The following is a 144,013-nucleotide window of genomic DNA, read 5'->3' as shown; positions in this document are numbered from 1 at the left end:
TAATGGCAGCGAGTTTTACCTTTTTCTCCTCAGAGTAGTTGTGGCACTCAAAAATCAACTCCACTTTCTTCTCCCATTCCAAGTATGCTTCAGGATCGTTTTTTCCTTGGAAGATGGTATCTTCATTTTGATGTTTCCTAGGTTTCTGTCAGTCCCATCTCGCCATCTCGGATCCTTTCAGAAACCTCTACCATGCCTTTCTCCCCTTGGCACAAACCTGCCCTCATCGTTCAATGAAGCTTGATCCACTTCATCTTCGAACTCATCCTCGTGGTTACCATCAGAATCATCGACGTGCATACACCTTTCTTGCCTTCTTGCATTAGGGACTCTTTGGGGATGCCCCTCGTGCCAAGTAGCAATAACAGCTTTCTTGCCTATCCATCCGATCTCGAATCTCATTAAACACTACGTTCATACGTTCAAATTGTTGTTGTATAGCCTGCAACATGAAAGATGACTCCTCCCTTTCTTCTTTGTTTGATGTGTCACCCTTGGAAGAAACATTTTAAAACTACAGAAAAAAAAATGTTAGAAATAACCTCACAACACTCCCTTACGTGTTTGCACTCAAATTGTGTCACTCACACTAGTGTTTCACTCTTAAATTGGCTTTTTCTCGATATTAGTCTCACACTCTCTAGCCTTTTTCCACTCGTAGTTTCCCCTTTTCAGTTCTTTATTGAACTAACAAACGTGATCAAGAAATTCAACTTGCAAAATTTAAACTAATACTGACGGCAAGAAAAATATTATAGAAACAACGAATCAGAGGGAGAGGACAAAAACTAGATTCTTTGAGAGAAACGAAAGAAATGAAACTACAAAAGTCACGATTCAAGAGAAAAAGAAAATATTGACAAAAACTAATATATTGCTTCAATATCACCTTTTTTTTTTTTTTTTTGACTGTCTCCTTCTTCTTCTTCTTCTTCTTTTTTCTTTCTTTCTTTTCTTTTTTGAATTTTTTTTTTCCCAACTTGATAAACGTTACAAAACAAGAACAACGAAACAATATGAAAGCTAAAAAAAAATAGAATGATAGTAGGAGACGAAAGATAAAAGGATGGTAAACCTGATTTTAGAGCCTAAGCTCTGATACCAAATGATGCGAACCTCAATCGACACGCGTTGAGACCCAGCAAACAAAGTTGGAATGCTTGCCCAAGAAAGTTAAAATTCAAATTTTGATAGGAAACTCCGACCCAACGTTTATAAATGAAACGTGAACCGAAAGTATAAAGTAACAAACCCCGACCCAATGATTATAGATTAATTATGAACCGAAGGTATAAAATTTGAACGCCACAAGGAAGAATCCTTGATAAGTTCGCAAGTTCTCTAAAGAACCAAAGAAGAAACAAATCCTCACTTTTCTTGATTTCTATTCCATGAATCATTTAGCTCTTACAATGGCTATATATATAGCTAGCATGGGAGACAAGGATATTAAACACTTGACAATTCCCACACAGACATGGGAGACAAAGACATTAAATACATAGCAATTCCGACACAAACATGGGAGACAAGGACATTAAATATACCAACTTACTAGAGACATTAATGACTCTCACAATTTACTAAAATCCCATGCAAGCTAAGTTGTCTTACAAATTACAAACTAAATGTAAAGACAAAAGGTCAAAAGTCAAATCCCCCAATTGACTAGCACACCATTAATAAGGAGATTACAGCCATTAAGCAAGATTAGCTTCATCCAAAACATGGATTAAATTTATTAAGCCTTCATCCTTGTTTGGGCCAAGCCTGGAGTGCCCCATTTTTGAATAAGCCCAAATATCTTGAATTAGCCCATGAAGTGCTTCTTTGACCTTTTTGGATCTCACTCTAGTGATGGGCCCAATCGGAACATGCAATGGATCTTTTGATGGTGCTTGTTGATTCTCATCAACTGGTCTACCTTATGGGGCAGAGACTCTCCAATTCAATTTACTAGGCTGAACCAAATCAGTCTCCCTTACAGGGCAGAGACTCCCCAATTCAATTTATTGGCTGAACCAAACCAGTATAATAAAAATATTTTTGTACATGTAAAAAAACTTCTAAATACAAGCAGAGATATACAACTTTAAAATTCAATGCGCTCTCATATATGATATGAAAAATAAGCTCAGTATAGTATGGGTGCTTTTCTCAAAATCAAATTTTCAATCTTTGAAAGATGATGTATATAATAAGCACCTCAAAAATTTTACCCTAATAGAATTTTCTCCCCAAAATATTTTACAATAAAAATCAGGAGAACCTAGGGTTTGCTTTCAAAGGTATTTTTGCACAAATGAATAGGTATGATCTTTGGTTTGAAAATAGTGTGCAAAAATATTCTCAAGCTAAAAAAGAGTTTTTTCAAAAATATTTATGAAGAAAGAATATGTGGAGAAACACTAAACTAACTCTCACAAAATGATTTTCAAGAATAAAAGAAAGAGTGAAAGTATATGCTTATCAATGAAAATAAATGCCCAAAGAAAATACTCTCTAAATTTTTTTTTTTCAAAGAATGAATGAAAGAGAGTTGGAGAGAGTGTTAAACATTTTGCCTCAAAAAAAATTTATAAAGAAAATGTAGTTGAGGGAACTTTGATTAAAAATTAGCCTAAAAAGATTAGAGAGAAAACTTGGCTAATCAAAGTTGCTAAACAAAGTTATAAAGGAGGTATATATATAGATTTCTAAAAAATTTGACCATTGGGGACACGCTTTGTATATTTAAAATTATTTAATTAAAAAATTAAACATGTTTAAGCACTGGAAATTAGACCAACCCGAGAGGTTCGGTCGACTAGTGTTAGTGTTGGTTGGCTGACCACACACAGAAATTTCAAATTTCAAAACAGGTTCGGTCAGCTATGAAAGGTGTTGCTCGGCCAAGCCAAAGACGATTTTCGAACCTTCACAGGTTCGGTTGGCCGAGACTAAAGTCGATCTGTAGGGCATCAAAGGCCGGTCGGCTAGGCATTTTAGTTCAATTTGGGGTCGGTGGGCCGAACATGACCAAAAATACAATTTTGCCCTCAGGGCAAGTTCGGTCGGCTAAGGTGTTTTAAAACGTGAAGAGTCGGTCGACCGATGATAGTTAAAATCCTAATTTATGTCTGATTTTGACCCAAGATGATTTAAATCTTTTTTGTATGATTTTTAGTTTTTATGAAAAGGATTTTTCATGAAAGTGTTGGGTGCCCTAAGGTCTATCTATGGTTATCTGAGCATTCTACCATATCATGCATGAGATGCATTATTACAACCTAAAATTATAAAAAGACTAAATGCAATTACAAAATAAAACATTCATTTTGTTCTTCTTTTTGCTCTTTACTTTTCATGGAATTCACCAGCCTATATGAGCTTTACGTTCCTCCTGGCTTCCATATCCCCTTAATCTTATGTGTGATCTGAATTATGAATCTGTTCACATGCTAAGTATACACATAAGAAACTTATGTTTTGTTAACATCTTGAACTTAAGTAGGGATTGAACTCAAAAAGTCAACACATAGGAAGTTCTTCAAAGTCTATTGACCAAAGACTCCTAGCTAGGGCATCTTGAACTTAAGTAGGGGCTTCAACTTGATCCCCTTCTGAACGATGTATATGATCTCCCTACCAAGTTCTTGATCTATCATGCCAGCTAACTTGTTCCTCTCTCATCATCTACTCAAACATCACCTATCTTAAACTTCTTATCAACAACTAGGGAGCAACTAACTCCTGTGTCATTTTGCCTTGGTCTTTTGTTAAGTAATATGTATTTCTAGTTTTGATTGTCTTGGTATTAGATCACTATTGTCCCTTTATTTTGAGGTGGTGGAAACTACTCCTACCATTTGGGGAGCATCCCTTTTGCTTGTAGTAAATCTTCCAATTTGCCTCAACCCTCTTTTTTTGTAAACTAGTTTATGCCAAACTAACTACATTCAAGGATTAAGGAGTGATTGAAGATGAATTTCTCCTTTAGTTCATGAGCTTTACGTAGGAAGATTTCCTCCTTTCTTTAGAGGTTAAGATTATTTATGGTGCGTGATAGAGACATGACTAAGTGCCAAGGTTATGACGCATGTTGATCTCCACGTGGGTATTAATCATTGTTGCTAAAATATAATAAGATTATTAGAAGGAAGCTTTTATCATAAATAAAAAAGAAAAATGTCTTCAAAGGACCTAGAGATGTCTCTTTGATGCTCAAGTCAGTGGAGGTATGGAGCTAATAAAAAGAGATATAGATAGTTAGGGAAACAAAAAGATACTTCATTCCTCTACAATAATAACTCAGTGCTGGAAAATTCTTCAAATCCTTAAGTTATCTTGCCAAGTATCGACCTCTTAATAACATGGTTCTTGCTACCTAAGAAATCTCGATAGGGCTATGTTGGATGCCATGATGATGATGATGTCATTACGAAACTCACCTTCTTGTTAATTGTTCTTAAGGTTACAGTATTTTCTTGGTTATGTGGGTGCGATCAAGATGAGTTGACCATAGGTGGAAGCAAATAGGTGAAGTGATTTGGGCCTAATTTAGTAGTTTGGATGTATAGGCCTAATTAGATGAGCTAAAAACCCTGTTCGGATTAAATATTGAGAAAAGAAAAGAAAAATATGAAAAAATTCACTTTTTTGTGTTTACCTATCAAGAAAAATGAGAAATAAAAAATAAAAAAATTATAATAAATTGACAAACTAATATTTAATTTTATGCATGATTAATATTTAATTTGTCTTAATTTTTTGCCGTATTATAATAAATTTTCATTTTTAATAGTATTTGATATAAATAGTAAAAATCATGAAAAATATTTTTTTCTTCTTATTTGCATTAAAAATTTTAATATAATTTTATGCTATATTTTATTTAAATTCGCGCAAATTCAATTTTAAGACCACTCCCAATTAAACAAAATATTTTATTCAAATTGGACCCAAAATGTTTAGGGATGATCAAGTGGACAAGGCCCAGATAAGTTTATGTAGAGCCAGTAGCCCAGGACCAAGCTAGAGCAATGATAAAACAAAAACACTATTAAGATTAAGTGCGAAAAGTTAAAAGTAAACCAATTGCATGAGTACAATGCATCATTAATCACAATAAAATAAAAGGAGGAACCCTTTGCAGCCAAAGTAACAGCTGGGATGAGTTTTGCTTAGAACACTGGTAGCTCATGAGTCATGATTGGAAAAATGTTGACAAAGAAAAGACAAACAGTCCCTAAAGGCAAAAAGAAGAAAGAGGAAGGGAAGAAAAGACAATTAGATTATTATTATTATTGAGAATAATAATAAGAAGAAGGGCATGCAATCAGCCTTTGGAATGAAAACCCATAATTGTATTTGATGCAATCCCTAAAAAAAGCCAGAGAGTTGACAATTTCACCCATGAGGAAGGGATGGAGATGATGCATTATGGTTGATGGTGATATTATGCAATATGTATATATATATATATATTGAAAGATATATATATATATGCATACACCATGTGTCTACCATGATGGTTCAACTCACCCATAGTGAGTTGTGACCCAACTCATCCAACCTTTACCATTAATTATTTCAATCCCACCCTTAATTTGGCAATCTCCTTGACTTCCTCTTGCTTCTTATTGTCCTTTTAATTATGATTATAACCTAAAACAGAACACCATTGATGCTCCACACCCCCCCACCTTACCTCCTGGGGGCCTTTTGTCTCTCTCCCCTCCCCTGTATCACTTTAATTAATTTGTTTGGCAAATGGTATTCACTACTTTGAAAACTTAAGTTAGTTTTTTTTTTTCTTTTTAATTCTTAGCTTCTGTTTGGGAAAGTTATAATTTTTTTTGAGAAGTATTATATTTAAAAAAAAAAAAATCACCTAATTACATCTCACTACATTCAAGGAGGTGAATAGAAATAGCGAAAATTATGCACCTTAAAAGCATATTCACTGTGGAAATACGGATTTTTGTGAAATACGAATTTTGTTATTTTTTTTCAGTTCCTTAGAGGCCCATCGGTTTTGGGCTACATGATAAGATGCAATCCATCTTTCATTCCAGACCATTTTCTATTCCTTATGTGAGTACTCTAAATTTTCGATATAAAAATCTCAAATTGTCAAATTTTAATTATTAGAATATGTTCTACAACTTGGTAAATTTTGCAAAATGAAAACTTAAATTTACTTCTTTCATCAAGGCAGATAAATGAAGAATCATCTAGCATATGTGCTTATGTAGTGCTAAATTTAATGCTATCCCCAAGTCTCAAGGTCGGAACCACGGTATTCTTCCGTCATAATTAAAAAGTTTTCTAATAAAGAAAGGAGGTGCCGCCCTCTTTTACCCAAAAAAAAAAAAAAAGTAGTGCTAAATTTAATGGCGATTGTTGCCAAAACATTTTTAAGATTCTATTTAATTAATAGAACTAACTTTTTAGTTATAATTTTTATATGAGATAACAAATAAGCATGTGGAAGGAATTATGATCAACAATGAGTTCAATATAATTATCAATGGGCTGGGCTATTGACAATGTAAATAAACGATAAATTGTACCAGCCTTGTAAAGTGAGATTGGTTTTGCAAATACTAATTAGGGCTTTTGAAGTTTTATACTTTTAAAAGGGTCATTGACTTTGTTAATGAGATGTTGAACACGAAACACTAAAAAAAAATTGCATGATAAACATAGTGAAAAAGGAAATTATTAAAATTAGGCATCTAAATTACGTGGTGAAGGTTAAGATGACTTACTCTAATTTGATGTTTGTCGAGCTGCTTACATACTTTCATTTTGATGTAAAATGGAAGATGAAAATGATAAAATTTAAAAACAAGGGGAAACAAAGTTGGATTGAAAACTCTACTACTTAATTGGTAAGAAAATGACCATTATATAAGCTAAAAACAAACGGTTACAAGCACAAAAATAGGCACCACTAACATCATGCTAAACAACTCCTAGACACCACTAACATTATGTTAAACAACTTCTAGGCACTACTAATGTTGACTCTATGAGTCTAATCCTGTTTTGATAATGACAAATCACTTGATATTTTATTTGTGCATTGAGATTGTGAACATGAAAAATATGTAGCATGCACGGAAGGTTAGAAAGTCATGCAAGCCATGAGGATTAAAGGATATACAACTTGACACAATCCATGGAACTAAAAGAGTATAAGAATGAAGATGCAAGCATCAAGTTCAAAATCATCATGTGAATGGGTATTTAGAACTGAATGTATTTATATAATTCATATGATTTAATTCGAAACTCAAAATATATCTTAGACTGATCTTAGGACTTATGCATCTCATGAAAATCTTTTAGGGGTTATTCATTGACTTAAAGACTCTATTTAAAACCCCAAAAAATGTTTTATGAAGAAGTAAAGCAAGAGAGAAAAAATGATTTTTGAAAATAAAATTTTCAAAAAAAAACTGAAGTTGGACTGTCCAGATAACTGAGGATTACCCTCATAAGTTTGAAGATGCAACTTCATACGACTGAAATTTTACTTTAAACGTTTGAAGAATTTCCTCAGAAGACTGAAGAATTAGTTCAGTCATCCAAAAATTTAATTGCTGAAACACAGAACAGACAGAATACCTTCAGACGTTTGAACCTTCAGTTCAGTCGTCTGAAGCAGGGACTTCAGAGAGTATGAACCATAAGTTCAGTCTTCTGACCCTGTGTCTAGTTCAATTTTTCAAAACTTTAAAGAATTTTAGTCGTTTGAACTTGAGACCTCAGTCGTCTGAACTTGCATAAAATTGAAAAATCTTATCTTTAGCGAGAGAACACGTGAGTAATTTACTTAATAAAGTTGATCCAACGATCAAAACTTAACCTAGGACTGAGAACACTTATAAAATAAACCTCTAAACACTAGTGTCTCACTTTTTGGATACTATTGAGAAACGTGAACATATTGCAATACGATTGTCTGCACTCCAACTTATACTCATCAAGTTTAGGCAAATCATCTCAACTTTTCAAAGGGATTTCATTTACACATCTTGAAAACAAGCTCTGGTGATTGAGGTTTGGTAAACAAGGGATTGGTTTACATTTTCAATATATAGATATCTTGAAGATTTTTCATATCTCATACTCATATATCTTTTACTTTTATTGAAAAACAAAAAACCTTGTGTTGTTACATAAAAATTTATTTGTGAAATGATTTTCTAAACATTGAATATTTGGTGATCTTCAAGTTCTTATTTTCATTCAAGGACTCAATACTTTGTTAATGTAAAATCTACTTGATTGAAAAGTCTAAAGGTTCTCAATATATATTTGTGAGAAATATTGTTATGACAAGTAGTGTTTAAATCTTTGCAATATTCAAAGTCTTTTATTTATTCAAAGATTCAACTTTACAAATTATTTGATAGTAAGAACTTAGATCTTCATAATATTCAAGACCAATTTTTTAATACGATCACATTCGGTAATCTTGCATTTAGTAAGTTGAACTAAAACCCTAGGTTCTCTTATGTAACGACCTGCTATTTAACTGGTTTTTTTTTATTTTATATTATAACATTTATAATGCTTTGATACCACACTAGAGTAAACCCAATCATCCACCTAAGTAGTGAGAAGCGAAAATCAAATGAACATAACCATATATAATTATATACAGTAACAGAGTGCTAAAATATTTCCCAAAATATACATATACGATTGTTCTCCAAAAATACCCTCAACTGGCTAAGGATATATAGAAATACTAAAAAAAAAATACTCACTCTTTAATGACAGGGCAGTACTGAAGCCCATCTACCTGCGAGCCTGGTCTGCTAGCCTACTTGGATCACTTGAAAAATGTTAAAGTAATGGGATGAGCCAATGCTCAGTAAGACGAAATATGCTATTACTAGTGTGTGGCAATTGAGTTACAATACTATGAAAATCTATTACTATATAATCATGTGTCACTACATCTGTAAATACAATACCAGTAATATAAACTATCACCTTTTTCCTGTTGCTTAACATATTTGTACTTTAGGTTTCTACTCAAAATACTTCTAATATATATATATATATATATATGTATATTTTCTGACTCTGTAAATCTGTATATATACATAATAATAACTGAAAACTTCCCTGTGGATAACTGTGTGTCATGATTTAACCCCTCATGATAGGGTTGTGCGGCCCGTAGGCGGGATCTATCCTAACTGACCGAACAGGATAAACCACTATACTCCATCAGTTTGTTCAGCCTTCCTCAACCCAAATCTGATGGGGAGCCTGTCCACTCGTGGGCTCTATACGATCGACCTTTATACCACGTATTATCTGAATAGGTGGTTGCACTCTATAATGTATGTAGCTACGGTATCGTGCTCTGTAAACTGTATGGTCCAATAGGGTTTGATACTATATAATACATTTCTATATACAACTATCTGTTTTACTATGATTCTGTAAGAACTGTATAAACCATGACGCTGTGATAAATTGTATTTGTATCAACTATATTTTCTGAAATAAACTGTAAAACTATATGTCATGGTATTGTAATCTGTATCTGTATCAACTGTATGATCATGATATTCTGTAATTACTATAAAATATATTCACTGTCTGTATAATCTATAAAACATAGTTCTGAAAAATACTGTAAAGCATATCTTTATACTATATCTATATTCTCAAGTCACACGGTAATTTAAAATATATTATACATAATGGATAAACTGTATTAATTCCTGCTGTGAATAATAATCTGGTATAAATAAAAATATATACTATACCGAAAATCATACTAAATTTGCCAAGTATAGCATATTTCCCTTACCTGACTATTAAAAAGCCCTTATTGTATACCGGTCCTACCCTCGTGGCGCTTCCTACTCGACACCCTAAAAACAACATTTGTCATAATAGAATATAAATATTTCTTTACCTATATCATTTCCTACAACTGCTAGAAGGCCAAAAATTGACTAAATGGTCTTACTCTGATTTTGTGAAGAAATTTGACTCGATCCCACCGACGATTTGTCCTAGCAGACTTGAAGAGAACTTCACCAGGAGCATCGTGGTGGCCTTAAATCGTCGATCCAGCGATTGACGGGGCCGAAATCGAAGAGAGAAGAAGGTGGAGCCGTTGGAGAGAGAGAGGGAAGGGTTTCGGTGAGATTTCTACGTAAGAAAATGAGTTTAGCACTATTTATACTGTGGGATTTGTCAACGAGCCACGTCACCTCATCGACAAGTCCCGTAGAAAGTTCGTCGATGAACCTGCACCCTCATTGACGAATTTCAGATATCCCAAAAATCCTCACTCGGTATCTTCTCATCGACGAGACGGGACCTCGTCGACGAGATCCTGAAGAACCCTCGTCGATGAAACCCCTGTGTTCGTCAACAAGGCCTGGGAAATTTCTTAGAATTATCACCTCCAAAATGCAATGTCGTTGATGAACGCAAAGCGTTCATCGACGAAGTCGACTACCTCCTTCTGTTACTGTTTCCATTTCCCTCCCTCTTTATTATTAAATACCATTATTCTTCGGGTCACTACATTCTCCCCTCCTTATAAAATTTCATCCTCAAAATTTACTATTCATATATCTCATCATTCTTTAAAGGCAAAATGGTCTACTTATTTTATTACCTTCCCTCACTTATGGCGGAGGAATATCGTAATTACATGGGTAGTTCTGGAAGATTACAAGTATAAAAGAAAATTATCCCAAAACCAAAATACTACATATCCTATACTATAAGAACCCGAACCGTAATAATTGGGTCTAAATATATAAGGGAGGGGCAAATTGGGAAATTGGCATATTTCGTCAACGAAGCCGGAATTCGCCGACGAAGCCTTTGTTCTTCTCATTGACGAAATTCAGAGACTCGTCGACTAGGAGAAGCCGAGGAGTCTCGAAAAAATCGGTGATCTCAGATTCGTCGACAAGGTCACCGATTCGTTGACAAGAACACCATTTCGTTGACGAGTTGGGCCGAGTCAAAGGGGCTATAAATAGACTTCTCTTTACTTCAAAGCTAAGAAAACTCAAATATCTCTCTCTCTCTAGATTTCTTCGCTGATCGTTGATGGAATCGAGAATCTGAAGCTACCACGAGGATCGTGGAAGGATTCTTTACAACTTCTACGGATCGGAATCTCATTTTGGAGGTTTTTGGGTTTTGGTGAAAAATCAATGTGAGGCTCGGTTTTCATTTCTAATCTGGTAGTTTTGTAGGAAACTGTCTTGTGAGTATATTCTGTACTGTAATTTGTAGGTTTTGGAACTCGGTTCGCTATTTAGGAGCCTTGGAGTTCAGGATTGACTATTCAGGGAAAAGGTAAGGGGAACTATGTTTATATTGGTTATTTTTAAAATCAGACTCGATGGAACTGTGGTTCACGGTCCTATATGTGTTTTGGCTACTCATTTGGGGGGATCTAATGGGGAAAACTATGAGTTTTTCATTATTACAGTTTTAGGAAAAAGGGGATGACGGGCTGCATCCCTGGTTTTGATGAAAACCTATGTATATGTTGATTTATACTTTGTTATTGGGATGGCCGTGCCTTGACTTTGTTTAAATTGTATTTGTTTGGAAAACAATGATTTAAATTACCAAATGGGTGTGGTTTGTTTGGCTATATGAGCATGCATGTATGTTTGATATGTTGAAATGCTTGTAGCAACGGGGTTTCAAATTGTTTCAGGTACTGAGAGTGTCTGGCTCTATATCCGAGGGCGTGAACCTATACCAGCAGATCAGGCCGAAGGGTGTGGATCCACCAGTTAGCGCTGGTACGATGCCATGGGAGTCGGGGACTAGCCATGTGCCGGTGGCGCCGTGCTTCGCGGGTTGGCTACGGGTCAACGCTGGATTGTCTTGAACCGGCTTCGGGCCAAAGGGTGTGATGACACCGGGATTACTGATCATGTATTGTGTGTGTGTGTATGCATTGTGTAAATTAGTACTGGATTGCATTCAACTGCATATATGTTGCATCACGATAACACTCAAATGCCACACACCGATATAACCTGTGTTCTTCCTTACTAAGAGGTGTCTCACCCTTGCTGTACGTACATTTTTACAGGTCCTTCGAGTAACCGAAACTAGCGTCCTGGTGTAGGGAGCGTAGTGGCCGGTGTACTGCGTTTAGCGCTTGGGTAAGTGCTGGGACTATATTTTTTTTGGATTGCCATTTTGGGATGTGTTGGGCACCCAGTTTGTACGTTTTGATAGAGCCATGTTTTGCTCTTGTATAGACTCTGGCATGGTACTGCATATGTGTATATAGATGACCTTTTTCCGCTACGTATATGTTTGTGATTGGATGTATTTAGGGTGCCTGGGAACCCCAAGGGATCGGACCCTCATCCATTGTACTGTATTTTTGGATGTTTGATCAGATACAAGGACAGGTTAGTTACATTTTCACCCTTGGGTCCCATTTCAGGGTTCGAGGTGTGACATATACTATAAATTACATTTACATTGTACAAAACAAAACCATCACTACTTTAATTACACATCACTGCTATGATGCACTAAACAAGTGGGGATATTTTCTTCTGATCTCATCTTCGAGCTCCCACGAGGCTTCTTATTCCGCGTGATTCCTCCATAGGGCTTTGACTAATGGTATCTTTTTATTACGTAATTCCTGTTCTTTTCTATCTAGGATATGTACTGGAGCTTCCCCATATGCTTGATCACCCCTGAGTTCCAATTCTGCATAGCTGATAATATGGGAAGGATCTGGGATGTATTTTCTTAATATAGAAACGTGAAACACGTTATGAATTCTGAATAAAGATTGCGGTAAAGCTAGTTGATAGGCAACTGACCCAATCTTTTCGAGTATCTCAAATGGGCCAATGAACCTAAGGCTCAACTTACCCTTCTTTCCAAACCTCATGATTCCCTTCAGTGGTGTTATCTTCAAAAATACATGATCACCCGCTTCAAATTCTAGTTCCTGGCGGCGAGTATCCACGTAACTTTTCTGCCGACTTTGTGCTACACTGATCCTATCTCGAATAAGTCGAACTTTATCGTACGCCTGCTGTACTATTTCTGACCCCACTACTCGCCTCTCACCCAGCTCACTCCAGTATAAAGGGGAACGATACTTCCAACCATAAAGTGTATCATAAGGAGCTATGTCAATGCTAGCCTGGTAGCTTTTGTTGTAGGCAAATTCCACCAATGGCATAAATTGAGTCCAACTACCCCCAAAATCCAAAACACACGCTCGCAACATATCCTCGAGTACCTGAATAGTTCTCTCTGCCTGACCATCTGTCTGAGGATGGAAAGCGGTGCTAAATGCTAGCTGAGTCCCCATTGCCTCTTACAAACTCCTCCAAAACCACGATGTGAAACGTGGGTCACGGTCCGAGACTATGGATACTGGCACTCCATGGGGTCGAACAATCTCCTGTATGTAAATCTATGCTAACCTGTTCATAGGGTAACTAACCTTAACGGGCAGAAAGTGCGCTGTCTTCGTCAACCTATCAACTATTACCCAGATGACATTCTGACCATGCGACATCGGCGGTAACCTAGTAACAAAATCCATGGATACGTAGTCCCACTTCCATTCAGGAATGAAAAGTGGTTGCAACTGACCTGTTGGCCTCTGGTGCTCAGCTTTAACCCGCTGGCACGTAAAACACTGTTACACAAACTCTGCTATTTCCGTTTTCATGCCATTCCACCAGAAATACTCCTGCAGATCCCTATACATTTTCGTACTGCCAGGATGAACAGTGTATAGAGATCTGTGTGCCTCCTTTAAAATCGTCCTTCTGATGTTGTTATTTATAGGCACACACAATCTAGTGCGAAATCTCAGAGCCCCATAGTCAGAAATGCTGAATTCTTCCCCCTGACCATCTTGTATTCTAGCTATCACTTCTGCCAATTCTGAATCATCTCTCCGAGCAGCTTTAATTCTCTCATAAAGTGTAGGTTGCACAACCAAACTGGCAATAAGCGCATGAGGATCATCTTCTACTAACTCCACGCCGAGTCTTTCCAAATCTATCTAAATTGGGTGCTGAACTACTGCGGCTAGCTGTTCTGTATTTTCTGATTTACGGCTCAAAGCATCAGCCACCACATTTGCTTTACCTGGGTGGTAACTGATGGAACAATCGTAATCCTTGATGAGTTCTAACCACCTTCTTTGGCGCATATTCAACTATTTCTGTGTGAAAATGTATTTTAGACTCTTGTGATCAGAAAATATTTCATATTTCTCACCATATAAGTAATGTCTCCAGATCTTTGGTTTTGAGTTGCATCTAAAATCCTTTTAAGAACCATTGGTGACTTCTAAACCTTAAGCTTCACATTGTCTATTTAGTTTTGATTTTTAAGTATGATTTGGGATTTAACTTGTACAACTTGCTCTGTATTTGAGAGTGTTTTTATACACAGATATTAAATTGTTTCTACTTGATCTTTGACGGTTCAAGGCATTGTTGAATCGTTGGACCAAACATGGGTTGTTGCTTGGAGAGGTTTCTCTTCTTGAAAAAGAAGGTGATTTTTGTAAGGTTTTCGTTCCACTCGGAAGGAACAAGGTATACTGAAATCTTTAGGTGGTTGACTGGGATAAGCTGAACCTCGTAAAAGTTGTGGTGTCACTTTCTTTCCCTTACTCTCTCTTAAATTTCAACAAAGATATAAACTGCGTGAATGTTAAAATTCTTTCAATTATAAAAATAACGCACATTGGAAATTAAATAAACCTACGCCTAATCTGTTATTGGGCTTGCGGAAACCGAAAGGGAGTACGTTGGTTAATTGATATTTTGTGGAAACCGTAAGGGAGTACGTTGATTGGTTAACAACTCAAAACCTATTAGCTGAAGGTATATTTAAATTTTGATTTTGAAAAAGAGTTTGGATGATATTTTTAATTTTCAGTTCAAGAGCAAACTATAGGACTTCCACATTCATATACAGGACTGCTGAATATTGTAAAGCTAATATTAATTACTTGTATGGTGTTTGTTTGATTTGAATTGGTTGTGTATGTTGTGTTTGCGGATTGAATAGAAAAAGTAAGTACTTGTGTGGATTGCCTAATCAATAAGAACAAAAGAAATATTTAAAGGATTGTAAAAAGTAAAGAACTTTTAAAAAAAAAACTCTAAGTATAATTTTTTAAATAACCCAATTCACCCCCCCCCCCTCTTGGGACTACACCTTAGGTTTCAATAAGCACCACTAACATCATGCTAAACAACTCCTAGGCACCACTAACATCATGCTAAACAACTTCCAGGCACCACTAACATCATGCTACCACTAACGTCATGCTAAACAACTCTTAGGCACCACTAACATCATACTTAACAACTTCTAAACACCACTAACATCATGCTAACAAACTCCTACAAACTATGCAGAAAATAAAACACATTTGCTGTTATTAATTTATTCAACAGATTTGTGATTTTAACTTCTTTTTTTTTTTTACAACATGGCAAAAGAAATGGTAAAATAATTCTAATTTGAACATTTTTGTTGATTTTTGGAAAACTTTATTGTTATCTAATATCTTGATTTTCTTTTGATATTGGTTCAAAAAAGATTTTAATAATTAATTAATCAGTTAATTAATTAATTAGAGCTTGAAACATTGAATCATGTCTCTAAGAGTAATTTTTTAGTCTAAACGTATTTGAGTGGACTTTCTTAATTTGATTATATTAATTAATATAATCTCTCTCTACTAATATTAAATATTCCTTTAAAAGTCTCTTTTTCTCGACCCTTTATAGTTCTTTTATTTTCAAGTTTCAATATATTCTCGGACTGAGTAAACTACTCACATGTACACATGTGTAAATAATTTTTTACATGTAAATATATATTTAATCGCCAAGAGGATTAAATTGTGCCTAAACAAAATTTCCTTTCTCTACTAAAAAATATCTAAAGTCTAACTAAATATAGGCTAATCAAAATTAAGAAAACTTACTTCTAACAAATGATAAACTAAAGATAGAACAAAGTCATACCCTAATTAAACCTTAATTGGTTGTTACTTACTTCAAGCGAACTCTAATCTATGACCTATTCTTATAATTTACCCATGATAATATAATACCTCCATGGCATAGCTCCATAGTTGTTCTTCAATTTTATGTTATACATCACTTCTGGTATTATTGTCATATTCTAATGTTCAACGCATTACCTTATGTAGAATAATTTTTATTAGTTTGCTTCATTTGAATTGAAGTTTAACGTCTACTAATTTTGTCATCGAATCTTCTAGTCTTTAAATTCAAAATTTTTGAAAGTATCTTTTACAAGAATATTAGACAATCATGTGTCATACCAAGCCTCAAATAATAATTTGACATAAATAAAAATTTCAAAATAATAACAATAATTTCTCCATATCATCTAAACATGAAATAGTTAATAAAGAGCATCACGATGTGTACTTTGCACTATGAACTCCACCAATGAGGTTTGAAGCAGTTTTGAGTATGTTCATAGATAGCTTACTACCTTATTTTCTTGTTGTAGTGTGACCATACTCCAATTAGGGTGAGATAAGATCTCTTCTTGTCACTTAAATACTAACATAAGGAACCCTACTCATCGTGAGATCCTTGTGCAACTCAAACCCACATATCATTAATTCTTATAACATAGTACATCGAGTCAAATATCAAATATGATGACCATATATCATAAAACTTTTTTCTTTAATACTTTTAATATGACACCCAGATTTTTCATACCATTTTTTTATATATAAATAAAACATGTTAATCAAACATTAGCCACATCAACAACTCTAGTACCATTTAAACATAACTCGACCCGAAGTTGGGTACAGGATAAACAGTCATACAAACAACCCCCTAACAGCAGAAGTCAATATTTACAAATCATCCAAAATACAATTACCCAGAGTTCTATATAACCATAAACATCCCCCAAAACCCACAATATACACTAGGAATCATTTATCTCTAAACAAAACACTCACCCTGTCTATCAGGGTACCCGCTCCCCTCTATCACGGAGCTTTATCACCTGATCTATGGCAGTTTCCTGAAATATTAGATATTTGGGTGAGACACATCTCAGTAAGACGGAATAAATTATTTACAGTATGTGGCAGTATGAGTTTCGTTATATCATAATATACTCATTTTAGCAATAATACCATTTGAGAAAATATACAAATTCGTATCCATAATCATATAGATATAAAACACAATCTTTTTATAGCTTTATTCCATTTCTCAAATTCATGCGCATGCAACCCATATTTATCAACGAAAGTTCCTGAGGATAGGGGATATTACACACCTATACATATAGCTCCCCTATACTCTGATATCGTTTGTAACCTTACCCGAATAGTTCGGGTGCGGTTACAACTGATACTTATCGGGGCCCTCACCTTACTTAGTAAGCTCTCGGGCAGAGAGTTTTACTCCGCTTTAATTATTTATGTTATTAAATTCACGCTCTTTCATTTCTCATTTCCATTTCACATCTAGGACATGAGTGTCCTCGATAACCAATCCATGTACGGTCTGTAACTTATGGCTGCCCTGAGGATATTCTCCATGCCATGCTTCCACCCATGGTCAGGTTGTGCGGTTCGAAGGCTAGATCTAAACCGTAGTTGGCCTACATGGTTAAATCAAAATAAGAAATCCATCCATTCTTCTGTAGTACAATTGGCCTTCCTAACCCTGGTCTGGACCCAGGGGACAAAACTACCGTTCTCCCTGGCTCAATCGATTGTCACGCCACACTCTCCACGAGACCGTGTGGTTGCACTTATCATCCTACTAGCAACAGTACCATGCTTTCAGAAATAATCTAGTCCATAAGGGTTCTCATTTCCACATTTCCATATTCACATTTCAACAATTGTAGTATTCACATTGCAATATTCACATTTCAGTATACGCATTAAAGAATTCACATTGCAATATATTGGTATATTTCATCTCATGATAGTATATATCTCATTTCACGTATTTCAATATTTCTCAATTAAACATATCATCATTCCATATTTCCTCATTTATTATAGAAAACATTTCTATATTCATATTTTATATTCCATCACTTCCTAGTAAAATACACGTTGATATAACATAATTCATCATTCTCAATAAAACAATTTTATTTACCACTTTTCATCATTTCCCATATTTCAAATCCCATAACATCACAATTCAGTATAAATCATATGCCACATAATTTTATCTGATATTCGTATCATAATAATTTTAGACAAAATATCATACTCTCATTTTCACATATTAATTCAACCAATAGTTCTAAAAATAACTGTTATAATTTATATCCCTTACCTGACTTACTGAGATCTCACTAAAATATCTAAATTCTACGCCCGCGACATTTAATGCTCAAAACCCTGAAATTCACATTTCCCCCAAACCAATCAATTCAACTCTCCAAAATAATAATAATTTTAATATTTCCTAGGTCCATACACTCCCAATACTAATTAAACTTTAAAAATATTTAACGAATATAATTCCACTATCCTTACCCTAGCCTAGGAGTGGTGCCTAGGAAATCCAAATTAAAAATCTGCTCCGGCCAACATGATGAGAATTGAACCTAGGACCCTGTGGTGGTGTCCGATCGTCAATTGGATGGAGATTTAAGGAAAAATTGAGAGAGAGAGAGAGAGAAAGAGAGAGAGAGAGAATTACGAGACACAATGGGGGGCGTACGCAGAGATGAAATAAAAGGGGCGGCTTCTGTTTCCTAATTGATTTAAGGAAGTCTCAAGACTTCCTGAAACTTCATAAATATATATATATATATATATAATTAATTTAATTTATTATTATTATTATTTGAATCACTACATCCTCCTGTAATAATTATTTTTAGGGCGTTACATTCTCCCCTCATTATAAAAATTTCGTCCTCGAAATTTACTGAATACAATCCCAAGTAAAATTTATCGTTAACCTAATAAGTTTTGAGTTAATCTTTTAAACCACTCTATTAGAACTGGTAACTAACATAAATCGATGGATTATACACCCTGTCCTAATACACCTTGCTTTAGCACCAATATACAACAACTTCAATTTTATCTTGAGTCTTCCAAAGATCTAACACTAACATAACCTTAGAAGAATCAATAGATAACTATCCTTTGATTAGGACATGACCCAAAAATTTTCGTATTAATTGTCTAAAACCCATATTTCCTATTTAGCATATAACTAATGCTCTCATAATGTTTGTAAAATTAATCACAAATGTTGTTCATGTTCTTCTTGAGTCTTTGAATACCCCAAAAATCATCTATAAAATTATAATAAATTGATTCCAAGTATGGTTGAATAACTTGATTCATTATATCCATGAAAATGTAAGGTACATAGGTAACCCCAATTGGTAACACCAGAAACTTATAACGATCTTATTGTGTACTCAACTCTATCTTTGGTATGTGTAATTCCCAAATCTTAATTAGTGATAATTTAATTGCAAATCAATCTTCAAAAATTTTGGAATTTTACTAATTAATCAAATAATCCACCAATCCCTAGAAGTCGATACCAATTTTTAATGTAACATGATTCAACTTCCAACGATTAATGTATAGCCTCAAGATCCCATTATGATTCTTAGTGAATAACACAGGTGCAACCTATGATGATATACTAGGTTGAATAAATTCTTTGTCAAGAAAATCTTCTAGTTGCACCCTAAGTTGCCTTAGTTTAGATAATGTCATTCTATATCAAGCAGTTGACATAGGCTTGGTTCCTAGCGCCAAATCAATATTAAATTCAATTTCCTCTTGGAGGTAGTCCCAATAAATCCTCTGGGAAGAATATCTAAAAATTCATCACCTATGGGTAAAGAAGTTTGAAATTCGTTAACTTGTATATTTCTTTCATGTGCCCAAATTTTATCCTTTCTTTTGAAAACAATCAACTAAGTGTATGATAAATAGATAACCACCAATGGTTAGCATCATATTTAAACAGAGAACTTGCAATGATGACTCATACTCATCAAGGAGGACCATATCTACTAGGAGATCTCAAACCAGGATGTGTAATCATTAGCCTCTCAAATCAAAAGTATAAAAGGCACTTCAAGCTCTCATCATAACTTGTAATTTGTCTGAGTAAAATTTATATAAGCTTTTAAACATTCCCTAGAAGTCTAATCGCCCAATTCCTTTTTAGTGTCAACCTATTGTACAGGCTTACACTTTTAAATCAGGGTAAAGTATCATTTTCCTACCAAATTGGTTTCTAGATTTTATTTTTTTCTTGCTTTAAACAGTTTTTAAGACCTAACCTCTAACCTATGTTAGCAAACGTTGAATATCAAAACATAGTTGGAAAATATCCTCAATGAAAAACACGGATTGCAATTATGGCAAATCTAAGTCCTGATATATTGACTTTAAGTCAACCATGATCTTGCTCCAGTGACTGGACAAATATGCAATAAACACATATCTGGATTTTTTGGTATAAAATACAATACAAATGAAGTTGTTTAGTCAGCTATGATCAGTGATTGGACATATTCTGACAGCATAAATCTTGTATGAAATGGACCAGGAAGGAAAGGGTGATATTTATTTGTGCTAAGAAGTTTCTAATGGTAAAAGGATTAGATTCTAAAGATGGCTTTAAAAGCCACAATCAACTGCAGATAACTATAGAAGATTTCACATTAAGCTGTATAGGAATCAAATCTCAACCGAGCTAATGCCTAAGCGGTTAAATTGGTGTCCCATTGTCAAGTATGATTCGCACAGGATAGAGTGAAAAGATAAAGTTTTGGGTCCTAGCATGTACAGTTTCCTTCTGGATAGCAGATTGCTAATGGTCCGAATATCATTATGATTTTTTTTCTTCTAAGTAAGTTGCTAAAGATGATTCTGTTAGGTGTTATTTGGTTTACAGGATCCTTCGGAATACTTGGCAATGTGATGCCCATGACATCTTATTCTCATGTTTGTTTTCAGGGTATGGTGATAACATCACTTCCCAGGAAATAAAGAATTTCCACAAAATGTAGGAATCCAATTTTTGCCCACTTAGTATCTTACATTTTTATGGGCATCTTAATTTTGGGATTAAGCTGTCCTCACTATTTTGGTTGACTTATGAAAATATGGAAATATGTAGTTGATGCACATTCTCATCGACCCATCTTTCTTTTTCACAGCCAATACCGGCGCTCCCCAAGGTGACATGCTGGGCTTGATAAACCTCTTATCTAATAATTCTTGTAACTGTTCCTTTAACACTTTTAGTTCTGCCGGTGCCATTCTATACAGCGCTTTAAAAGTTGGCATTGTTTTCAGAGTTAGGTCAATAGCAAACTCTACCTCACAATCAGGAGATAGTCCCGGAAAATCCTCAGGGAATACATCAAGAAAATCCCTCACTACCGGGATATCCTCTAACCATAACTCCCCTTTTGATACTTCCTTCACGTAGGCCAAATATCTCTGACAACCCTCCAGCAACAACCTCCTCGCTTGAATGGCGGATAACAATTGTGGTGGGGTGCACACACATGACCCCACAAATCTATACTCCTGTCCTCCTAAAGGTCTGAACACTACCTCTCTTTGATAATAGTCTATACTGACGTAGTTAGCAACTAACGAGTCCATCCCCAGAATTACCTCAAACCCATGCATATCTAAAATTACCAAATTAGTTGGTAAAGACCTTCCCTGAATACAGACTGGGCAGTTTCTGAGTACTTTTCTACACGACACTATAGCCCCAGTCAGTGTAGAAACTGACAAACTAATGTCTAATTATTGAGTTTCTATCCCACAAAATTTAACAAATCCTAAGGCGATAAAAGAAGGAGTCACCACTGAATCAAACAAGGCATTAGCTTTATATGACAGTATTGAAACAGTACCTATTACGACATCTCCTGCCGCCTCAGCGTCTCCTAGTGTCAAAGCGTAGACCCATGCTAGGTGGTATTCCTCTACTGACTGCCTTAAGGTGCCTGGTGACCTCCTCTATATAGTCTAAGAGCAAATGCAATGGCTGGCAGTGCTCGACAATCTCTTGCCATGTGGCCAGGTCGATAGCATCGGTAACATATCACCTCCCTAACCCGACACTCTCCTGGGTGTCTCCTATAGCATCTGGAACAGGGAGAGGGCATCAGTTTGCCCTATACTACTCGGTCTCCCATTTGTAGATGCATGCGTCTTCCTCTAACTCTGTGCCGCAGCACCTCTTTGTAGGTCACTCTCAATCACTGTAACTCTATCAACTATCTCTGAGAAAGTCTGGGCCCAAAAGCCTACAACCTGCTCATATAATCCCCAGCTCAAGCGCTTCTCAAACTTCCTCACCTTTTTTTCCTCATCTAGCACTAGGTATGGAGCAAAGCGGGACAGCTCGATATATTTGGCAACGTGCTATTGCACTGTCATGTGTCTTTGTGTCAAACTCAAAAACCCTGCTGCTTTTGCACTTCTATTAGCAGCAAGAAAGAACTGCTCAAAAAATATCTCCCTAAAACGGCTCCATGTCATCACTTTAGGTTTAGGCCTCTGTTCCTCTAACATTCTCGTCGATCTCCACCAGTATTTAGCCTCTCCTATCAATTTAGAAGTAGCAAACATGATCCTCTACTCATTAGTACATGGGAGGACTACCAACGTCTCCTTAATCTCCTAGATCCAATCCTCATCCTTGAATGGGCCAGCCCCTCTAGAAAAATATGGGGGTTCATACGTGTGAACTGCTCAATCATGCAGCTCCTCTCCCCTGAATTCCTGGCCATCTCTGTCATCACCTATCAGGTGACGTTGCATAACACTGCATTGGGATCTCCACCACCCACCTTAGAAGGCCCTGCCTCATCACCTCCTACTTTCGTATTATTGTTCCCACGGTTCATCCCTGAAAAAGGAACAAAATAGTCTTAGAACCCTATCATCATAACACAACCTATATACACATCTGACTATAACCCATAAAATAGTCTTCTATAATCATTCATCTTAATATCCTCAATCTCAATTTAAGATCCAATCCTACCACTCAGAAACAAGAATCGGAGATAGTTTACTATGGTTTTTCTAAAGTCGTCGCCCTAGGAAAATCACAGAAATAACTACGGAACTCCTGCCTCCAAGTTGTAAGATAGAACCCTAAACTTCAATCCCATCCTCTAACAATAACTGACTCATATCTCAATCTACCCACCTCCTACTCTCATCAAAATTCATTTCTATACTCTGGTATTGTATTTCACTATTTACTAAAGTCTATAGAACCTAACAACCTAGACTCCGATACCAAACTGTGACACCCCGTTTTTTCATACAATTTTTTATATATAAATAAAACATGTTAATAAAATATTGGCCACATCAACAACTCTTATACCATTTAAACATAACTCGACCCGAAGTGGGGTATAGGGTAAGCAATCATACAAACAACCCTAACAGTGAAAGTCAATATTTACAAATCATCCATAATACAACTACCTAGAGTTCTATACAACGATAAACATCCCCAAAAACCCACAATATACAAGGAATCATTTATCCCTAAACAAAATAATTACATTGTCTATCAGGGTACTAGCTCCCCTCTATTATGGAGCTATATCACTTGGTCTGTCATGGTTTCCTAAAATATTAGATATTTGGGTGAGACACATCTCAGTAAGACGGAATAAATTATTTACATTGTATGGCAGTATGAGTTTCGTTATATCATAATATACTCATTTCAGTGATAATACCATCTGAGAAAATATACACATTCGTATTCATAATCATATAGATATAAAACACAATATTTTTATAACTTTATTCCATTTCTCAAATTCATGCTGTAATGACCTGCCTATTTTTACTATATACATATATACTCATATTTTTTTCTACGTATCACAATTCATATTAACTTTGATATCCTGCTAAACTGATATAGTCATAATCAACCCGGACCCATGAGTACCGAGGATATACTTGTCATACATCTCTGATACCTAAGCAATGGAATCATAAATTACATACATATCATACAACAACGGGCACAATACTAGAAGCCTAATGAATCTGTCATATATATACAAACATCCACAAAAGGACCAAATAGTATCCTAGGATCATAACTCTAAAAAACCAATCTGACCCTAACTCAACTACTTACCCTTCTGACAGGGTAGTTCGGTCAACCTCTACTGTTGCGGAGCTCTATCCACCCTTCTATCTGGATTCCCTGAAATGTTTGTAATGCTGGGGTGAGACACCTCTCAATAAGGGAGATAAACTAATATCAGTGTGTGGCAACATAAGTATTATCGTGCTTAAACATGAACTGTACATAATATGTATATCTGATAAAACCGGATGTATAATTTCTGAGTAAAACATTATTCATCATATCATAGTAAATATCATAATAAACATTGTACAATTTCTGTAATCATGTAAAACATCTTTTATAACTGTACAATACTGAAATAATACCCAGGATGGATAGTTAGCTGATGTCATGTTTTACCCCCCACATGACAGGGTTATGCGACTCGTAGGTGGGACCTAGCAATGGCTGGCCGACCACGCTAAGTCAACATAAGTCTGTAATTTCAATGTGCTTGTCCCACCCGGTCCGGACTGCCAGGGAAAACCCTGCACTACACTGAAGCCACATCGACTGTCATCTCCCACACTCTATCTAAGATGTGTGGTAGCACTAACATAAACTTGAACTTATACGTATAGCTACGGTACCGTTCTCTGAAAGACTAAACTAAGTCATCCTAGTTTTGATAATATATAGTACATTTCATATTACTGATACATAGTTGTTTTTTATTTTTGAGTAATATCTGACATGATCATACTTTCATGGATTTTGACATAACATACATAATTACGACATCTACGCCGGCCATATCATAACATATAAATCACGACATCTATGCTGGCCATATCATAACATACTGAACATGAATTTTCTGCACTGTTTAACATAATATTTTAAACCATAGTTTCTACACTATTTTTATGGTTTTTCTGAAAACTGTCGTAACATGCTTATTTTGGAAAAATCATATTATTTTGGTATAACCTAATTTTCATGGAAATCTATACTCATGCCACACAAATGTGAGTAATACTCTAAACATAAATCTGATCTGAAATCATATTTTCCGATAAAATGTATTAAAACTATTTTCCTGTTCAATAGCAGTATTTTCAAACACTGTACTATACATATATAATTTCTAAAAATAAATGTTGTATATTAATAAATATTTTCATGAAAAGTGATGACTTAATTTATCCCCTTACCTGACTTACTAAGAAGACCACAAATGTAAACAAACTTACTTCTGTGTGTTCCCAGCTCAATACCTTGAAATTCACATTTTCTAACGAATCAACATATACCAGTATAACACATTCCAACACATTCCCCTCAGTCCAGAAATACCCAACAACTTATAAAACTTAACATAACCAACTTACCCAAATTTTGGGATAGTGCCCAAATACTCCAAATAAAAATTCTGATCCGGCAGTATTATAGAGAATCTTCCCAGGAGTAACATGGTGGCTTCTGATCATCAAATCGGCAAGAATTAAAGCCGGAATCCTAGAGAGAAGGTTAAAGAGATGAATTCTAGAGAGAGAGAGAGAGAGAGAGAGAGAGAGAGAGAGAGAGGGTTTTGCATGTGAATTCTCGCTAAAAACTCGAACTTGGCATATTTATAGAGTATGGCCTCGTCGACAAGCCACGTCACTTCGTCGACGAGTCCAAGAAGAAAATTTGTCGATGAAGACTATGAATTCATTGACGAGCCCACATGTCATAAACCTACTCTTGATTTCTCTTCGTCGACGAGACACGTGTTCTCGTCGACGTTCCCAAGAAGGTAACTCGTCGACGAATATTCTCTGCTCGTTGACGAGATCCCGCTGAGGCCCCCTTGGAAAAAATCATTTCACTCTCTTTTCCTTTATTATTTAATTGCTATAATTCTCAGGGTCTCTACACATGCACATGCAACCCATATTTATTAGTGAAGGTTCCCGAAGATAGGGGAGATTACACGCCCATACATATAGCTCCCCTCTGCTCTGATATTGTATATAACCTTACCTGAATAGTTCAAGTGTGGCTACAACTGATACTTATCGGGGCACCCACTGTTGAATTTTTGAGTCTGATCCCTGTTTTGATAATGACAAACCACAGTATCCCACTTGTGTAAATGAGTGTGAACATGTTTATATTTCTGTAAGCACAAGTGATGAATGTAAAAAGGAAGTTGTAAAGAGCACTAAGAAGAACACCAATCGGCATATTCCATGGAGCATTGAGGAGCAGAAGACACAAAGACTTTATTTATTTTCTGGGTTGTAATAGTAATTAGGGTTGAATGTGCATGCATCTTACATGATTTAAAATTGAAGCTTTACCAGACCTTAGATTGACCATAGGACCTCCAACTAACATGAAAAACTCTTTTCATAAAATGTCTAACTTATACAAAGGTTTTTAAATGGTTTTAAAGTTAAAAGAAGGCAAAAACTAAATTTTTCAAAGGGGTCGGTCAACCGGCCAATCGACCGAATGTTAGAAATGAACAATTTTCTCACTCAATTAGATCTCATATCAAACCATGTTCAACATGCAAATTTTGGAATTTTCCCATGGCTTGAGTTTGATACCAAGAACGTTCAAATTGGAGTAATACAAAAAAAGTTATGGCCAAAACACTGAAACGTGTCCGTAAGAGAAAAAATCCCTTCATTTTTCTTCCATTTCATTGATGGGCATTTTTCTTAAACCAAAACTCATTATCTTAACATTTGTTCAACATAAAAGTTGTGGAAGATTCTCTTATCTTTCTATTGATATCAAAAACATCTAATTTGAAGTTGTATAGAAAAAGTTATAGCCAAAACACTGAACAGTGTCCGTGTAGAAAAGTCAAGGCTGGTCGACCGAACCTTCACTACGGTCGACCGAAACTCGTGGATTTCAAGCCTCGGTCGACCGTACCTTGAGCCTGGTCGATCGACCTTCTCGGGAAAGTGTCCCAAAGGTCAAAAAATGGCTAATTTTTAAAATAAAAATATATTTTAAGTCCCAACGGCTATATAACGGTCACAAGGGGTTTTTGCCTATAAATACAACCCCAAAACACTTGAAAATTGTTGGAGAATACCTTTGTTAATTTAGTTTATCATTCATTGATTCTCCCACACTTCTATACCTCATTTGTTCTTTAAATTCTCATTTTTCTCCTACTCTTCTTTTATTTGAAAATCATTTTCGGAGAAAATATTCTTGGGGGTTTTATGTGAAGAGGCTTGAGCATATATCATATACATATATATTGCTTGATGGCCTTCTTCTTTCATTTGTGATATATTTTCACAGATTAAAATGTCTCCTATTCTCTTCTTTTGAAAACCATTTTTGGAGAAAATATTTTTGGGGTTATATTTGAAGAGGCTTGAGCATATAACATTCTCTATATGTATATTACTTAAAGGCTTTTCTATTTTTCATGTTTTTAAAGATTAAATTTCTCCCATATTCTTTTATTTGGAAAAATATTTTTTGGAGAAATTTATTATGAATGGCTCAAATATTTTGCTTCAATGCCTTCTTGGGATTAATTTTAGTAAGGTTAATCATTTTGAAGAAAACCCTAATATTCTTCTACTCTTATCTTGACATACATTTGTTGGAGAATTTCTTTGGGTTATACAAGACGGAGCCTTGAGCATATATCAATTTAATATATACTTGCTTGCGAGGATTCTCCTTTTATTTTATAACGGTCGATCATTTTAGAAAAGAAAATCATTTTCCAAACTCTCAAGTTTTACTTGAAAAATATTTTGAGAGAAAACTCATACTCTACATGAGCTTCATTTCAAAATCATATGAGAATGCATATTAGATTTTAATGTTGTACATCTCTGCTTGTATTTCAAAAGCATATTTTATGTGCAAAATGATTTTATTGTAACGGTTCAGTTTAACCCATTAATTAAACTGGGGAGTCTCAGCCCCGTAAATGAGACCGGTTCGGTTCAGCCCGGAATTGAACTAGGGAGTCTTAGCCCCACAAGTGAGACTAGTTTGGCTTAGCCTAATAATTGAGCTAGGGTTTTCCTCGTCTCGTAAGGAGAGGATGTAAAAGGCTTTTGCTCTGCCCAGTTAAGTGAGCAGGTATAGTGGAATCCTTGAGGGTAAGCCCAAGGCGTGGATGTAGGCTGGTTTGGCTGAATCTCGATAACAAATCTGGTGTCTTTCTTTGTATCTTATTTAAATTCTTGCACGTTAATTTTAGCATGTGTATGAATGTTTATTTAATGTCGAAATTATTTTCATGCACACATTTGATTTAAATAAGATACTACACACGTGTATGTTTGCTTTTATTGTTAAACTCACTTTACATACACGTATACATGTTGAATGAGATATGATACTGTGGTGAATCGGCAAATTGTTTAAATTAGCCAAAAAGTTTTTAAAACCCAATTCACCCCCCCCCCCTTAGGATCACACCAATTCCCACAATTGGTATCAGAGCCTCGTTGCAAAAGGCTTAACCGCTTATGCGTAAAGATCGCAACGGTTCAACTTTTTGGTGTATCCCAATTTTGAGGGTTAGCGCTTTGCAAATCCTCCACTGTTTTATTGCATAGATTTTACTGTGTTAAATCTGAAGATATGTTTGTAAAATCAAATGATTGGTGGATTTGGAAAGTATTCGTGCTTGTTATGCTTATCATATCCCATTGAAAATGTTTTCAAGTTTCAAATTTCCCAAATTTTGAAAATGAATTAAATTCGTATGACATATGTTTTAATGCATATCATATATGTGACATGCATATTTTTTGTGTGCCTTAGTCACTAATGCCTTTGTAAGTTCATTCTTTTGAGTGCTAAGGTCCTTTGGGAATCATAAGAGGTATAAGGAATCGAGAGATGACACCACTCCAAGCTTAAACGATTAAGGAGTAAAACTTAAAGGTATATCTATTCTCCTTCTAATATATTGAATAACTCATAGTATAATTCACATGATATATCTTGTGTTTGATTTATTTGTCGTCGTGAATCATATGACATTTGTATTAATTTCTTGTCATGATTTGTATGATATATCTTGTATTAAATCTTTGTATAAATCATGATAAATCTTTTATGATAATAGCATGATGTCTTATGAGGTGCACTTGAGAAGAAAATCTTATTAATACTCATAAGATTTTAGGATATATATATATAAGGAATCAAAATGCTTTAAATGATTAAATAGAGTTGCATGCTTAAAAGATTATATTTTAGTATGCTCTATTATTCTACTGAGAACCCTAAGGAAATCTAGCCAACATATGAGTTTTAATGACCTTATCCAATCTAACCTTAATATGTACATATAATTATGATTGGCTAATATATGATAATATTGTGGCTAGTGCATGCTTATGTTATTATCAGCTTTTGAATTAAACCTCATAAGCATGTTTAAATAAATCTCATTCAAATGGACAAAATGTTTTAATTGTTATAAGAATTCTGATGCTATATATGCTTTAGTATGAATGTCTCAAATATAGCATATCTTTATCCATCACACAGTATTGAGTTTTAGGAAATCGATCTTATGCTATGTAATGTATAATCCTAAACTCATAATTGAGCTTAAAATGATAAATCATTTTCAAATGATGAATTAAACTCAAGGAATTTATAAGCTCGTCCTCATATTTGAAAATTTTTGTTATTCCAAATACAATTAATTGAACATATAATTCTTTGGCTACATAATTGAGAGGAGCAGCATGTTTTGAAAATTCATCCAATATACATTTTTTTGTATTGTGTTTATCATATACATTGGATGCTTTATATAAGCTGAATGCAAATATCCATATGTGCTAAATGAATATACTCCATGATTGATGGATATTATTTTAAATTTGATCTGATGTGAGTTAAATGCCTATGTCCATTCTTATTTAAATGACTATATTTTCTTATGAATGGATAATTTGTTTTAAATAAATGCATATATCCATCTTATGATTTAAGTTCAATTATATTTGATGGATAACCTATTTGTATTGAATGCCACTGTCCATAGATTACCTAATGATTATATCTTCGTACGGATAGTCTATATTTATTTGATATATTGATTGAACTACCTGATTGCATGCTTAGTCTAGAATGCCTTCTGCATGACAGATGCAGTTGATGAGAATTGCATGCTGGTAGTGGAAATAGGTTCTCGCATGCTTAAATTGGATTATTACTTGTTGATTACGTGAATCTATCTGGTTTTAGGTACATGGTAAATTTGGGAAATGTCCGATTTACAAACGGCATGCTGCCAAAATTTCGATAGGATTTTTCCCAAATCAAAACCTTGTGATAAAAATGATTATGATAAAATTAATGTTAAAACATTTTTGAATGGATGAGTGAAACCAAATAGAAAATTAAAATTCATCCTTACATAATCATCGAATAACTAGGAGAGCCCAGCTCCATCCCTATAGGAAGCACAAAAATGATCCATATGCATCACCTTCATTTATTGAATATCGAGGCTCTTGAAAATACCCTAAACATCATATCCAGTGCTTAAAGTCTTATGATTTGATATGAAATGTTCGTGGGTCATGAACATTATTGCATGCCTCAATATATATTTTTTGATGCATCTATGGCTTATAAGGAAGACTGTGCTGAACATATGACAAATTTTTTTAACAGATAACCAGTATAGTTGCATTAAAAGGACCTCTTATACTATCTAGTATACCTAGTGAAATCAATTTTTGATTAGCATAAGCAACACATTTCCCTTCCTAGGATGCACAGTAATTACATGGGATAGTACATGTGAAATCCAAAACGCTATGTATTTTGAAGACATGTACACATTTAGGTTGTGTCTTAGGATGAATTTAGCTCATGGACTCCATTTGGTCAAATTCTTTGGATTATGTACTTTCACTCCGGATCCAAATGGTAGAGCATCATCACCTTTAAATTGAACACCTCATATTTTGATGATGGTCCATTGACTAAGGAATTTGCATAACTAAGGGGGAGTTTTTCATTTTGCGCACACTCATTGTGTTTTGAGTTGTGCCATCCTTTTTTTTGAACTCCTATTGCATTACCTTTATGTATAGCCTTGATTGACTATTGTGTATTAAAACGAAATGCAATATGTCATGCTAGTATGTACGAAATGCCTATATTTGCTGCATGTTGAAAATATTTTGATAGGATGAATCTTTGAGGAATGCGCTTAAATGACTATCATCCTGAACTTAATGCAAGTATGTATGCATGCAAATATACAGGGGGGGTTTAAGCCCCACTTTTAAGAAAAATGAACTTAATAATCTCCTGCATGCTAAGTAATATTTAGAAGGATGAACATGTGTTGAGTGTGCTTGAATGAAATTCATCCTTTGAACGTTAATGCACTTTTGTATGCTTGAGACTATACTGGGGAGGTTAAGCCTCATCCTTGAAAAAGGATAAGAATCAATTGACCCATGGACTCACATTATTTCTCATTGTTTCTACTTTTTGAGTCCAAAGTTTTTCTAGGCACCTTGAACATCATATCTTGTCTCTACTGAATATCTTTGATATGAATTGTTTCGGGTACACATGAACACCATGCATGACTTAGTACTTGATATTTAGCGCATGTATGTTTAGGGACATTTTATTGGTGAAATTTATTCGTCTAACACATATCCAGTAAAATATGAAATTAATACTTATACTGCTTGAACTTTCACAAATTATATCAGTATAAGTAGTTAAAAGAATCTAAGCACGCATTCAAATTGATAGAGGGAGCACCTAGAAATTATTTTTCTATCTTGTTGTGCTCACAACATTTCCTGCTTAGATTTAGCTTTTAAATTCATTGTGGCTTGTGATTAATTTTAATGTCTTCCTTGAATATAATAAATGAAAATATTTTGTTTGCCACAGTGGTTTAGGTTTTTCCATATAATCCTCATTCTTAAATTTATTTAACATCATTGGATTTATATGGTTTCATTTTTCTGGTACTTTGTGATTTGCACTTAAATGATATACCGGGAAAATAATGTTTGCTTGAGTTTTAAATTAAAGTTTCTTTTTCAGCAAGTATAAACCCCAAGTTTTTTAAGCAAACATTATAAGAGGGATATATATATATATATTTATATATATACATATATATTTATTATAATACTTTATGGCAATATCTTATTTTGAAACTAGAACTTTTTCTCTTGCCTCATTATTATTATTATATACATATGAGTTATAAAATTGCATAATTGGTTCGGTAATTTCATATGAAAATGCATGCGAACTTGTTAGACTATTTTTATGCTCAAACCTCCCTTTGGTATCATATGTTGTGTGCCTTTAACTCAAATCTTCCACGGGTCATATGATATGTTTAAATTGCAAACGATTTATGTATGCTTATGGTCTAACCTTGTTTACATGTCATTTTAATCTTTTAAATGACCAGTTAAATTGTTCTGTATGCTTAATGGTTATATCTTTTAAACAGTTATAAATTTTTTATGCCCAACTGTTATATCACATAAGGGGAGAGTTTTTCTTGTCTTAAAAAAGGGGGAGTTCTCTTTGTTAAGTATATTTTAAATGATAAAATTATTTTCTACTCAGTTTAGCCCTTTTGTTGATGACAAAAGGGGGAGATGTCTCTTAAGCAAAATTATAAACCCCATTTATCTCTCTGCCTTTTGTTATTCAAATTAGGAAATGACAAATGCACAAACTTGAATATTTTGTTAAAATAGCTTCAAACATAAACTGCACATTGAACCACTGAGCTTAACTATCAACTTGAAAATTTGTGAAGTCTTCATGTTTATGATTGAGCATTTTTTTTTAATATCATTTTGAATTTATGCATATTGTAAGGGGGAGCCTTATCAGACAATTCCAATTTTGCTCATATGTTTGTCATCATCAAAAAGGGGGAGATTGTTGACCTTTTAAGTTCGATCCCTGTTTTGATAATAACAAACCATAGTATCCCACTTGTGTAACTGAGTGTGAACATGTTTATATTTCTGTAAGCACAAGTGATGAATGCAAAATGGAAGTTGTAAAGAGCACTGAGAAGAACACCAATCGGCATATTCCATGGAGCATTGAAGAGCAGAAGACATGAAAACTTTATTTATTTTCTAAGTTGTAATAGTAATTAGGGTTGAATGTGCATGCATCTTACATGATTTAAAATTGAAGCTCTACCTGACCTTAGATTGACCATAGGACCTCCAAAAAACATGAAAAACTCTTTTCATAAAATGCCTAACTTATACAAAGGTTTTTAAATGGTTTTAAAGTTAAAAGAAGGCAAAAACTAAATTTTTCAAAGAGGTCGGTCAACCGGCCAGTCAACCAAATGTTATAAATGAGCAATTTTATCACTCAATTCGATCTAATATCAAACCATGTTCAACATAAAAATTGTGGTATTTTCCCATAGCTTAAGTTTGATACCAAGAACGTCCAAATTGGAGTTACACAAAAAAGGTTATGACCAAAACACTGAAACATGTCCGTAAGAGAAAAAATCCCTTCATGTTTCTTCCATCTCATTGATGGGCATTTTTCTCAAAACAAAACTTATTATCTTAAAATTTGTTCAACATGAAAGTTGTGGGAGTTTTTTTTATCTTTCTATTGATATCAAGAATATCCAATTTGGAGTTGTATAGAAAAAGTTATAGCCAAAACACTAAACAGTGTCCGTGTAGAAAAGTCAAGGTTGGTCGACCGAACCTTCACTACGGTTGACCGAAACTCGTGGATTTCAAGCCTCGGTCGACCGTACCTTGAGCCTGGTCGACCGACCTTCTCGGGAAAGTGTCCCAACGGCCAAAAAATAGCTAATTTTTGAAATAAAAATATATTTTAAGGTCCCAACGGCTATATAACGGTCACGAGGGGTTTTTGCCTATAAATATAACCCCAAAACACTTGAAAATTGTTGGAGAATACCTTTGTTAATTTAGTTTATCATTCTTTGATTCTCCCACACTTCTATACCTCATTTGTTCTTTAAATTCTCATTTTTCTCCTACTCTTCTTTTATTTGAAAATCATTTTGGGAGAAAATATTCTTGGGGGTTTTATGTGAAGAGGCTTGAGCATATATCATATACATATGTATTGCTTGATGGCCTTCTTCTTTCATTTGTGATATATTTTCAAAGATTAAAATGTCTCCTATTCTCTTCTTTTGAAAACCATTTTTGGGGAAAATATTTTTAGGGTTATATTTGAAGAGGCTTAAGCATATAACATTCTCTATATGTATATTACTTGAAGGCCTTTCTATTTTTCATGTTTTCAAAGATTAAATTTCTCCCATATTCTTTTATTTGGAAAAATATTTTTTGGAGAAATTTATTGTGAATGGCTCATATATTTTGCTTGAATGTCTTCTTGGGATTAATTTTAGTAAGGTTAATCATTTTGAAGAAAACCCTAATATTCTCCTACTCTTATCTTGACATACAATTGTTGGAGAATTTCTTTGGGTTATACAAGACGGAGCCTTGAGCATATATCAATTTAATATATACTTGCTTGCGAGGATTCTCCTTTTATTTTATAACGGTCGATCATTTTAGAAAAGAAAATCATTTTCCAAACTCTCAAGTTTTACTTGAAAAATATTTTGAGAGAAAACCCATACTCTACATGAGCTTCATTTCAAAATCATATGAGAATGCATATTAGATTTTAATGTTGTACATCTCTGCTTGTATTTCAAAAGCATATTTTATGTGCAAAATGATTTTATTGTAACGGTTCAGTTTAACCCATTAATTAAACTGGGGAGTCTCAGCCCCGTAAATGAGACCGGTTCGGTTCAGCCCGGAATTGAACTAGGGAGTCTTAGCCCCACAAGTGAGACTAGTTCGGTTCAGCCCGAAATTGAACTGGGGAGTCTCAGCCTCGCAAGTGAGACTAGTTTGGCTCAGCCTAATAATTGAGTTGAGGTTTTCCTCGCCCCATAAGGAGAGGATGTAAAAGGCTTTTGGTCTTCCCGATTAAGTGAGCAGGTATAGTGGAATCCTTGGGGTTAAGCCTAAGGCATGGATGTAGGCTGGTTTGGCCGAACCTCGATAACAAATCAGGTGTCTTTCTTTTTATCTTATTTAAATTCTTGCACTTTAATTTCAGCATGTGTATGAATGCTTATTTAATGTCAAAATTATTTTCATGCACACATTTGATTTAAATAAGATACTGCACACGTGTATGTTTGCCTTTATTGTTAAACTCACTTTACATACACGTATACATGTTAAATGGGATATGATATTGTGGTGAATCGGCGAATTGTTTAAATTAGTCAAAAAGTTTTTAAAACCTAATTCACCCCCCCCCCCTCTTGGGATCACACCAATTCCAACACTCACCTTACTCAGTAAGCCCTCTGGCGGAGAGTTTTACTTTACCCTAATTATTTATGTTATTAAACTCACGCTCTTTCATTTCTAATTTCCATTTCACATCTAGCTTATGAGTGTCCTTGGTAACCAATTCATGTACGGTCTGTAACTCATGGCTTCCCTAAGGATATTCTCCACGCCATGCTTCCCCCCATGGTCAGGGTTGTGCGGCCCAAAGGTTGGATCTAAACCGCAGTTGGCCTACTCGGTTAGATCAAAATAAGAAATCCGTCAATTCGTCTATAGTACAATTGACCTTCCTATTCCCAGTCCGGACCCAGGGGGCAAAACTACCCTTCTCACTAGCTTAATCGACTGTCACGCCACACTTTCCACGAGAACATGTGGTTGCACTTATCATCCCACTAGCAACGATACCGTGCTTTTAGAAATAATCCAGTCCATCAGGGTTCATTTCCATATTTCCTATTCACATTTCAACACTCACAATTCAATATTCACATTACAGTATTCACATTACAATATTCACATTTCAGTACACGCATTGAAGAATTCACATTGCAATATATTGGTATATTTCATCTCATGATGGTATATATCTCATTTCATGTATTTCAACATTTCTCAATAAAACATATCATCATTCCATATTTCCTCATTTATCATAGAAAATATTTCTATATTCATATTTCATATTTCATCACTTCCCAGTAAAATGCACGTTGGTATAACATAATTCATCATTCTCAATAAAACAATTTTATTTACCACTTTTCATCATTTCACATATTTCAAATCCCAAAACATCACAATTCTGTATAAATCATATGCTACACAATTTTATCTAATATTCGTATCATAATAATTTCAGACAAAATATCATATTCTCATTTTCACGTATTAATTCAACCAGTAGTTCTCAAAATAACTATTATAATTTATTTCCCTTACCTGACTTACTGAGATCTCACTAAAATATCCAAATTCTACACCCACGGCGTTCGACACTCAAAACCCTGAAATTCACATTTCCCTCAAACCAATCAATTCAACTCTCAAGAATAATAATAATTTTAATATTTCCTAGATCCACACACTCCCAATACTAATTAGACTTTAAAAATATTTAACGTCGCCCTAACCTAGGAGTGGTGCCTAGGAAATCCAAATTAAAAATCTGCTTCGGCCAACATGATGAGGATTGAACCTAGGACCTTGTGATGGTATCCGATCGTCAATTTGGTTGGAAATTTAAAGAAAAATTTAGGAGAGAGAGAGAGAGAGAATTGCGAGACACAGTGGGGGGCGTGCGCAAAGATGAAATAAAAGGGGGCTTGTGTTTCCTTATTGATTTCAGGAAGTCTTAGGACTTCCTGAAACTTCCACTGAAACTGAAACATCATCCTCCTCCTCAGATCAAGAGATTACTGATCTCACCAATATGATGATGGCATCTCCCACAGAACCAGTATATTCATTTAATTCGAATTTTATAAAGTTGACTATGCAAAATTCTAAGAGAGATGAAATTTTCGTGTCAAGCCCCAAATTCAAAAATTGTAGTTGGAGGAGGAGAAAGAATTAGAAAAAAGAGGGTGGACATGCCATTATTGTCAAAGATTATTTAATTGTTCTGACATACATGTATAACTAAGGTTTGCGGCCTGTCTAGCATTTTATAAAGAAAAAATGAAATGAAGAGGAAATGGGAAAAGTGAGAACAAAAAGAGGATTGGGAGAGGGGGAAATTAGGGCTTTCCAAACCGTAGGATGAGGGTGTGATCAAAGAATTGGGAAAAGAGGATAGGTCATCAAAATCTATTTAATAATTTTGGCATATATGTTGTATAAGAAATAATAATTAGGGCAAAGTATATGTCATCAAAGCATAGAGTTTGAAAAGAGAGGAGGAGAGATGAAGAGGAAATGGGAAAAGTGAGAAGGGGAAAGAGGAATAGGAAGGGGGCCAAAATTAGGAGAAGAGGGAGATTGTGGAACAGAGCATAAATAAAACAAAAAAGAGAGAGCAGGGGAGGGAGGGAAGGAAGGAAGGCAGGAGAGGGAGTGATGATGGAAGGGGTGGCGTTGATTCAAAACCAATCCAAACCATCATTGCGAATCTTCCGACGGCCGAGCCTCCTTCCCCCCCACCATCATTTGGAATGGCAGAGGCAGACCCCTCAATTCCCCCAACTGCCCCCGCTGCCACCCTCCCCATCATTCACTTCAACCCATTTCCTCCTCTGCTTCAAACCCCCCCAAACTCCCTCTCTCTCTCTCTCTCTCTCTCTGTTTTCTTCTTCTTCTTCTTCTTCTTCTTGATCTTTCTTCTTCTTCTGCTCCTATTCATCATTGTCATCATACCCAACATTTAATCCTCGCCCCTACCGGCCGCCTTACTTGCTTACACACGCATGATTGTAGTTACATGTCCCCCCCCCCCCCCCTCTCTGTATTTTTCTACCTTCTCTGCCTCTCTCTCTCTCTCTCTCTCTCCTACTTTTTCACTATATATTAGCAGCCCCTCGTTGCCTTTGTCACCCACTTCTGATCTCCAACTCCTCTCTTTTTACTTCTGCTGCTAACTTCTTACAACCAGCTTCCTCGACCAAAGCTCTCTAACCAACCTTCAAAAGGTGATCTTTTTTGAAAAGCTAGCTAAACATATATATAGCTTGAGGCCCCCACCCCTACCCCATCTCCTCTCTCTCTCTCTCTCTCTCCTTTCTTCTTCATCTTCTTCTTCCTTCTTCTATCATCCCCTCTGCCTCTCTTTCTGTTCCTTCTCTCAATATTGTATGGCATATAACTGACAGCTTGAATTATTTTAAAGTTCTGGGATCTCTTATGCATACTTGCTGATTTTCCTTTCTGGCAAATGGATATATGTTTTAAGGACGGAATGTCCCTTGCTGGCTTATTCCAATAGGGATGATAAAACATGCAGAGAATTAATTAGTAAATTTTTATTTTACACTATATTAACTTTTGATTTCCTTAATTTTTTATTATATTTGAGTACATTTTCAATTATATTTGAGACACAGAGATTAGATAATGAACATTTGATCTCTGCCTTAGGTCCTTAATCCGAAAGGAGGGTTAATGTTCTTCCCCTTTGATTCTCCATCATCGAATTTTACTTTGTGTTTTGTTTTTTCATTTCCAGGCTGTTACATGCCACTTTCGGTTCATTAGTTACTTTAAGTAGAACAGAAAAATCTTTTATGCAGATATGAAAACCAGAATGTATTTATTTACTCTGCAATTTGTCTTCCTCATTAACTTTATTCTTCTCTCTCATGCAAGGACTGCACAAAGAAACCTCCTTGAATGAGTGCAGATGTGGAGAAACTGTTATTCCTCCCTTTTATCTCCTTCAAAATCCAATTTGTTCTTCTTTACCTAACCTCAAAATCTATGTATATATTTTGTGTCAGCACCCACCTGCTCTACTAAACACTAATCACCTCTCATGTTACTGCCTCCTTCCCCTCCTGTTGACACCGGCCACACCAATTTTCTCTGTCAAAACATAATCAGAGGATAAAACAAAGTACCCTCGTAAAAATGCAGTCCATCAGCAAATTTTTTGAAATTTTTAATGAGAAAACTAGGTGTCTAATTAGATTGGTTGTGGGTTTGTTTGTTTCAGGGGATCTTCGGCGGGCAGTTGAATAGTTCTTTTCCTCGGTGATGGAGAGGCTGAACAAGCTGTACATGCAGAACTGTTACATCATCCAAGAGAATGAGAAACTGAGGAAGAAGGCGCAGCTGCTGAACCAGGAGAATCAGCAGCTGCGGTCTGAGCTGAATCAGAAGCTGTCTTCTAAGGGAAAACAAAAGGGGAATGCCGCCTCAACCTCTCTTCCTGACCTCAACCTCAATCTCAGCACCTCTGCTCAGAACGCTTCCAGCTCCACCAACTCCTGAGCTCTGCTAATCAATTAAACATGAATGAAGTGTTTGATCCATGACCCCATGTACCAAGAGTCCCCATGCCCTTTTGTGTAAAACCATGGAGTCAAGTCAACAGTAGTTAGTAGTTTGCCAGTTGGCCAAGTTTCAGTTCATAAAGAGGACACTAGGTAGTATCTTTTCTCTTTTGGCAATAGGGTACTTTGTTATATTCCATCAGATCACAATTATATATCTATCTCTTAGCCTATCTTCTACATATCTTGAGGGGGTTAATCAATTAATTAGTTCCTGCAATTATGTCATGAGGTTATCAAAATATCATATTTTGTAGCGTTATGTTTTCTGTTATGAATCTCTCTCTCTCTCTCTCTCTCTCTCTCATGGCCCAAAACTGTGAAACTCCTTGCTGTCATTAACACGAAGATGCAATTCAACGAAGACAGATTAAAAGAATTTGCTGAACGGAAAACTGATCTCTCCATTGGAACTATATATTCAACTAGAGCTCAGCATAAGTGGCCCTCAATTCACATTTTCAGCTCCCAGCTATCCGTGGTAAATTTTGCAGGTTCATGAACTGAGCACTTGAATTAGTAAATACAATTTATCTAATCCACTAGACAATGCTAATACAGATTTTGTTTTCCAGCAAGGAAAATTTTACATTTACATGTGTTGGATTTTAAAGGGAGAGAAAATTAATGAGGCGTTTGGGGGGGGGGGGGGGGGTGCTAGCTGTTCATTAGGGTTTGGGTGATGGGAAGGTACAATCAGAGGGGTAACGTCATAAAAGATTCAAGAGGGAGGGAAGTCAATGAGGGTTCATTGAGTTTGAAAAGGTTAGGCACCCAAAATATCAACTCAGTGGACATGACATGCCCTCATGTCATCTGCTAGTTGACCATCTAAACAATCATCAAACTGACACAAACCCTACTAGTTTAAAATTAATGACTTATTGGTGGCTTTCTAACAAAACAAAGAAATTTTCAAGTCTGATTGTTTGGCTGGTTAAATTTTTTACAAAATTGGATTAAGACTCATTAATGTTATTGGATTTAAGTCTGTTTGTTGGACTAGCTAGTTTTTACTAAACCTGACTAAAACCTTAGCTGCTATGACCAATTTTTACAAAATTGGTGATGTTCCCCTAAAAATAAGCAGTATTCTTAGGTGATGATACAGTTGGAATAATATATGATGCACTAACAGTGACTATGCAAGATCTTTGGAATCACTATGAAAAAGTAATTTTTTCGGGGAAAAAAAATATATTGTTTGTCTTAATTTAAGTACTTTTCCATAATAAGCACTTAATTTTTTAAGACATTTGAAACGAAAGCCATATCATGAATAAACCTAATTAGGAATGTTATCACATGGGTTAATAACCCTACTAGCCACTATTAGTGTAGAGTTTAGATAGAGGGAAAAAAAAAAAGAGAATGCTTTGAAGGGGATATATGTCATTGTGAAGAGGTTGACAATAGCCTGTAATTACTTATTATGAGTTTTTTTTTTTTCAAATATATACTTTTTTAAAATACTTATTTTTCTTAAAAAAAATAATTTGAGAAAATATTTTTTTAATTAAGTACTTATTTAAGAGTAAATCAAACACTACTTATTGATATAAGTCCTTAATTTAAGTACTTTTCATAACAAGCACGTAATTTTTTAAGACAATTGAAACGAAAGCTACATCATGAATAACCTAATTAGAAAAGTTATGTTACCACATGGGGGTTAATAACCCTACTAGCCACTATTAGTGTAGAGTTTAGATAAAGGGGAAAAAAAATGCTTTGAAGGGGTGATATATATATATATATATATATCAGTGTGAAGAGGTTGACAAGATAATTAAATTAAGCAGGTGCACTATCCTAATTGGATTGAAAATGTTGTCACAATCAAGAGAGCCACTATGAAGGATGTGCATCTACTTCATCTACTCAAGCGAAACATTGGTTATAAGCCACTGACACCCATGGATTCATTCAAGGCACAATAAGATAAAAATGGACTTGCAATAACTTATAAGAAGGCATCCTTTGTAACAAATCATGTTTGGCCTCAAGGGCAACTAATCATTGCCCAATTAATAAGAACTTCAAGAATCAAATAATTAAGGCATAACAAGGAGATGTAATTCGATGAGATGCACACGGAGAGAAGGGACGTGAAGAAACCTAATGGAGATCATAAGTCTCACAAGGTATTAAATGAATCTTAGCCCAACTAAATGTGCTTTTAAGTATCCTTTCAAAAAGTTCTCATGTTATAATAATTTTTTTTGGGTGGGGGACGGGGAGGAATTGAAGCTAATCCAACTAGCGCTCAAATGGAGATGAAAGCCTCCATCCTCTTAAAATTCGTAAAGGAAATCCAAAGGATGACTAAGAGGAGTGTAGGTTTGAGAAGATTTGTTTTGAAGTAAATAATCAAAAGATGTATGCTCATTTTGCTATAGTATGCGATATGGCTTATTTAGAGTGGATGTTAAAGTGTTAGCGAGCATTTGACAACAAGAAGTACCTAGATCCTCCACTTCTTCATAGGGCAATAGATGAGCTTTTCTTATGTTTGGCTAATTGTAATTGTGTTATGACCTCAGACTGAGAAGAGGGTTTGGGCATATATACATCTATAAATGCTAAGAAAAATGCTATTGCCTCTAACATTACTATTGTTTTGAAGAAAAACTTTAAGAAGTGGTCAAGAAGCAAGGTGAATTATATGGTAATTAAGAACCGTACTTTAAAACCAAATTGAGCTTATGACAAAGAAAGAGCAAAACCTTTGGCAATAGGAGCAAATCTTTGAGATTATCCAATGCCCTCAATCTTATACCTCCCACTCCACTAACCATTCATTCTTAATCTTCTTTATCATGGCTTTAACTATTTGATTTGTTTCGTACTATCTTTATCTCTTCTCTTCAATTATGTGCATATAGGCTCTATAACTTTATTTTCATAACTCTCCCATTCTTCCTTTTCTATCCCTTTATCTTCGCAATATTTACTTTTTGGATGATATGATATGCTATGGAATTTTTATCCATTTTTTTGCGCTTTATAATTATTTCTTGAAACTCCTTGAATTTGTGTAATTATTTATCGTAATTATACTTTTAGCATAAGATAAAAACAATAAGAATGTGAAAATGAATAACATAATAATTGTCGTCTTAGTTTGGTTGGTTGCTGGTGTTAGTTTTTCTGTACTCTCCCTTTTGTTTTATCTTGCAATCACGGTATTCCTTCGCCAAAAGTGAGGGTATATTAATAAATAAATGGAGGTGCCACCCTTTTTAAAAAAAAAACACATAATAATGTTTTGTTTGAACCTGATTTAGTATGCATTAAGTGAGTTGGCTAAAATGAATTTTTGACTAAGTTTGAATGAGTTAATTATTTATGTGTAACTTACATAGAATTTAATTGAAATTAACAATATGAACATTTTTTGTCTTGCTTATATTCTTTGGTAAGAAAATGTTAGTTCTTAGTTTGACTATTTGATTTAGTCAATATTCCCAATTTGTTTTCTATTTTTCATCTTGAATTGTTTAGATTCATTGATCAAATGATTTTATTGGTATCTTACTGTTTTCTCTTGTTGGAAACTATCTAAGTAAAATATTATGTTTATAATGTTTGCCTAGTTATAAGGTTTTTTTTTATTTATTTATAAAAAGTGGGCATTTGTTGACCCTAGAAAGATATTTTGACTATAAAGAAACATAATCACAATTATTTTATACTTTGGATATATGTATATGTATGTATGTATATATATAAAATAGAAATTATATTTTGTGAAAATATTCTCTTGATAATTGATTTGAACTTTCTCATTGGTTATTACTTTCTATCGAACATTAACAATGTAAGCTTTAAGTTTTGGTCATTGCCCTAATTAAGTAATCGCAGTGTTTAGAATAACTCATGGAGTATCAATGTATGAATGTCAAGTTTGTAAGTTTAGACCTAGAGTAGGTTTGAGGTTCCGTTTCGCTATAGGTGCATGCATGTTCTATGCAAGTTTCATTTGTATGTAAGATGCTTGCCAACTTGCTTATTCTGTGCATATTGGTTTCGCTTATAATATTAATCTTAATGTATTTACTTTTACGTGAGCCTTAATTATTTCATTTAATTTAACCTCATTATTTTGACTATGCAATTTTTATTTATTATTTCTTAAATAATTCAAAATTTACTAAGAAAAACTAAAATAGTAATTGCGAGACTTTTAAGACCATTGGCTGCTTGAAGTTTTCAAATGCTAGATTTTATGCTTTCAGTATCTTTCAACTAATTTTTATTTTAATTTAGTGTCAGATTAATCAAATATTTAATGTGCTTGTTTTTCAAATTAGTTTTTTTGTTTAATGAATGCATTGGGAAGGTTTTTGTTATTTTAATTGGGATATTCTGAAGGCAAAGATTCTTTTGTTGATGCTGTCGAAAAATTGTATAACTAGATATAATTAAAGAGATGGAAAATTCTTGGATGTTCTCTTTGATTTGAAATTCTTTTTATACAAAATATTTTTTAACCCCAAAAATGAAGAGATCATATTTATTGTTTTGAGTAGACTTTCTCTTGAGATAAGTTCATAGGTTGGGAAAGACTCTCTCTTCATAAGACCACATTCAAAATCAAACTCTATGGAGCTAATTAAGGTGAGACTTGGAGATTCCATCTCTATATGTAAGCTCATAAAACTGTATGTCAAGATACAACGTACATTCTGCAGGAGCCTTGAATGTATGAGACAAGATGTGAGGAGAATATACTGACCAACACCTTGAAATTTCTATTTGTTGCTTAAGCTTATCTTCCATCTTTATTCCTCTTTCTGGATTGAATCTTTCTATAAACTTATGGTGTGAATGAAAATTCAGCAATAGCCTATTGTTCCATGGAGCTAGGCTCCATAGTCCTAGGGCTGCTTACAACTAGTCAGGATGAGTATTCAGAGATAGCTCCACCTTCTTTTTTAATCTTTTTAACCTATCTTCTTGCGCCAAAGATTTTACCATTTCCTAAAAAAACCCCACTAATTGTGCTTCCTAATAGTACAGAAATATCCAAATATATGTATAATTTTTATTTTTTTTTTCACCATCATCTTTAGGGTTAGGCAACCCATAAATTGAAAATAGGAATTTCGCCCGTGACAAATTTAACCGATCATTTGTAAAATCAATTTCTTCCTCTCCTTACCCTCTTCTAATCTTTTTATGACACGGGATAAGTGCTAGTCCTACTATTTGTTCAGTTCTGAAAATATCATCAGAAGAATGACATAACTATTTATTTTTATTTTTTTCAAAAAAAAAGGATTTTAAAATAAATTTGGGGTTAAGTTTACAAAATTAAACATGAGCTTCCCAAAATTAAGGCTTTTGAAATACTTCTTTAAGCTCAATCCACATCAAAATACACCCAATAAAGAAGTGAGGGTACACTCAAAACAGAATCATGATTAATATAACTTCACCACCCCTGCATTTGCTCTGCACACAAGAATACAAGATGCTGTCTATAATCAGTTCATGTGCAAATTACAGGTCAAGATATCCTGAGTCACTTGACTTTCACCAGAGAAAATACTTTGTAAAGGAGGTAAACAAAAATGGGACATGCGCCGAAAGGCCTGAGAAATGCTGAGAATTGCTCCGTGCACGAATGCTCAACACTAACCCTTGAAGTCATCAGGCTGCTCATTCTTAAACATGATTAGTCAGGTGCTGGAAAACTGACAACAATTTTGTTTCCTTCCCTTCTCTTTTGCTGCCTTTTCTGTTTCTTCAAGTTTTTCATTATGACAACCTCTAACCCCACTGAAATAATCAAAGGGTTTAGTGCAGACAATGCCCAGGCCAACACCTGCAATTGTCTGTTCTAGCATTATACAAATTTGGAGAAGTAACTGGAAATAGAAGCCACAGAAAACCAACCATCCCAGCCACAAATGCCACAACTATTATTCCTGAAACAGCAATCAGCACATAAATCAGATTTTCCACAGGGAACTCTTCTAAAGAAACAATCATGAGGTTAGCAGTTTAAATGCAATAATATGATAAAATTCCCTGAATAGGCAAATATAAGGATTATCTACCAAGGTAATGAAGTACACAGATCATCATAACACAAGTAAAAATACGTGCCATAAAATTAGACAGGTAAAATGATTTTATGTTACAGCTTCAGCACTAAAGTTCCATCATGCTCTAAAGAGAGAACAAAACCCCACTTAACATGAGAGGTCCAACTATAGTGTAGATGCTCCAAACACAAGTTAAATCCTCTAGAATCTATTTGCTTGTTCTGATCACATGCTACACTCTGTCCAAGAATATCATTCAACCAAAGCAACACATACAACACTGAAACCTCATCAATTTGGATTCTATTATCCTGGTTACACAAGTGAAAATATGTGCCCAAAATTAGACGGGTAAGAGGATTTTATGTTACAGCTTCAGCACTTAAATTCCATCATGCTCTAACGTGAGAATAAAACCCCACTAAACATGATAATTTTTTACCTAGAAAAGCTTATAGGAGGTCAAACTAGATTGTAGATGCTCCAAACATGAGTTAGTCCTCTAGAATCTATTTGTTTATTCTGCTCTAGAATCTATTTGTTTATTCTGATCACATGCTACTCTTTGTCCAAGAATATCCTTCAACCAAAGCAACATGTATAACACTGAAACCTCATCAATTTGGATTCTATGCTCCTGGTTACACAAGTATGTGCCCAAAATTAGACGGGTAAAAGGATTTTATGTCACAGATTCAGCACTTAAGTTCCATCATGCTCTAAGGTGAGAATAAAACCCCACTAAACTTGACAATTTTTTACCTAGAAAAGGTTATAGGAGGTCCAACTATATTGTAGATGCTCCAAACATGAGTTAAGTCCTCTAGAATCTATTTGCTTATTCTGATCACATGCTACACTCTTTTGTCCAAGAATATCCTTCAACCAAAGCAACATGTAAAACACTGAAACCTCATCAATTTGGATTCTATTCTCCCGGTTCCTCTCCTAAATTCCCAATGCTTCTGACTGTTGAGATGTAAAATAGAACAGTTTAAAACTCATTAGCAAGTCCAATGTCCAAACCAACACCATCATAAGATTAAAACATTCTGCTGAGGCATTTGGTGAATTGGAAGACCTAATCACAATGATAGGTATTTCCCTCAGTTTATAATATATGTTAAGTATGTATCAATAACCATAACACCCTTACTAACTCGCAATAACATAATACTAACACACTAACGATGCTAAAAGACCAAAATAACCACTAACACTCCCCCTTAAACTGGAGCATAGATATCATATGCTCCACGCTTGCTACAAATGAATTTAACACGAACACCCCCCAAAGCTTTAGTAAACAAGTTAGCAAGCTGCACATTAGACTTCACATAATTGGTTGCTATGAGATTTTGTACAAATTTCTCCTAAACAAAGTGGCAATCAACTTCAATGTGTTTCATTCACTCATTGAAAACCAGATGGGAAGCAATCTGAAGAACAGCTTGATTATCACATATCAATTCCATAGATTGAGAATGTGAAAATCCAGTTCTTCCAACATGTTTTTCAACCAAACAGTTCACAGGTAGTGTGAGCCATGGCCTTAATATATGTATGATCCTAATCTCGATATAAGAGATCTCTCCCACATGCACCTTTGAGATATCACAGGATGCGAATATAAGAGTGATTGAGAGTGATTCAAACTTTCTAACAAACCTTTCGGTACCATCCTGGATTAGGCAACAAATCACCCATATCTACCACTGACTTCCTGCTAGGATCCATGAGTGTAACAATCGGTTTGGATCCCAATAGCCCAGTCTCATACAAAAGATCAAGAACATACTTCCTCTATGAAAAAACGGTTTTCTTACAAGATTTGGATATTTTTATACCTAAGAAAAGTACCTCAATGCTCCCAAACCTTTGGTCTAGAACTTAGTCTGCAGAAAGTGTTTTAGGCCCTCAATACCTTGATCATCACCGCCAATAATCACAATCTCATCCACATACACAATAAGAAAAATCCTACTAGATGGAGTATGACAATAAAACATAGACGCACAGAGTTATCTACTGCACATTGTCAAAGGTCAAACTGAAGTACTATAGCACTAAATCAACCAAACCATGCTCTAGGAGACTGTTTTAAGCCATATAATGTCTTCTTCAGCCAACACACTAAGCTCAACTCTCCCTCAGAAACAAACCTAGTGGTTGCTCTATAAAGACCTCCTCCTCAAGATCACCATTCAAGAAGACATTCTTCACATCTAACTAATGTAGAGGCCAATGACAAGTAGTGTCTAAGGAGATGAATAGACATACTAAGGTTAGTTTGGTGACTCGAAAGCATGTATCGAAGTAGTCCAAACCATATGCCAAAGTATATCACTCAACAATAAGATGTGTCATCATATGAGCCACAGAACCATTAGGGTACACTTTCACAGTAGATACTTAGCAAAAATCAACCACAAATTTATCGGAAGGAAGACATGCAAATTCCCAAGCATCATTTTCTTGTAACACACTCATTTCTACCCAAAGTGGGCTAAGGCTTTAGAAACAAATTTAGGAAGAGCAACAGAGGATAGAGTAGTGACAAACAATAATAAGAGTGTGATAAAAGGTCATAGCAAACAATGTTAGAGATGGGATGTTGTATACACATGCATTTACCTTTTCTAATAGTAATGGGAGAATCAATGTCATGGGAATATAGTCATTAGATGAGGAAACCAAAGGCACAGTATTACAAGCTACAAGGGTCTCTCTTCCCTAGAACCGCTATGGTGAATACACCTTCAAATTAGAACAATCAAAGACAATAAGAAGGACTCAAACCACATGGAGACATAGGTGGACGATTGGGTAAAGAAAACAAACTAGAATCTAGAAGATTTATCAGAGGAAGAGACTCATTGAGGTTAGAAGCACTCAATAATTGAAAATAGTATGCCGTAGACTCAAAGAAGGTAACATTGGCAATTACAAAAAAATGATCCAAATTAAGATTGTGATAACGATAACCATTTTGAGTACACGAACAGCTGAGAAAGAGACATCTTATAGCACGAGGGTCCAACTTATCCACCCCGACAGTTAGTTGATGAACAAAGGACACACCCAAATATATGAGGAGGTAAAGAGAACATCAGAGCATTAAGGAAGAGAACGGAGTACGATATTTTACCACCAAGAATAGAGGATGGCATCCTATTGATAAGGTAACAAATAGCGAGTACAAAATGACTCAAAAATACTTTAGGAACATGCATTTGATAAAGTAAGGTATGAGTGACTTCAAGGATATGTCTATTTTTCTTCTCTACAGCCCCATTTTGTAGAGTGTGGGATTGATGAACAATATCAAACCGAGTAATATTAGTAGATAAAAGGAATATGATGATGCTTTCACAACTAACAAGACTCACACTCAACACTAGATACATGATTCAAAGAAGGAACTAGTAGTTTTAATTTTTTCCAACAACCAATGACTAAGGCAACAATGGATTTGGAGTGGTGTAGCAGTAGCAATGCATACGGTAGAAGGAGATACCGGCTTAAAGTGGTAAACTCCCCTAGCTTCACGCCCTCCAACAATCATCTTCCTTGTCCTCAAATCCTGAATAACCATAGAATCATGGAAGAATGTCACTAAACAATTCATGGATCTAGAGATATTACTAACTAATATAAGATTGAAAGGGAACTTGGGAATAAACAAAATTGGAAGAAGAGAAATAAAGTGGGATTTACAATCCCTGTTCCCTTAAAGATGGTGGACACATCAACAAGAATAACATGAGGGAAGTTTTCAAGATACTTGAGAGTAGAGAAGAAATAAGGTATACCAGTGATATGATCAATGGCAATTGAATCTATAACCCAAGGTCTAGGACAAGAAGTACTAGATGATAGGCCAGTTGTGGGGTTACCTGTCCGAACAAAAGATGCAATAGGAAGATAAGCTCGCTAGAATGCTTGGTGCTGCTAGAATTTGGATTCTCTGACATAGATACAGTATGTTGCCCCCCTGCTTGGGCCCAAAAGTGTGCAATTTGTAATGGCTACATTTGCAACACGAGGAAATTTTCCATGGATATCCCAACACTACTCAATAGTATGACATCTTTGTCCACAATTAGTGCACTTAAAAGGAGAGCCTCTACCTCGTCCATCTCTTCCACCATGGCCACTTGAACCACCTCAAGAACTTTTGCAAATGCTTGGTTGGAAACTGAAAACACCTTGTGTAGCGAAAGCAATCCTCTCAAAACCAAGGGTTGAAACACTAGATGCAAGGACTGCGGGAACGTGTGTTGGAAGAAGCACGAAGTACACAAGAATAAACATTGGCAAAGGATGGCAACTCTGCACTATGAAGAATTTGGGACTAGATTGCCTCAAACTCGGGTTTCAAACCGACCAAAACCTGAAGAATTGTCATATGCTCCCTTTTCTTTTGCATCTCACGAAAATCAAAGGTTATGGGTTCCACGATGTTAAGCTCCTCATGGATACACTTCACCTACACAAAGTACCCTATGGCTTTCCTATATCCCTATTGTAATTAAAGAACTCCAAAGATAGATTGTATATATACCAATGTAAGTGGAATACAAGAGCATAACATAAATCACATAATCCCAATACTCCTTACACACATCCACATGCATGGACATCCATGCAACTAGAGGTTCCATTAAATTCCATAGTGAGGACTAGGGCTGAGCATTCTTCAGTGAAAATCGAATTCAATGACCAAACCAAAGAGGTTTGGTTATATCAGTTCAGTTAAGATTTGAATTTCTCTCTCAATTTAGTTTTTTTTTTTTTTTTTTTTTTAAATTTCAGTGTTTAGCGATCAGCTTTGTTTAAGAGAATTTTTATTTATTTTTAGTTAACTAAATTAATCGATTGAAAATATCCGTTCATATATAATTTATAAATATATATAAAATAAATATTTATATATTTATGCTGCATATAAATATAATATATTCATTTATGTTATATAAATAAATATATATAATTTGAAATGCATCACAATTTTGGTTAAGTTCAGTTAACCAAAATAAAATTTGATCCGGTGAGGGTTCGGTTATACCCTTTTATTTGATTTGGTTCAATCAAGGAAAATGGTTGACCAAAATTTTTCACTGTACCTGCCAATTGCACAGCCCTAGTAAGGATACAATCAATGCATCTTCTTGAAACCACACTTCTTTTCTTTTGTCATTGCTAGGCTCAGATTGAAACAAGTACACTAATTGATGTAGGCTCATCAAATGGATCCTGACAGCCTTAGACCACTGTACATAATTCCTTCCATCCAGCTTCTTGGTTGTTATTTGTGGCAATGATGAAGGAAACACACTTTTGGGATTAAAGGACACCATGCCATCAAACACAAACTTAAACCAATGATAACAAAGTTAAGTCAAAACAACTGGAACAACAACAAGGTGACCACCATGAATAGGCCACGAATCAACTAGCACAAGACTACCACAGCACCAAGAAGCCAATACACATCCCCAAGAAACTAGCATGCAGCCCTAACAATATCAAACAACCACTACGATGAACAATCGAAAAAGCCTCAATTTTTTGCCAAAACACATGACCAATACCTCCAAATTATGATGTATGGGTGTATTTGGGGCATTCTAGAAGAAATCAGAGCAAAAAACTTGCTCAAAGCACTCTCACATGGCACATGGAAGGCCCTCCGGCGGTGACACATGGCAGGTAGTTCGGCAAGTTCTATGGATAGTTATGTGGTTATTTTTGCAAAATATGAAGTGTTTATTTAAGTTTCTAAAAGGGTAGCAGTATCTAATAGTAAAGTAACAACTTAAGCTTTTAGGTAAAGCAGTAACCAACATAGAATCAGAGCCTCAACACATTCCTCTCCTCCAACTCAGCAATCAAGCAAACACAAATCCATTTTTTTATTTTCCATATCTACCACAACACTCTTTTTCTCTCTCAAATGATTAACAGCCACCAGTTTTTCTTTTATGTAAATACATTATGAATAATTCCTAGATGCGTCTCTTATTGCTAATGAAGTTGCGGTTGGAATTAAGGAAAAAGTGGTGTGGTGTGCAAGCTCGAATGAAGAAAGCCTTTGACCACATCACCCGAAAACTTCCTTTTATAACTTCTAGGAAAATGGGCGTTGAGGGATGCTGGTGTAGTTGGATCACCTAATGCATCAATACTCCAACCTTCTTAATGCTCATAAGTGGCTGCTCATCTAATTTTTTTCACTCCACTAGAGGATTGAGACAAGGGGACCCCTTGTCCCCTTTCTTGTTCATAGTGGTAATGGAGTTGTTGAGCCTCATGCTGAAGAAAGCTACCGATGGAGGGATTTTTAAAGGTCTCAGAGTAGGCAGGAATGGGAGTTTGGGAGGTCCATGGAATTGTCACGTCTCTTGCTCGCGAATGATACCATCATTTTGTTTGAGGGTGACCCTCCCTACATTCTCAATTTGCGATGCATTTTAGTAAGGTTTGAGGTAGTCTTGAGCTTGAAAGTAAATCTTGGAAAAAATGAAGTTATCCCAATTAAGGGTAGATTAGGAGGGCCTTTCCTTGCTGGTCTTCTGGGTTATAAAATGGAAACTTTCCCTCCCATCCCTATCAATTACCTTGGGCTCCCTCTTGGAACCAAAAATCAAAGACGAAGGAGTGTGCGACCCTATTATTGAGAAGTTCGTAAAAGGATTAATTGGATGGAAAAGGAACCTTTTGTTAAAAGGCGGAAGACTCACTCTTATTAGAAGCACCTAGGCAAACCTCCCCATCTATTTCATGTCCCTCCTTCCACTACCGACTTCTATTGCCAAGAGACCTAAATAAGTTCTAAGGAGGTTCCTTTGGAGGAGCTTGGGGGCGGAATCCAAATTCCACCTTGTCAAATGGGGCATGGTGAAACAACCTATTTGTTCAGGAGGTTTGGAATTGAAGTCCCTCCACACTTTCAATAAAACCCTTCTTGGGAAATGGTTGTGGAGGTTCATGATAGAGAAAGATCTCCTTCAGCAGGGAATACGGTGTAGGGATGCAGAAATTCATCAGGATGGGCTGGAATGACTTTTTCCCTCTTATTAGACTTCAAGTGTGCAATGGGGGCAAGATTTACTTTTGGCATGATGTATGGTGCAACGAAGAGGCTCGTCTTATTTCCAGCCATTTACAACTTGGCTTGTGATAAAGAGGCCCTCATCAGTCATCACCTTCAAATTTCACATCAGGGGGTCTTCTGGAATATCCCTTCTTTAGAAACGTCACAGATTGGGAACTCCGTCTGCTCATCAATTTTGACAGAAATCTTTACAGCTTCCAACACCAAAGCATTTTCAATCATCTAGTATGGACCCTAGATAAGAAAGGGGTCTTCACCATTAGATCCTTCCACAGGAAACTCTTTCCTTTGGAATCAAATTGCAGTAGCTCCCCTTGGACTCGGATTTGGAAGACAGCTACCCCAACAGAGGTTGCTTTTCTTGCCTAGGAGGCAGCACATGGAAAGATCTTAACCCTAAACAACTTGCAGAGAAGGGGGCTGACTGTTGGCAACAGGTGTTTTCTATGCATGGCCAATGCAAAATCAGTTGGGCACATCCTCCTTCATTGTCCCTGGACCAGGAACCTATGGAATATGGCTTTGACCTTAATCGAACAACAGTAGGCTATTGCAGAGAAGGGGGCTCACCATTGCCAACAAGTGTTTTTCTATGCATGGCTGATGCAGAATCAGTTGAGCACATCCTCCTTCATTGTCCCTGGACCAGGAGCATACGGAATATGGCATTGACCTTGATCGGACAACAGTGGGCTATTGCCAGCTCTGTGGGAGGGGAGACCTGAGCCTGAAAAGGGATTTGAGCAACCAAGGAGAATAGGAAGGCATTGTCTTTCATCCCTCTCGCAATTTTTCGGTGCACTTAGAAAGAAAGGAATAGGATAGTGTTTAAAAAATCAATCGCACCGCTTCAGATCAGTCAAAAGAAGTGGATTACTGCAGTTACCAACTGGCATATTGGGCAGGTAGTGAATGAATACAACGTAATTTTTTATCTGTCACACCCTATAGGGTGGTTAGTCAGTACCCCGGGTTGGCATTCCCTTGATGCCCTTTCAATAAATTTCTTTTGCTGATAAAAAATAAAACGTACAAATTTAGAAATATAACCAACGCACAGACAAACAAAAACACAAAAATAAGGAACATATAATGGATTTTGTTTACTTCAAAAGTTAAAGCTTTTCCATTCAATCAAGATGTTCTCAAAGTCAATGGTTCAGTTTTTTGTGTAAGCTATGCACTTCTGTATAGGGATAACAAATAGCCAGGCGATATAGGAAAATATATTAACATACCATTTCTCCGTGAAAACAACACAGGCAGTCCCATCATATTGCAAAATATATGAGCAACCACTGGAGCAAGAAGATGTCCTGCAAGACGTAAATGTATCATGATCACAAAATAATGAAAAATCAAGTAAACAACGAAAGAACAAGCCCTTCATACAACAGAATAAACCATTCCATTATGCTTGAAAACACAAAACAAAACCATAAAAACAACACAATGGAAAACATGTTACTTCTAAAGGCAAGGAACTATATCATAGTGCATCGTCATCTATATAAAATAAGATACACTGATAACTGATTGAAGTCCAGGTGAAATGAAAACCAAGACATCCTCGTGAGTATCTGAACACAGTGTGATTGCACAGACATAGGGGCCCTCATCTTATTCATAATACACAATTAGAATAATTCAAGTGGCCATCAAAAGCAACTTTCCTCTTACCTTGCTTCCAAACACACTAATTCATTACCTTTTCTACTGCATCTGGGTTAAATGGCTAGTGCTATGACAGTAATTCCAACAATTCACAAAACAAATTTTGTAATTTCAGACCAGTGAACAGGAACTTGGAACTGTTCTGTCGTAAAAATTTTAAAAACAAAAAAAAAAGAGGCTTTTTCATTTTCTATTTTCAATTTTCCAAAAAAATTACAAATTTGCCACCTTATTTTCCAATTTCCAAGCATTTCTATAAAAAAACTTGGAAAACATCTTTTAAAGTGGCATTTTCGTAATTTATTTGAAAATTAGAAATGGAAAATAAAAGCTCTTGCCCACAACTAAACAGGCCATTAAGTGTTCCTTAAACGATAACTCATTTTGATTCCATGAGATGAAGAAATAGTTGAGTGCCTACGAAACCTAAGTTAAATCAATGCAACTACCCCTTTCTACCCCTTAGATACTAGCAACGTAACAGAGGGGGGGGGGGGGGGAAGGAAAAAATGCAAAAAGCTCTCTTCAGGTTTATGGTACAATATCTGACAGCCAGCGTAAAATTTGTTAAATCATAATGATATGAATCCTTACCGAATATTTGCCGTGGCGTCCCCTAAGAGCGACGCGTTGCACTTGAACCACTCGGGTGTAGTGAAAAGTGGGCGAGGGTGGGCTAGGTCGTCGCCCTAAAGCAACACGCCGTGTCGGCGCCTGGGTACGGTGTAAAATATGCGAAGGTTCCTGCATCATTCTGGACGTGGGCAAGTAAAAACGTTAGTTCAGGAAACTAGGATTAGATTAGCAACTTGGAATATAGAGACACTTGCGGGTAAAAGCATGGAAATTGTGGATACAATGATTAGAAGAAGAATTAATATAATTTGCCTTCAAGAAACTAAGTGGGCGGGGGAGAAAGCTAGAGAAATCGATAAATCAGGATTTAAACTTGGGTACACTGGAAAAGAAAAACATAAGAATGGAGTAGGCATTATTATAGACAAAAACTTAAAAGATAGCATTGTGGATATAACTAGAGTAAGGGATAGAATTATAAAAATCAAGATGGTATTAGGACAAGCGATAATAAATATCATTAGTGCTTATGCTCCTTATGTTGGCTTAGCAGAAAATCTTAAGAGATAATTTTGGGAAGATATGGATAGTATTATACAAGGCATACCAAGGACTGAGAAAATATTTATAGGAGGAGATCTGAATGGACACGTTGGAAGAGATAATAAAAATTATGAGAGGATCCATAGAGGAGATGGATATGGAGACAAAAATGAGTCTGGGGAGATGATCTTAGACTTTGCTATGTCATATGATTTTAGTATAATGAATACTTACTTTAAGAAGAGAGAAGAACACTTAATAACCTTTAAAAGTGGACAAAATAGAAGTCAAATAGATTTTTTTTTTTTAAACTAGGAGGGTAGATCGTTTATCATGCAAGGATTGTAAAGTTATTCCAGGTGAAAGCCTAACCACACAACATAGAGTCTTAGTGTTAGATATATGTATTAAAAAATGGAAGAAAAATGATAAAATAAACTAGTATAGGAGAACTAAATGGTGGAACCTAAAAGGAGAAAATATAATAAAATTTAAAGATAAAATGATCAAAGTTGGGGATTGAACCATAGAGGATGGGATAGATACAAATACTCTTTGGAATAGATTAGCTAGCTCTATTAAAAAGATAGCAAAAAAGATTTTAGGTGAATCAAGGGGAAGATTTTCGAAGAGCAAAGAGAGTTGGTGGTGGGATAAAGATGTAAAAAAAATCATAAAGACAAAAGGAATTTGGTATAAAACGTGGCAAAAATGTAGAAACAGAGATAACTTTGAAAAATATAAGGAGGCAAGAAAAGATGCAAAAATGGCCATTAGTAAAGCTAAATATAGATCTTTTAATAGTTTGTATGATAAATTAGGTACAAAAGAAGGGGAAAAAGATATATTTAAACTTGCTAAAGCTAGAGAAAGGAAGAGCAAGGACTTAGGAAATGTAAACTGTATAAAAAGTGAGAATGATATTGTCTTGGTAAGGACAAAGATATTAAAGAAAGATGGCGAAGTTACTTTAGTAAGTTGTTCAATGAAAACCAAATAGAAGGCTTAAACTTAAAAATGTCAAATGAAAAAAAGACTAAAAATATAAGATTTATTCGCAAAATTAGAATTAACAAAGTTAAGTTTGCACTAAAAAAATGAAAAATGGGAAAGCTATGGGACCATATAATATACCAATTGAAGTTTGGAAATGCTTGGGTGATAACGAAATTATATGGTTAACTAATTTATTTAATACAATTGTAGAAACTAAGAAAATGCCAGATGAATGGAGGAAAAACACTTTAATACCTCTATACAAAAATAAAGGAGATATTCAAAATTGTAATAACTATCGTGGAATTAAACTCATAAGTCATACGATGAAACTAAGGGAAAGAGTAGTTGAACAAAGATTAAGATTAGAAACGAAGATCTCAGAAAATCAATTTGGTTTTATGCCTGGGAGATCCACCACAAAAGCTACTTATCTTTTAAGAAATTTAATGGAAAAATTTAGGGAAAAGAAGAGGGACTTGCATATGATATTTATTGACCTTGAGAAAGCATATGATAGGATGCCTAGGGAAGTTCTATGGTGGGTTTTAGGACAAAAAGGGTGTATGTTGTAGGTATACCGATGTCATTAAGGATATGTACGATGGAGTAATGATTAGTGTAAGGACTATAGATGGAAAAACTAGAGAATTTTCAATTACCATAGGTGTACATCAAGGACCTGCTTTGAGTCCTTATCTTTTTGGCTTTAGTGATAGACCAATTGACTAGGAGTATTCAAAAGGAGGTTCCATGGTATATGTTGTTTGCAGATGATATTGTATTAATTGACAAAACTAGGAATAGAGTAAAGGCTGAGTTAGAATTATGGGGAGAAACTTTGGAATCTAGAGGCTTTAGGATAAATAGAAATAAAACAAAATATATGAAATGTAATTTTAGTAATGATAGGAGGAATATTGGAGACAAAGTTAAACTTGATGAAGAAGAAATTAATAACACTTGTAGATTTCGATACCTTGGATCTATTATGCAAGCTGAAGGAGAAATTGAAGACGATGTAATGCATAGAATTAAAGCAGGTTGGGTAAAATGGAGAAGTGCTTCAAGTGTGCTATGTGATCGTAGAATACCCTGTGATCGTAGAATACCCTTAAAATTGAAAGGAAAATTTTATAGGACAGCTATAAGACTAGCTATGCTATATGGATCGGAATGTTGGGCAATGAAGAAACATAATATCCATGAGAATGCTTAGATGGATGAGTGGTATAACATTGAAAGATAAATTAAGGAATGAAAATATTCGTGGTAAGTTAGGTGTAGCTCCTATAGAAGATAAGATAAGGGAGGGATGACTCGGATGGTATGGACACTTGCAACGTAGGCCAGATAGTGCACCTATGAGGAAGAGTGACTTAGTTACTGTGGGGGGCAGTAGAAGGAGTAGGGGTAGACTTAAAATAACTTGGGAGGAGATGATGAGTAAGGATTTAATATCCTTGAATCTATCAAAAGAAATGGTCCATGATCGCATAAATTAGGGGAAAAAGATTCATATAGCCGACCCCACTTAGTGGGACTAAGGCTTGTTTTTGTTATTGTTGTTGTTGTTATCTGTGCCATGCACAGGCACATGTTCTTGTATCAAACCAAAGTAACAAAGAGGGTTATTACTCATAGGGTCATTTCTCAGGGGAAAAAGGGGAATTCAAATGTGTGTTTTGAACCCTATGATCATTAATAAGCTACCAAATTCAAGCATTTCCTTGATTTTTTGGATATTCACATATACTTTAAACTTAATAAGAATTTAAATTTAGTTTTATACAGTTCATGACTCACATTACCCACAACTCACAACATTCAATTTCAGATTTCTCAAGCATCAAAACCATGCATTTGTGTGCATGCCTTTTATGCACAAGATATTGTAAGTGAAACATATTTACCATCTACTAAATCATAATCCAAAAAACTAACACTTCTCTAACTTTATTACTAGCAAATATTTACAAGTGAATAATGAATATCTTCAATTAGCCTAAAAAGCATTTATGTGTGTTCGTATGTTTCACTTGTTTCCAAAAATTAAAGATTGGAAAATTCAAAATGAAAAGAAATAACTGACAAAGACATGTTTACCTCATTCTTTTTAATTTATTATATATACAATTTCTAATTTTTTAAAAAACAAACTTGCCAAATTAAAATAATTATGAGCTATTGGTGGAGATTTGTGGACTCTTCACATTTAAAGATCTTCTTAAAACCCAAGTGGGATATTTGATTGGTGCACGTCAATTTATTTATTTTTAATTCAAAATTACCAGAAATTACGATTAAGACTATGGAGACCAGAGACATCTGCCATTAATTGACCACTAAAAAAGTGGTTCCACTTTTAACATCATGGTGTCATGGACAAAATACTTTTAAAATGATAAAAAACTTATAGGCCCTAGGCGCACCACCATGCATATGCTCTTGGATAATAACACAAGTACAGAACACCAAGTCACTTCAAAAGAAGCTACCACTACAGTCAAAGAGACAGACTTGGGGGGTGCCAGCCTTCCATGTAGGAAATGGGACCACCCTCCAAATTAGATATTGCCATGTCAGCTATGGAGCCCACATAGTAAAAGAGAGAGAATGGAGGAACTAACAGTGTTGAATAGAGGAACAATCCTTGTGAATCCTCTAATGGCAGTTCACAAGGCTCGCCAACCTATGATGCAGCCAAAGACATTGTTTCACAGGCCAAACACTTCACAGCTTGTGAAAGGCCATGCAACACTAGTTATAGCACGCTAACTTTACTAGTCAACCAAAAGTACACCACAATCACACCACATGAACAAATTCATAACCATCGAATACAAAGTTAAGCGGAAGCAGGAAAAGAGCATGTATGTAAATACGAGTTATGTGGTAAACTGTAAAGCAACACAATTCATTATTCACACCTTCGTAAGCAACATGTGTTTAGCAAGTGAGACAAGTAGGCTAAACACTAAGCAAGTTTATGAAAGGTAGTGAGTTTTACAATGACTAATGAACAATCACCCTCCCCTAAAGAGGTTTCTATATTATTCTAGCTCTAGCATTAGGAAACATTAAAATGTCTGAAGAGTCATACACCCATTTTTTGACTAAGGCATACCGACTCAAAGAAAAAAACCTAAACTACTATTAACATGATGGTTACCCATCCCATGTATACAAGACAAACAGTCACAAGCAAGCATAATGCTTGACACATCATTTTGCACCGTCACAAAGCGAGCTTAGATACTTCTAATGAAATCTACTTTGATTCTCTCTTTTACAGCCCATTACGTCTTGCACAACTCCCCGATTTAACCCATTTGAATCAGCAAGACACCAGCTCCACAAGGTATTAGCTCACTTTTTCTTCAAAGAGGAGGGAGAACCTGGTGCAGCTGCTAATGGTCGAATTATGATTGCCATCAATAGGTATGAGGAAAGGTAACAAAGTAGAAGAGAGAAGGGGAGATGAGGGGGAGCAAGGAAGACTATGAGAGATTAAGACAAGGTTTAAAATTTTTTTAATCAAATACCCTCAGTTCATCCATTCCTATTTAAGTTCACTCTCTTCCACTATATGGGCTGCACAGCTAACATGTGGCAATTTCTGATTGGGAGGTCTCGTTCCCTACATGGAAGGGCAATCCCCCCCCCCCCCTGGGGCAAAGTCTTTCTCCTTGAGACATCATTAAAGTTGCCTCAACTTCTTCTCCCATAAACAAAAACACAGTGTCAATTATCAGCTTCAATATCACCAATGACTGACGGAGTTTCCAGTCCCCTCTAGGCTTAGATGTGTTTGGAACTCAAAAAATGAGAAAAACCCAAAAATGGGGGAGGGGTGGAGGTTGTGAAGAGAAGATCAGGAGAATAGGAGAAAGGTGGGGAGTGCCAACATTATTGAAGGTTTTCCAGTCGGAGATGGTGGAAGTTGACCCCTCCCTCAGGTGCGGCCATGTCTACTGGCCTCTCAAACTGGTGGAACTTGACTGCTCAAGTGTAGGAATCAGTCATGGAAGGAGTACTTAAGTCAAGGAAGAAGAGACACTGTCGCTTGCTGGGGGGATCATAGTTGTAAGAGCTTGATGCCGCCGCAGTCAATGGCAAGCCTGCACAGATCGTCTGCCTTTCCTACCAAAGATCTTTGAAATTATGGAAGACCTGCCAATGAACTCAGTGGTCTCATGGAACAAAGCTTGCAACAGCTACTTTTTCCCACCAGTTCACCACCACTCTTCTCCCTAGGGCCTAGATATTCCAAGCACAACAATTTCTCCAGAGCAATGCTCGCCAACTCAATATGTAATCTTTTTTTTTTTTTCTATTTTTTCCCACTTTTTCTTGTTAATTGTTTAAAAATATAATTTGGATCCCTTTTATTTTTCTTTAAATCACATTCTTTGTTCTAGGTTCGTGAAAGTTTGTTCTTCTAATCTCTATCTTCAGATTCTCCACTAGGTCAAATGCAAAATGCTGAAATATCAGCCAAGAAGGTTCTAAAATTGCAAGCTTGCAATTGCTTTCTTCTTCCTCTGTCTCTCATACCAAGTTTCACAGTAGGACCAGCAAGCAAGCAGGTGTTTCTTATTCTTCTTCTCTCTTTCTTCTTCTTGTCAATTGTCATCTCTGTCTTTTTTTTTTTTCTTTTGGTTTATTTTCTTTGTACCATGAGTGATGAAGGGGCAGAGGGCGCTAGAGCTCATTCTTCAGAGCAGGTTGCTCTTGGCCAAAGTATATCCAAACTCCAGAGTCAGGTTTTATTAGCTGTATTTTTTGGAATACATTATACATTTGTCAAAATTTATTTATGTTTATTTTTGAAATACAGCGTACACTTTCCTTGCATTTAGGGTAACAAGGTTTAAAACTTTAAATGGATTCTGAAGCCTCTACAAAGAAAGATCCTGCATGGAAGAATGCACATTTGAAAATCAAAGAGGCCACATTTATATTGGACACTGTGTGCTATTCTATAATGTAAATATTGTCTATTACCTTATTTTAATATTTTAATGGCTCTACTCATTGATTTTAGATAAGGGAGATTGTTTGAAGCAAAGAGGCCGCATTTATATTGGACCCTATGTACTACCCATTGCCTCGATTTGATATTGGAGGATATTGGGAAAATTCCTACAATTCATACAACTTTGAAAAGGGCAATATTTTTGAATGGTTATATTTATAACCATGTTGGTGTGGTGAACTTGATGAGGCAATTCATAGGAGGAAAAGAGTTACTAAGGCCTGCGGTAGTTGGAACGGTCTTCATCACTCCTTGTTCAATACACCTTCTGAAGAACAACTTGAGGAAGATGCCTACTTCTGAGGATTGGAATATTAGTAAATGGACAAAGGAGGTAGTTGGCAAAAGAACAGCTAGTATTGTTTTGATGCCTACCTTTTGGAGTACCATTGTTTATGCTCTTAAATTGTCATGGCCACTTGTCCATGTACTCTGTTTGGTTGATGGGGAAAAGAAACCTGCATTGGGATATATTTACGAAGCTATGGATAGGACTAAGGAATCCATAGCTAAGGCTTTCAGTGAGAGGGAGTATAAATTCAAGGAGGCATTTAAATTATTAACACAAGGTGGGGAGGCCAACTTCATCATCATTTGCATGCAGCTGCGCACTTCTTGAATCCGAAATTTTATTATTCAAACCCCCACATTTCGCAAGATGGAGAAATCATGTTGGGTTTGTACAAATGCATTGCAAGGTTAGTGCCAACCACTGAATTGCAAGATAAAGTTTCAAATGAGTTGGAAAATCACACTATCGCTAGTGGCCTCTTCAGAATTGATATGGCAGTGAGACAAAGGAGGATAAAAGCATCGGGTCAAGTGGCTTTACCTACTTTGATTTTATATTATACTTAGTAACTTAGTCTTACATGCATTTTACTACCTCTCTTTAAAATTATTTTAGCTAGTTAGTTAGTTGGTATTCATTTGAAATTTATTTAATAAAAGCACAATGATTTCTTCATCTTGCAAAATGTGGGGGTTTGGATAATAAAATTCCAAGTTTAACAAATGTGCAGCTGCATGCAAAGGTTGATGAATTTGGCATCCCCACCTCAAGTCAATGATTTCAAATGCTTCCTTGTTTATACTCCCTCTCACCAAAAGCCTTAGCTACGGCTTCTTTAGCCCTATTCATAGTTTCTTAAATATATCCCATTGCATGTTTCTTTTCCCAACCAACCAAAAGCCTTAGCTACGGCTTCTTTAGCCCTATTCATAAGTGAACCTGTCAATTTAAGAGCATAAACAATGGTATTCCAAAAAAGTTGACATCAAAACAATACTACGTGCTCTTTTACCAGCTACCTCCTTAATGATAGTTAAGCGGATTTATTCCAGGACCATATTGCCGAACAAGTGCCGCTGCAAAGCTCACCAAACGTATAACATTAAATGGTATTCTAACATCATACATCCACCTAGCAAAACCTGCTACTGCCTTTTGTCTTAATTCTTTCTTGCACGCCTCATTATTGATGTTTGCTTCTTCTTCCCTTCTTTCTTAGCTTAAACCGCTTTCTTTGGAGATGAAGTTAAAACAAATCTATAGGCCCCTTTTGTTTTGATTTCTTCAAGGTGGGATGAGGTGACCTGCTATTGACATGCTAGGAACTTTGGCTTTCACCATTAAACACTCTTACCGCAAGAATCAATTTCCTGAACTTAATCCTCTTCAACTTCAACATAATGATCTATGTCATGAAAGCTAGGCAATAACTCATTTTCCACCTTCTCTGCTACTTTCTTCAACATATACTCCCTAATCTTCTCATGGACATGAGGTGGGCATTCTTTTACATCTCAGAATTCCTCAAAAATATGTTGTTTTACCCAGAATATTCCTCCTTTCATTACTCTACCACAAAAATTGCAAGTCATTATTTTATTTCTATTTTTCTGATCTTCCAACTTCCATGCAGGATCCTTCTTTGCAAAGCCTTTGGAATCCGCTTAAAGTTTTAAACTTTCTTACCCTAAATGCAAGGAAAGTGTATACTATTCCAAAAATAAGCATAAAAAAATTTAGAGAAATATATACTATTTCCCAAAAAAAAATAAAAATATAAAAACAGCAGATAAATCCAGACTCTAGAGTCCAGATATACTTTGGCCGAGAGCAATCTGCTCTAAGGAATGAGCTCCAGCTCCCTCTGTCCCCAATCACGCATGGCAATTGGCAGAAAGAAAACAAAAATAAAAAAGAAAAAAGTAGATGACAATTGGCAAGAAGAAGAAAGAGAGAAGAAGAAGAAGAAGAAGAAAACATTAGCTTACCTGCTGGTCTTGCTCTGAAACCTGTTCTGAAAGACAAAGGAAGAAGCAAGGTCTTAAATTTCGATTTCGACTCAAATTTTGAAGCTCCAAAAGTTCAGAAATTTCAATTTCAATGTCAATTTTGATTTCGATTTGAAAAATAATGGAAATAAGTAGTCAAGCATGGAATTCTTTTATAAAGCTTTAGAAATGATTAACGGACATGATAATGTAAGTTTTAGGACTAATATATTACAAGTAAATACATCTATGTTGTGTATGAGGTGGAGAAGTTGTAATATAATATGTGCACCAAAGATATTTGTAAGATAATATCCATTAAACATATTTAGTGAATCAGTTAATACAAATGAAATTCATAAATCATTTAAATATTATTTATTATACAAATAATGATAATTTAGACATGAATGGTTAAATAAAATGTTGTGGTAAATTTACCTTCTCATATAATTTCAAAAGCAATTGTTATAATCTTTTGTTTCAATAAAAATAAATAAAATAAATTAAGAGAGAAATTTCACTTCACTACTAAATCTCTCATTTGCATCCCGGGGAAATTTCATTGCATAGTTCAAATTTCGACAAGTTTCGCTAAAATTTTGAGATTTCGATAAATTTCGAATGATTCTTTGAAATTTCGACAAAAATTATGCAAGATGGAAATCAAGTGCCATTTCGATTTTGAGGGTGACAGAAACCGGAAATTTCGACGGAAATTTTGACAATTTCTTGGAAATTTAAGACCGTGGGAAGAAGAAAGCAGTTGTGAACTTGCAATTCCACAACCTTGTTGGCTGATAGCTCAGCACTTTGAGTTCGACCTAGTGGATAATACGGAGATAGAGGTTAGAAGAAGAAGAAGACGAAGATGAAGAAGAAGAAAAAGAAGTGAGCAGAGAACTCGAACATAGTATTTGTTGTAAACTTGTGGTCAAGAGACTCAAGACTGGAGACCAAGTTTCAAAGAAGAAGAAAACTTACCTCAACAAAGATGCAGAGAGCTATCAAAGGCTCAGTGGCTTTCTCACACTCAATGAAGAATCATCTTGACCTCAACGAAGGCTCTCTCATGCTCAACGAAGGCCTCTGCGGCGCTCTTCCTCTCATGCTGGTTCCAAAGGGGCTCTGGTTCGAAGGCTCTCTCATGCTAGGGCTCAAAAGTGATCTGTTTTCTTTAAAAAAAAAGTAAAAAAAGGGGTAAAATCAGAATTCTCTCGGTGTGCCTCACTGCACCCCTTGCCCATGTGTGCCTCACTGCACCTCTTGCCCATGTGTGCCTCACTACACCTTCATGCATGCAGCCCTTGTAGGTGCACCTGAGGCAGCTTTTGGCTACTACTCAAAAGGGCATACTATTAAAAAAAAAAAAAGGTCCTATGACAGAATAAAATGCTTTCAATATTTGAACTAAGACCTGAGCAACAAAGGATATTATCAGCTTTTCATTAACGCTCCTAATGGAAAAATTTGAGCACATAGAAGAAGTCAGCTAAGTGCACTTTTTGAAAATTCAAGGGATGAAAACGCCAATATCAAATACCTTGAGGGAGGTTTCTGCAATTTATCCCAAAAAAATTATAGCATGAAGTTTACCCCATGACTATACTATTTATTAAAGCGCAACCCACCTGTTCGAATGAAAAGAAAAGACGCATATGAGCCAAATATGACAGTGTAGCCAAGCTGGAGACCTGAGAAACACAAATATAATATATTGAACAAAAGGGAATTGGCATACAATTTCTTCATAAATGAGGATAAATGTTTGCATAAAGGATTTAAACAAAAAACTACATTTCTAGAAGCAGTACAAGGACATCCAAATATTATACTGGCACCCCATACTAGCTGCATAATTGATCTGAAAAAATAAATTGGGACCTTGAATTTTATATCGAATATTGAAGCACAAAAAAGTAATTGTTGAGCAGCCCCCAAGATCCTGATTAATTCTGTAATTGACATAATAGTATGTACCCAAATATCCAATTTATTCAAGTAATAAGAAAGAAAAAATAATAATAATTCTATTTTTTGACATGTATATATGAATAAATAATAATTAACATAGTGATTGATGGTAATCACATGACATTAGAAATGGATTCACATCACAATCAAAAGGATAGTTATTTTACCACATGTGTCAAAGAAAAATAAAAATTTATATGATATTAACTGCTCACATTAGTTGCCAATTTAACAATGAGGCTACTTTTAGACTGCAGTATCCTGCCAAAGGCGGAATGTTCACAAAACCATGGATTGTTCTCTATTAGTACTAAGGTAAAAAAAGGCATGCAAGAAACACAAACAAGAGTACACAGAGAAATATACAAGAGGCAATCAACAAAATTCATGATGCCATTACAATTAGATAAAACTTCTCCTTCCAAAAAAAAAAAGTAACTAAGTTTACCCACATAACTATTTTTTTTTTTTTTGGGAAAAAACTAAGAGACATATATTAGCACTAGAGGGAAATACAAAGAAAAGGCTAAAACAGCTTTACAATATCCAATCAACAAAGAAACCTATCAAACCTCCTAATACCAAAACCTCTATCCTTTGCATAATAAACAGAGGCTACCCAAGCCAACTTGCAAATGGTACCTGCTGGGCCTTCACCCAGGGTGGAGAACCAATTAAACTCCTCATTCTAACTAGAAAATAACCTTGGGGACTGAAGTGATATAGTGAATTTGTGATAGGGAACATCAAGAAGTTGGATAGAACAAGATTAAGGCATTTGGAGACTCTTTGTTTTCACCCTTTGCATAGGCATGATTTCGGCTATTTTGATTTAATTATGTAAATTTCAGCATTTAGGAATTTACTATTGTGTTTCATTAATTTATGGATTTGCTTTTGTTTCCCAAATTATGTTTCCTCATTTAGGGGTTCACTATTATTTTCCAAATTGTTTGTTCCTCATTTAGTGATTTGCTATTATTGCCCAAATTATTTTTGTTTAGTTTCAGGAAAAAAAGGCCATATAAAGGCCTTGTTCTGTAAAACATTTTGGGAAAGGGGTGTGTGGATTGAGAATTGATTCGCAATTGAGTCTTGTCTACATTTTTACTTTCTCCCTTCTTAATTTCCCATTTATTTTCCTATTGGTTTCTCTTACTTTCCTGCATCTTTCTCTTGTGCCAATCCTTCCTGCATCAATTTATGATAAACTTCTTTTGCAGCAATGCATCCAACGAAAAGATGGCTTCTACTTTCAGGGACTTCTAAGCAAATAGCATAGGCAGGAGATGCTATTGCCCCCAGTCCAAGCTTAGTAACCTATTTAGAACATCCAACCTTAGTATAAAAGAATGCTTACGAATGCAAAGCTTAAACCGTATTGAAGATGACCAACACACAACAGCCTTTTCAGATCTTCGGAGATTCTAATCTGAATAGAAAATGAAGACCTTGAAGAGGTCAATTCCCACAAAATTTTATCCAGTATAGTTTCATCATAATAGAAGCTCAATCTAGGTTTAATTTCAAGTGCATTTCCAGATATTCTTCTAGTTCACAACAAGTGATTCCCAGCCATCATATCAGCAACTCCTGCACCTAATTATATCTAATCCAACAAACTCTTCAAATTTGAATAGGAAGTTCCATCTGTCCATTTTTTCAAAAGTTCTATTGTTCCTTTTTTCCTGGAGGTTGTAAAAGTAGCAAAAGGAATCACCCATCATGGAGTTGGACAAAGCCAACATATCCAAGTCATTGCATTAGTTGTTTCCCACAAACTTCCAGCAAAGAAGGATACAATTAGCCAACTCCTTGATTTTTTATTTTATTTTTTTTGCACAAAAATCACTAATGCACTAAAATCATCCCCCTAATTGTAAGTTGTCCAAAGTCAAAATATGGTCCTACGCTTCCAAAGAAAAACACGCAGCATGTGAGAGAGTCTTTTGAAGGAACTTTCCCAATCACTTTCCAAGGAAAACAATCATGCCCTAACACCATGTGCTTTGTTAGAAGGATATCGTAGACAGACTTCATCAAATGATACCAATTTTAGCCACACACCAATTAGCTTTATCCCCCTCGCCGACTACCTCGCCCAAAAAGGCATATATAATGAAAATCAGGTTCCAATAGACCATAACATCGAACATTTGAATACAATACATCAGCAAAACCTCCTCATTCGTTTCCAAGTCAAACAAGTTCAGTAATTACCCTTAAGGATTGATTCTCCATATCAAAGATCATGCCAAAATAATAGGGAGGTATTGATCTCCATCTCAAATGAGACAAAGCTAAAAGAACTTCTCCATACCTTTATTGTTTGGAACCACTTATGCAGAAGTGCTTTTCAGAAAAAGTGCTGAATTTAATAAGTGTTGACAATAAGCATTGAACTGGAAAAGTGTTGTAAGTTACAACTAGTGTTTGGTTGTAGTTAAAATAAGTGGTATTTGGATACTTGCTTTTATTATAGGGTACTATATGATTATTTTTAAACATATTTTAAATTAAAAATATTAATATTTTTTAATTAACAATTTTATTAATAATTATTTTAATTATTTACAATTAAAATTTAAATATTCCCTATTAAGAAAAATGTAAGATTATTATTTTTAATTAATAATAATCCTTTAAATAATGTATATTTATAGCATATTACTATCATATTAAATTATGACAAAAATAATATTATTAAGTTTAAAATTTTAATTTATTTAATGTTAATTCAAATTAATAAATAATTTTTGTCAATCCACAATTGAATTATAATAACTAATATGTATTTTTAAATATATTTCAAATAAAAATATAAATATTTTTATAATTAAAAATTTAAATGATAATTATATTAATTTTCTAATTAAAATTTAAATATTCTTTATTAACTAAAATAATATAATATTATATATTAATTAACAATAATCATGTCATTAATGCATATTTATAAAATAGTTTATCACATTAATTTAAGTTAAAAAATAGTATTAATAACTAAATTAAAATTTTTAGTTTATTTAATGTTAATCTAAATTTATAGATGGTTCTTTTATTCATTCCAGAATTTAAATTATATTTTATAAATAATTAATAGGTTATAATGCATCGTAAAATAATATATGATTAATTTTTAATTAACAATTTAATTAATAATTAAGTTAATTGTTATTTTTAATTAACAATTAAAATTTTTTATTAAGTAAAAACAATATAATATTATTTTTTATTAACAATAATCTTGTTCTTAATGTAAATTGATAACATATGATTATCATATTAATTTATGTTAAAATAATATTATTAGTTAAATTAGTATTTTTAATTTTTAATATTAATTTAAATTAATAGATGGTTCTTTTTCATTTCGAAATTGAATTATGTTTCATTAATAATTAATATATTATAATACATAAAAAAATAATATATGATTGTCTTCTAATATATTTTTAAATTATAAAATAGCCACTAAATTTTCTTATATTTACAAAATTGACCCTGCCTATAAACAGTGCCAGTTATAAGTGGCCAAAAAAATATCTTAGATTGCTTCTCAAAATTTACTTACATGGTTCTCAAAAAAGTGACTTTGGAAAAGCACTTTTTGCAATAAGTATTTGTTATAGTACAAGTCAAATACCACTTTTTTTTTTTTTTTTTTTTTTTGTAAAAGTGTTTATTTTAAGTGATAAGTGCTATAAGCACTTTTTTTAAGTGCTCCCAAATGGGGGCTAAAGCAAATGCACAAAGACCCTCCCCATACCTGTCTCTAAACTGTGCAAAAATCCCTATATTATGTCACATAGATGACACAAATTGAAAAGGATGGGTGAAATCCCAGCAATTATAGTTGTCCATTGCAAAATAAAAAGAAGGCGGAAAAAAAATGGACAGTCATCTCGTCCATTTAAAAGGAGCAGACCAAGAGTTCCATGACTAGGAAATATTCTTAAAATGAAAGGAGATCTCAGCAGATTAACAACACTACCAGGCTACTACAAAAGAATCCTCGTCAATAAATTATTCTTAGAATGAAAGAAGAGATCTCAGTAGATCAACAACACTACCGAGCTACTACAAAAGAAACCTTGTCAATAAATTAATTTTTCAAAACAAAAGAATACTTACAAGAGTTGGGAAAACAAAACATGTTTTATGAGAGCAAACATCCCGTAGCATTTACGACAAATAACCTGTGTTGTACACAAGCATGCATCCCACACATGCACACCCAAAAATACAATTAAAAGAAAAAGGAGGTTGCACCAGGCTGGGGGACCAAAAACTTGATATGAATGCTCAAAAAAGGCAACACTGCGGCAGCAAAAAGAATATTCCCTGCAAAGTAGAATCTTTTCAAGCCAACTTCACTCCTAGGAAATGCATCAATCACTACAAATAACAACTTTGAGACTGGCTGATGTGACTGTAGGACCAAAGCTGTTCATATCTGTGGGCCTTCACAGAGCCCACAGCCATGGACAGCTGCCATCCTTCAGTAGTTCAGTCGCACCACAGTTGCATCAGACACAACTGCAGATAGCAGTGCTCAACATTATTTTTCAAGCCATTATTGTGGCAAAGGGAGAATAGAAGCTTATGAAATGACAGTACAATTCTCAAGACTTGCATCTAACAAATATCGCACATAAGCTAGTTTTGCATCTAAAGTAGAAATTTCTCATACCAAACACCAAAAATAGTTATTAACAAAACAAGCAACTGCTTCTGCCAACTGATTACAAGAATCAAGATATTGTATTAGTCCAGTGCAGTGAGACTAAAGCACATACCTACAACCATGGAAGCTCTGAGCAAACTGCGATTTTGCTGGCCATAAAGCTCAAAAAAATGATTTAAATGTGCTGCAATGTAAAGATATTCTGAGTAAGACTAATTTGCGTTTAGAGAACAAGAATTTTGAATATATTTATAATTGTAATCATTGTGTGAAAAAATGTTAATTTCTATTTTCTAAGGAGCAAATTAAAAATCACAAAGAAAAGTAGAAAAAATTGGATATTGTAAAAGTGTAATAACATGTCACTATTAGGATCAGTGCTGATAAGATGGGTTATGCCCAATACAACAATGGATGACCGTAAAATCTAATTCATGCTTGGAAGATAGCATGCCAACCACAGATTAGATGGAGCATTTAAAAAAAAAAAAAGTGAAATCATCATACATTAAGTGAAACATATTTTGGTCCCTATACTACCAATAAACAAATGAAGGATCTATAGTTTTTAAGCAGAACCTATCTTGGCCCCAACAAAGCCCTTGACAAAAACAAATTGGCAGCTTCCTGTACTGTCAAGCAAAACCAATTTTGGTCTTTGTAACACCAATGATGCAATCAAGGACCTGTACATGTTTAAGTAAAACATATTTTGGCCCCTATTAAAGCCCTTAACTAAACCAAAATTACCAAGTATAAGTTCCTAATTGTGTCATTGGAAGCACAGCGATCAAAATAGTGTGTACTTAAAAGCACAAGGATGAGTAAAGGTCGTTATTAGACTATCTAGGCCAAAACATGTCTCCTTACGCCCACCCAATTATGCCCTAAAAAAATGTTCAATATATATTTGAAAAATATAAATTCATAAATAAAAATGCAGATACATAATACAAAAACAGAAAATATCTATTTTATAAATCAAAATATCAAATTATTATACACAGGATAGATGAGGTGAGGCCAGGCTCGGGCTTGTAAAACTCTATGGCCAGCAGGGCCATGCTCAGTTCTAGAGATGAACTTATAATTTCGGTCAAAAAATACAAAGATTCAAAACTAGTATAGTTATGAACCACAATTCAAAAAGATCACAACTTTTTCAAAATTTTTGCAACACAAAAAAATAAATAAAATATTAATTTTCTAAGTTGAATATTTATTATATGTACAAGGAATTGAGCCATTCAAGAAACATCTCAAAAAAACATTGCCTGTTTTAAAAAATTTACAAGAATTCAGTAAGTTCCAAAAGAAATAGCTGCTTACGGTGCCAGTGAATGAAACAATAATAATAGCTAAATTCAACACATATTTTCCAACCTTGAATTCCACTTCATTCTCCTGAAAGCTGCACACTATAGATTCGGGAAGAAGTAAAGGGAAACAAAAGCAGCATCCATTGTTTGATAGAAATTCTTTAAACAAGAAATAAAAAAGACATAGTTGAAATTCCTCTAAGAACCATACACAAGTTAGAAATTAGAATGCACCAGTACAGTATCATAAACACAAATATCAACATGGAAGCTAATGTCAGCAACTGCAGCCAGAACCATGACAGGGAACGGGGGAGTATAAAAGAAGCATTGAAAGCCCAACAGAAAAAAATGTACAACCAAATTCTAAACTACTCATTAGCAGTGCCACATTCAGCAACTCAGAAAATTTATAAGGTCACATGCTGGATAGGCTAATATTAGATTGCCCAATAACTGGTTAAAATCAAATTTATCAACTCACCCAGGCTGAAGAAAACAGGGCAGAGAAATATAACAGTGTATATTCTGAATCCTCCACAAAGGAGCAAAGGTATCATACATGCTCTAAATACCAACTCTTCAGTAATTGGTGCCTGATCCACAAAACAACATCATCATTTTTTTATATATATAAAATCCATTAGAAACCACAGGTGGGCAAATCCATGTATGTTAGTAATATTCCAGCAACTGATGCAATGGAAAATCGATGATTTCGTATTTCATTCAATAAAATTTCAATAATTCAATTGATTAGACAACATTCGATGTTAAGATACCGAAAAAAAAACTAAATAAGTTCAAGATCTATGCAGACAATGGCAACTTGATTAATACCTAAAACAGCATTTTAATAAATAAATATAAAAAATCCTGCAGAAAAATTGTTGATGCAGACAAAGAAAGCATGAATATGTGAATACAAATACATAATTATATTACTAATGTCCAATTCACATAAGCATGCCCATAAACATTTCCTTTGTGAGAAACGGTAATGGAAAAAATAAAAAAGAAAGTAATGAAATATGAAGAAAGAACTAAATTTTCCAACTATGCCCTACTTTGTTCAGTGGCACTGTTTATTCCTCTTTCTTGTGGATGTAAATATCCACACAAATGACAATTTTTTGAATTAGTTATCATAATATATATAAGATTTATTGAAAATTCAAGTAGTTGAGATAACAACGTGCTTCTTGAACAATTTCTACTCCAGTCAAGGACTTATGGAACTCTAATCATGATAATGAACAATTTCAGATATAACGTGTTGATAACGCAGATATTACATTTGATGCCGTTTATTGCATCATTCCATAAGCTTAACAATTATGCTTTAACAAACTTATATGATCCACAAATCAGTTTTATATGTTTAGTTTAAAAGTGGGAACCTAAGACATGACTTTCAGCAAGAAATGTTGGCAACTTAAAAAGAGGAGCAAGGATTTATTTTTTAAATTGAACAATATATAAGTCAAAGGTGTTGGAGACAACAACAACAAAACCAAGCCTTAGTCCCACTAAGTGGGGTCGGTTATATAAATCTTTTTCCGCCAATTTATGTGATCATGGACCATTTCTTTTGATAGATTCAAGGATACTAAATCCTTACTCACTATCTCCTTCCAAGTTATTTTAGGTCTACCCTTACTCCTTCTACTGCTCCCCATAGTAACTAAGTCACTCTTCCTCACAGGTGCACTATAAGGCTATAGGGCCTACGTTGCAAGTGTCCATATCATCTGAGTCGTCCCTCCCTTATCTTATCTTCTATAGAAGCTACACCTAACTTATCACGAATATGTTTATTCCTTAATTTATCTTTCAATGTTATACCACTCATCCATCTAAGCATTCTCATCTCGGCAACTTTTTTTTTTGGAAAAAGGTAACCCACATCAAAAAAGGGGGCCATCTCAACCAAATTGTTTGTGTCAAAATAAATAACAAAACATTTAACAACATAAAGACAAGAATGCTAGAGTTACAAAAAACAACAATTAAGTTAAAGGATATACTAAAATATTAAAGATACTAACCACCACGTAATTACGCCAAGCAACAACATTGGAAGCAAGAGAAAAGATCCAGCCTAGTAACTTTTGCGGGACTCTTCTGATACAGTCAAACAATGTGCCTCCACCATGGTTCTTATACTCCTTCCATAAATTCACCAATAATAGATACTTTACTACCAGAGATCCAGCGTACATTAGAGAAGTGAGGGAAAGAGGAAAGACCACAGCTTGCCACTGTTTCATAAATAAAATTGCATTTAAGCAGGCAAATTTTAGCAATCAGTCATGCTTTTTCCGATCTGCAGATCATAAAAGGATATAACTGATGATTACGATGGGCAGAAATTTGGATTCCTTCTCCTTCAATCAATGATTAATAAAACATTAATAATGAATTTTAATTAAAATACCTACCAGATGATCCAAACGCATGCCATAAACTCCAAGTAAATATGAAGGCTCCCACCTCTTCACCTAGCATTTTCATACATGGAAAAATTAAAGTCAGCCTGCTGCTAACCTAATGCAAGCACCACCATGTTATTGGTGAATACAAACAAAAATCAATATAGTTGCCCAAGCTAACAGAAATACAAGAAAAGAGAATTCAATTATGTCAAAAAGAAATATAGTGCCAAGGTGTGGTGCACCAATGTCAACTCAGACAACAAGACCTACAAGTACATCATCATGCCTAGGTGCCCAGGGCTTCACTCGTTCTAACTGGATCCAAAAAATTTCCATATTCTTGTAAACCATGAAATTATGCCAAATCAAGCAAAGAAAATATAATTAAATTAAGAAGGTACCTTCTGGATGAATGCATTACGGGTACATGGTAGCTTATAGTAGAGTTTGCATGTACCATTCGTAAGAATATAACTGATAATTTGTTTACAAATTTAAAATCAATTAAATAGGCATTCAAACGTATTTTTTATATAAGCGGGCGACATCTCCCTTAAGAAGCATGCTCCTGTTTCTTTTCTCTTGCATCTAGGCCTCAGGTAGCCTTTGCGCCTAAGTAAATGTTGAGAAAGCCGAAAACAGTTCCAAACGCAGCTTAAAGCAGCCTACTTTGTATTGAGAAATTAATGCCCACAATGAAATAAGAATGCCCTTTCGAAGCTTAACGAAATCAATAATGATGAAATTACATTCTAAAAATGACTGACATCAGCAAATGAGCCCTTTGAAGCTCAATTCAACCCCCATCAAACAGAAAATTGAATCAACTGGGCATTCGTATATTAGATATCTTCTATTGCATATAAACTATTCCGCCTAATTAGGGTTCATACAGAATAACAATTTCCAGCGTTGGTCACTGAGAAAAATATACAAAAGAACAGAGTAGAATAGGAAGAGAGATTACAGGGAGAATGAGGGCCGAGAAAAGGAAGGAGAAAACGGAGGAGATGGCGGCGCAGAAGAATCGGCGGATCAAGAATTGCTTGAAGGAGGTAGGCCGAGGGAGACGGAGGAGCACCGTGGGGGCGTAGAGGATGGTGACGTAGAAGAAAGCCATGGCAGTGCAAGCGAACACTGCCACCGATTTCGACACACCGACTTCTTCCGTCATCTCCATCTTCCCCAATGTCTTTGATAATAATAACCGAGATCTGAGCTTCGAAGAGGACCTCGATCCCTCCCTGAGTAAGCTTCCTTTTAGGGGAACGATGCTCCTGCTCTGCTCTGCTCTGCTCTGTCGCTGTCCGAGTCTTCGCAGGGCCGACTTTGGGCAATTGGGCCGTGCCAGGCCGCAATTTGGGAGCTTTTAAAATAAAATTAAAAATAAGACAAAAATAATTAAATTTATATATGAATATATAATAATTGATTAAGAAATAATGTATAAAAGCTTAAATTACTCCATTTAAAATGAAAAAAAAAATTATAAATTGTATGTTTTTTTAACATGGAATATAATAAAAATAAATATTCTTAGCATAAATTTTGAGATAATTTTTTTTTCTTTTTATTGGTATTATAAAATTAATAAGAGTATTTACTTTATAAGGATAATATACATTTTTTAAAACAACTATTTTTAAATTATTTTATTTTGCCAATTAAATACAACCTAAGTTTTGTGCTTATTCACTAATATATATTATTTTTTCTTTTCTCCATTTTAACATGGACAAGTGTGACCAGTGATATTTTAAACATAAATTTAATATTAGGTAATCATGATTCAATTCTCCTATAAAATGTTGAGGTATGAATTTCCAAAGAGAAGTGGTAGTGGGACGATAATTAAAAAAAATTAATTTAATGTAAAATTTTAGTTAAATATTTTTTAAATCAATTAAATCCTTAAAATAATGAATCATAACCTTCTTGCGATATTTTGTTTTTAATATAAAATTAAGACATAATTTTTCCCTTCTGCAACCTATTCGGACTATGTTAAAGTTTTGGTTAATATGATAAATTAAGTTTGAGCTTGAAATCTTCATTTTTTTTTTTTAAGTTGAGTTTGAATAAAACTTGCACTTAATCGCACAATTTACAATTTTATTTTGAATATAATTCCATAATTTATATTTGTGAATTTGACGTAATCATAAAGCAAATAGTTTTAGAAAAATCATTCTAAAAAAACAAAGTATAATGTAAAGCTAACCTGCCAAATGTATCTAGTGTTTAATACACTAAAATAGAATGAAAACTTGTAAAAACCCCAAAAAGAGATATAAAAGATTAGTGGATTGATTTCAAAAAAAAAAAATTATTATTATTATTATTATTAATTAATTAATTAATCAAATTTAAAAAAAAATAATTAAAATTTATTTTTATTTTATTAATAAAATATATTATTATTAATATTAATTAAATATTATATTATTATTATTATTATTATAAATCACTTGAAACTTCAGGTGTTTCAAATTGGAGCCGCGGCCCCCCCCCCCCTTTCCTATCTTCTTCTTCTTCATTCTTTTCTTTTCTCTTCTTTTCTTATTCTCCTGCAACCTGCAATCTCTCTCTCTCTCTCTCTCTCTCTCTCTCTCTCTCTCTCTCTCCTCACATTCTCTCTCCCTCTCTCCTCGATTTCGTGACGGATTTTCGCCCAATCGAAAATCTGAAGATACCACTGGACTTCATTCGCTGCTGCCGTCATTTCTATCCGAGCGGATCGGTGGTAGGAGCGGCGTAAGCGTATTCCCTGAGGTAAGTTATTTTTTCTTTTTTCTTTAATTTCTTACAAAATATAAGTCCAATTGACGAACGGACACCACCATGAGAATCTATGGATGATTCTCTACAAGTCTAGTGGGACGAAATTCTCGTGGCGGTGTCGGGCCAAAACCCCAAATTTGGGGTGCGGCGATTATTAAGGGGCTTATTTTTAATTAGTTAGCATTAATTTAAAAATGCTAAAATATTAAGCATTTGGAACTGAAGTAGGATTTCTAAAATTTAGGGCCCGGGTGAGCACCATGGGTGTAATTTTGGGACCCGCAGGCAAAATTTGAAAAATTAAGTAGGGATATTAAATAATAGTTTAAATATTAATTTGAGATATATGGAGCCTAGGGAAGGTTAGATAAGTATTATTTTGGAGAAATAAATTAATTAATCTGGGGAAAATGTAAATTTCAGGAGTTGAATTTCGAGCACCAAGGGCGTGAAATTTTGCGTCCTAACGAATTTCTCAGTAGCCAGGTAAAGGAATAAACTAAAGCAGTAATTTTCCATGCAAATTATTATTGATTATGAGTAAATTTATTTTCAGAAAAGCATATGTTATATTGTGTATTACGAATGAAATGTACAATTGGGAAAATACTGCTATGATGATTAAAATGTATATGTATGTATGAGATATAAGAAAAACACGATTTTAGAATATAAAGTATGACTTTTAACAGCATATGTGTAGCATGAATATTATTTTATGTGAAATGTATTATGATGTAAAAGATTTTACGAACAAAACATGTTTTCAGGTATTATGAAAAGATGAATTATGTTGTGATGGTTTTGACGATTATATAATAAATTATGTATTTTCAGAATATATATACCTGAAACAATTTTGGCGCGAGGCCATATATTTATGTTATCGGCACGAGGTCATATTTATGTTATTGGTGCGAGGCCATGTATTTATGTTATCGGCATGAGGCCGTATTTATGTTATCGGCACAAGGCCGTATTTATATTATTGGCGCGAGGCCATGTATTTATGTTTTCGGCACGAGGCCGTATCTATGTTTTCAGCACGAGGCCGTAATGATGTTACGTATGATCATGTATTATATGTTTTCACAACCAGGATGTTAGTTTAGTTCAGACCAGGAGCTCGGGTACCATAGCTATGGGTTAATTTTGGCACGAGGCCTTATTAGTGCTACCGTCCCACGAGGGGATGGGAGATGGATAGTCGATGTGGCTTTCAGTAGAGTGTGGACGTCCACCTGACAGTCCGGACCAGGGTGTGGCGGACTCATCGTACTTACAGACATATTTGATTCGGCAGTGGTCGGCCAGCCATTGTCGGTCCCGCCTTCGGGCTGCACAACCCGTCATGGGGGGTAATACATGACACCAGCTAACTATTCATCCTGGGGTTGTTTTCAGTACTACAGTTATAACAGATGATTTTATGTATGTTGTGATTTATTAACAGATGTGAAAATATATGTTTACCCAGTACGATATGATGATGTTTATAGAATTATGAAATGTACTGTATACGTATAAATGCATTAAATATTCATGTTGCCACACAACTGTATTTAGTTTATTTTTCCTTACTAAAAAGTGTCTCACCCCCGAACATTAAATGATTTTCTGGAAATCCAGTGAGACCAGCGGGCTAGAGCCGCCATTGAGTGATTGGAGCTTCCCTACTAGAAGGGTAAGCATTAAACTAGGATTGTGAGTTTTTGTTATTTAATCCTAGTGTTATTTTGACTTTTGGAGGTTGTATATCATAATAGTATTTTGATGTTATAGAAAACTCTGGTATTATGTTTTATGATTGAATGTTTGAGATTTTATATTTACCGCTACTAGGTTTTTCGCTGTGTTTGATAGGTGTCCCCGCTACTCACGGGTTCGGGTTGACCATTTTATCTATTATGTGACATTTTATGTTAAGAAATTGAGGGACGTTACAAAACTTATATAATAAGCTTGCAAAATTATAAAGATCAATTCCATTTAATTTCATTTCATTCTTATGTACTAAACTAATCATTGCATACTACATTTACATGTAAAAAGCTTTATACATGAAGATTAGATCTCCTCTGCCCAACCGACTTAAGAGACTCGTACACGAAATGTATTGGAAGGTCAACTATTTATTGGGTAATTAAATTCCTAAAAGGATTCAAAAAAGAACTCTATTTGAATACCAATTTAGACTAGCCAAAGAATTTCCAATTTGGACAACAAAATACATATGCGATTTCAAGGCTTGTCATTGTATAGGAAAAAATAACCTCAAAGGTTGCATGATCCAATAAAATAAATTACAACTTCAACATAGGTCCAAATATATCGAAAAAAATATCAAAGTCTTGTACAATTGAGATTATAAATGAAAAAATAGATCATTAAGTAGTTCATATTCAAATCTTGTTCAATATTGAAGTAAAATATTCAAGGGTGAATTTAGTTTCATTTTAACCCATTAATTCATGAATTTTATTCTCATATATTTCTTTTTTACAAACATGTTTCATATTATTACGTTCATATATTGAAGATGATATTTGGAGCCTATATATACGTAGATTTATTAGTATTGGTATTTTATGATAATTCTCAATTATTCAAACCTTAAAAAAATTCGGTACACTTAAATATAAAACTAAAGGGAAAAAATGTTTTTGTTTGCCCAAGACAAAAAAGTTGCCCTATCATTACAAATGAGAAGCTATGTTAGAAGTGAAAATTAATTTTATCATAACACGATACTATTGGGAAAGAAACAAGGCAACAAACGAAATTAACGCAATGGATAAATCTTTCCCTACCAATAAATCAGTGAAGAGCAAAATATACAACAATGACAACCAATAATCTCAACTAAAAATCAATTGCGAATCTTTTACAAACATGAAAAACAAACTCAATAGACAAACAATTTTTAACGTGGAAAACTCCTCCAATGTGAAGGGAAAACACACGAGCCTATAAGATCCAATAAAAATCCATTATAATTTAAAGGGACAAGTTTACAGTGGCTCAGGCATCACAAAATGCTCACAAACTTAGCGCAAAAAAAGATTCCCACATATATGTGTGTATGTGTGTGTGTGTGTGTGTAAGAATCAAAAATTAAATAATAAGAGATCACCCAAAACATAGCCATTGTTCATCTAAATCTCCAGAGCTCCAAAACAGATATCCACTATTCTGGTCGATGATCAATGAGTTCTAAACGTGCTATCAAAATTTCAACAAAATCATACCATAAATAACCCTCCGATCGATCACTTGATCAAGACTGCTTTGATTGGGAAAAAAAAAAATCTGAAATTCTACAGCTTTTTCTTCTAAAAAAATTGTCGCACTACCTCTCCTCTCTACACTTTTCCAACATGCATCAATCATTTTAAATAGTCAATCCTAATGGGCTTCTAGAAATGGGCCTTTTTAAAAAAATACTTCGACTTTTTTTTATTTAAATTGGGCTAGACCTAACAAATCTCCCCCTCTAGGCCATGAGAGGAAAGAGACACTTCAACAAGCTTATCACTGAGAATTGATGTCGGCCATCCCAACACACAACTCAAGTTTCTCATGAAACACCATTTTTGTCACCATATCAGCAACATTTTCATCGGTGTGTATTTTTTTTTTTCAAGTTCAAGCAACTTATAGTTCAAAACATCTTGAATCCAATTATATCTCACATCAATATGCTTCGATCTACCATGAAAGGTTGGATTCCTACCAAGATGAATAACACTTTGATTATCACAAAATTACACGTACCTCTTTTGAGTGAACCCATGTAAATGCACAAGCTTCTTCATTCATGGTAAGTATTTGCATGGCTCAGTAGCTGCAATGAACTCAGCTTCCATAGTACACAAAGAACCACGTTTTCTGCAACCTGGATTGCCAAGCCACAGCCCCCCTACAAGGTTAATCAAAATTCCTAAAGTAGATTTCCTTGAGTCCAAATCTCCTGCCATGTATGAATCTTTATAGCCAACAAGCATAGGTTTTCTAGACCTAAAACAAAGTTTCAAATAAGTAGTGTCACGAAGATATCTCATAATCTACTTCACAGCATTCCAATGCTCTTTACATGGATTAAAGAGAAATCGACTAACTATACCAATTGCATAAGCTAAATCTGACATCGTGCAAACCATAACATACATTAAGCTTCCAACTACGAATGCATAAGGAACATTTTGCACGTCTCTCTTCTCTTCATTACTAGAATGAGACTATTTACTGCTTAACCTAAAGTGTGTAGCAAGAGGTGTACTTACCACTTTAGCTTTTTTCTATGCAAAATCATTAGAGTACCTTCTCAATGCACTTCTCCTGAGACAGCCACAACTTCTTATTCTTTCTATCATGAGTAAGCCTAACTCCAAGGATTTGATTTGTTGGTCCTAAAACTTTCATTGCAAAAGATTTAGAAAGCTCCTTCTTCAACCTGTTAATCCAGGAAGAATTGTGACCAACAATAAGCATACCATCAACATTAAACAACAAAATAATAAAGTCATCATCATAAAATTTTTGAACAAATACATAATGATCATAAGTAGTCTTCCTCTAGCCTTGTCGAATCATAACAGACTCGAACTTCTCATACCATTATCTAGGAGCTTATTTCAGGTCATAACAGCTCTTCTTCAGTCTACAAACATAAATCTCTTTTCCTTTCACCTTTTAACCCTGGGGATACTCCATATACATTTCCTCCTTTAAATCACTATGGAGGAAATCAGTCTTCACGTCTATTTGCTCAACCTTTACATCAATACTAGCTACCAAGCCCAAAATAACATAGATTAAAGACATTTTCACTACTTGTGAGAATATCTCCTTAAAATCAATCCCCTTTTTTTGACTGAAGCCTATGACAACTAATTTGGCTTTGTTTCATGGTTGTGAAGTATTCTCTTCATGTTTTACCTTAAAAACCCATTGATTCTTCAACGCTTATTTTTCTTTGAGTAACTTGACAAGATCAAATGTATGATTGTCATGTAGAGAGTTCGTTTCATATTTTATTGCTTCAAGTCATTCTTCTTTCCATTCACTTTTCATAGCCTCTTTATAGTAATCAGGTTCTCCCCTGTTGACTATTTGAGTTCAATCCCTATTTTGATGCTAACAAAGTACAAGTATCTCATGTGTGTATTTAATGTTTTTGAACAGGTTCATGATTCAGCACATATATGAGGTAAAGGACATGGAAGCCTGGAGAACCATAAAGATCATATTCTCCGACATATTCCATGAAGATTGAAGACCAAAAGACGAAGACGTTCATTTTAATTTGTATATGCATTTAATTTTTATATCTTGGTCTGTAATAATACATGCATCTGCATGATATGGCTTGTATGCTCAGATAGGCCTTAGATTGACCATACGGAACTAAATGACCATAGGGCCAATCGACCAACGCCGAATTTTTAGGGTTATTTCTCAAAGGCCTTAGACCGACCTTAGGACTCTGAATATTGCATAAAAAATGTCCCCCATAGTCTTGAAAATAAATATTATATAATTAGGGACAATTTAATAAAGGGAAAAAGACCGAAATGCCTAAGGACGGCATGTTCAGTCGACTGAACTCAATTACACTGAAATCTTCGGTCGACCGAACCCCTACTGGGTAAACAAGTCGACCGCTCGGTCGACTGACTAGAAGTATATAGGTAAGCCCTGATCGATCAAACCTCCCTAGGTCAATAAGTTGACCGCTCGATCGACCGATGAAGATTATATGGGCAACGCCCTGGTCGACCGAACCCCCACGTGGGAAATGTCATCTGCCTCGTCGACTGAACCTCGTAGTTCAAATTGACCAAGTCGACTGTGTAACGTCCTGCTAATAAAATAAAAAATTTTCCCCTATTTTAATATCAAACATTAACCTGAACAGCGGAAAGTCAATCATATAAAATAAATCCACACATAATATAATACCAGAGTGTCAAATCATCCCACAATATACAAACATCACTATTCTCTTGAAATTATCCTTATTGATACCAAGGGTTTACAAAACATGCCACCCAAAAATAATACTCACTCTCAAAAAGGGCAGTACAACAGCCCCTCTACCTACAAGCCTGCTCAGCTCGCCTAATTGGTTCACTTGAAAAACAATTCAACAATGGGATGAGCCAACGCTCAGTAAGACGAAATATGCTATTACTAGTGTGTAGCTACTGAGTTATATTTCTATATTAATAATCTGATTTAGAAATAATATCATGGATAATTGAAATTGTAAATGCTGGTATAAATAACATATATAAAAACTATATAAATTTACTTTTCATAATACTACTACTATTTCTGGAAATCTACTTATACTTATAATATCTGAGAAACTTTCCCTAGATGACTGTATGTCATGATTTAACCCCTCATGACAGGGTTGTGTGACCCGAAGGCGGGACCTATCCTGGCTGGCCTACCAAGGTAAGTCAACTGAACTCCGATAATCTAATCAGCCACCTCAATCCATATCTGATGGAGAGTCTATCCCGATGTGGGCACGATTGACCTTATACCACTTACTATCTGAGAAAAGTGGTTGCACTCTGAACTGAATATTTGTAGCTATGGTACCGTATTCTACTGTCTGATTCATCAGGGTCTGATACTATATAGGTAACTGATATCTGTAATATACTGTTTTAACTATGGTTTCTAAAATAATCATAACCTCATAGAACTTATTTGAAATTCTAAATAAACTGACTGAAAACCTGATTTCTGTATAATTAAACTGCTGTTTGAATATCTATATATCGGGTCGTTATGGTACTAATAAATATGTTCTTATGAGATTACTGAAAATGCATATTTCTGAGTATATAATATACACTGAAAAATTCGTCATTCTATAACATGCAAATTGTAGACACCCTATTTTTGCCCTAGCCAAATAGAACACTGGGTCCCCTCTTATTTTATTATTATTATTATTATTATTATTATTATTATTATTATTTTATTATTATTATTATTATTATTATTATTATTATTTTCCTATATTATTAGTACTTTACTATTACTTTGTTTGCATTTTTATTATCATTATTATTATTATTTTTCATTTTTATTATTATTACTAGTACGTTTATTATCTTTATTTTATTTTTACTTTACTATAATTACTTTTATTTTTCATTTGTTTTATTGTTTTTATATTTATTACTATTATTATTATTATTAGTATTATTATTATTATTATTATTGTTTTTTTATTATTTTTAGTAATGTTATCATTATTATTATTATTATTTATTACTTTTAATAATAGTGTTTTATTTTTATTAATATTATTATTTTATCTTCATTTTTATTATTTACTAGTAGTATTATTATTATAATTATTATTATTACCTTATTGATGTTATTACTATAATTATTGTTATTGTTATTACTATCTCTATTATTATTATTATTATTATTATTATTTCTATATGTGTTATTACCTTAAGAATAAGAGCATAAAAAAAAAATTAAAAAAAATCCAAAAAAGGAAATGTTTTTAGGGTTTTTCAAAATTTTTTTTATAAGAAGAGAAGGCTGCACAAGACGGTGGGAGGAGGCCAAAAAGAAAAACCGAAAAAAAAAACCTCACTGTCTCTCTCTCTCTCGCTACAACAACAGCAGGACCTCCCTCATCACTTTCTCCTATCTCCACCTCTCTTTCTCACAGAGGCCACACACCAGCAGCCCCCACAGCAGCAGATCATCATCCGCCTCGCCGCTCTGCCTTTCCCAGTTCGGCAGCCACAACAAGTTCCCAGCGGAACCTGAATCTCCGGCAGCCTCCAGCTCTCTGCAAACACTCCACGGCCAGAACGCTGCAACCCTCCAGCCATCCGGCCACCACACAGTCATACTCCAGGACCCGAACACCTCGCGGCCAGCCTTCTCTGGTCATCCTTGGCCAGCCCGAGCAACCGGGGACCTCCAACTCTGCAATCCACCACTGCCCCGGCCACCGCTTTCACTCCTAGCCACGGACTCCTCTGTCTCTCGGCCGCACCTCCAGCAAACCTCAGCCCAGACAGCTCCTGCTCAGCCTCCAGCAGACCGCCCACGCAGCACTGCTGCTGCCTTCCGAACACAGCCCCTCTGGTAAGCCTCCCTGCTCTCTCACACACACATGTACTTACTCACACACACACACACACACAAATATATATAGGTTCAGTTTGCATTTTATAAAGTTGAAATTCTTATTTTTATTTATTTTTATTTTTTATGCATGCTGTATATGCACACACTGACCATTATTTATTTATTATTTAGTTAAGTTTTATTTATTTATTTATTCTTGTTATTTTACTTGTTATTATTATACTTGTTATATAATCAATATATTACTATTATCTTTACTGTTTAATACCCGTTTTTTTTTAATATTCTTATAATGGTAAATATTAATCGATTTATTTTTATTGGGTGCAGGATTTTGGTTCATATTTAAGTTTTTATTATTTTTGTTTAGGCATATTAAATACTAATGGGTTTACGTTTCTTTGGTGCAGGATTTTTGTTCATATTGGATGTTTGCTTGATGTTTAAAGATTATTATTAAATTTGTATTATTTAAGTCATAGCTCTTAATGGTATGTTGCAATATTGTTGTTTATTAGTATTTTTTTTTTTTTATGTATGTATTTAGGTAATGTGGTAATATATTATTTCATATTATTTTTATTATTAGGGTTTATTAGGTTATGAGGTTGTTATGCACATATAATTTAGGTATATTAAGGTTTATTATATTGTTTCTATTATCATGTATATGATATAATTCATCATTTTGTATTGTATGTAATGTAAATTATCATGTTAACTATTTAGGATTGTATATCGAATTTGATTTGATTTATTTCTATAAGTCTATAAGTTACCATACTCATTGTTTATATATTGGTAATGGCTTGAATAGGTTTCCATAAGTTTATTATTTGTTTGTCTTTAATTTGATTTGTTTCATTAATTAATTGCCAATATACGTGTGTATTGAATCTTTAACCGGGTGTCAATATTAAAGAAAATAAAATATGTATATCATTATTACCATAAATATTGTTATTATTCCTATCATTATTTATTATTATCCTTATCATTTATTACTTACTATTATTAGCATATTTATTATTTACTATTGTTATTTATTCGTTGTTATTACTATTGTATTTACTATGTATATTAGTATGGTATTATTATGATACTATATACTACTATTATAGTGTAGCGTCGCAATATTAATATGATATTATTAGTACAGGACTATTATTATAGTAATATTATTGTCAATATTGTCATCACTTCTAATTATTACTAATATTAAATATTTTTAGTATTTTTGATTCTTGGGTATATTCATATTTTGTATTATGTATTATGATATTTATTTTTATTATTTTATGGTATTATTTATTTTCGTGTGTATATTTTCCCTATGATTTAAATGCGGGGGTATGAGCCTTCGGGCTTCACGTACCTTAAGCTCTGAGGGAATATATGTATATATTTATTTATTTATTTTCTCTATGTATTTATAAATTCATAAAAAAGAGTAATTTAAAGAATTATTAGATTAACTAAGGGATAATTTCAAATTAATTAGGTACCGTTCATAAGAACGGGCGTGTAGGGGGTGCTCGTACCTTCCCCTCGCGTAACCGAACTCCCGGCCCCAACTCTGGTAATGTAGACCGATTCTACCCCTAACGGGGTAGTAATCATGTGTTCTAACCGCACTAAAGGTTAGTGGCGACTCCGATAATCTTATTTTTAATTGAAAATTAAAATTGATTTTTTTTATTTCGCCGCCCGGGGCACACACGCTCCCGGGACGCCGCGACACAAATATCATGGTATTTCTGTTAATAACTATAAACATGGTATTTACAAATTCTATAAATATAGTACTGTTCTGTTATCAACTCAAGTCACACAAATAAATATTAATATTATTAGGTTCTGGAAAGTGTAAATATATATATAATCTGAATAATAATTTGATAAAAACATATAGTTCGTACTGAAATTGTAAAAGGGTTTCCTAGCATAACATGTTTTCCTTACCTGACTATTGGAAAGCCCCTACTGAATATATGTCCTACTCCCACAGGGTTTCCCACTCAACTCCCCGAAAACAACATTCACCAGAACAAAACATCATTATTCCTCTGTCTACTTCATTTTCTATAACTGCTAGAAAGCATAATTTCGAATAAAAGACCTTACCCTGAACCTGGGGAGAAATTCAACTTGATCCCACTGACAATCCGCCTTGGTAAACTTGGAGAAAACTTCTCCAAGAGCGTCGTGGTGGCCTCAAATCGTCAATCCGGCGACTAACAGGGCCGAAATCGAAGAGAGATGGAAGAAGAACTGTAGGAGAGAGAGAAGGGAAGATTTCCGTTGAAGTTCTGCGATTAAACCCAGTTTAGAGCTATTTATACTGCGGCCTTCGTCAACGAGCCACGTCATCTCGTCGACGAGGTTCAGAAGGAGGTTCGTCAACGAACACCATCTCCTCGTTGACGAAATTCAAAATTCGAAAAATGGCCGCTCGATATTTTCTCTTCTACGAAATGCTACCTCGTCGTCGACAAATCTCTTGTGTTCGTCGACGAGGCCCTAGGAAAATTCTTGGGTTATTACATTCCAAAATGCAACATTGTCGACGAAGTCGATTGCCTCCTTCTGTTACTGTTTCCATTTCCCCCTGTCTTATTATTTAAATATCATTATTCTTCGGGTCGTTATAGACTAAGCCGCACGGATTTGGAAAATCGCCTTTGAAACCCTCAAGTCCGGTCGACCATCCTTCTAGTTCAAATTTCTCTCAGTTGACCGAACCCAGCCACTTAGTCAACCAAACCTTAAGTTCGGTCAGTCGGTGCTCTCGGGTTGGTGAATTTTACCTAGGTTAAAAACACTATTAAATTTTATTAACCTCACTTATACCTTTTGTAAAATGACTAATATGTCCCTAACGGTCAAATTTTTTAAAAATTCTATAAATACCCCCTCCATAACTCATATTAGCAATTTTGATTAACTCCAAATTTCTCTCTAATCCTTTATTAACCTAAGTTCCCTAAAACCATTTTTATTGTAAAATTTTCTTCTTTGGGAAAAAATTTTTCAAACTAAACTCTCCAACTCTATTTCCATCCATTCATTTCAAAATCATTTTGTGAGCGAGTATATTTGTTTTAGGCAATTATTTTTGTATTCACATGCTATACTCTCACATATTATTTATTTTTGAAAATCATTTTTGAGAATATAGCTTGGGTTTCTCTTGATTACTTTCATGATAAATATTTTTCAGGAGAAATTATTTTTGCACAAACATTTTCTTAGACTTAAAATCCTAAATTCTCCAAACACTTTTATTTGCAAAAATTTTTGTTGGAGAACATATTTCTCACTTATATATATATATATATATATATATATATATATATATATATATATATTATTTGTGCAAAAATTATTGAAAGAGCAAAACCCTAGGTTCTCCTATATTATTATTGAAATATCTTTTTGGAGAAAACTTCTTATTAGGGTTTAAATATATTTAAGCACCCTTACTCTACTAAGCATATCATATTAGAGTGCATGTATTTTGAGCTTTATTGTGTACATTTCTGTTTGTATTTTAGAAGCATTATTATATGTATAAAAATATTTTTATTGAAACGGTTGGGCTCAGCTTGAAATTGAATTGGGGAGTCTCAGCTCCGTAAGTGAGATCGATTCGGTTCAACCTGGATATTAAACTGGGGAGTCTCAGCCCCGTAAGTGAGACCGATTCGGTTTAGTCCGAAAATTGAACTGGGATTTTCCTCTCCTCGTAAGGATAGGATGTAAAAGATTTCTACTCCACCCGTTTAAGTGAGTAGGGTTAGTGGAATCCTTGGGGGGTATGCTTAAGGCAGGGACGTAGGCAGTATTGGCTGAACCTCATTAACAAATCTGTGTGTCATTCTCTCTCTGTCTTATTTAAATTCCTGCACTTAAATTTCAGCATGTGTATGAATGTTTGCTTAATGTCATAATTATTTGCATACACATATTTTATTTAAATAAGATATACTGTACACGTGTATGTTTACTTTCACTGTTAAAATTATTTTACATACACGCGTGTACATTGAATGGGACATGATATGTGGTGAATCGACATAAATGTTTAATTTACTCGAAAAGTTTTTAAAACCCAATTCACCCCCCTCTTGGGATCACACCAATTTCAACATCCCCTATCAGTCAAAAGTACATACTCACTAGATAAGTATCTTAGTAGAAAGTGTTCTATCTCTAGTAGACCTTCTAAGTGGAGTTGTAGGTTTTTCAACAGTTGGTTCTAATTGATCATCGGTAATCTTATGCATAGGAGCATCTTCCCTATTTACAACTTCATAATCTTCCTCAACATGATCATTCTAAACATTTGCCTCCACATCATCCTGATTACCAATCTTAGTTGCATTAGACAAATTTGTAGTAGGAGATGGATCCAAACTCTGTTAGGGACATCAGCCTGCAATGCAATAGTAGGAGATAGATTAATCACATGTGCAACAGTATATGATGCCTCACCCAAAATTTATTATTGTCGGCCTTTGAAGCATACAAATTTTCAAGTTTCTCCCACAAAGTTTGTGCATTTGTGTCATGCTAAATATGATTATAAACATTCTTTTAAACAAATGCCAAATAAATCGCAAACTTGCCTGTGCTCAAAATTCCATTCCTTATCGGTCTTGGATTCAGGTTTTTAAGTAGCAAAAATAGGTAAATGCATATCTTTCACAAATAGGAGATCTTTCATCTTATTACCCCACAATTGATAATTTATGCCATTTAAATTTATCATCCTACTTGTGTTGATATCCATGTTTATACCAAGAATAAATCGACCAAGCTCTGATACCACTTTGTTAGGAAAGAAACGAGGTAACATATATAACCAATGCAATGAATAAATCTTTCCTTGCCAATAAACTAATGAAGAGCAAAAAATCCAACAATGACAACCAATAATCTTAGCAAAAAAATCAACCAAGAATATGCCAGAAACATAAAAAAACACATGTTGTGTCGGGTACCCCACTTGTGCCAAATACCAATTCTACAACTATTGTTATTGAATATATAATCAAAACTAAAGTAATGCAGAAACTAATAATAAAATATAGTAATAAAGAAACACAAGAATTTACAAGGTTCGGTACAAAATTACCTACATCCTTAGGCGCCGACGATCAATCCACTACTTCTAGAAAAATTACAACTTGGCCAAATTTCAAATTACCAATAGTAATTAGAAATACCCTAGAGTACAAATACTATTTGTAACCCTACAAGTTTGAGGTGTAATTACAAATGGTAAGGGAAGCTCTTTATATAGCTTCAACCTAAAGTTCAATAAACATTTCCCACCAATGTGGGACAAAAACCAACAAATCTCCACCTTGATGATAAATTCAACAAAATTTTCAGTTACCAACACTCTTTGGAGTTCCACATCATTGACACCTTCCAAAAATATTTAGACTTGTAAGATATTGATCAAGTCCAAACAATTTTTGAACTTGATTGTTGTCACAATTCTTAGCTGTAGCAATCTTCTGAAGAAGTATTTTTCCTTTATCAATTATATCCTGCATAAAGTGAAAACGAACGTTGATGTGTTTTATTCGTGCATCTTATACTTGGTTCTCTGTCAAATGAATAACACTCTAGCTACCACAGAACACAATGTGCTTCTGAACAACTCCCAAATTTTCAAGTAAACCCTACAACCAAATAGCTTCCTTAACAGCCTCTAAAGTTGCCATGTACTCTGCTTATGTCGTAGACAAAGTAATAGTAGACTGTAAGGTAGACCTCCAAATTCACTAGACCATTAGCAAATGTAAGTACATATTTAGTAGTTGATTGACGTTTATCCAAATCACCTAAAATCAGAATCCACATATTCAATAACACGTTGATCAATAGTATTATTTTTCTCAAATACTATACCAACATTAATGGTATTCATAATGTATCGTAAAATCTATTTCATAGCTTGCCAATGTCATTTACTCGGATTATGCATATACCTGCTCACCATACTAACAAATTGTGAAATATCAGGTCTTGTACACACCATTGCATACATCAGACTACCAAATACACTTACATAAGGAACTTGTGGCATATACTTATGTTTCTCATTTGAATTAAAAGATAAAGATGTACTATGTTTGAAGTGAGGAACAAGCGCAGTGCTAATAGATTTTGACTGCTCAGACATACCAAAACTTGGTACTACCTTCTTCAAATACTATTTCTAAGTCAAACTGACTCTTTCTCTCATCTTGTCTCTCCATATCTCCATGTCAAGTATCTTCTTTGCTTCACCAAGATCTTTCATCTCAAACTTTTGATTTAATTGAATTTTCAGTTTATTGATTTCTTCCTTGTTCTTTGAAGCTATCAATATGTCATCAACATACAAAAGTAAATATATAAAAGATCCATTTTGTAGGCTTCTAAACACAATGATCATGTTTATTTCTAATGTACTTGTAACCAATCATAAACTGATGAAATCGTTTGTATCACTGTCTTAGAAACTGTTTAAAACTATACAACGATTTTCCCAGTTTGCATACCTAATTTTATTTTTCAGTAACCTTAAATTTATCTAACAGAGTCATATAGATTTTCTCTTCCAAATCACCATGTAAAAATGCAGTTTTTACCTCAAGCTGAACTAGTTTAAGATCAAATTGTGCTACTAAAGCCAACGAAATTCGAATGGAAGAAGGTTTAACAACTAGAGAAAATACCTCATTATAATCAATACCTTCCTTCTGTGCGTGGGCCATAGCTACAAATCTAACTTTAAAGTGAACATTATTTGCATCTGAAAATCCTTCTTTCTTTACATAAATCCATTTGCAACCAATTGCTTTCTTACCCACGGGCTTCTGGGCTAGCTTCCAAGTTTAATTCTTATGAATAGACTGCATTTCTTCATTCATCGTTTTTTTCATTTGTCTGATTTAGAGTTCTTCACTCCTTCTTTGAAAGTGCAAGAAACATTATCATCTACAACTGGAAGCGCATATGCCCCCATGTTAGTATACCGAGCAGGTTTTAAAATTTCTCTTCTTGATTTCTAAGAAATAATTGATTCTTGTTGCTGTGAAGATTCTCGAATTGAAATTTCCTCTTCTTGTACACTATTCCCCACTATAACTTAAGTGTTACATCGTGTAGCCTCATTTCTCACTGAGTTTCTCAAAATTGTCTTAACTTCCACCTGTCATTGAGTACTACTGTTCTTTTCTTCAACTGGTGACTCCTTACGTATTGTTTTCTTTATCATAGCAAGTTCATCAAAAGTCACATTCCTACTTATAAACATTTTTTCACCTCTAGACACCAAAGACGGTATCCCTTGACTCCTGTACTAATCCTCAAGAATATTACTTTCTTGGCTCTAGGATCCAACTTATATTCTTTAACATGATAATAAGTAACAGTACCAAATACATGTAAAGAATCATAATCATTAGCAGGTTTTCCAGACCATACCTCATAAGGTGTTTTTTTCCCAATAGCAGATGATGATAGGTGGTTAATGAGATGACACACATAGCTAATAGCCTCAGCCCAAAACCTTTTGTCAAACCCAACATTAGGCAACATACACCAAACTTTCTCCAGTAAAGTTCGATTCATACGCTCTGACACCCCAATATGTTGTGGTGTATTTCTAATTGTAAAGTGTCGAGTAATACCTTCATCTCGACATACTTTCCCAATTGGACGACTCGTGTATTCACCACCATTATCTAATCTGAGCCGTTTGATCTTTCTGCCAGTTTGAGTTTCAACCAATTTTTTTCACTTGAGGAAAATATCACACACTTCATTTTTATTCTTCATAGCATACACCCAAACTTTTCTGTAAAAATCATTAACAAATGTGACAACAACAATGTATATCACCCAATGAAATAGTTTTGGTAGGCCCCTTTGCATTTGTGTGGATGTAGTCTAAAATACCTTCAGTCCCGTGGGTTGCAATGTCAAATTTCACTCTTGCCTTTTTTCCTAGAATACAATGTTCACAAAACTCAAGCTTACCTACCTTTGCACCATTTAATAAACCTCGCTTAACCAATTGTTGTAAAGATTTTTCACCCGCATGTGCCAATTGCATATGTCATAACGTGGTTGTATCTGAACCTGCATCTTTCTCATAAATAATAGTTGCTGAACCAATAACTATACTACCTTGAAAATAATACAAGTTATTTTTTCTAGTACCTTTCATCACCACAAAAGCACTCGATTTAACCTTTAAGGTTCCATCTTTCAAAGTATTAGAACACTTTAAATTCTAAGGTACCCAATGAGATCAGCTTTTTCTTTAGGCTTGGAACATATCTAATATCAGTCAAGGTTTTAACAATTTCATCTTGACATTTTAACTGTATTCAACCTATTCTAGTAGTTTTATAGGTATTATCATTTCCCATAAAACAACCCCAACATCTAATTTTTCAAAATTAGAAAACCATTCCCTATTGGGACACATATGATAGGAACAACTAGAATCCAAAATCCAATCACTGCAATAATGTGTCAAAGATTTTCCAACAAGAGAAAAATCTGACTCGGTTTTATCACGCTTGGCTATATTGGCATTGGAATGTGCTCTGCCCTTATTTTTTTGTTGCAATTTAGGTCAATCTTTCTCCAATGTCCTTTCTTATGATAAAATGCGTATTCATCTTGAGCAGGTCTCCCTCGAGATTTATTCCTTCTTCCAGGTTTATGACTTTGAGAACGTTCCCTTATTGTCAGTGCTTCTGCTACTGTTTTCTTATGGAGCATCTAATCCTTTTTTTTGCATTCAGTATTAATCAATGCAGTACAAAACAACATCAAAAGTAACTTTATCATTCCCATATAATAAAGTGGTGGTGAGATGCTCATAATCATCAGGGAGAGAATTCAGTAAATAAGGCATTGTCCTCATCTTTGAATTTTTCATCCAAATTCAACAAATTAGCTAAAATTTCATTGAAAGCATTTATCTGGTCATTTATAAAAATTCGTGGTTGATACTAGAAGTGAAACAATTTTTTTTCAAATAGAGCCGATTTTCCAAACTCTTGGTCATAAATGTATCTTCCAATATCTTCAATAATTTCTTTGCAGATGTCTCCCTCATAACACAATATTTTTTGATTTTTGGCAAGATACAAACGAATTGTACCACATGCCTAACGATTGATCTTTTCCTAGACTTTGTCGCCTATGTCCTCTAGGTTATCATCTATAGCAATATCTAATTCTTACTGGTACAGGAGTTCCATCACCTCACATTGTCACATACCAAAATTAGTTGTACCATCAAATTTCTCCACCTCAAACCGAGCATTAGCTATCGTCTTTGAAGATGATGATGAAGCTATTAGGGTTGTAGTTTTTGCCATATTTTAAAACTATATATCCAATAGCAAACCAACGGAACAGAAGACCTGAGATGAATAGTACCACACTTATCCCAACTGTATCTACTCTATATATCTTATGAAATTCCACTTTGACCAGGCCGACCTCCAAGGAGCGATTAAGTCACAATAATTTCTGAGCACTTGCTTAGAAAAGATCTTTCTTAGACATCAAAATAGAATCAAGGATCCTAATAGAGAAACACCTCCGTATCAGCACTATTCAACTTGGCTTTGATATCAATTATTGTGCCAGACACCCCACTTGTACCAAACACCAGTACTACAATTATTGTTATGAATATATAATCAAAATTAAAGCAATGCAGAAACTAATAATAAAAGACAATAATAAAGAACAACACAAGAATTTACGAGGTTCAGTATAGAATTACCTATATCTTCGGGGTGCCGACGATCAATCCACTACTTCCAAAAAAATTACAACTTAATTGGAAAAATTTCAAATTACCAATAGTTATTAGAAATACCCTAGAGTACAAATACTATTTATAACTTTACAAATTTGAGGTGTGATTACAAATGGTGAGGGAAACTCTCTATATAATTTCAACCTAAAGTTCAATAAACATTTTCCACCAATGTGGGACAAAAACCAACAACACACCTAATAGAGACGCACACTTCTTAACATGGAAAACCCCTCCAATGTGAAGGGTAGAAACCACGAGGTGTATGAGACCTAATAAAAATCTACTATAATTTAAAGGGGTAAGTTTACAATAGCTCAAACATCACAAAATGTTCACAAACTTAGAGTAAAAATACATTCTCATATATATAAGAATCACAAAATAAATAGCAAGAGATCACCCAAAACATAGTCACTACTCCGACCAAAAATTTGGGTCTCCAGAGCTCCAAAATAAATCTCCACCACTCATATAAAAAATGGATGAGTTTTGAACGTGCTGTCAAAATTCAAGTAAAATAAGACCACAAATGACCCTCCATTTGATCACTTGACCAAGATTGCTCTGATAAGAAAAAAAAAAAAAAAAAAACTAAAATTCTGCAGCTTTTTCTTCTCAAAATACATCAAAAAAATTATACTAATTTCACATAAATTCATTAAATTGCCAACACAACACAGCCAAAAACCAAAGAGTTGTTTTTTATAGTAATTTTTAATTAATAAAAAATCTTTTATATTTAAAAATTAACATTTAAAATAAACTGTTACAATAAGTGTTTTTAGACTCAATTTACAAAAGCAAAAGCTAAACTAGGAAGGTGATGCCTTGAAAAAGGAAACGAACAGAATTGGTTCAACTCCTGTCTAAAATTCCATGATCGTTGGGATTTGTTGAAGGGGGTTCCACTTACCATCTTCCTCCGTTGAAATGACTTTAATATTGGAGCTCATTCCCATAAATACACCCTACGAAGCATTTGAAATCCCTAATTAACCGAGATCAATCTCGCAGTCTCCATGGCTTCTCCCGTCGTGGATTGCGCAGCACCAATCCGAGGAGCGGACATGGAAGAAGACGAAGAAGAGCTCTTCGAGATCAATCTGGAGGCCGTCAACGGCATCCCTCCGCCGCCGCCCCACCACCACAACCACCGCCGCGAACCCTGTTCGAGCACTGTCGCCTCCGCCGCTGCTAATAATTACGTGCTTCTGGCCAATTGCTTGCTACCGGTGGCGGATGTTTCCAACGCGGTTCCGACGGCGGAGGATCGCAATGCGTTGTCGTTTAAGGGAGGAAGTAATTTTCTTCTGGTTAGTGCGGCGCCAATGCCGGTGGATGTTTGCTCTTCCCTTCTTCGAGGGATTCTGGTTTGCAGCGGAAGGGAACCAAAGCGTGACTTGTTGATTAATTACATGAATTGAAAACAGGGCGAAAGGTGTTTTTGTGATGTATGAGTGTAGTGGTTTGCTGTATTACACACTTGATTGAGGGGTGGGTTTAATATTAATCAGAATATGGCCATGAGGTTTTTATATATCTTGTTTATTTTCTTTGGGTTGAATTATTTTGTATCTTATCAGGATCTCTCGAGTAAAAATCCAGAAAAAGTTGGCTAACATTTTTTTCCAATTCGAGTCTTGTCACGTTCAAGAGTGAGTCCAAATCTTTCGCATGATGTTTAATTATTGGGATGTAATCTTTACTTTCTTTCAAATTCAAGTCTTGTGTGACGTTAAAAGAGTGGCAACTTCAAATATTTTACATGATATTTAATTGTTGGGGGTGTAATCATAATCTATTTTGCATTAAATTCAAGTCTTATGATATTCGATAGATAGTAGGAACTCCAAATATTTTGAACTCCAAATATTTTACATGATGTTTTAATTATTGGAATGTCCGATGGAGGTAATAGGATGACTTGGACTCTCGCCAGTAGATAATTGTATTATTCACGTAAATAGCTTTTATAAAAACATTATGTGCATGCTTCATGGTTCTATCTTTTAAAACTTCTAAAAAATTATAATAAAAAAGAAAATAGAGAATTAAAGAGTACACGAGTATTTTGGGGTAATTGTCAATAGTTAAGGGTTATTTTGGATAATTAATTACGAGTAGTTATGTGGATAGATTTGATATAATTATGAGGATATTTTGGGGTAGTTAATTAGGAGGGTATTTTGAGACAATTAAGGGTATTTATAAGAATAAATTTGATGTTTTTGAAGGAAGATCCTAAAGGGAGAATCCCCTTCATAGTATTAGAGATAATAGATAAAGTTATTCTCTATTTAAAAGAAAAAAGATAAATGGGCAATCACATAATTGGTCTAAACATATACTAATTATGTTCTAGGGCATATTAATTTTGAGCATTAATTATGTGTCACACATCAAATTTGTTTTATACTTGTGGAAGTAAAATGAGAGAACGCCTGCAACCACAAATAAATTAAAAAAATATTCTCTAAAGAAAATGGGAGTGCAGGAAGTGTCAAGTGGACTTATGATGGAGATGAGCTGTGAATTTTTACCTAATAATCTTTCTAATCAATCAAAAGGCAATTAAAAAAAAGAAGATTATTTTCACAAGCCCTGATCTTAATTTTCCTCTTGACAAATTGGCATTGGTTGGTAAAGTAAGAGTTGGAAAAGAATCCCTTTTCAATGTTGATGGGGGTATGCAAGAACATCATGTCATGAGATGATGAAAGCAACTTGAGGCAACTTATAAACCAGCATTCTCTAACTTTTTACTAAATCATATGCCTAATAAGTAAATTAAATATAGGATAGGTCTATGAATAATAATCCACCACCTTAGTCACAATATTCCTAAAAATTGCATAACGTTGACAATGAGGAGAAAAAAAATCATTAAGAGTTTGCTATTCATCATGGGCATGTGATCATTAGGCCTACATGACAGCAAAAGGGAGCAGGACATGGGCACACAAATAAGCTCCTCTCCTTCTTTGCCAATCAAGTGGACTCATTATGTCAGGGCCTGTGATTATTAGCATTTTTAATCCATTAAAGAACTTGTCATGACAAGATGAAACGCCTATCTCCATTGGAAAAACGAAGAACAATTAAAGGGCTAAATTATTACATACTTATAAACAACTAAATAGGAACTGTTTCATATCATTTTTATTTCTTGTAAACCCCAAGATATATAATTCTAATGTTCGACTATGTGTGGTGAGCGGCGTAGGGTAGGGCAGCGACATGTAGAGTGTTGTGAGCTCTTGTGTGCACGATCCGAAGGTATTCGCTTTGGTGTTTAGGGTGTGTGCACGTTGTTTCTTCCTTGTTGAGAGTGAGAGACAATGTAATTGCTGCACTCTGTATTTTTTACTGATAATAGTGAAATCTCTGCAACTCCGTGAACGTAGGCAAAATTGCCGAACCACGCAAATATTGTCTTGTGCGTGCGTGTGAATTTTTTTTTGTTTTGGCGTGTGTGCTTGTCTCTCTCTTGTTTCTCACAGGTTTTGTGTTTTGGGAATTCTACGTGTTTGTTTATTCTCCTTTCAATAAGAAGGTTGAGAGATGAGAAAAACGTAATCCAAATTACAAAAATACGGGACTATTATAGTAGACAAAAGCTGGTATGCATAAAAAGATACCAAACTTGAGCTAAAATAATAAAAAAGGGAAAATCTTTATCTTTGACTATATATGTCACATATCAATGTATGTTTCAATAAATAAATAAATAAATAAACATGTCATGCAATAGTGATGTTTCTGTATAAATTAATCAATGTCACTCAAACATTAATATTATTGTTCATGCTGAAGTGACATAGCCATAATATAGCATGGATGAATGCACTCACAAGCACAACCTTCTTTATATTAACTAAGTGATTGCACTACAACACCATCTATCATAAGGGTACTTAGGTAGGTTAGGGAGGGGTAATAATGAAAGATACTAGGTCAGGATAATTCACAAAGATAGACTTATATTATCCCTTTCTTAGGATGGTTATTGGAGGTTGAGACTCAAATTAAGGAAGGTATATTCAAGATTAATTATACTCAAAACCACATCTTAGAAACATTGAAATCCATGGCATGGCTTGGATATAGTAAAGACAAAGCTTGCATGATAATTTATACATGATGTTGGCCTCTTTGGAAGAGTGTAGTCACATCATCAATATGCATTTTTGACAAACAGACTTAAAGGGAATTAAGATGGGAGTGCTCCACTAGCACCATGCTTGTTGATCCATGTAGGGAGAATATTTAGTACCATCACTTGTGATGACATTTATGAATCATCAAAAGAAGTGATCATATAATAAATATTATGCAAGTCATAAAATGCTGCTAGCTGATCATATCATAATACTCTAGCAGCATTTTATAAGGTTAATTTCAATAGATGGGTGTCTAGCAGCATATATCATAAACCTGAGATAAGAATTGTTTCATATCATTTTTATTTCTTGTTTTCTATTTCGTTGTAGTACAATGGACAAACATGTTATGACAATGGTGCTACCAATTTTCCATTTTGTTGTCAATGTTTACAAAAATTAAGCACAAAGATTTATAATTTTTATTGTTAGTAATCACATGTTGCACAATACCAATCTTGGTGTTTAATTTTTTTCAAAATTGATAATAACAATAAAAAAATGACTACACAAATAAACACATTATCATATATTTGTTTATTGTACAACAATGGATAGAAAACTTGGTGCATGCAGGAAGTCCAAGAAAAGATTTATCTTGTTGAGTACATTGATTCTCAACTCATAATAGGGAAAATTTCTCCTTTGTAATGAAATATTTGACAGTTGCATGGAGAACAAATACTTCAATGGAAAAAAAAAAAAAAAAATCTCATAGCCTTACCTATAAAAATAGCTAGTGCACCTAGGAGCCAATTCATTGCTACAAGATCTAAGAAGCTAGAAAAATCTAGACCATTTTTTTTTTTTACTTTCACTAACCAAAAAGAGTGAAATGATCCCTTCTTTGTCATTTGTAGATATTTAGATTTTTCTATATATCTTTAAGAGATTAAATTTATTGAAGAAATTAAAAGTCCCATCTTTTATTTTGTTTACACCCAATCCTATCCACTTCTATCTAGTCATCTGAAATGTTAGCTTGTGAAATGACTATAACCTAATAAAGGTTTTAACTTTGTTTTAGATCAATGATGTATAATGATATCGTGTAATGAGTTTGATGACCATGGCATTCCCATGTTAACTACTATTATTGGGAATAACATATCATCAACAAGAGAAAAGAGGTGTACCTACATAACACATCAATATTAAGAAGATCGATACCAATAAAGGGGAGTACTGGCCAAAACCTTTTACTTGTGATAAGTGACAACTTAGTCATTTCAAGTGAACCAATTAATAAAGTGAGAGAATGATTGTTTAGGTTGAGTTTAAAAGAGAAAAAATCATTAATCTTCCATAGATATAATAGGATTGAGAGATGAGAAAAACGTAATCCCAATTACAAAAATATAGGGACTATTATGGTAGACAAAAGCTGGTATGCATGAAAAGATACCACACTTTAGCTAAAATAATAATAAAAAAAATCATTATCTTTGGCTATATATGTCACATATCAATGTATGTTTGAATAGATAAATAAATAAATAAATAAATAAACATGCCATGTAATATTGACGTTTTTGCATAAATTAATTAATGTCACTCAAACATTAATATTATTGTTCATGTTGAAGTGACAAAGCCATAGTATAGCATGGATGGATGCACACACAAGCACAACCTTCTTTATATTAACGAAGTGATTGCACTACAACACCATCTAACATGAGGGTACTTAGGTAGGTTAGGTAGTGGCAATAAGGAGACCTACTAGGTTAGGTTAATTCACAAACATAGACCTTGTAACACCCCGACCCCGAGGGGCCTGGGATATTAACTCTTTACTACTGATTTACAGCGGAAGCAAATAAACTCGATTCTTATTAAACCAGAGCGCTAATTATTCATGTTACAATCACTTATTTCAAAAGAAGAAAATTACACAAACGTAAATATCTGAAATCATACTAATGTTTCTAAGTAAATCTTTATTTTTCTAATCCCCACCCGCATGCTTGCTAAGCCTGATTTCCGACATGTCCTTCAGAGTTATCTGAAATAAAATATGATTGGGGTGAGACGACGCTCAGTAAGTAAATAAGATTATTATTAGTGTGTGGCCAAAATGAGCTTTTAAAGAATTTCGTAAAATAATATTTAATACTATAACTTCAAGACTGCTTTTAGAATAAACATAAATTTAAAAATTCCTGCATAAAACTTTTGTCATCAATTTTAACAGTAAATTTTTACAATCATATACTATAACTGTTAAATTAAACTTTTAACTTTAAAACTGTAAAAATATTTAATGATAAACATACATATACTTTTCCTTATACGTTTTCCTTAGATCGTCATTTAAGCACTAAAATGATCATTTTCACGTAAACTTACACTTTCCCTTCAAATCATCAGTAACTTTGTACACATAATTAAATATGTATAAACATATATTGTAAAAACCACCCTTAGGCCTGTTTGCCGTAAGTCATGTTTACCCCCATGACTAGGTTGTGCGGTCCAAAGACTGGACTTAGCTGGCTGGCCGACCAAACTAAATCAACGTACGTAAACTTTAAGTGAGATTTTCCTTATTAAGTCCTGGTCCGGAACCAGGTGTGCACTCAGGAGAAATCCACTAACATAAATAACCACTCTGTAAACAGTGTGGGTGCACTCTGATCCGTATAAACTTTAAGCTGCGGTACCGAGCATCTGTAACTTTGAACTTTCGTTGCCATAAGGGGTTTGAAAATCATCTTATTATAATTTATGCAATTTAAAATAATATCGTGAAAATCTCATCTTTACTCATATTTACATAAAAAATGTAACGTAGAAATAAACTCATGCCACACAATTTTGTGTTATAAATATATATAATTTTATTTTTGAATAGAAAGAAATGCTGAAAATTTACCCGAGGGGATTGGAACATTTCTTAACCCAAAAATAGATGCAAGTATATTAAAGATAGAACTGGTATAATTAAATATGCGTAAAAATAAACTCATGGAAATTTTGTGGAACTAAGTAACATAATTAAAATTTACGTACAAAATAAACTCGGGTATGAATTTAAAATAAAAAGAAACTAACATAATCAAAATTTACTTACCTTCTTCTTTTACCGTGTGCTACGAACACAATAACTATCTTTAAGATATGAGATCGGAAAGAGTGGGTGAGTGAGAAGTTACTCAAAATTCTCACTCCACCACAAATTCTTTCACTCACTAATCCTTCTCTTCCTTAGAAAATTGTTGTGAAAAATGAAGGTTGAGAGCTCCCTATTTATAGGAAAATTTTGGGGAAGAAATAGAATTTATAAAAGTGTGGGGAGATGGGTGAAATTATAATTTTTTAAAATTAAAGAATGGGCAAGGGATGAGCAAGGTATTGGTTGAGTATGGGATGGGGATGGAGGCCATGTGGGAGTGCTTGCCACCATTCCCATTAAATAAATTTTTAATTAACTACTTACCTAATTAATTAATCAATTAGTTAATTAATTATTTTATTATTTTATTATTTTTCTTAATCATTATTGTCATTATTATTATCATTGTTATTACTTATAAACTATTTTAAGTATTTATTTATTTTATTATTTATTTTTGAACAAGAATTAAATTTAAATTTTGAAAACTCATGTGGGCCCCACATGGTCTTGTGGGCCCCACACAACTTCGAGACCCGAATGAATCCTACGTAACTCGAATAACTCTTATACGATTTTATGCATCCTACATAACTTTGAGACTCGTGTAAACCTCCATACGGCTTCGGGACTCATGTGGGCCCCACACAGTCTTGTGGGCCCCGCATAGGATACCTATATTATTATTATTTTATCATATATTTCTTCAAATTATATCAGTTAAAACATTATTTTATGTACTTATTTACGTATATAAACAGTGTCTTGTGGCTCCGGGACTCATGTGGACCCCACATAGTCTTGTGGGCCCCACATATGATACCTATATTATTATCATCTTATTATGTATTTTTACAAATTATGTCTGTCAAAACACTATTTTATGTATATATACTTATTTACGTGTACAAACAGTGTCTATCCTGTTTATCCTATGAAATTTCATTTTGACCAGGCCGACCTCCAGGGAGCGACTGAGCCGCAATGGTCTCTGAGCACTCGCTAAGACAAGGTCTTTCTTAGGCATCAAACATGGAATCAAGGATCCTACAGAAAAACACTTCCGTATTGATATTAACTTAATGACTATTTTTATTATTTTATTATTATTGTACTTTAATAATATATATATATATATATATATATATATATTTTTGGGTCATCATAGACCTACATATTGTCTTTTTTTTTTTTTTTATAACGTCGGGTGTCTTGGACTTACACATTAGACTAATCCCACGCCTATGCCAACAGTGCCCTCCACCAGCATAGGAGGTAAATCGGGGTTATACAATATAAGTGGTAAGAATCGAACCCGGGGTTATACTGATACGTGGCTCTTCTGACCCGACCCCAGGACACACATCACTTTACCATCCACAGTTGGCTTCACAATAAATTGTTTCACCATCCACTGCTGGCTCCATAAAGCATCGACTAGAATCGAACCTAGGGTGCCTACAAGCGCCCCCCCCCCCCCCCGGCCCCCAACCCCAAGACATGTCCTTGCTAGCTGATCTTATGCCCGGGGCATATGTTGTCCCTTTCTTAGAATGGTTTTGGAGGTTGAGATTAACTCAAAACCACATCTTAGGAACATTGAAATCCATGGCATAGCTTGGATATAGTAAAGACAAAGCTTGCATGATAATTTATACATGATGTGGCCTCTCTAGAAGAGTGTAGTCACACCATCAATATACATTTTTGACAAAATAGACTTGATGGGAATTAAGATGGGAGTGCTCCACTAGCACCATGCTTGTTGATCCTTGTGGGGAGAATATTTAGTAGCATCACTTGTGATGACATTTATGAATCATCAAAAGAAGTGATCATATAATAAATATTATGCAAGTCATAAAACGCTGCTAGCTGATCATATCACAATACTCTAGCAGCATTTTATAAGGTTAATTTTAATAGATGGGTATCATAAACCTGGGCAAATATTATATCCAATAAAATTAAGATGACATTTATTATTGTTGTCTCTTTACTTTCAATAAGCATAGCAATAATCAAAACTTTAGGAACATTTTATACAAATACTGAGTGCCAAAAGTCAAATTAAAGTGAAATTACGAGAAAATTTATTTGGAATTGTCATCATTTATATAATACTTGAGCTTTGACCATTATTGATTTTTATGTAAATTGCAGCTGTAAAAATATTTTAGTCTTACATTTGATGACATTCATAATAAATGACAAGACATATGTCGCCAAAATAAAATTTTAATCACTATTATTATAAAAATGGTTTTGTTTAAAAAAAATAGTAATATTTGAAGATATGTTGGGCTTTTGCAGAGCCTAGTTGCAGAGCATATAAAATGATTGTTTTCGAGTGATTAGGGCAAATGGTCACACTTCACGAGAGAGCGAGAGAGAGAGCATTGTAGTGTTGTACACTCTCTATTTTTCTTCCTAATAATAGTGAAATCCTTGCAATTCCGTGGACATTGGCAAAATTACCGAACCACATAAATACTATCTTGTGCGTGTGATTGATTTTTCTTTGGCGTGCATTCTTTTTCTATTTTGTTTCTCATAGGTTTTGGAAATTTGTTGTTAATTCCCAACAACTGGTATCAGAGCCTAGGGTTAGGTTCGAGTGGGAGTAATGGCAGAGGAAGCAGGAAAGGCGTCTGGAATAGAAAAGTTTGATGACACAAACTTTGGATTCTGGAGGATGCAGATCGAGAATCATCTTTATGGGAAGATGTTCGCTTCTAGGAGAAAAGGTATAGGATTTGTAGGCTTTTTTTTTTTTTTTAATTTAAATTTTATATGATTTTGAAAGAAGCAAGGTCACAATAAAAATTGTGAGAATTGAGTGCATACTTATACCATTGTACACTGGTGGATATAATACGGGGAAATAATAATGCACAAGGAATGTGCAGCATAAATTATGAAATAACTACTAGATAAAAATAAAGAAAAATTCAAGTTGTGATGCACAAGATCAATAATATGGCACATGTAAAGTGCCAATCCACTTTCAGCACGTTATGTAATTGACAGTTTGACATGGGAGCGGAATCGCATTAGACAAGGACAAATATCATGTTATGTCTGAATGACTCTTGAAGAGCTCTTTTTCACTTGTCCTTAGTTGGGGAGCTGAAGGTTCTATTTGATTCAAATAGTAGTTAAATCTATCTACAGGCAAAGGTTTTGTAAAAGTATCAACTCTTTGATTGGGAGAAGAGATATACAGTGTGAGCAAAATACCAATGCTACTGCTGGAGAAACACCAAAGGAGAACTTTATATGTTTGTATTGAAGCTAGTTTTTTAAATATTGGTTTGGGAAAACTCTTGTTATTTTAGAAGTTTAGTTAATTTAGGTTTATTTTGTGTATTTTAAGTACTTTGAGTTATTTTGTCATTTCTTATTTTATTGGGTTTTATATGTAGGTATGTGTTAGCAGTAGTAGCGGGTATAAGTATTGTACATGTAAGTTATTATATAGTTGATCGTTTTGAAGTCAGAATTGCTGTAGTTCCCCCCTACTTGTTGTGCTTTTGTAGAGCCTAGTTGTGTTCAATGTGGATGATAACCCGACTTTTCTTAAATGAGAGATTTCTATCCAAAGGCTTAATTCATGGAGCGAAGGATTGGGCCATAGCCCAAGCTATACTCGTGGGGGTCCCCCCCGGGAAACTTTTTTGGGCCTGTTTTGTAACCCATTCAGAACCCTGTGCGTAGCATATAAAATGATTGTTTTTGGGTGATTAGGGTAAGTGGTCACACTTCGCAAGAGAGCAAGAGAGAGAGCATTGTACCGCTGCACTCTCTGTATTTTTTTCTTCCTAATAATAGTGAAATTCCTGCAACTCCGTGGATGTAGGCAAAATTACCAAACCACGTAAATACTGTCTTGTGCGTGTGATTGATTTTTCTTTGGTGTGTATTCTTTCTCTATTTTGTTTCTCACAGGTTTTGGGAATTTTTTGTTAATTCCCAACAATTGGTATCAGAGCCTAGGGTTAGGTTCGAGTGGGAGCAATGACAGAGGAAGCAGGAAAGACATCTAGAATAAAAAAGTTTGATAGCACAAACTTTGGATTCTGGAGGATGCAGATCGAGGATTATCTCTATGGGAAGAAGTTACATCTGCTGCTTCTAGGAGAAAAACTTGCTTCTATGAAGGACGAGGAATGGACTCTCCTTGATAGATAGGTACTCGGAGTTATAAGATTAACTTTGTCTAGGTCTGTTGCACACAACATTGTGAAGGAGAAGACTACAACAGATCTAATGAAGGCTTTTTTTGGTATGTATGAAAAACCGTCAGCAAATAACAAGGTATATCTAATGAATAAATTGTTTAATTTGAAGATGACAGAGAATGCATCAGTAGCACAACATCTAAATGAGTTTAATACTATCACAAATCAATTATTGTCTATAGAAATTGATTTTGATGATGAGATTTGTGCACTGATTGTTTTGGCTTCGTTGCCAAACAATTGGGAGGCAATGAGGATGGCAGTAAGCATCTCTACTGGAAAAGAAAAACTGAAGTATAATGATATACGAGATTTAATTCTGGCTGAGGAGAATCGCAGAAGAGATGCTGGTGAAACCTCAGGATCTAGTTCTGCCCTAAACCTTGAGACAAAAGGCAGAGGTAATGACCGAAATTCATATCAAGGTAGATCAAAATCCAGAAACTATAATCGAAATTGAAGTAAATCTAGATTTGGTCAAAAAAGACAATGTTGGAACTGTGGGAAAACGAATCACTTTAGGAGACAATGCAAAGGTCTTAAGAAGAAAAATGAGGATGACTCTGCTAATGCTGTAACAGAAGAGGTACAAGATGCATTACTTCTGTAATGCCCCAGACCCACCACGTGGGGCTTGGAGTGTTACGAGGACAACACGCGTCTCTGATACCATTTACGTAGCGGAGAAATAATAATAAAAACCTCAAAACATAAAATACGAGAGTTCTATAATTGTATATCAACAAACTTATACCATGTATCCATATATTTACCATATTACAAACCTAGAAGAAATATAAAGAAACATAAAACTAACACATATCCGTTCTAATTTCACTCACAAAACTACCCGCCCTGGAGCTATCTAAGCTCGATCTCTTGAATAACCTGAAAAGATTTAACATATAACGGGGTGAGACACCTCTCAGTAAGGAATAAATAGTTTATAATAGTGTGTGGCTAAGTGTTTATAATATAATTAAAATATCCATCTAAGGTGTACACACAGTCCACAAGTAACCCATGTGTCATACTCATAATCACACAAGATCAATGTCATTATCGTCCATTCGCATATCCCTAACTATCAGTATTTTATTGTTTATTTCCAAGAATAGGGAAATCTACCCGCCCATACAAGTAGGTTCTCTCTGCTCTAGTGCTAACACCAGGGCACTCACCTTTCTCAGTAAGCCCTCGGGTTATGTATCTAGGAAAAGATACCGAGAATGAGGAAGATCACTCGCCCATACAAGCGACTTCCCTCTACCCTGATATCCATAAATAATTACTAAAATACTCGCCTTCCTCAGCAAGCTCTCGGGTGGAGTAATCTACTTTACCCAAAATACTTAATTAATTAAAATTTGTACACAGTTAACACAATCGCTTCACAGAATTTCACAAATACACCCATATCATAATTAATCAACAAAGGATCCACACAACACATATGTCATAAATGTCCACACAGGACTGGTCCACACAGGACTAATCAAAGGACAATATAAATGTCCACATAGGACTGGTCCACACAGGACCAAGCAAAGCACAGTATAAATGTCTGCATAGGACTAGTCCACACATGACTAATCAAACCACACAGGTTACAAAACAACCACTCCATTCATAATAAATAGGTAAACAACCTCCTCATACAACTTCCAATGTTATATGACGGTTATACCAGTTACGATATTACGACCTCCTCATACCACTGCCAACGCTATATCGTAATTTACATGAACCACATTCCAAATCAACATCAGTCAAATAATCAACATTTCCACAATTCTACCACAATATACACCACATCAGTATCCGCAATCAATCCAGTATGTTCAACCAGGCAAACTTCATAGTCAAACAAAATTCGCAGTCTCAATAATTCCTCATTCCACGTTAATCGCAATCATTTATTTATCAAAAATGATTTCAACCACACAGTTTCTTTTCCAATATAATTTATCTATCTAAAAACAACGTTTTCAATACCAACAAAGTTTAGAAAATTATACCTGCATATATAATTTATACTACTAGTCGTTTAAAATTATTAAAAAGCTATTATAAAATATTTCCTCTTACCCACTCCTCGAAATTCGACCCAAAATCAATAAAACGAGACCCTGTAATTCAGAAATTATAGATTCCTCAAATCTTAGCAAAACAACCTTACAATACTTCTTAGGCTCCAAATAATAATATTTGCTAAATAAATTCCAAAATAATTCACTTACCTTGGTTTTGGGATGTTTCCCAAACTACTCAAATCAAAGATCTACTCCGCCTATATTGCAGAGAATCTTCCTAGGAGTCTCGTGGTAGCTTTTGATGGTCGAACCGAGCTAAATCCGGCCTAGAATCGAAGAGAGAAGGTGGAATGGCCAAAGGTTTTAGAGAGATAAGGAGAATATGCAAAAATTTTCTGCTGGAATGAAAAGAATTCACTATTTATACACAAAGATTTGTCGACGAGACACGTCGATTCGTTGACGAGTCCTAGTACACAATTCGTCGACGAGACAACCAAATCGTCGACGAATTTCAGTCAATGCGAAGAACCCCTCTCAGTAATTCCTCGTCGACAAGAAACGTACCCTCGTCAATGAGTTAAGAAGAACATTCGTTGCCGAGACCAATCTATTCGTCGACGAATGTTTGTCTCCACCTTATTCGATTTTATTCTTTCTTCCCTTTCTATCTTCTTTGTTATCATAAATTATTTAAAATTTCTCGGGTTGTTACAACTTCTTGCAGCAGACAGTCCACTTGATGGTTGAGTTTTGGGCTTAGGAGCTTCATTTCATACCACTTCACACCATGAAATCACATAGAAGTATATAGCAGGAGATTTTGGAAAGGTGTATTTGGTTGATGGTACAACCTTGGATGTTGTGGGTATGGGAAATGTCCGGATGTCGTATCCCAATGGGTCTGTTTGGTTACTGGAGAAGGTATGACATATTCCTGACCTGAGAAGGAATTTGATTTCTGTCGGACAACTTGATGATGAAGGGCATGCAATGTTGTTTGCTGGCGGCACTTGGAAGGTTACAAAGGGAGCCATAGTATTGGCTCGTGGAAAGAAATATGGTACTCCATACATGACCTCAAGTCCAAGAGACACAATTGCAATTGCTAAAGCAAGTATTGATACAAGCTTATGACACCGCAGACTTGGTCACAGAATTGTTGTGGCCTTCTCCCGTTGCATCCCTTGGAGGTTCAAGGTACTACGTTACTTTCATTGATGACTCAACCAGAAAGGTATAAGTTTATTTTCTGAAAAATAAATATGATGTATTTGAAACTTTTAAGAAGTGGAAGGCTATGGTTAAGATAGAGACAGGTTTGAAAGTAATGCGTTTGAGGTCAGACAATGGAGGAGAGTACATAGATGGAGTATTTAGAGAGTATTGTGCTGCACATGGAATCATAATGGAAAAGACCATTCCTGGGACACCACAGCAAAATGGTGTGGCTGAGCGCATAAACAGAACTCTCAATGAGTATGCTAAGTGTATGAGGTTGCATATTGGACTACCAAAAAATTTCTGGGCTGATGCTGTTAGTATTGCAGCTTATCTGATAAACCGAGAACCTTAGTTCCCATGGAGTTCAGACTTCCTGAAGAGGTTTGGAGTGATAAAGAGGTAAAGTTTTCTCACTTAAAAGTTTTTAGTTGTGTTTCTTATGTTCATATTGATTTTGATGCCCATAGTAAACTTGTTGCAAAGTCCAAAATATGTTATTTCATTGGCTATGATGATGAGAAATTTGGCTATCGGTTTTGGGATGAACAAAATAGGAAAATCATCAGAAGTACAAATGTGATATTTAATGAATAGGTTATGTACAAGGACAGGTAAATTGTAGTGTCAGATATCACAGAGATAGATAAGAAGAAATATGAGTTTGTTAACTTAGATGAGTTGACTGAAAGTACTGTCTAGGAAAGGGGTGAAGATGATAAGGAGAATGTAGAATCATAGGTAAATCAGAATACACCTGTAGCTACGGTCTGTAGATCTTCTAGGACCATTAGACCTTCATAGCGTTATTCACCTGCTCTAAATTATCTCTTGCTAACTGATGGTGGTGAGCCAGAGTGTTATGATGAAGCCTTGCAGGATGAAAGTTCAAACAAGTGGGAGTTAGTCATGAAGGATGAGATGGATTCCTTGTTGGGAATCAAACATGAGAACTAACTGAATTTCCAGTAGGGAAGAAGGCTTTGCACAACAAGTGGGTATACAGAATTGTTGACCCTATGGGTCATACCCTGTTTTGATGATGACAAATACGTGCCTACTTCTCCCCCTTTTGGAAATAGCAAAAAGGGCTTAAATAAACGTTTAAGTATATGTAGGCAAATAAGAGGAAAATATCATTTATATACAAGATATGGTTTGGTAAAATTTTAAGAAAATTCGGCAGCATACCGTTTGAAAAATATATAATTTCCCAAAAATATCTATATAGAGATGACCTGATTGAGTTCAAATTTTCAACTATCTACAACAATAAACTCAAACAGTGCAGTATAATCAAAAACAGTAAACATGAGTATAACTATCAACATGCAAGAGATATATATATTTGCTTACATGTACTTTTGGTAAGATCAAATTTCAAAACTAAACTTTTTATCACTTGCCTTATTATTATTATTATTATTATTATTATTATTATTATTATTATTATTATTATTATTATTATTATTATTATTATTATTATTATTATACTATATGTTTTAAATAGCATAACTGGTTTGGTAACTTTACATAAAAATGCATGCAAACTAGTTAGATCCTTTTTATGTATATAATAATATATATATATATATATATATCCCGCTTATAATGTTTGCAAAATGGTGCTGGGGGTTGCTTGCTGAAAAAGAAGCTTTAATTTAAGACTCATGTAAGCCAGATTTTTTTGGTGAATATTTAAGCATAACACATCTCATAACCAGAAAAATACAACCATATGAAATTTGAAGATATATTCGAAGATAAAAAGTAAAATCATATGGAAAAACAAATGATTGTGGTAGAAACAACATATTTCAAATTATGATTTTCAGTAAGAGCTTTACATTTTAGCACATGCCACAATGAATTCATTCAAGATCTAAGCTAAACATATAGGGTAAGGAAAATAGGGTAGTAATTTAATTCTAGATGCTCCCCCTATCAATTTGAATTATTGCTTAGATTCTTTAACTACTTATACTAGCCAAAGATTAATTTCATTATGCTTAGTAGTATAAGCCATCAATCCAAATTTTTAAAATAAACTATACTGAGTATTTGTCAATTGCATTTGTCACTTGATTAGTATAGTTGTTCCTACAGATCATAGAAGCATCAAAGAGTATATATGGAGGCGTGCAATAATGTTCATGACCCAAGAACATTCCATATCAAAACATAAAGCTTTAAGTGCTGGATATAATGTTCAGGGATATCAGAAGAGCCTCAATAGTTCAATAAACGAAAGTGACGCATATGGATCATTTATGCGTTTCCTATAGGGATGGATCTGAGCCTTTCTAAATGGTTGATGATTATGCTAGGATGAAGTTTAATTATTTATTTGGTTTCACTCATCCTTTCAAAAATGTTTTAACATTAATTTTATCATAATCATCTTTAGCACAAGGATTTATTTTGAGAAAATTCCTATCAAAATTTCGGCAGCATGCCGTCTATAAATTGGACATTTTCCCATAAAACTTGTACCGGATAGGTTCAATTAAGCAATTTAAAATTAAGTTCAAGGCACACAAGAACCTATATCCACTACTAGCATGCAATTACACATCAACTGCATCCGCCATGTAGGAAGCTTTCAATACAAGCATTCAATTCAGTAGTAATCAATAATTCATAAAATATAATCTATCCATTAAAGAATATAGAGAACAAAGGATAGATTTGAGTTCAGTGCAGTGTGGTTATTCATTAAGGCATAAAGACATAAATGATATAAGTATATGAGAGCATTTTCATTTATATAGATATGAAGGTAAAAGCTCTTCCCGAGTTATGCACTTAACTCATTTAATGCCTTTTTCAATTTCTAATTTCTTTAGCCCAGAGTTATAATATTTTCGATGGTTTAATCTTGGCGTGAATGCTTTAGGCTTATTTGACCAAAAAGTCACAATGTATATTCGTTTAAGTGTGATAAACCTATGTTCTCCTTTTTTCTTTTAATATTTCAATACGTGAGAGAGGCTCGAGCTAGAATGACTTTCGACTTAAAGTTGCACATGCATAGGTCTACTTGAATTTTATACATTCATGTAGATTGAGACCTAGGCGATCATATTAGCCATTCAACTCATCTCTAAGTACATAAAGCTCTAAAGGATATGACTTAATGATTTGAGAGCTTGTGAAGGGAAGATAAATAAATACTATTTGAAATTTTAAATCACTAATGGGTACAGAAGAGTATTTAGGATAGAGAAGACATTTTTCAAAATATTTTTGTGATGGTAATCATGTGCATGCTTGGACAAAGAGCATATAGGATATGTGAATGTTATGAACAATGCTCTTTGGTGATTGGAAAGTATCCTTTAGATATTATCACAATTTGGAACAAGGATACAAAGCAAGGAAAAAATGAACCTATACCTGATATGATCGTGGTTTGGTAAAGATTTCCTATGGAGTGATTAAACCAAAACTAAATGATTTACAATTTGAACTCAAAGGGACTAATCCCCAAGTGGATGCCTCTAATTTGGTTATAGCTATGAGAAGCACTCCATATATATTAGTCATTTATGATCAATAGTGCTTTAAGCCTAGAGTGATGACTTGATTTTGATTTAGGCTTTTCATATTCAAAAGTGAGTTTAGGGTATAGTGATATATGATATAAGATGGAATCCTAACACTCAATTTTGTGCAATGGACAACAGTGACTTAACTTAGGGTGTTATACTTAAGCATGCATTAAGCATTTGAAATTAATTACCTGGCAAAGAGGTCATGTCCATTTGGAAGTGAATGTAGATACCAGGTTTATATATTTTAACCCCGAACCACTCCCTAAGTCTACAGTCATCACAACCCCTAAACCTAGGAACTAAGGGAAGATTAAAATATTTATACAATTTCTATTGGAATCCTATCTTCCTTAGACCCTACAGGGTTTGCTTTCATGATTACCCACATCATTTCTTTTTCTAACCCTCAGGCACTTTTAGATGAGAAAGTAAATCGGTTGTGCCCTTTTCTTTTATAATGTAAGCAGGTTTTGTAAATACATGAAAGTTTGTGTAATAACCCGAAGAATTTTTCAGCATCTCGTCGACGAACACAGGGGATTTGTCGACGAGGATATAAGAGGACCTCGTCAACGAGGATAGGTTTCGTTGACGAGAAGATACCAAGAGAGGGTTTAAAACAAATTGAAACTCGTCAACGAGGGTATAGGTTCGTCGACGAAATTTCTACAGGACTCATCGACGAGGTGACGTGTTTCGTCGACGAATCCAGCCCTATAAATAGCTGAAACTTGGATTTTTAATCAAATTTTCAGCGCAAAACCCTTCTCTCTCTCTCTCTCTCTCTCTCTCTCTCTCCTACGAACCCCTCCCCTTCTCTCTTCAATTCTGGCCCCATTTCTCGTCGAATTGAGGATTTGAAGCCACCACAACACTCCTGGCAAAGTTCTCTGCAAGTCTGCTGGAGCAGATCGTGGAGAAAGTTGGTTTGAAATTCATCCCAAATCCGGGGTAAGGTATTTTATTCAAGTTATGCATTCCTTGTAGTTATAAGAAATGTTATAGGTAAGAAAATACTGATGTTTTGTTCTAGGGGATATTGTTTTCAAGATGTTGAGTTAGGAACCCTGCGGTTATAAGGCTAGAATTTGGTAGGGGCTTTTTAGAGTTAAGGTAAGGGAAATATGCTATGCTAGCAATTTTTAATATGTATACAGAATATTATGAATGAGTGTTTCAAGCATGTATATCAGATTATTTTCCAGAGAATTATGAATATTATTTTTATAGCAGAATTACAGAAATTGAGCATGAGACTACGTTTATTCAAATGTGTGGCATGAGTTTATTACATTACAATACGTATAGATTTTACAGTATTATAGATATACAGATATTCAGATATTTTAGAATATTAGAAATGAATGAGACTTATAGTATTTCTCAGAAAACATGATTTCTAAACCATAACACTCAGACAGTTTATTCAAACAGATTATACAGTGATAGCATCAAGATGCTACAGCAGATATACAAATATTATATACAGAGCACACATATGTATTAGAACACAGATATTATATACAGAGCGCATAGATATTGTATACAAAACATACAGATATTATATACAGAGCATACAAATATTATATATAGAGTATACAGATATTATATACAGATATTATATACAGATATTTTATATAGATATTACAGATAGTACAGACAGAAAACACAGATGTTACAGACAGATAATATATATATTTCAGTCAGATATCTCAGTTAATACAGCTCAGAATTACATTGTTATAGTTGTTTTTGAAATCATGTTAAAAGTAGCAAGATGAGTATATATTTATATATGTATACAGTATTACACGATATCAGATCCCTGTGGAAATTTCAGACAGATATAATTACAGCAGAGCATGGTACCGTTGCTAGTTTCAGACACGTGCAACCACGTGATTCAGATAGCATGTGAATTTCGTCTAACCGTGCTAGGAGAGATTTGCAGTCTCCCTAGCATGCTGGGTTGAGGTAGCTGGTTAGGCGATGACAAAGGTTTGAGATAGCCCGGAGTGATTGCAGTGGGTCAGGATCTACATAGATCATTACAGATTGGCGGATGATAGAGATTGACTTACTTGGAGGGCCGACTAGAGTAAGTCCAGCCTACGAGCCGCACAACCCTATCATGAGGGGATATATCATGATATATAGATCCCAGGGTATAACAGAAGTTCCTATGTACAGATATATCACACAGTAACAATTTATATTATTATACTAGCAGTACCTTCAGATAGTAAACTCAGATATACAGTCATATTTTAAAGATTACATGATATATAGATATATTCTGTACAGTTTATCAGTTTTCTCAGATTATAGTATTATTTCAGTATTTTAACTATTTAACTGAGCCGTCACACACTAGTAATAGCATATTTTCACTTTCTGAGCATTGTCTCATCCTAGTGACTTACCATTTTTCAGGAGATCTAGCTAGACGAGTAGATCAGGCTCGTGGGTAGAGGTTGACTTGAGCTGCCCTTATGGGAAGGGTAGGTATTTTTGGGATAACAGTGTTTTGGGATAGTTTTCAGATCATAGAGACGTCACTGGGTATTTTGCATTGTAAATATATTTCAAAGTTTTATAGTTTTCTGGTGTTGTATTATATATAGCATTTTCCTATTTTGTTTACTGCTGCCTAGTGTTGTATGATGTACAGAGTATTCCCTAGTGCTCCTTTGGGCCTGAGATGTTACCAATAGTATTTCAGACAGATGATATTATGATTTACAGATGAGAAAAAAAAATGTTCAATGAATAGCAGGTCATTACAGTTTGTGCTTACAAATCTTATTTTTACTCGATGAGGCATAAAAATAGCTATTGGATTTACAGGATGAACCCTTCTTGAAAATGTTTTTCTTTTTAATTCTTAAGGGTTTATTATGATTATTCTTTTCATTTTTAATTTCGAGTGAAGCTCTAGAATAATCATCCATTTCTTCTTCTAAGAAGATAATTTTCAATATCTTCCTAATCTTCCTCTTTTCTAAGATGGCATAATAATCTTTTATTTTTATTAATTGCTTTGCCATGCTTTTGTTTTCATTTTTCAAAATGGATTTCTTCTTAGATAACTTCGCTAGAAATTTATTCATTTTCAATAAAGTTTTATCTGGCTTTTCATACGAAGGCATGTTTCGATTTATCAATTCAGCACATGATTCATCATAAGATATGTCATAGTTATTATATGAATCATTGCATGCAATTTCAACAGTATTATCACAGGGAATATTAGATGATTCATCATATGACACAACATAACATTCAACATAAGAATCATCACATGCATCATCAATAGAATTATCATGGTATTCAACAGATGATTCAGTATATGTAGCAACGTAGCATTCAACACATGAATCCTTAAACGAGTTAGAGTGAGAATCATATACCTTATGTTTTGTTGATGCACAATCTGTGACGACCTGCTTAATTTCCAAATTTTTTTATTATTACAAAATCACAAAACTCAACTCAGCAGATCATAATTCGTCTGGAACCGTGGGTACCAGGGATACATCAGAACACGTGACGGAAGCCTAAGTAGTAGGAAACATACAATCACAATATTATAAATACGAAAACATCCATCACATTATCATAAATACCAGAGTCACTATATCCATTGTATTTCATTATATACATCCCAAAAATAAAATCTAGGGACATTTCCCACAAAATCCAACTGTCCCTACTAAAACTTACCCTTCAAAGAGGGCAGACAAACAACACTAGATCAGCGGGGCTTTTCCCGCTTTCCTATATAGGGCCCTTGAAAAATTTATAAAATTTTGGGGTGAGACACCTCTCAGTAAGGGAAATAAACTAATACCAGCGTGTGGCAACATGAGTATTCCGTGTTATACATATACCATACATAATATATTCAGTAACTGTTTTGTCAAATCTGTGAAAACATATATATCATCAAAACATGGCAAAACATACTGCATTTTCATAAACATATATCATCTCATATAATAATAAATCAAAAACATTCCTAGTAGGTTAGTTGACTGTTGTCATGTATTACCCCCACATGACTGGGTTGTGTGGCCCGAAGGCGGGACCTAACAATGGTTGGCCGACCACTGCCAAGTCAAAAGTACAGTCTGTAAGTCTGATGGGTCTACCAGACCTGGTCTGTACACTAGGGGCACTCACACACTTATTAAAAACCACATCGACCATCCAATCTCACACCACTCCGTACAGCGGCGTTAACACAGATATCATGATCATGATGACCATGGACACATAGCAACGGTATCGTGCAAGTGCTAACCTAGACCAAGCCAACCAGGTTCTGATATCATATAACATATACTGAAACTGTGATACATGGATATCTCATATCATTAATTATCAGATCAATCATATCATTTTGCATATATATGTATATCATGAAAATCATTAGCCCGTACGTCGGTATTTCACATTTTATCATAGCTCGGCCCATACGCCGGCAAAATATATAAAAATCTTGGCGCGTACGCCGATTTTCCATTATAAAAATCCGTATCATAATCACATTTCTAGAAAACAGTATTTCATAACAATTTCTACCCATGCCACATTGAACAGGTTTTTCATATATTCAACATACCATCATTTTCCGCAGCGTTTTCTCAAATATAAATCATATATATAGACATATTTACTTTCTTGAAATAAAATGCTATATATACAAACATTTTCTTAAAAGAACTAGCTTAGTTTATTCCTTTACTTGTGTCCTGAAAAGCTCCTAAATCAAACACTCCTGCACTCGTAGGGTTCCCCGTTCAACACTCTGAAAACAACATTCTCCAGAACTAAAGTTTAGTATTTCTACATGTACTACGCTTTCTACAATTGTCAAAAATCCAAATATTGAGTAGAAAGCCTTACCCTGGATTTGGGATGGTTTCCACTTCAACCCCACCAACGATCCGCTCTGGTAGATTTGCAGAAAACTTTTCCAGGAGCGTCGTGGTGGCTTCAGATCCTCGAACCGGCAGAAATCTGGCCTGAAATAGAAGAAAGAAGGAGGAGAAACCATATGAGGAGAGAGAGAGAGAGAGAGTTTCTGTGCAGGAAAATGACGTTTAACCTTATTTATACTACAAGATTCGTCGATGAGCCACGTCACCTCGTCGACGAGCCACGTCACTTCGTCGACAAGTCCTGTAGAAAGTTCGTCGACAAACTTCAACCCTCGTTGATGAATTTCAGGCTTCCAAAAATCCTCTTTCGGTATCTTCTCGTCGACGAATCCTATCCTCGTCGACGAGCTCTTGTTATACCCTCATCGACGAGTCCCCTATATTCGTCGACAAGGAGCTGAAAAATTCCTTGGGATTATCCTTTCCAAAATGCAACGTCGTCGACTGCCTCCTTCTGTTTCTAGCTTCCATTTCCCTTTCTTTTTATTATTTAAATACCATTATTCTTTGGGTTGTTACACTATCCCTATCACTTACAGCTCCCTAATCATTTGAACATGACATCTCTGGAGTGATGGTTTCCTTTTCCTGGGTCTCTCCATATCTCTTTTCCAGTTCAACCCAGATTTCCCTCACATTTGTACATGCCATAATCTCAAGCAAAATATTAGTGTCTAAAGCACAATATAGCATGTCCATGGCACGTGAATTTGCATGCAACAAATTAATATTGTAAAGCCCCAAACCCCTAAACCTGGGTCCGACGCATTATACCTGATAATCCATAAATCAATATATACGTAGCAGAAAACATAAACATAATCTCCATGTAACATAGTACTAGAGTTTACTAATTCTAACTATAATCCATAATAAATCATCCATCACCTACATTTCCATAAATCTACATAACTCCCAAAACTATTCAGTATTTTCACAATCATTCTTTACTCAATAGCCTTAAAACATAAAGACATAAAATATAAATATTTACATTCCCCAAAATTAACATAGAAATATACCCTTTTCTTTTTCTATTTCCCAATAATGCTATAAAAAGCTCGAGCTCTTAAAGCTCAATCTCGAGGAAATCCTGAAAAAGATAAATTCATATTCGGGTGAGACACATGTCAGTAAGGGAATAAACAATATATTAAAACAGTGTGTGGCCAACATGAGTTTATATATGACATATTATTTAACATTTGAAAATCATTAACATAATTTCTGAAATCATTCCTTGAACCTAATCAAACACATGCAAATGTTTAACCCACGAGATTACCCAAGGATAGGGGTGATTACCCGCCCATACAAGTAGCACCCCTCTGCTATGATATTTAGGCAACCCAAAGGTCGCAGCTAATGCATACCAGGGCACTCACCTTACTTAGTAAGCCCTCAAGTGATAAATTGATCTCATACTCACACAGTTCGTACAAAAGTTTATCGGTGAAGGCCTTAAGGATAGGGAAATCTACCCGCCCATACAAGTAGGTTCCCTCTGCCCTAGTACGTTATGCGGCTACTGCCACATCTGTAACTACTAGTGCACTCGCCTTACTCAGCAAGCCCTCAGACAAAAGGTACGCCTCTCCCAATCGTAACATGTTCTACGTACATACATACTTCTAATATCATAATACATCATTCTTTCTATCATTATTCAATCATACACATCTGTTCATATTCATGGCTTAACATTGCATTGCATTTCACTTTAAGTGACTCTTTCCCATTTTACATTGTTCACATTTCACATTTCATTTTCCTTTCCTTCCTTTTCCTTTTCATTTCATACCCAACATCTTTCAGCTGTTTTACCCAACATATTTCAGCTGTCATATATTTACCCAGCATTTTTCAGCTGTCATACATTTACCTAGCCACTTCCAGTTGTTTTACCTAGCATTTTTTAGCTGTTATACATTTACCTAGCCACTTTCGGCTATTTTACCCAGCATATTTCATCTGTTTTACCCAGCATATTTTAACTATTTTATCCAGCATATTTCAGCTATCATACATTTACCCAGCCACTTTTAACTATTTTACCCAGCATATTTCAGCTGTTTACCCAGCATATTTCAGTTGTTTACATGGTTGCATTAACACACACAAGTAGCATGTTTCATTTAACATTTTCATACTCAGTTCATTCCCTGTATATCATGCATCTCATACATATAACATATTTCCACATAGCATTCCTATTTACTCATGCCACACAATTTAGTAGTAAAATTCATACATTACCTGAAAATAAGCCAACCCACAATTAACATTCATATACTAGAAAAATACTTTTAACTTCTTGCATAATTATTCTGAAAAATATTTCACTTCCATTAGTTCAATTTCACATATACATATCTAATAAACAGTCCTAAATTCGGAAAAACATAATTTAAATGGTTGGCATTTTAAACCCATACTGAAAAATTTACATGTACATATAACACAATTTATTTTTCATTTAATTCATAAAAATTCTGATTTAATATATATTTTTCCTCTTACTTGATTTCTTACACTACGCCAACAGGGACCTCGAAAAGATGCCTACGGCGCTCACCCGGATCCTGAAATTAAATTCCTAATTTCAATAAATTATTCATATATTATTTTAATATTTTCTAGGAACATAATTCTTAAATAAATAATAATACCCGCAAATATAACCATTTTTCCAAATTTCCCAAATCCCACTCTAGCTTTGGAATGGAGCCTAGAAAACCCAAATTGAAAAATTACTTACGCCAAAATGACGACGACGATGTGGTGGTATCTGATCGTCGATTTAACAGCATATTTAAAGCGAAATTGAGAAAATGGAGAAAAGTTACCTTTCCCTAGGATCAGTGCTTAAGCCGTTCCCACGACAAATCTGCTTTATTAGAAATGTCGGCAGCGGAACCAGGAATCCAACGGCACCTTCCGTTTCCCTATCCGCTGCAAATCCGTCGAAAAATTGAGAGAGAGAGAGAGAGGAGACAGACGCGCAGGAGGGGGAGCTGCCTCTGTACTCCTTATATATATAAAGTAAAAGAAGAAAAAAGAAGAAGAAGAAGAAGGAGTATATATTATAATAACTTACTATATATGTGTGTATATATATATATATATATATATATATATATATATATATATATTTCTCTTATTTCAATTAGTTTTTTTTAAATCAAATGTAAAAATGAAGAAGAAGAAAGAAGAAGAAGAAGAAGGAGTATATATTATAATAACTTACTATATATGTGTGTATATATATATATATATATATATATATATATATATATATTTCTCTTATTTCAATTAGTTTTTTTTAAATCAAATGTAAAAATGTTTAATTTAACAACTAATTATTTAATTATTTAATTTACCTTAATTTAATTTAATTTTTAATTTTTTTTCTTCTTTTTCCTACACCATTTCTTTTATTTATTTATTTGCTATTTTATCTATTTTTTTATTATTTCAATTATTTTAATTTTTCGGGTCTTTACAAATATCATTTTCTACTAGCATACAAATTCCCTCATCAATCACCTGTTAGGTCCTCCAATTCATAGATTTTACAAATATGCACATTCTTATTTTTCAGGCAGTGTCATCAACACCACAAAATAACGGAGGATTGGAAGGTGACTGCCTCTCTCCGAATGGGGATACACCAAATTGAGCCATTGCGATCTTTTTGGCAAAACTGTTTAAGTCTAGTGCAATGACGCTCTGATACCAATTGTTAACTTTGGTGTATTCCCAAGAGGGGGGGGGGTGAATTGGAATTTTAAAATTTATTCCTAAGTTTAGCTAATCTAATAGCAGTATATTTGCAACCTAGGGTCTGTCTATACAGTTCCAAATGCGCAGATAAATATAATGTGCGGAAATTAAAATCATGCGCAGCATTCACCAACTATAACATAGATGTGCAGAAATATAAATTGTAGAAAGATAAACAGTGCACACAAGATATGTTATCGGGGTTTGGCCAACTGTGCCTACATCCCCGCTTCTAGTTCACAAGTCCGAGGATTCCACTAAAGGCTTACTTAATGGGTGGAGCGACACCAGTTACAACCAAGTCAATTCAAGGGACTGACCTCAACCAACACGCCTTACTAGGATGGCGCTCCTAACTTTCCTAACTGGGTCTTAGCCAATCCAGGACTATTCAACAGGGCTAGTCTCCCTCTTTAGGCTCGTTCTTGGAATACAATAGATTTGAAATACAATATTTGGGTACACGGAAATATGCTTCTCGCACTAAGCAGATATGTACTATAATATGCACAAGTAATAATCAATCCACACCAAACATCTAAGAACTATGAGCTCGGTGGTGTATATGTACAATCTACACTCAATATAATGATTATACTCAGTCAAGCACAAGAGTGTTAAAGCAAGCTAATCTTTGAAAGCAAAGTATATGAAATCTCATGTATTAAGCACAAGAGTTGTTTGAACGCAAGCTTTGAAAAATATTTTGCACACAAAAATAATTACTTAAGGAATCTTGCAATGACAATGCAAAGATCCTTAAGCTAAAGATTTTTCCAGCACAAGATTTATCAAGTTAAATATGTGGGACGAACCCTAGCCAACCTTTCAACAAAAATCAAATAATACAAGTATCAATGAGAGTATAGGGCTATTAGGATAAATCACTAATAATCTAAACACTCTCTCTAGGCTTGGATGTTCAAAGAAAACGAAGTAGAGGAGTATGAGGATTTTGGGCCAAAAAATATTTTCTAAGGATTTTTCTTAATCATCAATCCTAATCCTTACTTAATCTTAGCAAATGAGGGGCTATATATAGAAGTAGGAAGAATTATAGACGTTAGGACATGTAGGGTGTAGACACCCCATTTTTACCCAGGCCCAATATATGTATTACTATTATTATTATTATTATTGTTATTTTATTATTATTATTATTTTACTTTATTTATTCTTATTATTATTATTATTATTAATTTTCACTAATCTTATTATTATTATTATTATTATTATTATTTTCTTTATTATTATTATTATTTTTCATTAGTATTATTAATATTACTTTTATTTTTATTTTTTATGTCTATTTTATTATTATTATTTATTATTTTCATTATTATTTTTATTATCATTATTATTAGTATTTTTATTACTATTATTACTATTATCTTATATATTATTATTATTATTATTATTATTACTTTTATTTTTATTTCTATTTATATTGTTTATTATTATTATTATTTATTATTTTCATTATTATTAACATTATTTTTAATATTAGGAATTTTACTATTATTATTATTTATTTATTTATTTATCTTTGTTATTACTATTATTATTATTATTTTATTATTATCATTATTTTTCCCTTATTATTATTATTATTATTATTATTATTATTACCATATTAATAATTATTTTCATATATATTATTTCCAAAAGAAAAATATACCATAAACTAAAAAGGAAAGGGGAGATTTAGGGTTTCTAATTTTTGCTCATAAAAAACCTCTTCTTCTCTTCAAACAGGGGGGAGCGCACGGCAGGGGGGTCTTCTTCTTCTCCTTCTTCTTCTTGAACCCCTCTACTTCCGGCCAGTCTAATGCTCGCCTTCACATAGTCACGCAACCCCACGGCTCCGGTCATTCTAGGACCTGCTGCAATCCTCCGACCACCCTCCGGAGGAAGCCACAGACCAGCTCTGGCGTTCCATCTCCCGGCGACAGGATCACCGCAGCAGTGCACCAGCGATCCCAGTAGCCCTCTGCAACTCTCCACTAAACCACCAGACCAGCAGATGGCCACCAACTAGCCGAGAAGACCAGCTCCAGGAAACCACCAGTCTTCAGCAGCGACCCAGCTCCTGTAACCCAGCACGGCGTCACCGTTGCCGTCGCTCCCAACAGCGCAGGCAGAGGCACAACACGCCGCTCTCTCCTCTCTCTTGCACAAACCTCACGGCTGAACAAGAGAACAGCTGCCATCCACCTCACTGACCACTCCTACTCCACGCCTCCCTGTTCCAATTTCCCACAGTAAGTCCCCGCTGTAAGTCTCTCTGCCAGAATACCTGCAGGCCACAAACACACACATACACTCTGTATACATAAAACTATTTGTTAGGTTATATTTTGTATATACGCAAGATTGCAGGTATTAAACCACTGGTATATATTCATGTTATTTTTGTATTATTATTATTATTATTTTGTATGTGCAGTGTATGTTCATGTTATGGTATATTCAGAATTTTTTTTTTTATTTATTTATATTGCCTGTTTATTTTATTCATTAGGTTGAGATCATGATGGTGTTCTACATCTAGGTTATTTTTCGTATATTTCAGCTATTATGAAAGTGCGGTGTATTTATGCTATTGGTTCGTTTGCATATATTCTCACATATTCGTGTTATTATTAATGTGCGATATATTTATGTTAGTGGTATTTTGTTGTATATGCATTTTTATTTTTTTTATTTTTTATTGCTTGTATATTGTTTAGGGGGGATTTAGTATTTTATTACGGTTATTCATTTGTTTGTATATGTATTTAGGGGGTTTATATGACAATGCATTTATTTTTATTTGTATATTTACTCAGGATGTCCATATTAATGTTTAATCGTTTAATGCTTTATCCTTATTATGTATTTGTGTTTATATTGTATATTATTGCATATTTAAAATTATTGCATCGCTGTTATATATTTTTAACATTGTATATCTTATTCTGATTTATTGTATTATCATTTATGCATATTAATGTTAGGGTCGATGTTGTTACCATAATTCCATTAATTATTTTCCATATTTATTATTGTATATTTACACGTTGATTTTCAGGGCGATTGGTCTCCATAATTTCCATATTTATTATTTTTGTATTTACATTAATTTTAGGGTGACTGGTTTTCCATATATATATTAATGTATACATTTACATATTAATCTTAGGGCTACTTGATTTCTATAATTTAATGAGTAGATTGTTTCCTTCGTTTTAGTAATGTTATTTCTATATGTATTTAGTAGGTCATTAATTGTGTGTTCATATTAAGGTAAGTGTCTTATAGTTAAAATATGCATATTATCTTTGTTACTATTGTAATATTGTTATTATTATTGTATTACTTCTATTACTGCTAATACTACTATGATCAGTATTATTACTATTACTATTATCTGGTTTAATGTTGGTATCAATATGGTATTAATTATTATCACTATTATTAATATTATTGTTATTAATTAATATTATCATTATTATCACTATTAATATTATTATTACTATTGTTAATATTTTTTGTTATTTGGCCTTATATGTATCAGAGGATTTATTTTTATTAAAATATTTTCTTGATTTTTAAATCCCTATGATTTTATTGCGGGGGTATGAGCCTTCGGGCTTCACGTACCTTAAGCTCTGAGGGAATATATGTATATATTTATTTATTTATTCATTTTTCATGTGTGTTTATTAATTCATAAAAGGAGTAGTTTAAAGACTTATTAGATTAACTTAGGGATAATTTAAAATTAATTAGGTACCGTTCGTAAGAACGGGCGCGTAGGGGGTGCTCGTACCTTCTCCTCGCGTAACCGAACTCCCGACCCCAACTCTGGTAATGTAGACCGATTCTACCCCTAACGGGGTATTAATCATGTGTTCTAACCGCACTAAAGGTTAGTGGCGACTCCGACATCCATGTTTTTCCATGAAAATATTAAAATTGATTTTTTAATTTCGCCGCCCGAGGGCACTCGCGCTCCTCGGGACGCCGCGACAGCTTGGCGACTCCGCCGGGGACCATAGAGAGTCGAGCCATTAATTAATTAGAAATTATCCAAAGTTTAAATTTATTAAATCTTTTAATTACTCCTTATATTGTGAATATTATAATTTGTAAATAACTTTGATTAATTGTAGATATTTTACTTCCATAATTTGTAAATAACCTTAATTAATGAGAAATATTTTGTTTCCTAATTTCTTGGATATTAATTGTAGATATACTGAATAAAGCATATTAATTGTAAGATATTTTTGAATAAGCATATTAATTACCGATATTTTGTTTCCTTATTTTTTGTTTCCAAATTTTTTGTGAATAAACATATTAATTGCATATATTGTGTTTCCTTATCTTTTGAATATATATATTAATGGTAGATATCTTGTTTCCATATTGTTTATAGCATGTGAATAAATGTGGGGATAGCGGGATTAGGTTAAAAAATTGAATTCACACACTCTCACGCTCTATACCCGAGCTTTCCTTACTAGGACTAGATAGGAGTGTAATAACGTCAGTCCCTTCGTGGCAGAGCTTGATGGGACCCGCGAACCACTCCACTCAGTATGGGTTTTATCCGGACCCCAATGGGGGAGGATGAAATTCCAAACTAGGAACCTTTTGTCAATAAGGTTAGAACCTACCCACACATACTTGTCTATAGTCTTCCTTAACTAGGGTAGAGCCATGAAAAACCCTATACATACGTACCTACCCTAGGTTGGGATAGGATCCACATCCTTCTCCATGAATAGTGTGTTGTATATATATTGTGAAATACTTTGTATTATATCATGCATTTGACATACATTTAGACATACATAACTACTTAGCCAGTATTCAGAAAAAGCCCAGTAATGAGACAAAGGCCCATCCTTTCAAAATGAAGCACTTGGCCCAACTATTTTAAAATATGGGTCGGCCCAACCCTTTTCAAATAACTCGGACTCAATTTTTTTGAGAAATAACAAGTATAGGCCCAACCCTTTCCTAAGTAAAATTTGGCCCAGACCTAATTTTCCAAAAGGGGTCAAACCCAGTTTTCAAAAGTGGGCTTTGGCCCTATTGTCTAAAAATATAGGCCAACATTTTTTTAAGCAAATCCAAGCCCAAGTCCTTTTAAAATTAGGGCCTGACCCCATCATGAAATATATTGAAGCCCATATTTTAATATACTTGAGGCTCAAGTGCACGCTAAAGTCCACAAGCCCATATTGAACAAATCCAGTGGGTTGACTAACCTAGGTCAACTCCAACCTCAGATCATAATTTGACCCTTCATAGAATCTGAGGTACATGGACCGTCATCAAGGAAAATAATGATTGAGGGAAGAATTGAATTGAAAATTGTGGCCCATCAATGATTATCTTAAAATCTCTCATTAGTGGGACTTTTCCTAGAATGCTGACAAAGTAGTTAGTTAGGTTACATTGCATCTATGCATTTATGCATAATTTCACACATAATCATGCACGATAGGTCACATGCATGGTCATATTTCTATTTATATGGGTAATTGCACTAGTTACATCCATGCACAAACATACATTGCATCCATGCATTCATGCATGATTTCACACGCAATCATGCACGATAGGTCACATGCATGTTCATATCTCTATTTGTATGAGTAATTGCACTAGTTACATCCATGCACAAACATACATTGCATTCATGCATTCATACCTATGCATTCACGGTTCTAAAGAGGGAATGTTTTGGTTTGCAGTGCCTAGCCACAGAATTCGTCTGAGCAAGCAACATTGAGACTGTCACGCATCAATACAATACCCGGAGAAGGGCAAAAGAAATGAGTGAACAATTGGAAGGTAGAGTCCTGGGCATAGAACAAGGACAGGAAGAATTGATTGAAAAAATGAGTAAAATTATGGAATTGTTGATGAATAAAGGAAAAGCGGTACAAAATGATTCTGAAACAGATATACACCCTACTCATCCTCCAGGGTTCACCCTAAATCATGGACAAACATCAGCTCCACCACCGGGCGTCATGGGGGATCCAATGCCAGATATGCCTCCATTTATCCCAACTGTGCCAGCACAAGGGTTTCTAGTGGCAGAGGCTTCCCCCTTAGCAACTCCTGATATGGGGATAAATAGATCTGAGTCTGAGCATCGTTGTGACGTATTGGAAGAGCGCTTGAAAGCAATTGAAGGGTATAATACATTTGACTCCGTTGACCCTAATGACCTTTGCCTAGTACCAAAGGTCACTCTGCCGCCAAAATTCAAGTTGCCGGATTTTGAAAAATTCGATGGGACCCACTGTCCTCGGACCCACCTACGCCTGTATTGCCAAAAAATGGCTGCACATACTGATAATGAGAGGTTAATGATGCATTGCTTTCAAGATAGTTTGACTGGAGCAGCTATCAGATGGTACATTCAGCAAGATCGAGCTCGAATCCGTACTTGGAAAGATCTGGCAAATTCATTCATAGCTCAGTACCGCCATGTGATAGAGATGGCACCTGATCGTATGACCCTACAAAGCATGCAAATGAAACCTAACGAAACATTCAGAGAATATGCATATAGATGGAGGGACATGTCCATCCAAGTGAGCCCTCTAGTGGAAGATAGGGAGGCTATCTCCCTATTCGTGAATACATTGAAAGATCCCTACTTCGGACATCTCCTAGGGGCAACCCCACATGACTTTATGGATATTGTTTCTACTGGAGAGAGAATTGAAACGGCCATCAAAGTCGGAAGAACCAAAAGTGATGATGCAGAAACTGACCCGAGTAAGAGGAAAAAAGACGAGGAAGCACAGATGATTCAGGGGCATCATTACCAAGAGGGTAAAACCCGGTGGACAAATAAGAATTTTGCTTACAAGCCCACAGTCCATCAGATAGTGCATTCAGGTGCGCAACCCCAAGCAGTTTCCTTCGGACCTAAGCCTATTTCAAGGCAGCTGAATGTTCAGGACACGGGAGGGAGCCCCCTAATGGAAAGAAAGAGAGAAGAAGTTCAACCTATTCCGATGACTTATGCAGAATTGTTCCCTCAATTGGTAGAAATTCAAATGGTTGCACCAATACCAGGATTGTTACTACAATCCCCTTTCCCAAGGTGGTACGACCCAAATGCTCGATGCGAGTATCATTCTATGGCAATAGGTCATTCAATCGAGAAATGTTGGCATTTTAAGCATAAAGTACAAACCTTAAGAGATTTGGGTCTGTTGGCAATTGATGTGGAGGAGCCTGTTGTGCAACATTAAAAGAATATTTTGAAGTTCAGATCAGTCAAAGAAGTACAACAAGTTTTGAACCAGAGATATTCCGCATATAGTCTAAATAAATGGGTTTACTTTTTGACCATGAAAACAGAGAAATACAAGTGGCAAGCTTTTGATTGTTCGCCCCCTTCAGGGATGCTTTTATTTTCTTTTGTTTTCTTCTTTCTTTTGTTGCAATTTATTAAAAGTTTTGTCTCCGAAATTTCCTTTTCTATCAAAGAAATGAAATTATGCATTTTCGTATATCACTTGCATCGAGAGTTCAATGTCCAAAATTTTGTTTACTCGTGTTTCTTGCTAAGATAAGGAAGATAAAATACCAGTATTCATGAACCAAAAGCAGGTGTTAGTTATGAAAAATTCAAGCTACAAGACAAAAATAAAGGAAGATGAAACAATGTTCGTCACTCGATGAGTTCAAATACTGCGAAGAAGTTCTGAAAGCCTCAGTAAAATATATGTTGGTTTCATGAATCTCATGTCAGTCCGCTAATCAAGTTTTGATCGAATGATAGATGGCCATCTTTGGCCGACCAGTTATCCCTAAAAAGAACCAAATATTGATTTACCAATTGTTAACCAAGTTGAGCCTAAATGTTAAACTAGTCTTTTCTTAAAAGCCAGTTCACCAAAAAGTTAACCTGGGTTGGCTCTCCTAGCGTTTGGCAAGTCATATGAGACAACAATGGGCTATCGAAATGATGGCAGGCCCTTTTTCTGCTACCCAAAAGAAATTCAAAGAAGAAATCTCTTGCAAGCCCTTTTGAGCCTGAAAAATTCATTTATTGATTAACCCGTCAAAGGATCACACCCCATACTGTGGCAGTTTAAAAAAAAAAAAAAAAAAAAATCAGTCCCAAATGGAATTCAAATGAAAATGAAGTTAAGATTCCTTCATAAAAGGAAAAGCAAAAGTTGCGATAAAAGAGAAGGAAGAAGAAAAGGAAGAAGAAAGAAAAATAAGGGACGTACTACATATGTGATCTTTGACCAAATTACCCTTGATAAAATCAACGATTTTGAGCCTTATTTAACTCTTTTCTTCTTTAACCCAAACCCTAGCCTGCATTACAGTCCAAATGAAGTCCTGACCAGATTGGTATACATTGTTGTGTCAAATGATTTGTCAGACGCAATATTGTGTCTGAACTACGTAATGACCTGATCCTGAAAGGGTACGTAGGCAACTTGTCCAAATGACAAGTTCGGTCAATATCTTGCAAGTGCCTCAATTCAAACTGGGAGCATAAAATATCATTATGGGATGGGATTTTTGAGCCTTAGTTTTCCTTTTATTCTGAAAACCTGTATCCCTCATCCAACGTTTCGTCCCGAGTCTTAAAGACCATCTTGAGATCAAAACATTAGTCGGACTTGACTGAACTAGGGGCAACCATTAAACAAAAGGTTCTCAATGGTTTCACGGCAGAACAAGGTGGAAGAATAGTCCCCCAATAAAACTGGGGCAATCGGTTAGAAAAGAAAATTAGTTATTCAGTTCGAAAAGTTAGCACCATCATTATTAGGGCTCTCGAATACTAGTATGAATTTTTCCATTGAAATAGCAAGCGAACTCAGTAAAACATCTATTTTGTGCATATGACCTTTTGATTTAGCAAATTGATGTCCTAAATGCATGATCATTCATCATTCATTCCCCCATCCAAAAAAAAAAAAAAAAAAAAAAAATCCCTTCTTCAAAGCTCTAATAAGGAGGACGGGATGATGTTCAAAAAGGGCGCATACATCACTGACACATTCGCCAAAAGAGGATCCTTGTGAAAGAAGGTGTGGGTAAGTGTAAATTTTAAATATGAGGTCCAAGAATAGTTTGCAGAGCACTCAAATGATCCAAAACTCCGTGGTTGAGTTATAGTGACGACTGATTTGGGGGTTTGCCTTCGTGTCAAAGTCAAATTTGAATTGAAGCCAATATCAGTAACAAATCCAACGATGGTAAATGAGGCAGTTGATTTGGGATGGGGTTGTTGAGTTTTGTTTCGGACTACTAATTCCGATTGCCGTGCATTATCAGAATGCATGATGTGAAAACATAGCCAATATCAGGGTAATGAGATCGAAATAGGCAATTTTGAGATTCATTGGAGCAATTCAAAGTCAAAAACGAGGGTTCGATAGGGTCAGGACCCTAGTGGCATGTTAAAAACACTAGGGACAGATTTTCTGAGGTGGCCTCCTTTTTTTTTTGGATAGTTGAAAGAATAAATGGCCAGAAGAAATCAGCAGGCACACCTAAGATCCGAGAGATGGGTTGTTGATACAAGCATGTTGGAAGGAGAAAAGAAAAGATTCTATGCATTACAGATCCATTTCATTGCATACATTGCATTTTCATTCCTTACATAACATTCAGCATGCATAAGAAGAAAATTTATAAAAAGAAAAAATATAAGGGCATAAATATAAAAGGGCATCTCATTCATATGGCATACATTTTTGCATTCACGCATCATCAGATGCACACAGAAATAACATTACTGTGTGATTCTAAACACTTAGGGGTAAGCACATGCATACAGATAGACAATAGAGACACATTCAATCCACTTGCCTGGTTGAAATAAAACTTTGTGAGAGTAAAATTTCTTTTGCGCTCATGACTGAGCCATTCTGGTACTGAACGTATTTTGAACATAGGGGCAGGCTGGCCCCCCATGGACCCCCCAAGAAACAGATGAATTGTATTCTCCCCCCCCTCCCCCATATCATTAACATTAACTTTGCAAACCTTGTCGGCAGGAGTTGACCCATTGGTTTGTTGAGTCTCAAAGAGTGGTTAATCTTAAATAGACAGCCAAAGAGCAAAAGAAAGAGAACCTTGCATCGTTTCATCCCGATGAAATCCCCAATGGAATAATTTCTGAGCACTACGTATGCTTGAGAGACACTTTCCAACACAAAAAAAAAAAAAAAAAAAAAAAGAAAAAAAAAAAAAAAAAAGAAAAAAAAACTCAAGACTCGTACCGATTATCATACCCTAAAAAGTAGGCCTTTTCCCTGGGTCCAAATTTCCATTGAGTCATCTACCTTAAATTAGTGGCACGACCCCTCAATCCAAAATTGGTGTTGTTCACGAACAGAAATCGATGCGTGTGTTGGATCACCTCAAAGCTTTCTTGATTGATTACCTCATTCATGAGCAGTTTGCAGTTTCATCCAAATTATTCTGATTATCTTATTCACTTTTATCTTGACCCCATCGCGGTCCACTCTTATTGACCCATCGCGGTCGACTTTTTATTGACCCATACGCCTGGGGGGTCCATTCTTATTAACCCTTCGTGGTCCCATCTTATTGACCTTCGCGGTCCTACCTTATTGGCCTATCACGGTCCTATTCTTATTGGTACCCATTGCTATGGGGTTCAGTGCGGTCCCATCTTATTGACCCTTTTTGCGGTCCCACCTTATTGACCCTATCAAGGTCCTATTCTTATGGACCCATTGCAGGGGGGTCACCACCTTATTGACCATTTGGCGGTCCTATTCTTATTGACCCATTGCGGTCCCACCTTATTGACTATGCGGTTCCCCTTATTTGACCCATTGCGTCCCACCTTATTGACCCTATGCGGTCCCATCTTATTGAACCATTGCGGTCCCCACCTTATTGACCTATCACGGTCCCATTCTTATTGACCCATTGCGGTTCCCACCTTATTGACCTATCACTGTATGGATGGTCCCCATCTGATTGACCAGTGTGTCCCTCTTATTGACCCATCGCGGTCCCACCTTATTGACCTATCATTCGTCGGTATACAATTCCCATCACAGTTACATTCTTATTGACCAATTGCCAAAAAGCCCAAGTCCCATCTTATTGACCCATTGCGGCGGGGGGTCCCCACCCACCTATTGACCCATTGCTGTCCCATCTTATTACCATTCGGCGGTCCAAATCTTATTACCCCGTGACTCTTGTCGCCACACTTATTGACCACAAGAGGTAGGCGGTTCACACATTCTTATTGACCCATCTTCCACCTTATTGACCCTTTGTGGTCCCACATATTGACCTATTACGTTCCCACTTTAGTGACATTTGACCTATCACGGTCCCACCTTATTGACCCATCGAGTTCGGTCCCATCTTATTGAGCCATTCAACGGTCCCATGCTCATATATTGACCCATTCATGAACTATAGCTTGGGTTCTTACACCCGGTGCGAAGGTCACCTTTCTTGAACTATAGCTCGGGTTTCCTTACACCCGGTGCGCGTCACCTTCCTGTGAACTATAGCTCGGTTTTCCTACAACCCGGTGCAAGTCACCTTCCTTGAACTAGAGCAGGGTCCTACACCGGGTGCAAGTCACCGTGCACCGATAGCTCGGGTTCCACACCCGACGTGCAAGTCCTCACCCTTCCTTGAACTAGCTCGTGTTCCTACACACGAGCAAGTTCCTCCAAGAGAACTACGCGGGTTCCTACACCCGGTGAAAGTCATCTTCCGTGCACTTTAGCTCGGGTTCTACACCCGGGCTAAATTCACCCTATTCCATGAACTATAGAGTCGGGTTCCTACCACCCGGTGCAAGTCATCCTCCGTGAACACTATAGCTCGGGTTCCTACCCGGTGCAAGTCACCTCTGTTGCACTTCGATAGCTCCGGGTAGTTTCTTATCACACCCGGTTTGCAATGTCACCTATCAGTGACTACCTCTAGCTCGGGTTCCTACACCCGGGTGCAAGTCACCTTCGTGTTTTGCCACTTAGCTCCGGGTCTTACACCGGGGCAAGTCACCTTCGTGACTATAGCTCGGGTTCCTACACCCGGTGCAAGTCACCGTCCCGTGCACGATAGCTCGGGTTCCTATATACCCCGGTGTGCAAGTCACCCTTCCATTGAACTATAGCTCGGAGGGTTCCTACACCCAGTGCAAGTCATCCTCGTTGAACTATAGCTCGGGTTCCTACACCCGGTGCAAGTAACCTTTCACCTCTCCGTGCACTATAGCTCGTGGTTCTACCCACCCGGTGCAACGTCACCCCTTCCATGAATATAGCTCGGGTTCGCTACCCAAGTGCAAGTCAATCACCTTCGTTGAACTATAGCTCGCGGTTTTCCTACACCCGGTTGCAAGTCACCGCTCTGGGGTTCTTCACCCGGTGCATAGCTCGGTGTACATCCGGGTTGCAAGTGCCTTCCGTGTCTGACACTATAGCTCGGGTTCCTACACCCGGTGCAAGTCACCTTCCGTGATACTGAGTAGCTCGGCGGTTCCTACACCCGGTGCAAGTCAAATCTTCCGTGAACTATAGCTCGGGTTCCTCACCCCGCTGCAAGTCATCCTCCTGTAGGTGAAACTATACGGGTTCATCCAACCGTGCAGTCAGCCCTCGTGAACTATAGCTCGGGGGTTCCTACACCGGTGCAAAAGTCACCTTCCACATGAACTAACTAGCTCGGGTTCCTACACCCGTGCAGTACCTTCCGTGAACTATAGCTCTGGTTAGTCCTACACGGTGCAAAGTCCTAGCTCGAGTTCTTACCTCGACGCAAGTCATTCTCATGTGCTCTCAAGCATACATGCAAATCTGTTTTCACAATATCATTTTGGTCTCTTCCGTTACAATGGGCCTGTCCAAATCAGCGTCTTTTATCTTTGCAGGCTGTTGCCACAAATAACTTAGGAGAGATCTTACTTTTATTTGAAGCAACGAATCCTACAAGAGGGGCAGGCATGTAGACACCACCATTTTTACCCAGGCCCAATAATATGTATTACTATTATTATTATTATTATTGTATTTTATTATATTATTATTTTACTTATTTATTCTTATTATTATTATTATTATTAATTTTCACTAATCTTATTATTATTATTATTATTATTATTTTCTTTATTATTATTATTATTTTCATTAGTATTATTAATATTACTTTTATTTTTATTTTTTATGTCTATTTTATTAGTATTATTATTATTTTCATTATTATTTTTATTATCATTATTATTAGTATTTTTATTACTATTATTACTATTATCTTATATATTATTATTATTATTATTATTATTACTTTTATTTTTATTTTCTATTTATATTGTTTATTATTATTATTATTTATTATTTTCATTATTATTAACATTATTTGTTACTAGTAGGAATTTTACTATTATTATTATTTATTTATTTATTTATCTTTGTTATTACTATTATTATTATTATTTTATTATTATCATTATTTTTCCCTTATTATTATTATTATTATTATTATTATTATTATTACCATATTAATAATTATTTTCATATATATTATTTCCAAAAGAAAAATATACCATAAACTAAAAAGGAAAGGGGAGATTTAGGGTTTCTAATTTTTGCTCATAAAAAACCTCTTCTTCTCTTCAAACAGGGGGGAGCGCACGGCAGGGGGGGTCTTCTTCTTCTCCTTCTTCTTCTTGAACCCCTCTACTTCCGGCCAGTCTAATGCTCGCCTTCACATAGTCACGCAACCCCACGGCTCCGGTCATTCTAGGACCTGCTGCAATCCTCCGACCACCCTCCGGAGGAAGCCACAGACCAGCTCTGGCGTTCCATCTCCCGGCGACAGGATCACCGCAGCAGTGCACCAGCGATCCCAGTAGCCCTCTGCAACTCTCCACTAAACCACCAGACCAGCAGATGGCCACCAACTAGCCGAGAAGACCAGCTCCAGGAAACCACCAGTCTTCAGCAGCGACCCAGCTCCTGTAACCCAGCACGGCGTCACCGTTGCCGTCGCTCCCAACAGCGCAGGCAGAGGCACAACACGCCGCTCTCTCCTCTCTCTTGCACAAACCTCACGGCTGAACAAGAGAACAGCTGCCATCCACCTCACTGACCACTCCTACTCCACGCCTCCCCTGTTCCAATTTCCCACAGTAAGTCCCCGCTGTAAGTCTCTCTGCCAGAATACCTGCAGGCCACAAACACACACATACACTCTGTATACATAAAACTATTTGTTAGGTTATATTTTGTATATACGCAAGATTGCAGGTATTAAACCACTGGTATATATTCATGTTATTTTTGTATTATTATTATTATTATTTGTATGTGCAGTGTATGTTCATGTTATGGTATATTCAGAATTTTTTTTTTTATTTATTTATATTGCCTGTTTATTTTATTCATTAGGTTGAGATCATGATGGTGTTCTACATCTAGGTTATTTTTCGTATATTTCAGCTATTATGAAAGTGCGGTGTATTTATGCTATTGGTTCGTTTGCATATATTCTCACATATTCGTGTTATTATTAATGTGCGATATATTTATGTTAGTGGTATTTGTTGTATATGCATTTTTATTTTTTTTATTTTTTATTGCTTGTATATTGTTTAGGGGGGATTTAGTATTTTATTACGGTTATTCATTTGTTTGTATATGTATTTAGGGGGTTTATATGACAATGCATTTATTTTTATTTGTATATTTACTCAGGATGTCCATATTAATGTTTAATAGTTAATGCTTTATCCTTATTATGTATTTGTGTTTATATTGTATATTATTGCATATTTAAAATTATTGCATCGCTGTTATATATTTTAACATTGGATATCCTATTCGGCTTTATTGTCTTAGCATTTATGCATATTACTGTTAGGGTTGCTGTTGTTACCATAATTCCATTAATTATTTTCCATATTTATTATTGTATATTTACACGTTGATTTTCAGGGCGATTGGTCTCCATAATTTCCATATTTATTATTTTTGTATTTACATTAATTTTAGGGTGACTGGTTTTCCATATATATATTAATGTATACATTTACATATTATCTTAGGGCTACTTGATTTCTATAATTTAATGAGTAGATTGTTTCCTTCGTTTTAGTAATGTTATTTCTATATGTATTAGTAGGTCATTAATTGTGTGTTCATATTAAGGTAAGTGTCTTATAGTTAAAATATGCATATTATCTTTGTTACTATTGTAATATTGTTATTATTATTGTATTACTTCTATTACTGCTAATACTACTATGATCAGTATTATTACTATTACTATTATCTGGTTTAATGTTGGTATCAATATGGTATTAATTATTATCACTATTATTAATATTATTGTTATTAATTAATATTATCATTATTATCACTATTAATATTATTATTACTATTGTTAATATTTTTTGTTATTTGGCCTTATATGTATCAGAGGATTTATTTTTATTAAAATATTTTCTTGATTTTTAAATCCCTATGATTTATTGCGGGGGTATGAGCCTTCGGGCTTCACGTACCTTAAGCTCTGAGGGAATATATGTATATATTTATTTATTTATTCATTTTTCATGTGTGTTTATTAATTCATAAAAGGAGTAGTTTAAAGACTTATTAGATTAACTTAGGGATAATTTAAAATTAATTAGGTACCGTTCGTAAGAACGGGCGCGTAGGGGGTGCTCGTACCTTCCCCTCGCGTAACCGAACTCCCGACCCCAACTCTGGTAATGTAGACCGATTCTACCCCTAACGGGGTATTAATCATGTGTTCTAACCGCACTAAAGGTTAGTGGCGACTCCGACATCCATGTTTTTCCATGAAAATATTAAAATTGATTTTTTAATTTCGCCGCCCGAGGGCACACGCTCTCCCGGGACGTCGCGACATAGGGTATTATTAATATTATTTTAATCAAATTTAACCAAGTTAACCCCGTTTAAAAATATTAACCACGGTAAAAATAATAGGGCAACCCGAGAGCACCAGTCGACCGAAGGAAGTTCGGTTGATAGAGTTATGCATAGTTCGGTCGACCGAGCATCATTTGAACTACAAGTTCGATCAACTAGACATGGAGATTCCAGGGCGATTTTTCTATTTAATGCAATTTGGTCGACTAGGAACCTTTTGAACTAATTAGTTCGGTCGACCAGACCGTTGAGTTCTAACACATGGGAACTCGGTCGACCAGGGCGTTGTTATGCATTTTGGGCTCAATTGACTAGATGGTCAATTTGTTAACTCCTAGGGAGTTCGGTCGACCAGGCTGTGGTCAAATAGTTGACCTGGCGCTGGTTTGATCGACCGAGGGAATTTGTACTTGAGTAGTACGGTCGAACGAACATGCAACTTAAGTGCATTTCAGTTCTTTTCACTTATATGATCACCCTATTCTTTTAACCGTACATACATATGCATGTGTGAGTGTCCTAGGGTCATTCTAGGTCTTCTTTAGGAAACCAAAAAAATCCGGCATCGGTCGATTGAAAGGTGATCCCTAAGGTCTTTCTAAGGTCATGATTTTGTGTAGGGACCTTGAATCGTTTTATGGTCTTTGAGCTTTGTAGTTCTATATGCATGATATGCGGATTATTACTGACCATTCCTACTTAAATATTACAGAACCGAATTAAAATTAATATAAATTACAACAATGAAAATTCAACTAGGATCTTCAAATTCCTCCGGGTCTCTAAGTGCCATCATATGATATTGCCAAGATAAACCAACACATCAACTCAGTAGACATTAAATACCTGAGTATTTATCATAATCAAAACAGGGTATGACCCCTAGGGTCAATAATCTCCGACCCTAAGGTATTTAATGTCTATCGAGTTGATGTGCATGTTTATCTTGGCAATATCATATGATGGCACTTGGAGACCTGGAAGAAAATGAAGACCCTAGTTAAATATTCATTATTGTAATTTATATTAATTTTAATTCGGGTATGTAATATTTAAGTAGGAATAATCTATAATAATCTGCATATCATGTATGTATGACTACAAAGCTCAAAGATCATAGAACGATTCTATGTCCCTACACAAAATCACGACCTTAGAAAGACCTTAGGGATCACCTTTCGATCAACCGACGCTAAATTTTTTCGGTGTCCTAAAGAAGACCTAGAATGACCCTAGGATACTCACACATGCATATATATATATATATATATATATGTATGGTTAAAAGAATAGGGTGATCATATAAGTGAAAAGAACCGAAATTGTAACGACCCAAAAAAAAATTAATTAAAAAAAATTATTATTATTAAGAAATTTGAGAATTGTGGGTATACATATATATACATATGTATACTTAAATACATATAAGGATATATATATATATATATATATAAGTATATATAAAGTTATTATATAAAAAGTATAAAGTAAGGATAAAGGAAAGAAAAAAAAAAAGAAAGCTTAATGCTTAAGTTTCCTGGAGCAAGCAGGAAGAGGAAAGAAGAAAGAAAAAAACCTTCTTCTTCTCATGCACAGACAGGAAGGAAAAGAAAGAAAAAAAAAAAACTCTATCAGCTCACGCTCTCCATTTCTCCTCTCTCTACGATTTCGGGGCAAATTCTCACCCAATTGAAAATTTGAAAATATCACTGGACTCCATTCTCTGCCTCCGACATATCTACTGAAGTGGATTTGTCATAGGAGTAACGTAGGCATATCTCTTGGGGTAAGGCAAATTCTCATTATTATCTCAATTTTTCTTTAATTTTAAGTCAAATTGACGATCAGACACCACTACGAAAATTTAGGGATAATTCTTTACAAGTCTAGTGGAACAGATTTCTCGTGGGGTCGTTGTAAAAATAGCCCCAAAAGGATAAATGGATTATTTAGAAATTAATTTTTATTTAATTATTATAAATTAGGAAAGGTTAAAATAATATTTTATTGGTGATGATTTGATTGAATCGGGATTCGGGTGAGCGTTGTGGGTATAATTTTGGGAGCTCTGCAGGCGTGGTTCAGGGAATTAAGTAAGGGGAAATAAAATTATATCCGTATTTTATTAAAGTGAACCGGTCATTTACGAGCATATAAAATTTATTATCTATCCATATGATTTTTAGAACCGCTTGAGTACTAGAAAATGATGATTTTGTTTAAGGTCTATATTTGGGATAATTGCATATGATATTAAATTCGCGTGACATGGGAACAATTTTTCCTAATAAATTGAATATGAATTATTGTGGTATTTGAGTTTGCATATGGAGATATTTGCAATAATTATGACATGATGAATGCATTGCTATGTTTGGCTCATGTGTGGAAATGTATTCATCTGTTGGATTACTGCGTGGGAATGTGGATATGTTGGATACCTGTTTGGTAATGCATTAATGCGTCTGTATGAACTAACTGGTGTGGTTATTTGTATGCATCTCAATATAACGTTGGCATGAGTAGGTTATTATATTGCCTAAACATAAATCATTATATGACGTTGGCAGGTCGAGGAGCTCGTCATATTGTCATTTATATGGGGTAGGACATTGGTAGGTCAAGGAGTTTGTTCTATTGATGTACGATGAGTAGGTTATGGGGATTGGATACTGGTGAATAGTGGTGCCTGTGTGGGCCACGTGTCGTGGAAGCTGGAGTGGTGCTTGTGTGGGCCACGTTATATCTTGTGTGGATAATGGCGCCTGTGTGGGCCATGTTATGTATCCTGTGTGGATGGTGGCGCTTGTGTGGGCCATATTTTGTACCCTGTGTGGGTAGTGGTGTTTGTGTGGGCCACGTGTAGATAAGAAGTGCATAGGTGCTTGTGTGGGCCACGTACTGATATGTACACAGTTGCTCTGTGTGGGCCACGTACTGAGGACATTGGAAGACGAAGTATGAGAGACATGATTCCTATGTGGATGTGTTGTGCGCATGTGAATTTAATTATAGCATTATAATAATGATATAGCATATTGTTAATGCATGTGTGTGCATGTGGCGAGGTAAAGGCGAGTGCTCTGCTAGGTAGTTTCTTGGTATCAATGCAAAGGGATGCTACTTGTATGGGCGGATAGACATCCTGATCATCGGAAACCTTCGCCTTTAAAATAATAAAGATGTGTATACTGGCGGTGAGGTAATTCTTCACCTGAGGGCTTACTGAGTAAGGTAAGTGCTCTAATAGGTAATTTTTAGTACCAGAGCAGAGGGAAGTTACTTGTATGGGCGAGTAATCTTCCCTATCCTCGGGGAGTTTCGCTTGCATAAAAATTGTGTACTTGTGCATATTGGATGTGTGTATGATATCATATGTCAGTGATGTTATTAGTGATACATTTTCTCAGTTGTTATTGATATTATATGAGAAGTAATTTATTTTGATATATAAATATTAAAACTCATTTGTCACACACTGTTATAATTTATTCCACCCTTATTGAGAAGTGTCTCACCCTAGTGGATTAACAACTTTTCAGGTTCTTCTGGAGATCGAGTTTGAAGGCCTAGGCAGGGGTTGTTTTTGGTGGTTTCTTTTTGGGGTATTGTGAGATACTGGTATATATATATATATATATATATATATATATATATATATATATATATATATATATATATATTTGTACTGAGTTATGTTTTAAATACTGGTTGTGGATACGAATATTTAGACGTTGTAGTATTTGTTTTTGGGTTGTTATATAGAACTCTGGTATTTATTTGAGGTTATTTATTTATGTTCCGCTGCTTGCATGTTAATTATGGTATCAGATACAGGTGATTGGAACACGTGGCACCCGGGTACCACTTGGTGGGTTCGGGGGGACACAGAAATGCACTTAAGTTGCATGCTCGGTCGACCGTATTGCTTAAGTACAAATTCCCTCGGTATAGCAAATCAGTGCCGGGTCAACTGTTTGACCACGACCCGGTCGACCGAACTTAGCCAGTTCATTCCTACCCAGTCGATCGAACTCCCTAGGATTCAACAAATTGACCATCTGGTCGACTGAGCCCAAAATGCATAACAACGTCCTAGTCAACCGAGTTCCCACGTGTGAGAACTCATCGGTCTGGTTGACCGAACTAGTTAGTTCAAAAGGTTCCCAGTGGACCGAACTACACTAAATAGAAAAATCGCCTTGGAACCTCCATGTACGGTCGACTGAACTTATAGTTCAAATGATGGCCGATCGACCGAACTATGCACAACTTGGTCAATCGAACTTCCTTTGGTCATCTGGTGCTCTCGAGTTGCCCCATTATTTTTACCGTGGTTAATTCTTCCCACTTCTATATATAGTCCCTCATTTGCTAAGATTAAGTAAGGATTAGGATTGATGATTAAGAAAAATCCTTAGAAAATATTTTTTGGCCCAAAATCCTTATACTCCTCTACTTCATTTTCTTTGAACATCCAAGCCTAGAGATAGTGTTTAGATTATTAGTGCTTTATCCTAATAGCCTTATACTCTCATTGATACTTGTATTGTTTGATTTTTGTTGAAAGGTTGGCTAGGGTTCTTCCCACAGATTTAACTTGATAAATCTTGTGTTGGGAAAACTCTTTAGCTTAAGGATATTTGCATTGTCATTGCAAGATTCCTTAAGTAATTATATTTGTATGCAAAATATTTTCAAAGCTTGCTTTCAAACAACTCTTGTGCTTGATACAATTTGAGAAAATATTTTTGAGTTCGTTTGAATAATATTGCTAGTATATTTGAAACACTAATATGATATTGAGATTTCATATAATTTGCTTTCAAAGATTAGCTTGTTTGAACACTCTTGTGCTTAACTGAGTATAATCATTATATTGAGTGTAGATTGCACATATACACCACTGAGCTTATAGTTCTTACATGTTTGGTGTGGATTGATTATTACTTGTGCATATTGTAGTACCTATCTGCTTAATGTGAGAAGCATATTTCCGTGTACGTAAAAATTGTATTTCAAATATGTTGTATTCCAAGCACAGGCCTGAAGAGGGAGATTAGCCTTGTTGAATAGTCCCGGATTGGGTTAGACCCAGTTAGGAAAGCTAGGTACGCCATCATTATATGGCGTGTTGGTTTAGATCAGCCCCTTGAATTGACTTGGTTGTAACTAGTGCCGCTCCACTCGTTAAGTGAGCCTTTAATGGATTCCATGGGCTTGCGAGTTAGAGGTGGGGATGTAGGCACAATTGGCGCTGAACCCTGATAACATATCTTGTGTGCACTATTTATCTTTCTACACTTTATATTTCTGCATATGTATGTTATAGTTGGTGAATGCTGTGTATGATTTTAATTTTCGCACGTTATATTTATCTGCGCATTTGGAGCTGTATAGACAAAACCTAGGTTGCGAATATACTGCGTTTAGATTATTTAAACCTAGGAATAAATTTTAAAATTCCAATTGATCCCCCTCTTGGGAATACACCAAAGTTAATAAGAATAAAGAACGAACATGATGGTAGCAAGCGCTACAAAGTCAGATTAGTTGTCAAAGGGTTCCAGCAGAAGGAGGGCATTGACTTCACAGAAATATTTTTTCCAGTTGTGAAGATGTCGACAATTAGGCTGGTACTGGGAATGGTGGCTGTAGAAAATCTACATCTTAAGCAGTTAGATGTGAAAACGACATTCCTTCATGGTGAGTTGGAGGAAGACATCTACATGATTCAGCTAGAAGGGTTCATTGTTTAGGGGACAAGAGAATTTAGTTTGTAAATTGAGAGAAAGCTTGTATGGTCTAAAACAAGTTCGAAGATAGTGGTAAGAAACATGATAGTTTTATGCATAAAATTGGGTTCAAGAGGTGTGAAGCTGATCACTGTTATTATGTTAAGTTCTTTGACAATTCTTACATCATTTTATTGTTATATGTAGATGATATTCTCATTGCAAGGTCTAGCATTGAGGAGATTAATAATCTAAAGAAGAAATTGTCAA

The 144,013-nt window shown here is 34.9% G+C and overlaps 3 protein-coding genes across 7 annotated transcripts; 2 read left to right on the top strand and 1 right to left on the bottom strand.

Annotated features, from left to right (window-relative positions):
* Window positions 1-39,244: 39,244 nt before the first annotated feature.
* LOC131159553 (protein LITTLE ZIPPER 4) lies at window positions 39,245-39,824 on the top strand. Its single transcript, XM_058114569.1, has one exon. It carries the CDS (start codon window positions 39,248-39,250, stop codon window positions 39,482-39,484), a length of 237 nt encoding a protein of 78 aa, XP_057970552.1. The 5' UTR covers window positions 39,245-39,247; the 3' UTR covers window positions 39,485-39,824.
* A 5,126-nt stretch (window positions 39,825-44,950) lies between these two features.
* LOC131165853 (CAAX prenyl protease 2) lies at window positions 44,951-75,576 on the bottom strand. 5 transcript variants are annotated; one of them, XM_058123977.1, is made up of 9 exons: window positions 75,206-75,576; window positions 74,245-74,304; window positions 73,852-74,064; window positions 72,288-72,399; window positions 70,597-70,668; window positions 65,455-65,517; window positions 63,824-63,844; window positions 53,955-54,032; window positions 44,951-45,479 (listed from the first exon to the last, which is right to left on the bottom strand). In XM_058123977.1, exons 1-9 carry the CDS (start codon window positions 75,416-75,418, stop codon window positions 45,349-45,351), a joined length of 963 nt encoding a protein of 320 aa, XP_057979960.1. In that variant the 5' UTR covers window positions 75,419-75,576; the 3' UTR covers window positions 44,951-45,348. The 5 variants fall into 5 exon arrangements, 4 of the variants coding, with proteins under 4 accessions (XP_057979960.1, XP_057979967.1, XP_057979975.1 ...); XR_009139672.1 differs by lacking the exons at window positions 44,951-45,479; window positions 63,824-63,844 and adding exons at window positions 54,985-55,144; window positions 64,808-64,998 and having other exon boundaries at window positions 53,960-54,032; window positions 75,206-75,568; XM_058123984.1 differs by lacking the exon at window positions 63,824-63,844.
* A 20,121-nt stretch (window positions 75,577-95,697) lies between these two features.
* Window positions 95,698-96,656, top strand: LOC131159645 (uncharacterized). Its single transcript, XM_058114701.1, has one exon. It carries the CDS (start codon window positions 96,028-96,030, stop codon window positions 96,430-96,432), a length of 405 nt encoding a protein of 134 aa, XP_057970684.1. The 5' UTR covers window positions 95,698-96,027; the 3' UTR covers window positions 96,433-96,656.
* The last annotated feature ends 47,357 nt before the right edge of the window (window positions 96,657-144,013 follow it).

The sequence above is a fragment of the Malania oleifera genome, chromosome 1, assembly GCF_029873635.1.
Source record: "Malania oleifera isolate guangnan ecotype guangnan chromosome 1, ASM2987363v1, whole genome shotgun sequence".
Taxonomy (NCBI): domain Eukaryota; kingdom Viridiplantae; phylum Streptophyta; class Magnoliopsida; order Santalales; family Ximeniaceae; genus Malania; species Malania oleifera.
Note: the sequence above shows the minus strand (reverse complement) of the source record. Positions and strands in the feature narration are given on the sequence as shown.

Excerpts from the sequence above, each read along its gene's own strand:
- LOC131159553 (XM_058114569.1), top strand. The coding sequence starts at position 39,248 with ATGGAGAGGCTGAACAAGCTGTACATGCAGAACTGTTACATCATCCAA.
- LOC131165853 (XM_058123977.1), bottom strand. The coding sequence starts at position 75,418 with ATGGAGATGACGGAAGAAGTCGGTGTGTCGAAATCGGTGGCAGTGTTC. Across the intron at positions 72,400-73,851 it reads CTTGGCGTAATTACGTGGTG|GCACCAATTACTGAAGAGTT; the intron begins GTTAGTATCTTT and ends TTTGTGGATCAG. Across the intron at positions 45,480-53,954 it reads GTTGTTTTCACGGAGAAATG|GAATAATAGTTGTGGCATTT; the intron begins GTATGTTAATAT and ends TTGCTGTTTCAG.
- LOC131159645 (XM_058114701.1), top strand. The coding sequence starts at position 96,028 with ATGGCTTCTCCCGTCGTGGATTGCGCAGCACCAATCCGAGGAGCGGAC.